We start from the raw sequence: 144,179 nt of genomic DNA on the forward strand, positions 1-144,179 counted from the left end.
AAAGAGTCTTGGATAATTGTCCTGCTTCACTGTAGCGACTTCCACCTGGATACAAGAAACTCTTGCCAAGTCCATCGCTAGTTGAAAATATGACTGACACACCTTTGTTATCGGTCGAAACTCCTATCATTGAAGATAAACCCTCTGAGTCCACACTAGACCAAATTCAACAGGTCGAGATGGCAGTTGACCCAGTCTTGTCTTCAGAAGGTCCACCTTCAGATGATACAGTCTCCAAAGAGAATGAGAATGACACCATTCAAATTCTTTTTGTTAACACAGAGTCCGACGAACATGGGGGCAATCTACCCGTTCCTCTACCACAAGAGGGAAGTTCCTCAATTCAAGAGATTCATCCAGCCGTTTATGTGGTCCCTCCTCCGATCAATCTAGTCGTTTCCTTTGATTGAAATCTACTAGCGGGATCCCACCTACCGTCTAATGTACCATTCCGAATCATAGTACAAGCTTACAGAATGATCATGGATGGTATTATCGTAGATGAAGGGGCTTCCGTGAGTAGCCTTTCCTCAACTGCTTAGAAAGCACTTGGTTTGTCATTGCTTCTACCTGAGATTTGAAATTTGTCAGGCTTCAATAAAGGAACCAGTCGACCGTTAGGGATCCTTCCAAATTTGCCTATAACTTTGAGAAGGAAAACCGTTCATTTGAACATCATGGTAGTCCAAGGGCCACTAGATTACAATCTCGTCCTTGGGCGTGACTACATTTACAACATGGGAGCTATTGTTTCCTCACTCTTTCAAGTGATGTGTTTCCCGTATGAAGGCAGGATGGTGCAACTTGTTGACCAACTTTCGTTCCCTAGTTCAAACATGGCTACTAGTCAAATTCCATCCCTAAATGGTCTCTTTGCACAAGGAATGTCTCATCAACCTCCAGTCCGTCCACCTGATGACCACCAGTGATTCGGTGAATGTGACGAACCTAGGGGGCATGCACCTTGGTCTACTTCGGCAGGAGAACCTAGGTAAAAGATAGGTTTCCTCGTAGGATATATGACCAGTTTGACACACCCATCTATTTAGGATATGGGATCAGTCTGGAAAAAGATTTCCTCATCGAAGGTTATGTGATTGGAAGTGGATCCACACCTTTCACCTTTGTCTATTTCGATGGACAGAGCCAAGGAAGTGTTTTGTCTGCAACATGGACTAAACAACCTTGCTTTAATGCAAGAACTTCCATATGGTAACCTGGAAACTCTACTTTTCTTTATACCTAGGGGCATGCAACCTTTTTTACGCATGTGAAAAGCGACCAGCGTAACTCTAACCCCGTAGTTTTTACTAAATTCAACTGCTTAAGTTAGGTGATTGGTCTGATCCACCATTCACCTTTGCAGGGGCTAACGGCACTGGCAAAGCAAAGGAAATGTTTTGTATGAAACTATCCTACCTAACCTCAATAGTTCATTAACCCTTAGGACAGTAGTTGGTCGTTCCTAACTTGCATACAAAAGGCTCCTAAGCAAAGTTTCACATGGGACAAGCTCATTAAAAAATGAACCTACCAACGAGAGACATCCTAAAAAGGTGACTGGAATGAGCAATGTTTCCGCAAAGTTTGAGCTCGTTAAAAAATAAACCTAGCACTGAGCATAGTTTCTAAAGATTCAAGCTCATTAAAAAATGAATCCACCCTCGGTAAATAACCTTTATGATTGCATTGCTATAAGATTTTGAGCCTTGGTCGTGTTCTTACCATCACCTCCAATTTTTAGCTGATCATATGCCTCCACTTGATTGTTTACCCTTTTGAGGAACAGTTGCGACGAGTGATTCTGTTAGCCACCTTCTTTACACTGCCGTGATTGAAAAGTTCCAAAATTACCTGGAACCAGTTAATATCGAAAAACATCACTCGTTCCTAAAAAACGAGTCTCTTTTAATCTCTTTTTAGACTCGTAAAATATGAAAATATTACCGAGAAATTGGCCTCTCCAACTCGTTAAAGTGATTGGAAGTGTCATCCCTCCTCTATATTTTAGTCTTTTTGGACCTGAGGGATCATTACACAAAAAGATCGAGCGCTTTTCTTTTTCGGCTCACTGAAGTGATTGGAAAAGTCATCCCTTTCGTATTATTTTATACCTTTTCAGACTTAAGCGATTATACTACGAAAAAGGACTACTGGAGTTTCATGTCCGTCTCTTTTCAGACTCTCTAAAACTAAAAAGGATTGAGTTATCTTTGTCGTTAAACTCTTTAAAAAAATAGCAACAAACTTGTCCATACAGACAAGAGCGAGTTTCATTGTCATTAGGCTCGCTAAAACATAACGACAGGTTTGCCTGAAGGGAAAATTATAGAACAAGCATATGTTATCCTCCTCAAGCTTGACAAAAATAAAGAGGTACTGGTCAGCAATGACTGGGGAAAAAGGGAAGAAAACTTGAAGAACTTCATTGGTAGTAGGTCACTCTTGAACATGACACTTTCACTCCATCACCATGATTGAGTCGGGTTGGGTTATTCCGTTCACCGGTCATATCACCGTTGGTCCTCCGTACCATCCATTTTTGGGTTAACGCTACCAATCCATTTCAGTGTTGCTGATATGTTCAAGAAAAGTTTCTCAGAGAATTCACCAACCCAGCTAACGCCTCATCCACTGCAATACCTTCACGCTCCATTTTTCATGACCACCACCCTGAACCTTGTATCATCAGATCGTTTTCACCTCCACAAAATCATTTGCTCCATTTCGTGTCGTAGATGTGGGATTCATTAAGGCCCTCCTACGATGGGTCACTTCTTGTCGACATCAGCTCATTATCCAAGAAGTTGACTTAGGAACAACCCTTTCAGTACTTTGAAGCTTGCATGCCTCAATGGCAAGTTTCTCACTTCCGGCGACAGGTTTACATCAATGGTCTTCGACCGAAATATTTTGCGTGGTGTTCGACATCGACTCATGTATTCACACCACGTGAATTGTACTGCAATACCTTGAGGGTAATTATCATTATCAGTGATTCCTCTTGCGCCTCTTAACAACTTTCATCATTGGCTGGTAATCAGGCGATGTCTTTCCATGTTCGACACCAGAATATCTTTTCACATGCATCAATTTGTACTTCGAGCAAAGATTGAACGAGTTTCAAGACCCCAGATCTAGTTTCATCCATCTGGGTTGTGATATATTTAGGAAAATAAAGAAATCAAATGTACTCCATAGCTGCACAGATAATCATCCAAGCTAAGGGATGATGGCTCTACCAGAATCATCAGTCTGCCTCACAGACGGTTGTCTGTCCTATGTACATGAAATGAATTTATAAAGCTGAGCATGGGAATGTCTAGCTCAGCTAGATCATGAAAATATTATGAAGATAAGGTATTGTATTGTATCTTATTACAAGTCACTTTCCAGTTCGAAAAACCTTGGATCCTCATGATAAATCATTTCACCCGACATGAGAAGATTTACGACCTCATGCTTCAGGGGGCAACTGTTATAGATATATTTGGGCACTGCAACCCCAATCACATATGACCATAAACCAAGGGCTTCTAAACCCCTAAAAGTGTTGTTTCATACCCTAAAGGATCAAGGTCAACTGATTACATCATTTCCCAGAAGTTCTCCCTGAAAAACTGCTCAGAACTGGTCAAAACTGAACCATACAAGTTGCTCCATGCTGAGGGTGCAATGCATCTCACCTGTTACACACAAAGGGTGTGATGCATACTGAAAAGACCTTCTGTACGGTGTGATGAGCGAGAGCAGAAAAATGGCAGAGGCAGTTTTCTAGGTGGAAACCCAGAGAATCTTCTAGAAACTGCTCATATGACACTTGCCTCTCTGAATTTGCCTAGGGATGAGTAAGAGATCATGAAATCTCCAAGTGGAACCAAGGACTATCACTGAAATGACACTAATCAAAATCCTAGAATCTGACTCACCACCTTGCAAATATCTATATATGGATCCCTCATCCTAGAGATCCAGAGGCTGGAATTTTGTATTTTGTAAGGAAGTGTTGTTTTTTCTCTGTGAAGCATTGTATTGTTGGGTGATCTAGCTGGATCAGACAGTTGGGTTGTAATCCTCTCTTCTACTACTTCTATCAATAAATCTTTTTGTGTTTTCCTCCATATACTTGTATATTTCTGAATCTTGTATTTGTGTATGCATTTGTATGGTTAATGTACATCTGATTCTACATTGTTTATGGTTATAGATATCTATGCTTTGATAGTTTTTTGTTGCTTTGACTCTACAGGTGTTCTTTGAAGTGGGACAAGTGAGAAAGGAGAGGCAAAATCTCTATCAAGGGAGAAAGGAAATAAGCAAGGAGCCAAGCGAAAGACTAAGGTTGGTGCTATCTGCTTCTCTCTCATCTATCTCTCATAAAGGAAAACACAAGTTACTTTGAATTGTTTGTTTCTAAGATAGCTACCCGTCTTAGTGGGACTAGCAGCTCTAAATAGACACTAGTTTTCCTAGAAACAATATGTTATCCCATGACTCTATTATTATACAATATTACATTGATTCATGCACGTTTCTTGTCTATATGCAAGGCCTTTATAGTATTAGAACAAATTACCAATGTCATTATCATTAGTAAGCCTTTGTTGTGATTATTTAGCATGTGCTTAATCCTTTGTCTTTTGATTCTAGTTCCACAGTTCCATGTGTTGGGTATGCGTTATATTCTTTGCATGACTTACATCCACCATGAATAAAGGGTGGACTCGGGGGTTTTTTGGCTGATATTTTTCATCCATTTTGTCAATTTTCAACCCACAATATTGCTAAAATAAATTTTATGACACATGGCAATTTCGTAGTTTTGATTATGGAACTATGGCTCGATTGGAAATTCATGTATGCTATGGGATATAGATTGCATTGTAATACTATATATAAAACATAATGAAAGAGTAAACTTATTGGTTTTCTTGTGTTTGAGTTTCCAATATAAAATTTGTGTGTAAATTTTTGTTTTCCAATGTAGTTTTTTATTTATTAAGAATTTGTTTATATCGATTAATTATATAAGGTTAAAACTTACAAGTTGGAGTCATGGTGATTATAAAAAATCATTTTTATCGTGAGGTAGCTATGGTTTGTTAAGAAGTGGGATAGAAATTTGTTCTTGGATTTCTATGTCCAACCCACATTTTATTGCAAAATTATTTTATGTTTCGTGCAACCCATCAATAATTCTACCACATGATCTTGTAACCTCATGCATTCCAAGCATAGTGTAGCTACAAGATCTCTAGAACTTATCCATGACATGCTATCAATCTATGGTAAGTTCATAAATTATTCAAATTATCACCTAACAACTAACAAATAGTGATAAATCATAAAATAATAGGTACCTTCTACCAAAATAACATTTTAGGAAAAAGAGGTGTAAAGTATTGAAAAAGGCGAGCAAATGGCATATGGAAGAGTTTCAAAATTTGTGCAAAATGGATGCCAAAACTAGGGCTTATCATCTCACCTCAACTGAGACTATTGCACATCCCCATGTAATCCCATATATTTATCCTTACCTCACAACTCTAGTGGTGGAGTATTCAAGCTAATAATACTCCAAGAATGAGAATAACGACCTTCTTCTACTTTCTAGTAACCAAAACTTTTGGCTAGTATTCATCCAAAATTCTTTCTCGTCTTTTGCCATATCCAAATGACTCTTGCAAATATGGAAATAAAGCTTAAATATAACATAGTGAAATGCATGGTCTTTCATATAGTCAATGTATCTAGAAAATTGATCAAATGCTTATTCAAGTTTATGATTTGTGAAAGGGATATTTGATTGCATCCCCTCTACCAGAGAATAACCCCTCCCATTGAAACCTAAGAGGGACTCTATGCTATCAAGGGAAACAACCACTCACAATCTTGAATAGCTAGTCTCTATGCCTTCTAAATATTTGTGACAATTACCTCATCCTACAACATATTTGTCATTTCTTGGAGAAACTTAGATGGTCTAGTTGGAGATGTCGATGCCATGGTCTCAATGATTAATTTATTCCCTTGAAATTTTTCCTTATTTCACGTTTGACTTTCTCCTCACGATGGAATTGATGATTAGTTCTAATTTTAGCACTCACAACACTATTAACCTAATGACCAATCCATTTTTTTAGTAAAAGGAAAAAATCCCAAATTTGTTCAATTAAAAAAATAAACCTAAAATTTATCGATATTCAATATTCGTAATATCTAAACGTTCCGTACTCTTAAGCTTGTAAACTAAGATATGATCTAGTCTAGATATAAAATTTGACATAACCGGATATAAATATAGCGATCTAACTAAGAATCAGATAGCTGACACTAACTAAGACATACACAAGTAAGAAAGTGCTAGAAACCAATTGTAAATTATTTTTCTGTCAATTACTATCAATAACATTGAATGAAGAACAAATATTCATAGAAGAAACATAAGCTACATGCAACGAATTTGTTCATAAATAGACACCCAATATGTAAACGCATATGCATAAACAAGAAGAGCATTGAATATCCATTATTGGTGCCATTAACATGCATGAGAATCAATGCAATAAGTGAAAGCTTCTCATTAATACTGTTGATGAGTCCAAGCACATGTACTGTAAGCCTCTCAAAACCTAATAGTGGGATGAGAGCAGTTCATATCATCTTCAAAACATAGACCCTAGCCTCACAATCACTTGTCCTATCAACTACCCATAGCAAATGTGTTCAATGTCTAGAATGCTACAACTATGCTAAAGAATTCAAGTGTCGAAATCCGTTTACAAATGAGGCATGAGGGTCCTTTATGTAAGTTGGTGGGTGACCTTTACCTCTCTTGTGTCTTTTCAAATCCTCTCATCGCCCATTCGACTCTTAAAACTTTTGAGATTATGCATGACTCTTAAACTACCTTTATCATTTGATATTTACATATAATACATTTGTAATGTGCCAAAGAAAATTAACAAGGCTTTATGTCACGACCTTAGGCATTTTTTGCTTAGTAAAATTTCCAGCAATTGCGACCTTTGAATGGTATCATCTTCACTTGTGAAAGGTTTATAGCATTGCTAAGCTTTCTTGAAGGAGCTTTAGTATACTAATTCGAGAGATGTGCACCTGGGATTCCCTTGTTATTCCTGCATAACAATTAAAATAAATCTTGTTGATATCTTCATAAAATAGTGTAGGTTTCAACCCCGTACAGAAATTACCAACGTAAGAATTCTAAAACACAGAAAATAAAAAATGAGAGAGCATAACACATAAAACACATATACAAAAATATTTTCCCCTGGATCCCAAAACCGAGACTACCAGCTTGATTTTTCATTATGTTCCTTTCAATGTTAAAATACATATTTATACATGCCGAAGCATCCAACACCATGGACCAAAAACCATCGCGTCCAAAACCATGTGCGAAAAATCATGCACAAAACCATAGGTAGGTCCGCCCCCCTTCTAACCCCTTGGTTAACTATGTGGGCTAGTTGTCGAAAGAATATAACACAACCCAATATTCTCCCACTTGTTGTTTTCTTTCCATAGGGGGCCCACAAGAGAGCCTAGTCGTTTATCCAGCCCTGCAATGCCCATTGTTTCTCTACACCAAGAGAACTTCTCAGAGCTCGTAGATTTTGTCAATGCATCAAAGTATTGTTCAAAATGTCCACCTTTACCGGAAACACCTTTTTGTCTTCTATCATATCCCTCACAAAGTATTTAACATGCATCAAAGCTCACGCAAATCTACTTAAGCATTTAATAAACATAACAAAACTTATCAGAGTCTTCACGAAAGTATCAAAGTCTTCTAGATCAAAGCTCATGCAGATCTACTTAAGCATTTAATAAACAAACAAAACTTATCACAATATTCACAAAAGTATTTAACATGCATTGCGTACAATTATTAAGACTTATTCCACAGTGTCATGCTTTATTATACCAATATTTCATAAATAAATTATTCATCCACACGATATATCACTAGCATAAATAAGCAGAGATAACAAATAAACACATGAATTTCTTCAATAATATTCTTTATTGATCCTTAGTTCAGGTTTACAGACTTGAAACTACCCTGCGCACTCAGCTACAGGGGTCCACACACTAAGCTGCAGACTCTACCTAGGCCTTTGCGCGCTCAACTGTAGAGCCTTTCTTTCCTATATGACCCACTTCTCTGCCCTAAGACTTCCAAGACTTCATTCAATATCCATCATGCTATTATGCCTTAGACTCCCTAAGACACACCTATTTATAGACTTTTGTAGGTCTCAAAACCGACTCAACTTTTACATAACAAAGGGCTAAAACCCCTTTTCCTCCTAGCCATCTACCCCCTCCACATTCAAAAATCGTGGAGACTCTACATCATTTACAACAATTACATCAGAACTTGGGTTTTTAACCCCAAAACTGACCCAGGGGACCCGATCCCAACAATGGGCATCCAAATTAGACATAAAATACGGTCCACCTAACTATCCTTCAACACATTAAATCTCTCTCTTTTTAATTATATAATGTATTTTTAACTTTAATATGTTCATTAGGAAGGTTTATGGATAATTACATATTTGTGCCTAATATTATTTATTTTTGTCTAATATTGTGAAAATATTGGGAAGATTATGAAGATTTGGAGGAGGATATAATTTAGGGACTTGCTCCCTACTTTAGGAGGATCAATATTGAATAATAAATCAACAATATATTATGAAATCATGCACAAATTTTGGAGCTCCAGTGATTGAGAAAATCTGGGAATTTGTTCCTTGTCATTTAATGCTAATTCCCTAGTGTTGGGAACTAGATCCACTATTTGAGGGATTTTGGAGGGGAAAGCTTCCTCCTTTTATGGGGAAGGCTTCCTAATAATTTTGTATAAGTACCAAGTCGAATTTTCCTCTAGGGGTGGTTTTTTCTTAGTCTTCTTGTTGATAGAAGTCGTATTTTTGCAGTTCCACATTCATTTCTTGTAGGGATGTAATTGTGTTGATGGAAATAATCAAGATTAATGCCATGTTCAACTTCTAAATCTTGGTCTCCTTCATAATACTCTGAGTTTCCTTGGACTTGGCCATCCTAGGAGCCTTAGAGCCCTTTTATATAATTTACTTTCCTTCTTTTCACTTCTTATTCACATCCATCTCTTGTTCTTGTTTTTTTCTATTTTTTCATTTAGTATTGATGATTTCTTGTTGTAGGATTGGTTTAAATGGTTGAATTAAGTTATTTTACAAGATCAAAAGCATGATTTCATCCTTGTAACAACATTGGAAGGTCATAGTAATTATTGAGCTACTTGGATTAGTTTGCTTATTCCCAAATGAAATTTCTAAATTTCTAAATTTTACGCTATTTTTTAGAACATGCTAATGAGATTCAATTGAGTTTATTCCAATTGAATTAGATAATAAAAACATTTAGGTTAATGACAAAATTTACCCCATTTCATTTTCATTTGATTAGGTTATGCATTTGATAGATTAACTAGCTCACTAGTTCTCGAATTCCTAGATTTTAGACTAATAAGTTTTTGCAATTTTTTTATCATGTCTTAATAGAGCTATTTTTGAGTGATTCCACTTGGAATGGAGACCTAATACATCATATTAAATAAATAAAAAAATGTCCCATAAAATTTGGATTTTATTTTCTTTGTTACTCAATGAATTATATCTTCTTGTAGAAAATCTGTAAGTTCCTGTAGCAACACCTGTAACTTCCTGTAGCACTCTTCCAGCATGTATATACTTGCCCATAGTTTCTCCAAAAGCTCAATTTTTGCCCCTTAGGGTTGAATCATCACTCCTAGGCTCTAAATCAATGATTAGGGAAGACTAAAGACCACTTAGGACTTGCCTTTTACCCCTGCAAAACATCTCAACAATTTGGGTTAATGGACAGATTTATGAAATGGATAATACAATGATGATTTTCTTGATTGCCACATCCAATGAACTTTGTCAATGGATCTGAACTCTTTGAAATGTAATGATTGATATTTAGTTCATGATATTTGCTTTATGCAATTATAATAGGTTTTCTTTCCTTGTATTTTCTTTCCTGTAATAGGTTAAGGTTTCCATTTTGAGCATTTCCATTTTTGAAATTAGTTTAGGATTTGATTTCATTACATTCACTCCATTACATCAGGACAATGAAGGAATGAAACATTGTATGTTGCACATATAGTGTCAATACCTCTTAAGTTTGTACGAACCCCGGCTTGATAATTAAAGTTGGTAGCCTTGGGAGTTGCAACATTCTTGTTGCAATACTGAGGCTCATCACCAAGGTCAATCAAAATAGAAAGAACTTGATCACAAAGCGTACCATCCATGTCAATGATAGATGCCTGGTGCTCTTCCTGTAAATTGTCCATGTCTGCATAATTAGGAAGAATAATCTACCCCACATCCCCAACGGTCTACGCCTTCTATGCACTATATATCTTAGGCCTACTATCATGATTTTGTGAAAAATATCTCCTAAGGTGTTCCTCACCACATGTACAACACTCCAATAGACCAGTACCATCATCTCTATGTTGTTGCTACTGTGGCCCATGTCCCTTTCTAGCTGCATTAAAATTATTTCGGTGTGCCACATTTTTTTTCTCCCCTGCATTCTGAGGCCTTGTTCTCTTAGGCACCCATTTACCTTTACCTTTACCTTTTCCCTTCTATCCTTGCTGAGATACATTCTTATGCTTTGACTTTTCATAGCAATGCTTCGGTTTCCCAATAACATCGTCAAGTGATCGAAGCTCATCATACTCAATTGGATCTCTAAATGCTAATGGAAAACCACTGACAAATTTCTTAAATTTAGCCTTCTCATCTGTAAGATATGGTACATACCTCAATAGCTCCAGAAACTCGATCATGTACTCTTCATCCGTCATTGACCCCATCTTTAGCTCATAGAATTCTTTGGCCTTAGTATCGTATTACTTTTTTAACAAGTACTTCTTCCTGAAAATCCTCTTGAGCTCACGCCAACTCAATTAATTTGTCCCGATGTCTCTAACCCGCTTCACATTTTCCCATGATTAGGTGCTAAAAAAATAGCTCAAAATTCAAAGTTTTCGGATCGGTGCAGAACTTGTATGACTGCATATTTCTCGTCATCCTAAATCCGACGGAACTCGTTTCATGCGAAACGGAGTCCGTATGCTCCCAGAAACATGTTCTGTTCGCTTACCCAAATAGGCGAATTTTTGCAAAATTTGACAGCCCAGTTAGCAGTTTGCACTATTGACATGGTGCTGATTGTGTAGGTTTATGTGGCATTTTGACTTGGTTAACCGGCTCCTCCGGAAAATGGTATTATGACAAGTGTAAGTTTGTTACTCAACAAAATTTTGCGATTTTTATTGGTCAGAATGGTGGCCAACCACGGGCTGACACGTGACCCAGCCAAAGGCCACCACGTGGTAGCCTGGGGGACACCAAAATTGTTTTTCAAAGTCTAGGCAGAGGCAGTAACGGTCGAACTCGCGACCTCACACAGAAATTCTAACGCCTTCGTCATTACACCATGCACATTTTTTCTTAACAATTATGTTTTCAGATTTTATTTGAATTGTAATGATGCACTATTTGGGGGTATGGCCAGCCCATATGGGGCTACCCCTTGTCACACCAATACATACATCCATTGGCGGATAATACTGCAGGGGCCCAGTGGGCGGGGCTAGGCCGTTGGCCTTAGCCTCAGGCACATGGCCCCCCATGTAGCCATGATTTTCGGAATTCAGGCGTTAGTGGACATTTAAAGTGTTTGACAATTTCGCAGAAAATCAGCGAAATTGCCACTCTGTTAGTGCATTTTGGGGTGAAATTGTAGTATGGTGCCAGATTTTGGGGAATTTGTAGTGCATATTTTACTTTTGCATTTTCTTAAAAATTGATTATTAGCCAACCTACCAGAGAAATTTATTGTTGTTACGAAGTAATATATATAGAGGTCCTCTTGACTGTTTCCAGTATGGTTATTCTTTGAAAAACTTTGTGGAAAACTTTAGTTTTCTCGACCCCTTCTATAACTAGTATTAAACCTTGCTTGTCTACGATTCCATGTAAAATTGTAATCTTCTACTTGTCCGAAATAATCTAGTTTGCTTGGAGTTTGTATTCTACATCCTCATGTTCACCTATTTGCAAACACAATACGTTATATTTTTTGGCATGAATGGATGGCTCGGAAATGGTTCATAAGAATTCTAGGAGTTATTTCATGGTTAATTTAATGCTCCTTTTGGTTACATGAAAATTTCATGGTTAGTTTATGTTTAATATGATTAAACACATCCATATCTGACGAGCATTTTTATGTCGATTGCAGATTCTCTAAATATCTGGGAATCAAAAGAATATAAGCGCGAGCTCAGGGATATCCGGCTGGGTGTAATATAATTCACACAGGATATTCCACTCAAGGTTCATCAAAGCCCTTGATTTAAATTCTCATGCGTTAGTTGTCAACAATATGCAATATCTATTCTTTTCCACCCCTCACGGGCGCCGACGCTAGAGATTAGGGTTATGGTGGTATCCTGGACAATAGCTAAACACCAGAGTTTGAGTCGAGACACTGGAGATTAGGGTTATGGTCGTATCCTGGACAATAGCTAAACGCCAGTGTTTGAGTTGAGGAAGATCGGGGTTCAATCTTAGCTGGTAGGATGCATGAAGCCTATAGAATCCAACAAAACTGACGGGAAGAAGCAAGAGACGCATCAACAGAGAAAGTCTCAGTTCATCATGCCAACAGGCTTACAGAAACCGAGAAAACTGAGAGATAAGCAAGTCCGGAACTAGTTGATCTACTATCCAGGTTTATGGTTTGCAAATTTAAATTTTTAATTAAATCAGTTTATTAGAATCTACAGTGCCAAGGATAGTACTTTGAGAAAGTGGGTAGCCAGGTTGCCTGGCTGATAATATAACATTAAGGAAACATCTATAATTTATATCAAGAAAAGTAATATTTAGTTTTTTTTTCTTTGGTAAGTATTTGTAAATCTTTTTAAAAGGTTATCAAACCCTATAATAATACAAGTGAATGTTAGAGTTTTATCTTATTTTGAGTGATTGTGTTTGATTCATTAATTTTGACCAGAGTTTTAGGAAGATCCAGGTGAGAGGTGAGGCTCTCTAAGCCTCACCTAAGATCAATTGGTATCAGAGCAAGTTACTCCTTAAGGCCTAATCTAAATGTTTTTTTTATGCTTTAAATTTTTGCTATTAGCATGCTCCCTATTTTCCAGCCGCTATATCTTCTTGTTTTCTAGCCATTTTACATTCACTTCTTTTGTTAATATTTATATTTTTCTTCACACATTCTTTAGTTATGATGTCTTAGTTTCTTTGCGTCATCCCAACATCTACAAAATCCATGACCACTTATGTTGCAAAGTCTGCAACACATTTATAGTGTCTCCATACCCCACCCAAAATCCATGAGTTTTTATATCACGATCATCCCTTTGAAGTGTTGCCTTCCCACCCCAATTTAGTAGGCACCCGCTTTACATTCATCAGTGTTAGCATAGTAACATCTAGAGTTAGGGTTCATTTAGAAATGTGCCCTGCCACCCCAAGCTATGTAAGCTCCACCTACTTCATCAACAATCAACATCACATCACCTCAACTCCAACAACATCTAAAAATATTTAAGCCATGGCTTCACACTTAAACACCCACGACTAAGCCTAGTAGCCAAGTTGCTGTTGGGGATTTTTCTAGTAAAATCCCAAAAACAAACAAACTAAACACACAGAGGCAATGCTCTGTTTCCTTCTCTCCACAAGATCCTTTGCACAGGGAAGCTTTAAAAAAATTTCTTGAGAACAGAGTATCACACCACCATAAAATGATTTCTATTCATTAAAATATAATGTCTGATACATATTCATCCTCTTTTACTGAGAGGGATTCACCAAAAATAACATTCAGCCAACAAAATAAAACTCTGTCTCCTTAGAATTTACACTGCTGGTGTGTAAAAACCCATTTACATTTACTGTTGTAAAACCCCTTTTACATTTACTGATGTAAAACTATTTTTACACATACTGCTGTAAAAAAAAAAAATTACTTATGCAACTCCAAAAACTCATACTCCCCGCACTGCTGTGCATATATCCTCTTTTTAATAATCAACCATACAGAGCACATTTTTCATTTGGCTCGTTATATTTTTTTTAACCCACGCTTGTGTTCTACACTTCATTACCAAAAATGGTCAACGCTTAAAAAAAACATGAAACATTACAACCCTTCCAACAAAAAGCATAACATATATATGATGTATATGCAAGACAATAATAAAAAAATATATGCCGTATATGAAAACTAAACTACTCCCGTTGATTTTTTTAAAACATTAAAACTTACACCTAACATCTACGACCAGCATTAAATTCGATTTAGTTCTTTTCAAACGTAACAGTCGGTCAGCTGTTTGAGTTTACTCCACGCAAGATTAATTAATGCACCTTCGAGTGCATGTTGAAACAATCGACGACGGAAAATGATGGAGCAAATCGGACAGCGGTGGAGGATTTCGGGAGGCCTTTTGTGCTGATCGTTAGGCTCCGAAATGTCAGATCTGCTGACGTATATAGAGGACCACGTGGCTGAGTATAATTGTATCGGGCTCGATTATACAGAAACTACTTTATGATCAAAGGCGGTCCGATATGCTCTGGTGGTTTTGCTGAGCGGTTTTGGGTGCATTAACTGCTGCTCCACGGGTCAACTGATGTGCGGTTGAAATTACATTTTCAACACTCCCCTTTAATTTCAACTGCTGGGCATTCGGTCATACCCAGACACTTCCTCAAAAATTCAAAGCTTTTCTGATCCAATGGCTTTGTCAAGATGTCTGCTACCTGTTCTTGAGTCCTGCAATGTTCTAGGATAATTTCTCCATTGTTCACCAATTCTCTGATGTAGTGAAACCTTGTATCAATGTGTTTCGTTCTCTTATGAAACACTGAATTCTTTGACAATGCAATAGCTGAGCTATTGTCACAAAAAATCACTGTTGCTTTTGCCTGCTCTTGGCCTAAGCTCCTCAACATTCTTCTCATCCAAACTACTTGACATGCTGCTGCTGTAGCTGCCACATATTCAGCCTCTGCTATAGACAATGCTACAATGGACTGCTTCTTGGAGGCCCATGAAATGGCTCCTGAACCCATATGAAAAACATAACCGGAAGTGCTTTTCCGATCATCTACACTTCCAGCCCAATCACTATCAGTGTATCCAATTAAATCTGAACTTTCTAAGACACTATATAATATGCCAAACATTTTGGTACCTTTGACATACCTTAAAATTCTTTTTGCTGCCTGCCAATGTGCCTCCTTTGGCCTCTCCATGAATCTGGAAGTTAAACTAACAGCAAACATAATGTCAGGCCTAGTAGCTGTTAAATACATAAGGCTGCCAACAATACTCTTGTACAAACTAGGATCAAAATCCTTGCTGCTGTCCTCTCTGCTGAGTTTTAATCCCATTACTGTGGGAGTGATCGCTGCTTTGCATTCTTGCATGTTAAATCTGCCCAACACTTGATTTACATATCTAGCTTGTGAGATAAAAATTCCTTTTTCATTTTGATCTACTTCTATGCCTAAGAAGTATCTCAAGAAACCCATGTCAGTTATTTCAAATTCCTCTTTCATGACTGATTTAAAATTCTTAATGAGCTGATCATCATTACCTGTGAAAATAACATCATCAACATATAAGACAACAATTAAAATTTTACCATCTTTTTCTTTGATGTAGACGGTGGGTTCTCCTTCACACTTGTCAAATTCATTATCCAATAGATAGGAATCTATCCTGTTGTACCATGCTCTTGGCGCTTGCTTCAGCCCATAAAGAGCTTTCTTCAATTTGCACACTTTGTGCTCTTCACCTTTCTTCTCATAGCCTAGAGGTTGTTCAACATAAACCTCTTCCATTAACACTCCATTTAGGAATGCTGACTTCACGTCCATTTGGTAAACTTTCCACTTGTTTTGAGCTGCTATAGACAGCACTGCTCTCACGGTTTCCATTCTTGCAACCGGGGCGAAAGTCTCCTCATAATCTCTCCCATATTGCTGCTTGTACCCTTTGACAACCAGCCTTGCCTTGTGTCTTTCTATTTTGCCTTCAGCATTGTTTTTGGTCTTGTAGACCCATTTCACTCCAATGACTTCTTTGCCTTTTGGTAGCTCAACCAAATCCCATGTTTTGTTTTTCTCTATGGCATTCATCTCCTCATCCATAGCTTCTATCCATTTCTTATCTTTAATTGCATCTTCAAAATGAATAGGATCATCAACATGACAATACAAGGAAAATAAGGAATTCATTCCTTCATCATAAATGTCACTTAGATTTCTAAACTTCTTACCTCGTTCATTTGGTGTACAAATTCTTGAAGATGCACTTGAAATTCCTCCTTGTGATGTGCTTGGAGAAGCACTTTCATTTATCCTCAATGGTGTCCCTTGCTGTTCTTATGTTGGCGCTGCTGTTTGGGGATGCATTTCAGCCACCTCCTCATCATCTTCATCATGAGACAAACAGTTTTTAACATTCACTGTTTTCTCTATGCTTCCATCCCAAGCTTTCTCTTCAATGAACTGAACGTCTCTACTGACAAAAAACTTCTTGGTAGATGGGATATACAACCTGTAGGCTTTGGATTCCTCACTGTATCCAATGAAAAGACATTTCTCCCCTTTGCTGTCCAACTTCCTCCTTAGCTGATCTGGAATGTGTGCATAGGCCACACATCCAAAAACTTTCAAGTGGGTGACACCTTGCTTTCTCCCACTCCATGCTTCTTCCGGCACTTTGTTCAACACTGCTTTTGTAGGACACCTGTTCAAAATATACACTGCACAATTTACAGCTTCAGCCCAATAATCATTTGGCAAATGCTTTGCCTTCAGCATGCTCCTCGCCATATCTATGATGGTCCTATTCTTCCTTTCAGCAAATCCATTTTGCTGTGGGGTGTACCTAGCTGTAAACTGTTTATGAATTACGTTTTCTCTATAAAACCGTAGTAATTCCTTGGAGATATACTCACCTCCTCTGTCAGTTCTCAAAACTTTTATATGCAGCCCGCTTTGGTTCTCCACAAGTGCTTTGAAATTTCGAAATTTTTCAAACACTTCACTTTTGTTTTTAAGAAAATATACCCAAGTTTTTCTTGTAAAGTCATCAATAAATGTTAGGAAATATTGGCTGCCTGCTAATGATGGAGCTTGCATCGGTCCACATAAATCTGAGTGGATGATCTCTAAGGGTGCCTTTGCCCTTATGCTTTTCCCTGATGGAAAACTTTCTCTATGTTGTTTTCCCAATATGCAGCCTTCACAAAGGCTGTCCGGTTTCTCTATCAATGGTAATCCTCTTACCATTCCTTTTCTGCTTAACAAGTTTAGACCTCCAAAATTGAGATGTCCAAATCTCAAGTGCCACAACCAATTTTCATCCTTTGGCACGCTTTGGAAAGCCTCTTGGGTGACTGTTGCAATTTCTCCTTTGTTTTTCAAATCTGCCCTTATTCTAAGAGGGAACATCCTGTTCTTTGTCATCTTCACTTCAACAATGCATCGTTTGTTGGGTGCTATATCCATGATGGTGCACACATCATTCACAAAGAAAACATTGTAACCCTTTTGAACAAGCTGTCCAATACTCAAAAGGTTACATCTCATTCCAGGGACATAGTAGACATCTGCTATGGTTTTCTTTTCTCCTTGCTTTGTAAATATTTTTACCTCTCCTTTTCCCATAACAGAAATTTTGCTATCAGTTCCTAGTGTGACTTCTGATTTCACATTTTTATCCAGGGCAGAAAAGAGGGCTATGTTTCCTGTCATATGGTTGCTGCAACCTGAGTCTAAAAACCATATGTCCTCACTGTTTGTTTCAGCCATGTTACAAGCTAACAACACATTATCTTCGCTGATGTTTTCTCTAGTGACATTTGCATTTTGTCTATTACTCATATCATGTTGCTTCTTCCTACATTCACTGGCATAATGCCCATATTTTTTACAATAATAGCATTGGACATTGGATTTTTCATACCTTTGTCCTTGAGCATGATGTTGTCCTCTTTGTTGGCTGCTGCCTTGGCCTTGGTTCTGATTTGGATTGATGCCTCTTCCTTGAGAATTTGCTGGGCTGTTCCTTCCACCTCTGTTCTGGCTTCTACCTCTTCCTCTCTTGTTTCCTCTGCCTTGACCTCTTCCTCTTCCAAAGCACATCTGGGTCTCGAAGGCTTGCTCTAGAGATGAGTTTTCATTTCTACTCAACCTCTGCTCATGTGTTATCAGTGATGCATGAAGCTCATCAACTGAAAAGTTTGAGAGATCTTTTGTCTCTTCTATGGTGGTGACAATCACATCAAACTTTGAGGGTAGGACCCTCAACCGTTTCTCCACAGTCCTCCTTTCTTCAAGGGTTTCTCCATGAGTCCTTATCTGTGTGACCAGACCAATTACATGTGTGAAAAATGAGTCAATGGTGTCTGACTCCTTCATGCTCAGATTTTCAAAATCTCTCCTCAGCAACTGTAGTTTTGCTGTCTTTACTTTCTCCATGCCTTGATAGGCTGTTTTGAGGGTTTGCCATGCTTCATTGGATGTCTTAGCTGCTGCTATCCTTGGAAACACACTCTGGTCCACTGCTTGATACAACAATACAATGGCCTTTGCATCCTTCTTCCTATTTCTCTTCAGCAGATCTCTCTTTGCCTGAGTTAAGTTGTTAAATTGATTTTCATCTGCTGGTTCTTCAAACCCATATTCAACTAATTCCCATAAATCTTGAGAGATAAATAAAGCTCTCATGGTTATTGACCAGTAGTCATAGTTCTTCCCATTAAACTGTGGGAACTGGGTGTTAAACGTACCCATGCTAGTACTGGTGCTAGCCATTCCTTGCATCCTCAACTATGCTTCAATTTCTTGACTGTGTATTTTAAAACACTGACTGTTTCAGCAGTAACAAAAAGAAAACTTTGAGGAATACCTAAACCTTTTGCCTGAGACTTCACTTTGCTGGAGAAGATTTACTGCTGCAACAAAAGACTCCTCCCTTCAGCTTCTTGAACACCTTCAAAGAGCCTAAGCCTGCTCTGATACCACTGTTGGGGATTTTTCTGGTAAAATCCCAAAAACAAACAAACTTAACACATAGAGGCAATGCTTTGTTTCCTTCTCTCCACAAGATCCTTTGCACAAGGAAGCTTTAAAAAAATTTCTTGAGAACAGAGTATCACACCACCATAAAATGATAATGAATATAATGTCTGATACATATTCATCCTCTTTTACTGAGAGGGATTCACCAAAAATAACATTCAGCCAACAAAATAAAACTCTGTCTCCTTAGAATTTACACTGCTAGTGTGTAAAAACCCATTTACATTTACTGTTGTAAAACCCCTTTTACATTTATTGATGTAAAACTATTTTTACACATACTGCTGTAAAAAAAAAATTTACTTATGCAACTCCAAAAACTCATACTCCCCACACTGCTGTGCATATATCCTCTTTTTAATAATCAACCATACAGAGCACATTTTTCATTTGGCTCGTTATATTTTTTTTAACCCGCACCTGTGTTCTACACTTCATTACCAAAAATGGTCAACGCTTAAAAAAAACATGAAACATTACAACCCTTCCAACAAAAAGCATAACATATATATGATGTATATGCAAGACAATAATAAAAAAATATATGCCGTATATGAAAACTAAACTACTCCCGTTGATTTTTTTAAAACATTAAAACTTACACCTAACATCTACGACCAGCATTAAATTCGATTTAGTTCTTTTCAGACGGAACAGGCGGTCAGTTGTTTGAGTTAGTTGTTTGAGTTTACTCCACGCAAGATTAATTAATGCACCTTCGAGTGCATGTTGAAACAATCGACGGCGGAAAACGATGGAGCAATCGACGGCGGTGGAGGATTTCGGGAGGCCTTTTGTGCTGATCGTTAGGCTCCGAAATGTCAGATCTGCTGACGTATATAGAGGACCATGTGGCTGAGTATAATTGTATAGGGCTCGATTATACAGAAACTAATTTATGATCAAAGGCGGCCTGATATGCTCTGGTGGTTTTGATGAGTGGTTTTGGGTGCATTAACTGCTCCTCCACGAGTCAACTGATGTGCGGTTGAAATTACATTTTCAACAGTTGCCTAGCACATAATGATAACATCTAATGAGAAGGAATCATCTAATGGTAGGCATCTTATATCAAGAAAAGCAATATTTAAATAACTTATTTAACCTTTTCCTATTTGACAACTCACAACAAAAAAAAGTTCTAAATATATATTTGTAAATCTCTTTAAAAAATTATCAAACTTTATTATGGTAGCCACGTTGCCTAGCACATAATGATAACATCTAATGAAAAAGAAACATCTAGTGGTAGGCATCTTATATCAAGAAAAACAATATCTAAATAACTTATTTAACTTTTTCCTATATGACAATTCACAACAAAAAAACAAGTTCTAAATATATATTTGTAAATCTCTTTAAAAAATTATCAAACTTTATCATAATACAAATGAATGTTAAAATCTTATCTTATTTTATATGATTTTGTTTAATTCATTATTTCTAAACATAGTTTTGAAAGATGCAGCTCAAAAGTGAGACTGTCTAAGCCTCACTTTCGATCAATTGCAGATCAGAAGGCTGTACTTGGCCATTCTTGAACATTAAAGGTTCGAAATTATAAAATTCTAATGCTATTATTCACTGCCGGATTCGACGGCAGCTTCACTTTAATATAATCTCTACTCGTTTTGGTTAAAAATATATATATTCAACACCTACGTACACATCATATGTGGCAGACATACCTTTGTTCTCTTTCATAATTAGCGGATTGATTAAAGTTTCAAGGGATAATCATTCTTCGATCCGATTGTGAGAACTTTGAATATAACTTATAATTATGGATTTTGAAAACCTATAAACTTCAATAAACTTAAACCTTTTGATCTTTTGTCTCGCTAAAGCTAAGTAAAAGTGAAAATTTTAAAATCATTTCTTTTGTCTCCCTAAAGCTAAGTAAAAGTGAAAATTTTAAAATCATTTGCAATAATCCTGATTCTATATTATTTAGGGAAACATCTTTATACAAAACCATCCACACCTATGTATCTAAAGGTTTGATAAATCTAAAAATGCATTGAGGTTTGATAAATCTAAAAATGCATTGAACATTCAATCAAACCGCGGGTTTAGATTAGCATTTGCTAGATAACATGCAATACCGAACGAGTTCATAGAATGAATGATGTGGCAGTAATACCTTGGTATTCGCTTGAGCTGTGGCAGACTTCAGTCTTCTCGCCGTTGCGAACGCGCCTATGACTAACCCGAGAACCAACGCACCCACAACACCTAAAATTATGTTTGTTCTTTTGTCTGAAGACTTGTTCTGTGGACTATAATTAGCTGCCCCTCCTGGAGGGACTGCTGGAAGCTGCAGACTCGAATTATAGAACGGATATATTTCATAGCGAAGTATGCAGCTTCGGCTCCAATACTGAACTCCTGCAGTCGGATTAGATTTGAATATGCTATTGATTGAGAAGGCTAGACATGTGTTGCAGTCGTTTGTGGTTAGATCTCTGGTGCACTGGACCAGACCGTAAATCGTTTGAGAAAACGAGTCTAGGGCAGTACCGTAAGCAGATCGTTTCGTGTCATTTGCTGCTTCGTGTGACAATTTGTTTAAGAGATTCTGAGCAGACGCTTGAAAGTCAGTCGGGATAAAGACACCCGTGTCCCCGCCAAATGGCTAAGCGTAATTAGCCCCAACATTTGTCTGCATTATTCCGACGAAACTGTAGTTTTGATAACGTAAGAAGCAGTAAAAAGGCCAAGTACGAGCGCCAACGGTTCTCCCACATTTTTGTCGGATGGTAGTCGTTGCCAATTGCAAGCAAGTGTAGCATTGGTCGACTGTTGTGTCTGCCCTGCACTGGAAGAGACCATATACTCCGCCAGAAACAGAGGTGTTAAACCCAGTTTGGTTCGCCCCTTGAGCAAGACTATCAAAGAGAGTATTGAGATTGCGCTCAAACGTACTGTCTTCTGTATAGTTGCCGCTATCGCATACAGTTGTGGGCGTCTCTGTCACTGCGTTGCAAATCTGTCCACGAAGAGTAATATTGATGAAGGCCAGAAGAAGAATAATAAAGTAGAGTAGGTTAATTGTTTGGCAGGTCAAGAGAGAGGCTGCAGAATCCCTTGCAGGAAAGTTCATATTCGTTACGATTCTGATTGTCGTCGAACAGTGGAGACCGTGCATAGACTTAGCGGTGCTGCTACAAAAATTCTTGCTATTCTGCGAATGTTGTTAATCAATAAGAACCTCATACTGCGCGACCCATCAATACTTATATAATTGAAATATCTTGGTCTGACGTCACCTTACTCACTCAAAAGTGGGAATCCCAGTGACTGGTAACCAAGAGGTCGATTGTGTTAGGACGTGTGAACTATGCGCAGTCAAATTATGTATTCTTTATTTACTTTTTCTTTTATATATATATATATATATAAAATAATTCAAATCTCGATATTTATATTGGTGATTAATTTTTGGAGGAGTTATTATAGAATGTGGATAAGTTTGTTTATGTATGGGGTATACCCAGTGCATTATATTAGATATCATTTTGGGATTCAACTGAGTTAAGTAAGTCATTCATGTATGACCATTTCCATGAGATGACTAATTTCTCATGATTTTTGAATAGTTCACTTAGCACTCATTGCATCAGGTGATGCTCACAGGGGTGAAGAAATGGGATTGAAACTAGTGAAATGAATCACATAGCATCAATCATCACTTCCGGGGCTTGCACCACTCATTGCATCGGGTGATGCTCACAGGGGTGAAGAAATGGGATTGAAACTAGGGCTTCCCAGGAGGTCACCCATCCCAGAACTCCTCTGGCTCAAGAGCGCTTAACTGTGGAGTTTTCCCCACAATCAAGCCCACTTAGCTTGCTACTCCATTTGCAAAACCTTAGCAAGTATTGTCCCTCATGCAATGAGTGCTAAGTGAACTATTCAAAAATCATGAGAAATTAGTCAGTTATGACTACCTCTCATGGTCAAGTTTGTTTATTTTAAACTAAAATTTAAATAATCATTAGTATGTTATTAAGTGTATACATATTCAATTCATATATTAGTTCATTTTATTATTATTATTATTATTATTATTATTATTTAATTAATTTTTATGAATATTTTAAGTTTGTTTAAGTGAGATGTATTAAATGATGAGTGTATATTATAAATTTATATTTTATTATTATTTATCATTTATTTAATTTATATGACTGTATTATAATAAAATTGATAAATACTAATATCACATTGATTTAAAAAAAATAAAAAATTAAATACATAACTATCAAATAATTCATAAAAATATTTATGAAAAATTAAAAATTACAAAAAAAACCATTCACTAATTTCCAATATTTCCTAATAATAAAAATAAGTTTTAAATTTCAAATCCATCTTTTTATTAAACCGTTAAAGTTATTATCTACCTTTCACATTTATCTAGTTTATTAAAATAAATATTAAATTTAAGTTTTATATTAAAATCACAATTGAACTACCAAAACAGAGTTTTATATACTAATTATTTATAATTATTTAAAATAAATAATAAATATTAAAACCAATTATAATAAACTTAAACTGGCATTTCGAAAACTTTCGGTAAAACGTAAGTTCCAAACCCAGAGGGCCTTCCTTAAATGCAACACTTTGGTCCGCAGTATATATGTATGGTATTTAATAGTAAAAAATGTTCGATCCTGAACCCGTTCGCTCCAGACTGTATTTTAATTTTCAATTTCCACCCAAAAAAAAGGTCCTTTCAAAAATGTTTTTCCATGAACCTCTATTTAATTTGCCACTAAGAAATTACTTTGAAAATGATTGAGTATGAATTATATTTATCAGTTTATTAATATTTAAGTTTTTTAACGTAAAATAAGTAATAATTTGAATTATAAATATATATATACTTATCTAAAAAAAAATAATTGAATTATTTAAAAAAAAAATTATATCTAAATGTAAATAATTATTAAGCATCAAACTACATACTTTATTATATATAACTAAAATAAAAAACATTATAAAAACTAATTAAATTATGATTTTATTTTAAATTATTATTATTAATAATTATAGAAATAATTAATATATAAGTTACACAAAGTTAAAAAATATGGAACAATATTCTTAACCATGGAGATTTACACCCACTTTACTTTGAAAATTCTTAATCTACAAATATATTTTAATACAATATGATGGACCAATACTATGGCTTATCAATACCACATGCCTAAAAACCCATAGTTCAATTTATATGACATTTGCTCATATGACATTTCTTTAAATTAATCAATTTAATTAAAAGAGTATAACTATTTTAGTGATAAATCTCAACCTTTGAAATGTGTATACTACTATGAATATTCTAGAATATTTTGTGAATGTCAAATCTCTACCATCCACCTAATAAATATTTGTATTCATAATAATGTCTATTTTAGAATAGAGTTTCTAGAATTTTAATTTAATTGTCAATAATTATTACATTGATGGTAGAGATTTTATCTCCATAGAATATTCTTAGTAGTATACAAAAAATCAAAGGCTGAGATTTATTTTCAAAGTAGTTATGCATTTTTTTGACCTTTTAATAAAATTCATTAATTGAGAAAAAATGTCATATGAACAAGTGTGGTGTTAAATGTATTATGATTTTTGTGGGTATGTGGTATTGATAAGACATGGTGTTGGCCCATGATATTGTAACAATTCCCATTTATAGATTAACGGTTTCCATGATCAAGTGAGGGGGAATCTACTTAGTAAAGAATCATATTGCATGGTTTTTAAAAATATATATATATATATATATATATATTTAACTTATATATTAATTGTCTTTATCATCAATAATAATAATAATAATAATAATAATATTATTATTATTATTATTATTAGAATTTAGTTAATTAATATAAACTTAATTAAATATTATTTAAATTTAAATGTTACATTTAATTAAAAAATATTACACTTTATTATAAAGTAACAAATTAAATTTAATAAAAAGTGATGATGATGATAATTATGATTAACTTCCATTAAGTTGAATATGGTCTATTAGATTTTATGAATGTAAGGGATTAATTGAGATTCTTTAGCATTTTAGTTTTATAATTAAAAAGAAAGGAGAGAAATGTTCCTAGGTCACCATTGTAAGTCAAGTAGGTTGGTAGGGTGGAAAATATTTTGAGAATTAAAGTAGATGTGAGTAAGAGCTACCCAATCGAAGACACTGATTTTCTTCTTCAACTTCCTTAGTATCACAAAGATGACAAGCTCTTTAGTTGCAAGGTGTCTCTACTATAGATAAACGTTCAATTTCACCATGAAGCTCACTAGATTTAGTTCTTATTTTAGCAATGTTCATTTTCTTCTTAGAACTAGTCAAGATAGAAATATAATTCTAGTTTTCAAGAATAAGATTGATCACCTCCTTATAATATCTTAATTTCCTTTTTCCCTCTAATCTTCTCACACTTTATTTTTAAAAATAATAATCTTTTTAATATTAACATTATTCTTCAATATAGCCTTCTCTTTTACTTCCCAATAATCTATAATATACCTATAGAACATGAAAAATATTAAAACAAACCCTGTTTCACATCAAATAACTATTAATAACAATGTTAAAATAAACATGGTTCCACTAAATAACTGCACAATACAAATGAGAACATGTTTGGTGGGTTCAACAACGCTCTACAACATTAATGAAGATAAAATCCCTCCAAAATGCAAAACAATCAGTGAATCGAAAGGCTTATCTGCAAATCTGGTTGCTGAGGTAGTCTAGTACTTTGAAACTTTATTAACAATTTTAAATTTTAAACTATCAGTTAATAATAAAGTTGAGTATCTAATCAATCTATCATATTGATAATATAGATGATAAATTTTAAACAAATAAATTAATAATGGATTTACTGATTTTCTATTATAAAGCTACTATAATATTTAATAAATAAAACCAATCATGGTTTACTTAATATTAATATTTTCCATTCCTTGTTTAGCAATGAACTCATTTCGAGGTATGCCAACAACTGCGATTCCATGTGCCATACGGCAAGGGGAACTTTCCGATTCTCTTTCTTGTAACTTCTCCTTTGTCCATTTATAGCCATTTCCATAAGTATCACAGCCTGTGTTGACTACGATTCTAACGTTGTGAATCCTTTATTTTTTTCTGTGATTCACAGCCTGCCATGACTCGGATTTTGAGTTTGCAATACTTGTGACATACGTCTACCTTATCTTTATTCTCTCGACATCGATTTTGATTTTGATTGCCGTGGGATGCATGTCCACATTATCCTCCTTATTTTTTTGTGGTTCACAACGTCTGTTTATTCAGACTTTGATTTTACCAAAGTGTATCTGTTACTTCCGACCTATGTTCACCATATACTTTTCTCTGTGAATCACAGCCAGCCACCCCCGTTGAGAGGATTTAATTTTGCCAAGATATATATTTGAAAAGTATTTTTATCTTTATTGTAGATTTCAGAACTATTTTGGATTATGCAATATAGATAAATTGGGGATATCTCTTTCGCATTTCATTGAATTATGACTTTGCCTATATATTTTTGTAATATACAATAAAGATAAGTTCACAGCTTCTTTTTTCTTTTTCATTGAATTTTGACTTTGAATAGTTATTATAGTTTATTTTTTTTTCCTAATAAGAATTTATAGACCATGCCATAGAGATAAGTTCTGGATAACTTTTTCCTATTTCATTGGATTGTGATTTTGAATAGGTAATATAGTTTATATTTTTTTATGGTTAGAAAGATGGTGAATTTCATGATATGTTTTCTAAATGAAAAGAATATGTTTGGTTCATTTAATAATGTTAGAAGAGTTAATAATAGGTCAAGATGTCTCTATTATTACTAAGTCATAAATTATTGATATATCTTTATTATTAGCTTTTAGACATAAGGGAAAAAAAATTAAACCTGAACTTTACCTAAATTATTTAAACAAATTACAAATTTTCCTTGATTTGAAAATTAATTATTTTATATTTAACATGGTGGAAGCATATTAATATCTTTCTAGATTAAGAATATTGGTTATAACAAAGTAAATTAAGAAATATATTTTCATATTTGAATAGAGGTGCACATGAAGATCCTACTCAAAATGGTTTTTTTAAATTAAATGTTTTAGAATATTATAGGTAAGAAATGTTAAAAGCAACTTAAATGTGGGTTTTCCTAATCAAAGTTGTAGTTTCTAGGTAGAGATTGTTAAATTTTCAATGTTATATGCTAACATAATCAATTATTACAATTATTCTTGAATTAGCAATCAATTATCTAATATGATTTCAATTTTCCAACAATAATAAGTAATAGTAGATAGAAAAATAAACTAAATGCACCAACAGAAGACAACCAAGAACAATAAAGACACAATGATTTGGTCAAAGACTAGGGGAAAACCCAAGGGGGAAGCCCTTTCCAAATTTTTTTTCTATTATATTGCCATCAAATGTTCAACAGAGAGTTACCCAGTCCAAGTACATCAATAACATGTCAAAGGTCAAAGCCTTGACTATCCAAACCAATCATACAATATCCAATCAAATATGATCCCAAAAGATAAATTTTGTCAAAAGTTAAATTTGCAATTTCTGGTTAAAGTCAACAACAATCAACTCTACACTAACCAGTCAACATTCGACGATCAAAGTTCTCTAAATTTTTTTGTCTTAGCCTCCTTCTCTTAGTCAAACTCGGTCAAAACAATCCTCAAAGTAGCCTTCAAATTTGGTCAAAGTCAAGGAGTTGACCCACGAAAGCCATAGTTTAACAAAAATAGTCAACAATAGTCAACACAACCCAAAATTTTGGTCAACATCCTCCTCAATATCAAACTCAAATAAATTCAAAGGATTCAGTCAAACACAATCAAAATGTCCAAGTCAAAGTTGGTCAAAAAAGTCCCAAACAGAAAGTCAATTATGGTCACCAAAAACACCCTCTCAACTTCGCATGCGTGAGCTTGGACATAAAATTTTCAGAAGTAGTTGAACCAATGAAGAGAAGAAATGATTGTGTGATGATGCCTCTAAGTGATGTGAAGTGATGTCTATTTATATGTGGTTGATGAGGTCAATCTTCCTTGCCTAGGCCGACTTGTACTTTTTGTGAAGATGCAGTTCTAGACTAAAAAAAATATTTTCCCTTGTGAAAATTAAATTCTTCCAAGGGCTATAAGGGTCTTTAGAGGGTGAGGAAGACTTTCCAAAGGAGGGAATTTTGTTGGATTTTCACACTTACTTTGTTGGGAATCATTTACATGGACTAACCTCCACTCTCGAATACACCCTGGGATAACTAAAAGAGGTGATGATAATGATTTGGAATTTTACTAATTCCTGTAGGTTTTGGTGTAATGGAAAAACTAACAAATTTCTCCCTGAGCTGTCAAATTTCAACAGTCCCTCTCAACTAGGGAGGAATTTCCATTTGCATCATAAATAACATCTGGAATGTCTTGTCAATGTGATCATTGTATCATATTGCATCTCAACTCTACTCATCTCTACTCATTTCTACTCATCTGTTGAACACTCTTGAATCTAAAGAAGAAGAATCATTATAGAGGAGATCAATTTACCATGAAAGTAAAGATCTACCTACTCTGTATCAAAGAAAATAAGGGAGATGAATTTTCCATAAATGAAAAAGATCTGTCGACCCCGTGTCCAATTGGCTAATAAAAAAAAATCCATCGAGATAGTAGGGGGGTTAATTTACCAAAAGGGTAAAGATCTTTAGACCCTATGTCACCCAACTTGATCTTTGAAGACTAAGTGGTCAAACACAATGCATCCCAGACTTAGGGAGATCGATTTACCATATGTGTCTACCATAGGTAAAGATCTTTCAACCTAAGAATATCCTCACTCATTGGCCAAATGAGTGGCAATCTCAGCAAGCCCAGTTTGTAGGTAGGATGCATATTATGGTATACTCTAACAAGTCCCGGATGATAGGGAGATCAACTTATCAAAATGAAAAGGATCTGTTGACCCTATAGTGCAGAGTTCCCTCAACCCTAAGAGCTATTTGGCTTCATTCCCTCTGTAGGATCATAGATAGGGGGGAGGAGCATAACTTAGTGTTCATGATCAGCTGCAGGTCGGAAGGGTCACATCCACCAATCCAAGCTTCTTTTTGAAGACAAAGAACTTCCCTTTTCGTAAAGGCTTGGTGGGCATGTTGGTTATTTGCTCGTCTATTGAAATGTGATGGAATGTTCTCACTCTTCTCTACATCATATCTCATATATAGTGATATCTAATCTCAATGTGCTTGGAATTATTGTGGAACATGAGATTCTCTACTAGATGGATCCCACTCATGTTATAACAATATATCACTGTCGTATCGAGAATTTGCTCAAACAAGTCTTCAAAGAGATTCCTCAACCATACTACCTCACAACTATCCATGATAACAGAAAATATACTCAGCCTCAACCATGCTAAGAGCAACAAACTTGTGTTTCCTTCTCATCCAAGATATGATGGTAGATTTGCACTGAGAATTTCTGACGAGAACCACCTTTCTGATGAGAAAATCCATTTCCTTAATGTTTTCAATAATAATGTATATATTAGGCACCAAGGTCTTAAAACTTTCCTTAAATCTACCAAAGGTCCTAAGGTTAAACAGGACCCCAAATATAAGATTTCACGGGTGCATCTTCCTTTCATCCAAGGGACCACACACAAAGTTGTGAGAATCCCAAAGAAGCATAAGGTTCCCTCAACCTTTAGACCCCTTATCATCATTCGAAGCTCCTTGATATCTGTAAAAGACCCAGTGGACCCCACACATATGAAAGGTGTTTATGTTATCCCTTGTTCTTGTGGAACACCCTACATTGGTGAAATTTCTTGCTCAATAAACCAGAGTATTCATGACTACGCAGCCGACATCAAGCATGGGAGGGCCCGCTCTTCAGATTTGGTAGAAAAAGCAGAAAAGACAAAGCATCACATATGCATTGAAGAGGCTCAAGTTTTTGCAATGTTTGATCAATTTCATCGTCGCTTATGGAGGACATAGAAATTGAAAAGAGGCCAAGTAATCTAGGCATGGACAATGGCTAGAAAATTAGCAATTGTTGGATCCATGTCCTTTCCTCTTAGAATTTTTATTTCATTTCTTTATTCATTTATGGTGGTATCAATTTTTATTCTATTATTTATATTTTTATTGATTTATTCACTTGAACCCTGGATTTTTAAATTTCAATTTTCTCCTCTTGATTTCTCCTCCTTGGATTAATCGTTAATTCCCTCCTCATATGTTCCCTTAACTATTTGTTAGTTAATTTTGACCCTTTGGTTAATTCCCTTTTATTTTTAGTTTATTTAATTTAACTTATTCTATTTTTTGTATTTTTATATTTAACCATATGAATTTGGTTCTCTCTCTCTCTCTCTCTCTCTCTCTCTCTCTCTCTCTCTCTATATATATATATATATATATATATATATATATATAGATATATATATACACACATATTTCTCTTAATTTTTGGTCCAGTCAAAAGTAACAATTACATTATAGTTGTTGGAATGATTTTTCTCTTCATCCAATCTCTCTATTTAACCTGATGCCACGATCCAATTGTCCATATTGTCCTGACAATGAACCACAGTGGTTGGTTCAAAATGTGTCGACAAATGAATTTGATGTGATTATCACCAGAAAATTTCTCATACATCATGATGGTAGATATTAGCCTAAAACAAGACCCTCATGTGGTCTTCCTTTAAACAACATTTCCAGCCCATTCATCATTATTTTACCATGTAGCCTCAGATATCGAGCAGTATAGCTCAATCCAAGATTAATAGTCCCATGTAAGTATCTCAAGACATGTTTAACAATGACCTGGTGCGCATATAGAGGCTCAGTCATAAATTGAATCAAAGTGTTAACTACAAAACATATGTTCAATCGAGTTTTCATAAGGATCATTAGTGCCCCAATCAACTATCCAGGTTTATGGTTTGCAAATTTAAATTTTTAATTAAATCAATTTATTAGAATCTACAGTGCCAAGGATAGTACTTTGAGAAAGTGGGTAGCCAGGTTGCCTGGCTGATAATATAACATTAAGGAAACATCTATAATTTATATCAAGAAAAGTAATATTTAGTTTTTTTTTCTTTGGTAAGTATTTGTAAATCTTTTTAAAAGGTTATCAAACCCTATAATAATACAAGTGAATGTTAGAGTTTTATCTTATTTTGAGTGATTGTGTTTGATTCATTAATTTTGACCAGAGTTTTAGGAAGATCCAGGTGAGAGGTGAGGCTCTCTAAGCCTCACCTAAGATCAATTGGTATCAGAGCAAGTTACTCCTTAAGGCCTAATCTAAATGTTTTTTTTATGCTTTAAATTTTTGCTATTAGCATGCTCCCTATTTTCCAGCCGCTATATCTTCTTGTTTTCTAGCCATTTTACATTCACTTCTTTTGTTAATATTTATATTTTTCTTCACACATTCTTTAGTTATGATGTCTTAGTTTCTTTGCGTCATCCCAACATCTACAAAATCCATGACCACTTATGTTGCAAAGTCTGCAACACATTTATAGTGTCTCCATACCCCACCCAAAATCCATGAGTTTTTATATCACGATCATCCCTTTGAAGTGTTGCCTTCCCACCCCAATTTAGTAGGCACCCGCTTTACATTCATCAGTGTTAGCATAGTAACATCTAGAGTTAGGGTTCATTTAGAAATGTGCCCTGCCACCCCAAGCTATGTAAGCTCCACCTACTTCATCAACAATCAACATCACATCACCTCAACTCCAACAACATCTAAAAATATTTAAGCCATGGCTTCACACTTAAACACCCACGACTAAGCCTAGTAGCCAAGTTGCTGTTGGGGATTTTTCTAGTAAAATCCCAAAAACAAACAAACTAAACACACAGAGGCAATGCTCTGTTTCCTTCTCTCCACAAGATCCTTTGCACAGGGAAGCTTTAAAAAAATTTCTTGAGAACAGAGTATCACACCACCATAAAATGATTTCTATTCATTAAAATATAATGTCTGATACATATTCATCCTCTTTTACTGAGAGGGATTCACCAAAAATAACATTCAGCCAACAAAATAAAACTCTGTCTCCTTAGAATTTACACTGCTGGTGTGTAAAAACCCATTTACATTTACTGTTGTAAAACCCCTTTTACATTTACTGATGTAAAACTATTTTTACACATACTGCTGTAAAAAAAAAAAATTACTTATGCAACTCCAAAAACTCATACTCCCCGCACTGCTGTGCATATATCCTCTTTTTAATAATCAACCATACAGAGCACATTTTTCATTTGGCTCGTTATATTTTTTTTAACCCACGCTTGTGTTCTACACTTCATTACCAAAAATGGTCAACGCTTAAAAAAAACATGAAACATTACAACCCTTCCAACAAAAAGCATAACATATATATGATGTATATGCAAGACAATAATAAAAAAATATATGCCGTATATGAAAACTAAACTACTCCCGTTGATTTTTTTAAAACATTAAAACTTACACCTAACATCTACGACCAGCATTAAATTCGATTTAGTTCTTTTCAAACGTAACAGTCAGTCAGCTGTTTGAGTTTACTCCACGCAAGATTAATTAATGCACCTTCGAGTGCATGTTGAAACAATCGACGACGGAAAATGATGGAGCAAATCGGACAGCGGTGGAGGATTTCGGGAGGCCTTTTGTGCTGATCGTTAGGCTCCGAAATGTCAGATCTGCTGACGTATATAGAGGACCACGTGGCTAAGTATAATTGTATCGGGCTCGATTATACAGAAACTACTTTATGATCAAAGGCGGTCCGATATGCTCTGGTGGTTTTGCTGAGCGGTTTTGGGTGCATTAACTGCTGCTCCACGGGTCAACTGATGTGCGGTTGAAATTACATTTTCAACACTCCCCTTTAATTTCAACTGCTGGGCATTCGGTCATACCCAGACACTTCCTCAAAAATTCAAAGCTTTTCTGATCCAATGGCTTTGTCAAGATGTCTGCTACCTGTTCTTGAGTCCTGCAATGTTCTAGGATAATTTCTCCATTGTTCACCAATTCTCTGATGTAGTGAAACCTTGTATCAATGTGTTTCGTTCTCTTATGAAACACTGAATTCTTTGACAATGCAATAGCTGAGCTATTGTCACAAAAAATCATTGTTGCTTTTGCCTGCTCTTGGCCTAAGCTCCTCAACATTCTTCTCATCCAAACTACTTGACATGCTGCTGCTGTAGCTGCCACATATTCAGCCTCTGCTATAGACAATGCTACAATGGACTGCTTCTTAGAAGCCCATGAAATGGCTCCTGAACCCATATGAAAAACATAACCGGAAGTGCTTTTCCGATCATCTACACTTCCAGCCCAATCACTATCAGTGTATCCAATTAAATCTGAACTTTCTGAGACACTATATAATATGCCAAACATTTTGGTACCTTTGACATACCTTAAAATTCTTTTTGCTGCCTGCCAATGTGCCTCCTTTGGCCTCTCCATGAATCTGGAAATTAAACTAACAGCAAACATAATGTCAGGCCTAGTAGCTGTTAAATACATAAGGCTGCCAACAATACTCTTGTACAAACTAGGATCAAAATCCTTGCTGCTGTCCTCTCTGCTGAGTTTTAATCCCATTACTGTGGGAGTGATCGCTGCTTTGCATTCTTGCATGTTAAATCTGCCCAACACTTGATTTACATATCTAGCTTGTGAGATAAAAATTCCTTTTTCATTTTGATCTACTTCTATGCCTAAGAAGTATCTCAAGAAACCCATGTCAGTTATTTCAAATTCCTCTTTCATGACTGATTTAAAATTCTTAATGAGCTGATCATCATTACCTGTGAAAATAACATCATCAACATATAAGACAACAATTAAAATTTTACCATCTTTTTCTTTGATGTAGACGGTGGGTTCTCCTTCACACTTGTCAAATTCATTATCCAATAGATAGGAATCTATCCTGTTGTACCATGCTCTTGGCGCTTGCTTCAGCCCATAAAGAGCTTTCTTCAATTTGCACACTTTGTGCTCTTCACCTTTCTTCTCATAGCCTAGAGGTTGTTCAACATAAACCTCTTCCATTAACACTCCATTTAGGAATGCTGACTTCACGTCCATTTGGTAAACTTTCCACTTGTTTTGAGCTGCTATAGACAGCACTGCTCTCACGGTTTCCATTCTTGCAACCGGGGCGAAAGTCTCCTCATAATCTCTCCCATATTGCTGCTTGTACCCTTTGACAACCAGCCTTGCCTTGTGTCTTTCTATTTTGCCTTCAGCATTGTTTTTGGTCTTGTAGACCCATTTCACTCCAATGACTTCTTTGCCTTTTGGTAGCTCAACCAAATCCCATGTTTTGTTTTTCTCTATGGCATTCATCTCCTCATCCATAGCTTCTATCCATTTCTTATCTTTAATTGCATCTTCAAAATGAATAGGATCATCAACATGACAATACAAGGAAAATAAGGAATTCATTCCTTCATCATAAATGTCACTTAGATTTCTAAACTTCTTACCTCGTTCATTTGGTGTACAAATTCTTGAAGATGCACTTGAAATTCCTCCTTGTGATGTGCTTGGAGAAGCACTTTCATTTATCCTCAATGGTGTCCCTTGCTGTTCTTATGTTGGCGCTGCTGTTTGGGGATGCATTTCAGCCACCTCCTCATCATCTTCATCATGAGACAAACAGTTTTTAACATTCACTGTTTTCTCTATGCTTCCATCCCAAGCTTTCTCTTCAATGAACTGAACGTCTCTACTGACAAAAAACTTCTTGGTAGATGGGATATACAACCTGTAGGCTTTGGATTCCTCACTGTATCCAATGAAAAGACATTTCTCCCCTTTGCTGTCCAACTTCCTCCTTAGCTGATCTGGAATGTGTGCATAGGCCACACATCCAAAAACTTTCAAGTGGGTGACACCTTGCTTTCTCCCACTCCATGCTTCTTCCGGCACTTTGTTCAACACTGCTTTTGTAGGACACCTGTTCAAAATATACACTGCACAATTTACAGCTTCAGCCCAATAATCATTTGGCAAATGCTTTGCCTTCAGCATGCTCCTCGCCATATCTATGATGGTCCTATTCTTCCTTTCAGCAAATCCATTTTGCTGTGGGGTGTACCTAGCTGTAAACTGTTTATGAATTACGTTTTCTCTATAAAACCGTAGTAATTCCTTGGAGATATACTCACCTCCTCTGTCAGTTCTCAAAACTTTTATATGCAGCCCGCTTTGGTTCTCCACAAGTGCTTTGAAATTTCGAAATTTTTCAAACACTTCACTTTTGTTTTTAAGAAAATATACCCAAGTTTTTCTTGTAAAGTCATCAATAAATGTTAGGAAATATTGGCTGCCTGCTAATGATGGAGCTTGCATCGGTCCACATAAATCTGAGTGGATGATCTCTAAGGGTGCCTTTGCCCTTATGCTTTTCCCTGATGGAAAACTTTCTCTATGTTGTTTTCCCAATATGCAGCCTTCACAAAGGCTGTCCGGTTTCTCTATCAATGGTAATCCTCTTACCATTCCTTTTCTGCTTAACAAGTTTAGACCTCCAAAATTGAGATGTCCAAATCTCAAGTGCCACAACCAATTTTCATCCTTTGGCACGCTTTGGAAAGCCTCTTGGGTGACTGTTGCAATTTCTCCTTTGTTTTTCAAATCTGCCCTTATTCTAAGAGGGAACATCCTGTTCTTTGTCATCTTCACTTCAACAATGCATCGTTTGTTGGGTGCTATATCCATGATGGTGCACACATCATTCACAAAGAAAACATTGTAACCCTTTTGAACAAGCTGTCCAATACTCAAAAGGTTACATCTCATTCCAGGGACATAGTAGACATCTGCTATGGTTTTCTTTTCTCCTTGCTTTGTAAATATTTTTACCTCTCCTTTTCCCATAACAGAAATTTTGCTATCAGTTCCTAGTGTGACTTCTGATTTCACATTTTTATCCAGGGCAGAAAAGAGGGCTATGTTTCCTGTCATATGGTTGCTGCAACCTGAGTCTAAAAACCATATGTCCTCACTGTTTGTTTCAGCCATGTTACAAGCTAACAACACATTATCTTCGCTGATGTTTTCTCTAGTGACATTTGCATTTTGTCTATTACTCATATCATGTTGCTTCTTCCTACATTCACTGGCATAATGCCCATATTTTTTACAATAATAGCATTGGACATTGGATTTTTCATACCTTTGTCCTTGAGCATGATGTTGTCCTCTTTGTTGGCTGCTGCCTTGGCCTTGGTTCTGATTTGGATTGATGCCTCTTCCTTGAGAATTTGCTGGGCTGTTCCTTCCACCTCTGTTCTGGCTTCTACCTCTTCCTCTCTTGTTTCCTCTGCCTTGACCTCTTCCTCTTCCAAAGCACATCTGGGTCTCGAAGGCTTGCTCTAGAGATGAGTTTTCATTTCTACTCAACCTCTGCTCATGTGTTATCAGTGATGCATGAAGCTCATCAACTGAAAAGTTTGAGAGATCTTTTGTCTCTTCTATGGTGGTGACAATCACATCAAACTTTGAGGGTAGGACCCTCAACAGTTTCTCCACAATCCTCCTTTCTTCAAGGGTTTCTCCATGAGTCCTTATCTGTGTGACCAGACCAATTACATGTGTGAAAAATGAGTCAATGGTGTCTGACTCCTTCATGCTCAGATTTTCAAAATCTCTCCTCAGCAACTGTAGTTTTGCTGTCTTTACTTTCTCCATGCCTTGATAGGCTGTTTTGAGGGTTTGCCATGCTTCATTGGATGTCTTAGCTGCTGCTATCCTTGGAAACACACTCTGGTCCACTGCTTGATACAACAATACAATGGCTTTTGCATCCTTCTTCCTATTTCTCTTCAGCAGATCTCTCTTTGCCTGAGTTAAGTTGTTAAATTGATTTTCATCTGCTGGTTCTTCAAACCCATATTCAACTAATTCCCATAAATCTTGAGAGATAAATAAAGCTCTCATGGTTATTGACCAGTAGTCATAGTTCTTCCCATTAAACTGTGGGAACTGGGTGTTAAACGTACCCATGCTAGTACTGGTGCTAGCCATTCCTTGCATCCTCAACTATGCTTCAATTTCTTGACTGTGTATTTTAAAACACTGACTGTTTCAGCAGTAACAAAAAGAAAACTTTGAGGAATACCTAAACCTTTTGCCTGAGACTTCACTTTGCTGGAGAAGATTTACTGCTGCAACAAAAGACTCCTCCCTTCAGCTTCTTGAACACCTTCAAAGAGCCTAAGCCTGCTCTGATACCACTGTTGGGGATTTTTCTGGTAAAATCCCAAAAACAAACAAACTTAACACATAGAGGCAATGCTTTGTTTCCTTCTCTCCACAAGATCCTTTGCACAAGGAAGCTTTAAAAAAATTTCTTGAGAACAGAGTATCACACCACCATAAAATGATAATGAATATAATGTCTGATACATATTCATCCTCTTTTACTGAGAGGGATTCACCAAAAATAACATTCAGCCAACAAAATAAAACTCTGTCTCCTTAGAATTTACACTGCTAGTGTGTAAAAACCCATTTACATTTACTGTTGTAAAACCCCTTTTACATTTATTGATGTAAAACTATTTTTACACATACTGCTGTAAAAAAAAAATTTACTTATGCAACTCCAAAAACTCATACTCCCCACACTGCTGTGCATATATCCTCTTTTTAATAATCAACCATACAGAGCACATTTTTCATTTGGCTCGTTATATTTTTTTTAACCCGCACCTGTGTTCTACACTTCATTACCAAAAATGGTCAACGCTTAAAAAAAACATGAAACATTACAACCCTTCCAACAAAAAGCATAACATATATATGATGTATATGCAAGACAATAATAAAAAAATATATGCCGTATATGAAAACTAAACTACTCCCGTTGATTTTTTTAAAACATTAAAACTTACACCTAACATCTACGACCAGCATTAAATTCGATTTAGTTCTTTTCAGACGGAACAGGCGGTCAGTTGTTTGAGTTAGTTGTTTGAGTTTACTCCACGCAAGATTAATTAATGCACCTTCGAGTGCATGTTGAAACAATCGACGGCGGAAAACGATGGAGCAATCGACGGCGGTGGAGGATTTCGGGAGGCCTTTTGTGCTGATCGTTAGGCTCCGAAATGTCAGATCTGCTGACGTATATAGAGGACCATGTGGCTGAGTATAATTGTATAGGGCTCGATTATACAGAAACTAATTTATGATCAAAGGCGGCCTGATATGCTCTGGTGGTTTTGATGAGTGGTTTTGGGTGCATTAACTGCTCCTCCACGAGTCAACTGATGTGCGGTTGAAATTACATTTTCAACAGTTGCCTAGCACATAATGATAACATCTAATGAGAAGGAATCATCTAATGGTAGGCATCTTATATCAAGAAAAGCAATATTTAAATAACTTATTTAACCTTTTCCTATTTGACAACTCACAACAAAAAAAAGTTCTAAATATATATTTGTAAATCTCTTTAAAAAATTATCAAACTTTATTATGGTAGCCACGTTGCCTAGCACATAATGATAACATCTAATGAAAAAGAAACATCTAGTGGTAGGCATCTTATATCAAGAAAAACAATATCTAAATAACTTATTTAACTTTTTCCTATATGACAATTCACAACAAAAAAACAAGTTCTAAATATATATTTGTAAATCTCTTTAAAAAATTATCAAACTTTATCATAATACAAATGAATGTTAAAATCTTATCTTATTTTATATGATTTTGTTTAATTCATTATTTCTAAACATAGTTTTGAAAGATGCAGCTCAAAAGTGAGACTGTCTAAGCCTCACTTTCGATCAATTGCAGATCAGAAGGCTGTACTTGGCCATTCTTGAACATTAAAGGTTCGAAATTATAAAATTCTAATGCTATTATTCACTGCCGGATTCGACGGCAGCTTCACTTTAATATAATCTCTACTCGTTTTGGTTAAAAATATATATATTCAACACCTACGTACACATCATATGTGGCAGACATACCTTTGTTCTCTTTCATAATTAGCGGATTGATTAAAGTTTCAAGGGATAATCATTCTTCGATCCGATTGTGAGAACTTTGAATATAACTTATAATTATGGATTTTGAAAACCTATAAACTTCAATAAACTTAAACCTTTTGATCTTTTGTCTCGCTAAAGCTAAGTAAAAGTGAAAATTTTAAAATCATTTCTTTTGTCTCCCTAAAGCTAAGTAAAAGTGAAAATTTTAAAATCATTTGCAATAATCCTGATTCTATATTATTTAGGGAAACATCTTTATACAAAACCATCCACACCTATGTATCTAAAGGTTTGATAAATCTAAAAATGCATTGAGGTTTGATAAATCTAAAAATGCATTGAACATTCAATCAAACCGCGGGTTTAGATTAGCATTTGCTAGATAACATGCAATACCGAACGAGTTCATAGAATGAATGATGTGGCAGTAATACCTTGGTATTCGCTTGAGCTGTGGCAGACTTCAGTCTTCTCGCCGTTGCGAACGCGCCTATGACTAACCCGAGAACCAACGCACCCACAACACCTAAAATTATGTTTGTTCTTTTGTCTGAAGACTTGTTCTGTGGACTATAATTAGCTGCCCCTCCTGGAGGGACTGCTGGAAGCTGCAGACTCGAATTATAGAACGGATATATTTCATAGCGAAGTATGCAGCTTCGGCTCCAATACTGAACTCCTGCAGTCGGATTAGATTTGAATATGCTATTGATTGAGAAGGCTAGACATGTGTTGCAGTCGTTTGTGGTTAGATCTCTGGTGCACTGGACCAGACCGTAAATCGTTTGAGAAAACGAGTCTAGGGCAGTACCGTAAGCAGATCGTTTCGTGTCATTTGCTGCTTCGTGTGACAATTTGTTTAAGAGATTCTGAGCAGACGCTTGAAAGTCAGTCGGGATAAAGACACCCGTGTCCCCGCCAAATGGCTAAGCGTAATTAGCCCCAACATTTGTCTGCATTATTCCGACGAAACTGTAGTTTTGATAACGTAAGAAGCAGTAAAAAGGCCAAGTACGAGCGCCAACGGTTCTCCCACATTTTTGTCGGATGGTAGTCGTTGCCAATTGCAAGCAAGTGTAGCATTGGTCGACTGTTGTGTCTGCCCTGCACTGGAAGAGACCATATACTCCGCCAGAAACAGAGGTGTTAAACCCAGTTTGGTTCGCCCCTTGAGCAAGACTATCAAAGAGAGTATTGAGATTGCGCTCAAACGTACTGTCTTCTGTATAGTTGCCGCTATCGCATACAGTTGTGGGCGTCTCTGTCACTGCGTTGCAAATCTGTCCACGAAGAGTAATATTGATGAAGGCCAGAAGAAGAATAATAAAGTAGAGTAGGTTAATTGTTTGGCAGGTCAAGAGAGAGGCTGCAGAATCCCTTGCAGGAAAGTTCATATTCGTTACGATTCTGATTGTCGTCGAACAGTGGAGACCGTGCATAGACTTAGCGGTGCTGCTACAAAAATTCTTGCTATTCTGCGAATGTTGTTAATCAATAAGAACCTCATACTGCGCGACCCATCAATACTTATATAATTGAAATATCTTGGTCTGACGTCACCTTACTCACTCAAAAGTGGGAATCCCAGTGACTGGTAACCAAGAGGTCGATTGTGTTAGGACGTGTGAACTATGCGCAGTCAAATTATGTATTCTTTATTTACTTTTTCTTTTATATATATATATATATATAAAATAATTCAAATCTCGATATTTATATTGGTGATTAATTTTTGGAGGAGTTATTATAGAATGTGGATAAGTTTGTTTATGTATGGGGTATACCCAGTGCATTATATTAGATATCATTTTGGGATTCAACTGAGTTAAGTAAGTCATTCATGTATGACCATTTCCATGAGATGACTAATTTCTCATGATTTTTGAATAGTTCACTTAGCACTCATTGCATCAGGTGATGCTCACAGGGGTGAAGAAATGGGATTGAAACTAGTGAAATGAATCACATAGCATCAATCATCACTTCCGGGGCTTGCACCACTCATTGCATCGGGTGATGCTCACAGGGGTGAAGAAATGGGATTGAAACTAGGGCTTCCCAGGAGGTCACCCATCCCAGAACTCCTCTGGCTCAAGAGCGCTTAACTGTGGAGTTTTCCCCACAATCAAGCCCACTTAGCTTGCTACTCCATTTGCAAAACCTTAGCAAGTATTGTCCCTCATGCAATGAGTGCTAAGTGAACTATTCAAAAATCATGAGAAATTAGTCAGTTATGACTACCTCTCATGGTCAAGTTTGTTTATTTTAAACTAAAATTTAAATAATCATTAGTATGTTATTAAGTGTATACATATTCAATTCATATATTAGTTCATTTTATTATTATTATTATTATTATTATTATTATTTAATTAATTTTTATGAATATTTTAAGTTTGTTTAAGTGAGATGTATTAAATGATGAGTGTATATTATAAATTTATATTTTATTATTATTTATCATTTATTTAATTTATATGACTGTATTATAATAAAATTGATAAATACTAATATCACATTGATTTAAAAAAAATAAAAAATTAAATACATAACTATCAAATAATTCATAAAAATATTTATGAAAAATTAAAAATTACAAAAAAAACCATTCACTAATTTCCAATATTTCCTAATAATAAAAATAAGTTTTAAATTTCAAATCCATCTTTTTATTAAACCGTTAAAGTTATTATCTACCTTTCACATTTATCTAGTTTATTAAAATAAATATTAAATTTAAGTTTTATATTAAAATCACAATTGAACTACCAAAACAGAGTTTTATATACTAATTATTTATAATTATTTAAAATAAATAATAAATATTAAAACCAATTATAATAAACTTAAACTGGCATTTCGAAAACTTTCGGTAAAACGTAAGTTCCAAACCCAGAGGGCCTTCCTTAAATGCAACACTTTGGTCCGCAGTATATATGTATGGTATTTAATAGTAAAAAATGTTCGATCCTGAACCCGTTCGCTCCAGACTGTATTTTAATTTTCAATTTCCACCCAAAAAAAAGGTCCTTTCAAAAATGTTTTTCCATGAACCTCTATTTAATTTGCCACTAAGAAATTACTTTGAAAATGATTGAGTATGAATTATATTTATCAGTTTATTAATATTTAAGTTTTTTAACGTAAAATAAGTAATAATTTGAATTATAAATATATATATACTTATCTAAAAAAAAATAATTGAATTATTTAAAAAAAAAATTATATCTAAATGTAAATAATTATTAAGCATCAAACTACATACTTTATTATATATAACTAAAATAAAAAACATTATAAAAACTAATTAAATTATGATTTTATTTTAAATTATTATTATTAATAATTATAGAAATAATTAATATATAAGTTACACAAAGTTAAAAAATATGGAACAATATTCTTAACCATGGAGATTTACACCCACTTTACTTTGAAAATTCTTAATCTACAAATATATTTTAATACAATATGATGGACCAATACTATGGCTTATCAATACCACATGCCTAAAAACCCATAGTTCAATTTATATGACATTTGCTCATATGACATTTCTTTAAATTAATCAATTTAATTAAAAGAGTATAACTATTTTAGTGATAAATCTCAACCTTTGAAATGTGTATACTACTATGAATATTCTAGAATATTTTGTGAATGTCAAATCTCTACCATCCACCTAATAAATATTTGTATTCATAATAATGTCTATTTTAGAATAGAGTTTCTAGAATTTTAATTTAATTGTCAATAATTATTACATTGATGGTAGAGATTTTATCTCCATAGAATATTCTTAGTAGTATACAAAAAATCAAAGGCTGAGATTTATTTTCAAAGTAGTTATGCATTTTTTTGACCTTTTAATAAAATTCATTAATTGAGAAAAAATGTCATATGAACAAGTGTGGTGTTAAATGTATTATGATTTTTGTGGGTATGTGGTATTGATAAGACATGGTGTTGGCCCATGATATTGTAACAATTCCCATTTATAGATTAACGGTTTCCATGATCAAGTGAGGGGGAATCTACTTAGTAAAGAATCATATTGCATGGTTTTTAAAAATATATATATATATATATATATATATTTAACTTATATATTAATTGTCTTTATCATCAATAATAATAATAATAATAATAATAATATTATTATTATTATTATTATTAGAATTTAGTTAATTAATATAAACTTAATTAAATATTATTTAAATTTAAATGTTACATTTAATTAAAAAATATTACACTTTATTATAAAGTAACAAATTAAATTTAATAAAAAGTGATGATGATGATAATTATGATTAACTTCCATTAAGTTGAATATGGTCTATTAGATTTTATGAATGTAAGGGATTAATTGAGATTCTTTAGCATTTTAGTTTTATAATTAAAAAGAAAGGAGAGAAATGTTCCTAGGTCACCATTGTAAGTCAAGTAGGTTGGTAGGGTGGAAAATATTTTGAGAATTAAAGTAGATGTGAGTAAGAGCTACCCAATCGAAGACACTGATTTTCTTCTTCAACTTCCTTAGTATCACAAAGATGACAAGCTCTTTAGTTGCAAGGTGTCTCTACTATAGATAAACGTTCAATTTCACCATGAAGCTCACTAGATTTAGTTCTTATTTTAGCAATGTTCATTTTCTTCTTAGAACTAGTCAAGATAGAAATATAATTCTAGTTTTCAAGAATAAGATTGATCACCTCCTTATAATATCTTAATTTCCTTTTTCCCTCTAATCTTCTCACACTTTATTTTTAAAAATAATAATCTTTTTAATATTAACATTATTCTTCAATATAGCCTTCTCTTTTACTTCCCAATAATCTATAATATACCTATAGAACATGAAAAATATTAAAACAAACCCTGTTTCACATCAAATAACTATTAATAACAATGTTAAAATAAACATGGTTCCACTAAATAACTGCACAATACAAATGAGAACATGTTTGGTGGGTTCAACAACGCTCTACAACATTAATGAAGATAAAATCCCTCCAAAATGCAAAACAATCAGTGAATCGAAAGGCTTATCTGCAAATCTGGTTGCTGAGGTAGTCTAGTACTTTGAAACTTTATTAACAATTTTAAATTTTAAACTATCAGTTAATAATAAAGTTGAGTATCTAATCAATCTATCATATTGATAATATAGATGATAAATTTTAAACAAATAAATTAATAATGGATTTACTGATTTTCTATTATAAAGCTACTATAATATTTAATAAATAAAACCAATCATGGTTTACTTAATATTAATATTTTCCATTCCTTGTTTAGCAATGAACTCATTTCGAGGTATGCCAACAACTGCGATTCCATGTGCCATACGGCAAGGGGAACTTTCCGATTCTCTTTCTTGTAACTTCTCCTTTGTCCATTTATAGCCATTTCCATAAGTATCACAGCCTGTGTTGACTACGATTCTAACGTTGTGAATCCTTTATTTTTTTCTGTGATTCACAGCCTGCCATGACTCGGATTTTGAGTTTGCAATACTTGTGACATACGTCTACCTTATCTTTATTCTCTCGACATCGATTTTGATTTTGATTGCCGTGGGATGCATGTCCACATTATCCTCCTTATTTTTTTGTGGTTCACAACGTCTGTTTATTCAGACTTTGATTTTACCAAAGTGTATCTGTTACTTCCGACCTATGTTCACCATATACTTTTCTCTGTGAATCACAGCCAGCCACCCCCGTTGAGAGGATTTAATTTTGCCAAGATATATATTTGAAAAGTATTTTTATCTTTATTGTAGATTTCAGAACTATTTTGGATTATGCAATATAGATAAATTGGGGATATCTCTTTCGCATTTCATTGAATTATGACTTTGCCTATATATTTTTGTAATATACAATAAAGATAAGTTCACAGCTTCTTTTTTCTTTTTCATTGAATTTTGACTTTGAATAGTTATTATAGTTTATTTTTTTTTCCTAATAAGAATTTATAGACCATGCCATAGAGATAAGTTCTGGATAACTTTTTCCTATTTCATTGGATTGTGATTTTGAATAGGTAATATAGTTTATATTTTTTTATGGTTAGAAAGATGGTGAATTTCATGATATGTTTTCTAAATGAAAAGAATATGTTTGGTTCATTTAATAATGTTAGAAGAGTTAATAATAGGTCAAGATGTCTCTATTATTACTAAGTCATAAATTATTGATATATCTTTATTATTAGCTTTTAGACATAAGGGAAAAAAAATTAAACCTGAACTTTACCTAAATTATTTAAACAAATTACAAATTTTCCTTGATTTGAAAATTAATTATTTTATATTTAACATGGTGGAAGCATATTAATATCTTTCTAGATTAAGAATATTGGTTATAACAAAGTAAATTAAGAAATATATTTTCATATTTGAATAGAGGTGCACATGAAGATCCTACTCAAAATGGTTTTTTTAAATTAAATGTTTTAGAATATTATAGGTAAGAAATGTTAAAAGCAACTTAAATGTGGGTTTTCCTAATCAAAGTTGTAGTTTCTAGGTAGAGATTGTTAAATTTTCAATGTTATATGCTAACATAATCAATTATTACAATTATTCTTGAATTAGCAATCAATTATCTAATATGATTTCAATTTTCCAACAATAATAAGTAATAGTAGATAGAAAAATAAACTAAATGCACCAACAGAAGACAACCAAGAACAATAAAGACACAATGATTTGGTCAAAGACTAGGGGAAAACCCAAGGGGGAAGCCCTTTCCAAATTTTTTTTCTATTATATTGCCATCAAATGTTCAACAGAGAGTTACCCAGTCCAAGTACATCAATAACATGTCAAAGGTCAAAGCCTTGACTATCCAAACCAATCATACAATATCCAATCAAATATGATCCCAAAAGATAAATTTTGTCAAAAGTTAAATTTGCAATTTCTGGTTAAAGTCAACAACAATCAACTCTACACTAACCAGTCAACATTCGACGATCAAAGTTCTCTAAATTTTTTTGTCTTAGCCTCCTTCTCTTAGTCAAACTCGGTCAAAACAATCCTCAAAGTAGCCTTCAAATTTGGTCAAAGTCAAGGAGTTGACCCACGAAAGCCATAGTTTAACAAAAATAGTCAACAATAGTCAACACAACCCAAAATTTTGGTCAACATCCTCCTCAATATCAAACTCAAATAAATTCAAAGGATTCAGTCAAACACAATCAAAATGTCCAAGTCAAAGTTGGTCAAAAAAGTCCCAAACAGAAAGTCAATTATGGTCACCAAAAACACCCTCTCAACTTCGCATGCGTGAGCTTGGACATAAAATTTTCAGAAGTAGTTGAACCAATGAAGAGAAGAAATGATTGTGTGATGATGCCTCTAAGTGATGTGAAGTGATGTCTATTTATATGTGGTTGATGAGGTCAATCTTCCTTGCCTAGGCCGACTTGTACTTTTTGTGAAGATGCAGTTCTAGACTAAAAAAAATATTTTCCCTTGTGAAAATTAAATTCTTCCAAGGGCTATAAGGGTCTTTAGAGGGTGAGGAAGACTTTCCAAAGGAGGGAATTTTGTTGGATTTTCACACTTACTTTGTTGGGAATCATTTACATGGACTAACCTCCACTCTCGAATACACCCTGGGATAACTAAAAGAGGTGATGATAATGATTTGGAATTTTACTAATTCCTGTAGGTTTTGGTGTAATGGAAAAACTAACAAATTTCTCCCTGAGCTGTCAAATTTCAACAGTCCCTCTCAACTAGGGAGGAATTTCCATTTGCATCATAAATAACATCTGGAATGTCTTGTCAATGTGATCATTGTATCATATTGCATCTCAACTCTACTCATCTCTACTCATTTCTACTCATCTGTTGAACACTCTTGAATCTAAAGAAGAAGAATCATTATAGAGGAGATCAATTTACCATGAAAGTAAAGATCTACCTACTCTGTATCAAAGAAAATAAGGGAGATGAATTTTCCATAAATGAAAAAGATCTGTCGACCCCGTGTCCAATTGGCTAATAAAAAAAAATCCATCGAGATAGTAGGGGGGTTAATTTACCAAAAGGGTAAAGATCTTTAGACCCTATGTCACCCAACTTGATCTTTGAAGACTAAGTGGTCAAACACAATGCATCCCAGACTTAGGGAGATCGATTTACCATATGTGTCTACCATAGGTAAAGATCTTTCAACCTAAGAATATCCTCACTCATTGGCCAAATGAGTGGCAATCTCAGCAAGCCCAGTTTGTAGGTAGGATGCATATTATGGTATACTCTAACAAGTCCCGGATGATAGGGAGATCAACTTATCAAAATGAAAAGGATCTGTTGACCCTATAGTGCAGAGTTCCCTCAACCCTAAGAGCTATTTGGCTTCATTCCCTCTGTAGGATCATAGATAGGGGGGAGGAGCATAACTTAGTGTTCATGATCAGCTGCAGGTCGGAAGGGTCACATCCACCAATCCAAGCTTCTTTTTGAAGACAAAGAACTTCCCTTTTCGTAAAGGCTTGGTGGGCATGTTGGTTATTTGCTCGTCTATTGAAATGTGATGGAATGTTCTCACTCTTCTCTACATCATATCTCATGTATAGTGATATCTAATCTCAATGTGCTTGGAATTATTGTGGAACATGAGATTCTCTACTAGATGGATCCCACTCATGTTATAACAATATATCACTGTCGTATCGAGAATTTGCTCAAACAAGTCTTCAAAGAGATTCCTCAACCATACTACCTCACAACTATCCATGATAACAGAAAATATACTCAGCCTCAACCATGCTAAGAGCAACAAACTTGTGTTTCCTTCTCATCCAAGATATGATGGTAGATTTGCACTGAGAATTTCTGACGAGAACCACCTTTCTGATGAGAAAATCCATTTCCTTAATGTTTTCAATAATAATGTATATATTAGGCACCAAGGTCTTAAAACTTTCCTTAAATCTACCAAAGGTCCTAAGGTTAAACAGGACCCCAAATATAAGATTTCACGGGTGCATCTTCCTTTCATCCAAGGGACCACACACAAAGTTGTGAGAATCCCAAAGAAGCATAAGGTTCCCTCAACCTTTAGACCCCTTATCATCATTCGAAGCTCCTTGATATCTGTAAAAGACCCAGTGGACCCCACACATATGAAAGGTGTTTATGTTATCCCTTGTTCTTGTGGAACACCCTACATTGGTGAAATTTCTTGCTCAATAAACCAGAGTATTCATGACTACGCAGCCGACATCAAGCATGGGAGGGCCCGCTCTTCAGATTTGGTAGAAAAAGCAGAAAAGACAAAGCATCACATATGCATTGAAGAGGCTCAAGTTTTTGCAATGTTTGATCAATTTCATCGTCGCTTATGGAGGACATAGAAATTGAAAAGAGGCCAAGTAATCTAGGCATGGACAATGGCTAGAAAATTAGCAATTGTTGGATCCATGTCCTTTCCTCTTAGAATTTTTATTTCATTTCTTTATTCATTTATGGTGGTATCAATTTTTATTCTATTATTTATATTTTTATTGATTTATTCACTTGAACCCTGGATTTTTAAATTTCAATTTTCTCCTCTTGATTTCTCCTCCTTGGATTAATCGTTAATTCCCTCCTCATATGTTCCCTTAACTATTTGTTAGTTAATTTTGACCCTTTGGTTAATTCCCTTTTATTTTTAGTTTATTTAATTTAACTTATTCTATTTTTTGTATTTTTATATTTAACCATATGAATTTGGTTCTCTCTCTCTCTCTCTCTCTCTCTCTCTCTCTCTCTCTATATATATATATATATATATATAGATATATATATATATATATATAGATATATATATATATATATAGATATATATATACACACATATTTCTCTTAATTTTTGGTCCAGTCAAAAGTAACAATTACATTATAGTTGTTGGAATGATTTTTCTCTTCATCCAATCTCTCTATTTAACCTGATGCCACGATCCAATTGTCCATATTGTCCTGACAATGAACCACAGTGGTTGGTTCAAAATGTGTCGACAAATGAATTTGATGTGATTATCACCAGAAAATTTCTCATACATCATGATGGTAGATATTAGCCTAAAACAAGACCCTCATGTGGTCTTCCTTTAAACAACATTTCCAGCCCATTCATCATTATTTTACCATGTAGCCTCAGATATCGAGCAGTATAGCTCAATCCAAGATTAATAGTCCCATGTAAGTATCTCAAGACATGTTTAACAATGACCTGGTGCGCATATAGAGGCTCAGTCATAAATTGAATCAAAGTGTTAACTACAAAACATATGTTCAATCGAGTTTTCATAAGGATCATTAGTGCCCCAATCAACAGTTGGCATTCAGTGGGATTCGTTAGATCATGTCGCATAGCTTCTCCACATAAATTCTTGAAGTTCATCTCCATAGGTGTGGCCATGGAATTGCACTCCACTATTCCAAATCTCTCCAATATCTTGACAACATATTTCTCTTGAGAAAGGGAAATATCACTAGGTCTCTTCCACACCTCTAAGCCCAACAAGTAGTGCATGAATCAAAGGTCTTTCATTTCAAACTTAGATGGAAACTCTCTCTTACACTCAAGAATAAGAGGCTATCCACCTATCAAGAATAAGTTGTCAAAATATAATACCAAAATCAGGGCCATACCTTGGACTAAATTTAAGTAGAGATTTAGGTCAACATTGTTTCTTGTAAATCAAAGCTTCTTTATATAACTATCAATGTGGGTATACCAAGCCTTAGCGCTTGTTTCAATCTATAGAGAGCTTTCTTCAACCTTAACACATGAGTGTTCCTTTCTTGCTCCTCAAATCCCTATGGATACTCAACATATACTTCTTCCTTGAGTATGCCATGTAAGAATGCAGTCTTTACATCCATTTGGTGAAGTGTCCATCCTTAGATATCAACTAAAGAAATGATAAATTGAGTGGTAGTATAGTAGGCAACTGATGCAAAAATATCATCATAATCATCTCCCTCTTTTTCAAAGAAACCTCAAGCCATGAACCTCACCTTATATTTCTTGATACTTTCATCTGCACTATGCTTAATCTTTTACAACCATTTTGAAGTCAGAATATAATTTCCTTCAGGTCTCGAAACCACTTCCCACACATCGTTCTTCATAATAGATTCATATTATTCATCCAAAACATCCTTCCACACCTATTATTTTGCTGCTTCTTTAAAGGTGCGAGTTTCAACCTGTATAATGTTGCTCATTACTACAACAAATCCTGATATTGACATGGCTTCTCGCTTTCCCTAAATGTTCCTTTTGTAGCAACACGTCTCTTGGAATCTTGTAAAGTATGCCAAAGCCATATGGTCTATTCCTGGCAAGAGGATCACATGGAGGAGGATTCAAGGGGTCCATAGTTTCCATGGGATAATTAGAAATATGAAAATCAGGCCCACGCATAAAAGGGCCATCTAGAATATCCATGGCATCATCATTCCTCTCAACATTGGCAAGGGGAGGAGTGTCCCGTGCTTTCCCAAGGCAAACATCTTCATCAAATGTTGCATCCTTGCTAAACTATATATTCCTTTAAATAAGTACATATATTCTATAAGCTTTAGAATTTTCACAATAACTAATAAACATACCTTTCTTTCTCGAAGCTTCCATCTTGTATGTCTTGTCCTTTGGCACATGAAAGTAGAAGGGGCAACCAAAGATCCTCAAATTTCCAACATCAGGCTTTACACCTATGAAAAAATATTCAGGAGTCCTATCACCCAAGGCTTGATGAGGAGTCATTTTTTGAACATAGACCACTATGTTAGCAGCGTCACCCCATAAAAATGTCAACAACTTCTGATCATGCGACATGGCTTGGGTAGCTTCCATGATTATCCTATTATTTCTTTCAACTACTCCATTTTTCTTGGGGTTGTAAGGTGCGATGATGTCCTTCTTGATTCCTTCTTTCTTACAAAAGTCAATGAACTCATTTGAAATGAATTCTCCCCCATTTCTATACCTAAATACTTTTATCCTCTTTCGATTTTGATTCTCTATTAGGGCCTTGAAGTCTTTGAACATATGAAATGCTTGGTATTTGTGCTTCAAGAATAATATCCATGTCTTACGAGAAAACGCGTCCACAAAGATTATATAGTATAGGTAGCCACCATGAGATGATACCCACATGACTCCACATAGATCAAAATGTAAGAGTTGAAGTATCCCATTTGTCATTCTTCTACTAGAAGGAAATGATCCCCTTGTCTTCTTTCCACTTTCAAATCCCAGACAAACTCCATCATTATTTTCTTGAACCTCGTGCATACTAGAAATCATATTCCTTACCTTATGCAAGGAATCATAATGAATGTGAGAAAATCTTTGTTGCCACAAGTCACATTGATGATTACTCTCATGGAACAATGCTCAAATTGGTCTTCCATTGAATTTATAAAGGTCTTCAATCCTTGATCCCAAAGTGAAGGAATCACTCAAGTGAGCTTCCATAGGCCAATTAAGAACCTTTCCATTTATAATAGAAACCTTGATTTCTTTGTCCTCCACGGTAGATATAAACACGAGATTATTTTTCAATCTCATTACATATATAAAATCATGTAGACGTATAGTTTGATCATAATACAAATGAAATGAAACAGATCCAAACCCCTTCATAGGATAAGTCGAATTGTACCCAAGAATGATCTTCAAGTTTGTCTCCCTCTGAGCCAGGTTTGAAAGGAATTCATGATAACAAATGAAGTGTCTTGAAGCCCCACTATCTACTAACCAACTATAAAATGGATATGGAGGAGAGGAACTAGAAAGAGAAGAAATAAGATAGTATTCAAAATGAGTAACAACTGCATTATTATCATACCATAAATTTCTTGATCTCTTTTGAGAGGATGGTGTCCTTCTTAGTGAGCTGGAGGGTCTCCTCTTTTTCCTCTTCACTTGTTCCTCCTTCCTTTTGGACAATCTGGAGCATAGTGACCATACTTATAACAATTCTAGCATTTGATGTCGGATGTGTCCTACCCAAATCTTGTATTATTATTCCTTAATCCTTGATTTATTTCCTTGAATCCATGACCTTGCTTTCTTGATTTTGATTTTCCTCCTTTTAATTTCTTCCTCCTATATTGAACAACAAATTTCAAGGTTTTTCCTTCTTCACGATTTTGACTTTTCAGTCAAAAAATCGTCCTAGTTTCTTCTCGAGTGTACTTTCCAATGATCTCATCAAATGAAGGAAACTTATCATTTTTTCTAATGGTTGTAGTAAATGTCTCCCAAATCGGAGGAAGACCTCCAAGTGCAATTAGTACCAACTCTCTATCTCAAGTAAATTCTATGACAAGCAATAATTAATCCTTGATTTGGGATATCCTCATGAAGTATGTCTGAATAGTCTACCCCTTGTTCATATTGATGTCCTTGAGTTGATCCTTCAAGGATAAAATATGATTCAAGATGTTGAGTTCATATATCCCAACCAACTTATCATACATTTCCTTGTACATCTTCAACATTGAAATATAAATAATCAAATAATCTCTTGTAGATTGAGGCTTCTGTGATCTTCATTTTGTGTAGTGTTATTTTCCAGAGTCATTGCATTCATGATTTTATTGTATTGACGTTTCGAACCAACCTCTGTGGTTCATCATAAGGATCAAATGTGTGAAAAAGTCAGTGAATAATGGACCAATAAATAGAGGATAGGGTTGGTAAGATAATGAATGGAGTTGACAAGTTTGCTAATGCTCATAAATAAATTTAATTTACTTAATTAACTATTAATATTTTTGATATTTGTGTGTTTACATTATCACGATATTCATTATTTTTATGAATTACTTGATAGGGAAACTAAAGCTTATATAAAATTAAAATTATTTGAATGTAATTTTAGTGAAATCTTCATAAAATTATTTGAATGTAATTTTAATAAAATCTTCATAAATTTAATTTAATTATTATTATTATTATTATTATTTTTTTCTCCATAAGACTATGCTATTTATATTACAAAAAAACCAAAATTACAGCAAATTTTACATCAGGGCCGTGGCCCTGCATCTCCAGAGAGATTTTCCCCATAATGGACCTTTCAGAGCAACACTGTTACAAAATGGGATCAGCTTTCCTTCCTTCCGACATAGCCAGCATCTAAATCGACACAGTAGACATATAAACCGACACAGTGGACACATAAACCGACACGGTGGACACATAAACTGACACGGTGGACATGTAAACCGTCATGGTGGACACATAAACAAACAGACAAAGAGAGCAAAAGAGATGAATAGGGAGTTGCGTTCCTGGCAGCGAAAACAGAGTGACGGTTGAGCTATTCCTCATCGGTTGTGTAAGGCTCATCCTTCGCTTGACCCTTGAGCTTCTGAGATTCCTCCGTGCTCGAGCACAATGTTACACTAAAAAATGTCACCTTGACTACTTACAGTTAGTATGGCTCAAATCAACAGTCATGCTACCCTCTTAGGCAAGTCTCATGCCTCTGTTATCCATCTCAAACTCAAAGAAGAGAGAAAGTCTTGTAAAAACTATGTTTATCTCTGGGGTCGCAGGTTCTCTCTAGCCTTACCTGCGGGGACGCTGACCATGTTCACAAAATCTGCGTCCATGGACGCTCTGTATGTTAAGGGACAGGTGCGTCCCTCTGTAAAAGGCAAAATGCGCGAGTTTTATCTTGAAAAAGTTACTTGTGGTTACTTCTAGAACATTCTAGAGGTCGGTTTGATGAAATGGATGCGCCTCCAGTTGGTTCATGTATCTCTATTAAGGGGGAACTTATCCCATCAATAAGGGAGCTATCCCACCCATAGAGGGGGATGATCCCATTGATAGTGGACCTGAATAACCTCTTTACAGCACTATAAATAAAGGCATTGAGCCAGAAGGAGAGGAGGTTGGAGCTATACATTTTCTTTGGGTAAATGCTGCAGGATTTAGGTCTTCCATTAGAGCCTTTGTGAGGAGAGATTGTCTTCACTTGATTCTACTTGGGAGAGGGTGAGCTTTGTCAAAGTAGAGGAAAACCCTTGATGGACCCTGGGAGGAACTTGCACAACACCAAGGCCAGGTTGTAAGAGTTTCTTTGTTTCGTTATTAATACAAACTGGTTTATTTTTCTCAATAGCTTGTGTTAATGAGTTATTTCATGTGTTCCTTGGTCTGCATGTTGAATATATGTTTTATTATATGAAATGCAAGTGCTTGGTAATTGTTTGATTGTTTGTGGTTGCAGGAATTGACTTGAAGGAGGAGCTCATCCGGATCGTCAAGAACGGACTTCAACAACAGCGTTTTGGAATAAGGTAAGCCTAAACACTTGTAGTTTTCATGTTGTAAAAGGTGTATTTAGAGAAAGATCACTCCATTTTGTCTTGTTTGTCATTAGAATGTCTTAGACTTCTAGGAAGGTCAGTCGTGTCCGCACCCTTGACAGATTCCGTGTGACAAATTGGCGACTCCGCTGGGGAATCCATTAATGAGAGAGTCTTTTCCTTTATATGAACTTTGCTTTGAGAAAATCATTTTTATTTTCTGGTTTTTGACTGTGAGAATTAGTATTTGGGTGGCTTAGCTTTAGATTTAGTTAGATTGGTTTTTCTTCATTTTCCCAGAAGGACGCAGTCTCTGAGTACTGCACAGTGCGTCTTTGGACGCGCTGTTGCCGTCTGCACAGAGCGGGGCCGCACCTGTGACAACGGGTTGCCTGCGTCTTCCTGTAAAACTTAAGAAAATTCCATTTTTGCTTTAAATTGCTTTTAGATTTTGTTTTTCCTTAGTGTTTTCTGCCCAGATCCTTTAGTACCCTGTCAAGAATTTTCACCTGAACTAGTTTTGTGAGCTTTGAGTGTTTTAGTGGTTTTCAACGAAGTTTAGACCTAGGGTTTGATTTTTGGAAAGGCTTTGTAGTGACTTTGATAGTAGAAAGTTGTCCAGCCTTAGATCTCTCTGGTTAGTCAACCTTCTTAGAAGTCGGGCCTGTCGTAAAGTCTCCTTTTGTGAGCAACTTGCCATTTGAGTTGTTTTGGGTCAAATTTCGAATTACTTGTTTATAAAGTATTGATTTCCATTTTACAAAAAGAACAAAAAGATTAGAGTTTTGTTTTGGCTAGTTTTTGATTCTGCAATAAGCTAGTCCTTGATTTGATTGTGATCAAGTAAAACACCTTAGAAATAATCATTGTTAGTTTTGGCCTCGTTAAGATTGCTTAGAGTAAATTTGCCTTTAGTTTGCTTATGAGTGCATTTTCATAGATTTTAAGAGTTGTTAAGATTGATTTTTGGTTATATTAGATTTATTTGCTTTATTAAAAGAAAAATACAAAAACATCTTCTTAAAAAGTCTTGTTTCAAGTAGCTTTTTGTTTTCAAAAGAAGAAAAGAGTTTTTTCGTGCATGTAAAGAGAAGTTATGTTTTTATGCTTGGAAAAGAAAAACGAATTGTTTCTTTGATTGTCTTCAATTAAGAAGTTGCTTTTATAAAGATTGCATTCTCTCAACTTTTTAGTTAAGCAATTCATCGAAAAAGTAAAGTAGTGGATAAATCATTCTAGGTGCATTTTGTAGTGGTTTCGAGTCGAGTCAACACACCACTAGTTTCACTTCCATCACCTTTTGACTTAAGAAACAACCTTAAAAGTAACGCTTAAATTAAAATCAATCTAGTAATCTTTATTTTTCTAGGGCTCTGAAGCACCAACATAGCTTAGGCTAGGGTCTTGGAGTAGGTGAGTACTTAACTCTCCAAGACTACAAAACCAAACAGATAGTCTATCTTGAGTAGAACAAATCCAATTGTTTCAGTTACATTCTGGGAAAGCTCCTCTTAAAGGAGAAGCACGAGCTCGTGTCCGAACCAGTGAGGGGATCATTCCTCCCTCGTTGGGAACGACGCCAGGCAGTACGTATTACAAACGGTAAACCTCGGATTAACCATTGTCGAGGAGCCAGGGGTCACTTATCGGTAAACCTTGGATTGTTGTCAAGGAGCCGGTAAGGGGATTGGAGCTTGCTACTCTGCCCTTGCGTGCTGTCGGAGTTTAGACTGTTCCCCCAGGTGTAATTGTTGTGATTGGTAACCTTAGTGGCCATAATATCTAGGATTCTACCCAAGGTGACGGTGGAGGGAAGGTCCCACTGTACCTGGAGCAGACGTCGGTTATACTCACTTGGATTTTCTGGGGGGTTCGCTTCACTTCGAGACGGTTAAAGTGGAGGAACTTGGTCCAGTCTATTCATTAAGCAGGTTGCCGGGGTAACTGTTCCACCCACTATTTCTGTACTGAATCCTGCGAGGTTGGGCCTAATCACCAACTAGCGCTTTTGGTCCGGAAGACTACTGTTTGTGTGTGGTTTGACGCTCTAGATTATTTAGGCGTGTGCTTCAAATTTGATTGGTTCTTTAGAAGACTTTAGGTGGTTTGATTTGAAATTTTTTACTTTGTTTTCGTGTGTTGTAGTTAAAATCTTTAATTGTGGCGGAATTACCGAGAAGGTCCCGTCGAATTGCGGGCCAGTCTCCTGAAGTTGTTTCTGTGGCCGAATTGTTGAGAAGATCCCGTAGACTTAGGGGATCCCCTCCTCGAGACGACCCAGGTAATTTAGAAGGGTTAAAGGTCCTTGTAACTCCTCCTAGTGGCAGTAGAGTAGGATCACCTGAAGAAGGAGAATCTTCCTTGGTAGTCCATCCAGATTACCAAAGTTTAGAAACAGGTTACAATCCCGAAGCTGTTACAGTTTCCGAGCTTGCTGGTAGTTTTTCATCTGCCAGTGAAACAGGCGAAGAACCTGAAATTTCAGAACCTGTTACTCCAACTCCTAGTGTTCCTGATTCACCAAGAATAGAAAGAATTATCACCGAAAATCTTCCTGTTGGATTAATTGCTATAGAAGAACTTGTTCCAGAGGAAGAAATAGGCGTTTCTGATTCTGAAGATCTAATTACCCTTGATCTAAGGGAGCGTGAATCCATCTTTTACAGTCCTCCTAGAAGTGAATCTTGGTACCTTGCATTAACCAATTTTTTAGACAACTCAGTAGGTTTTTCTACACCTCGTACTCCGGTTCCACCTAGAGGAATTCATTCTCCTGTAAATATGTCTGGTCAGTCATCTGTGTTTTCACAAAGTCCTGAATCATTTTTACATGGCGGTCCTTCTGTTCCTACTGGGTATCAATCACTTTCTGGTACCTTTGCGGGAGCATCTCCTCAACCTGTTGATCATGGGTTATTAGTTGGAAACAGTGGTAATGTACCATTGAGTATAGGTGAAGTTTATATGATGTCAGGTTCAACTCCCATTAACCAACCTCAAGGTGGCCAATTACCGCCTGGGGGGCAACCTTCGTTAATGCCTGGGGGGCAACCTCAAGGTACTTCATTCGTGACTGGGGGGCAACCTCAAGGGTATCAACCTACGGGTCAATACCCTGGTCAAGGTTATCAACCACCTCAAGGGCAATCATATGGGACTGCACCTTACAGTTATCAACCCTATCCTCAATACGGCTATGGATCTCAGTATCCTCAACCTGTTACGAGTCAATACCCTGGAATGTTAACATGGGATCCGTCACAGGGTCAACAGATGTCGCAACCAAGTATACAGTCGGTACCTCAAGCAGGACAACCTGCAGTTCCTGGTCCACCCCAGCAACCGCAACCTGTCCAGTCAAGTGTTCAGACCCCTGTAACTTCTGTAGTTACTCAGCCGCCAATTGCACCTAGTACTCCACCTCACACGGCTGCAGCAACTACCGCTTCATCTACCATGCTTACTTCTGGAGTATCGGCAGCTCCGGTTTCTACTGTCCCTGTAACCACTCCTCAGACATCTGTACCGTTGTCTGGACCCACGGTTCAAACCACAGTCCAGATGCCTGCAGGCCAACCTGGTACAAGTACGGTTGTTACTACTCAACCTCAATTTGTTCAACCTCCGTACCAGGGACAGTATCAACCTGGGCAAGCTGCCCAACAACCGGTTTACCAGTATCAACCGTATCCTGGGTACACTTATCAACCACCTCAGCAACCCCAGTACGGTCCGGTTAATCCTGGTTTTCCAGGAGGATATAATATCCCAAATGCGACTCCTGTTCCTAGTTATCCTGGATATCCTCCTCCTGGGGCTGGTATTGTGACTCAGAGTTTTAGAGATCCTAACCGGCAGTTACCGTTTATTGCAACTTTAGATTTACCCGACTTGACGCGCCTAACGAACGATCCAATTCAATATCTTCCGTTCTGGCCGCCAATGCCAAATAAGTTGCCCAGCGATATACCCAAGTTCGAAGGTAAGTCTGGAGAGGATCCGTCTAATCACGTGATGACTTACCACCTCTGGTGTGCATCAAATTCCATCTCAGATGATTCCATCCGCTTACGTCTTTTCCAGCGTACACTCATTGGTCTCGCAGCCAAGTGGTACATTGAGTTACCACGGGCCTCTTTTTACAACTTTAGCCAGTTAGCTACCTCGTTCTTAACTCATTTTCAGTTACCAGTCAGATACGATAATGGTACAGAATTATTAACTTCGCTAAAACAATCGACATCCACGTACATTTCTGATCACATCCATGAGTGGAGACGTCGAAGAAGATTAGTGAAAGTTTTTATCCCGGACCAAATCTTAGCTGAATGGTTTGTCAAATCATTATTACCAAGAATTACTGAAGATGTAGCTAAGGCCGGAGTAGTTACTGAGGAGCAAGTCATTGCTCAGGCACAATACCTTGACTTAGTTTACACTCAGTCGGGTACGTTACACGAGAAAATTCCGGATCTTCCAAAGTCAAACCAAATCGCTGCTGCTCCTTCGGGATCTCATGCCGCTGATGGTATGATCGGTATCGTGACTACGAAGAGTAAGAAGAAGTCTTCCAAGGCCTCCAATACTCCAATTATCACTTTGCCTGATTCTCCGACAGGAGAGTCTTCTCCTCCTGAACTTACCGCCGACATTCACGCTGTAGAGTCATCTACGGCCAAATCCAAAAACGGTGGAAAGAAGAAAGGAAAGAAGAAGGCTAAAGCAGACAAGGCTCCAAAGGAGAAAACGGAAAAGTCGGAAACCAATGACGAAAAGCGCAAACCTCGATATCCTTGTCTTATTTGTGAAGAAGATCATTTTACGAGAGACTGCCCTCATCGGGCCGAGGTAGTGAAAATAGTCAAAGGTTCTCCCACTCCTGCTGTGTTAAAAAATCCATTTCCAGAGCAGGAGAATAAGATGATAGGTTCTTCTTCGAATGCCAGTGAAGAACCCATTTTGATGATGTCTCATGTCAGGATTGCGACTCGATCGCAAGATTATGGTAGTAAGGCTCCTGTTGATGGTAAGGAAGCAGAATCTTCTCACTCTAACCCATCAACCTCAGCTCCTGGTTCCGATCCACTACAGATCGAAAAACCTAACCCAGACTTAGTGATTAAGCCGCCCGCCAAGGGTGTACTTCGAAGGTCTGCTTTCAATCCACATGCGAGAGCAGCCCAGAATTACAACATTGTTGAAGACTTAGCTGTTTCACCTTCAGCAATGTCGGCACTCGAAGTGCTGCAATCATGTCCAGCGCAACGAAAATTGCTTTTGTCGGCTATTGGAGCTGTCGATGTTCAGGACCCGAACCTAATGATCTTTGATCTAGAAAGTAGTACACCGCGTCTCCCCCATCAAATGGCTTTCCAAATTCCAGTGATAGTCAAAAACAGGCCTATTCATCGGACTGTGATTGATGAGGGAGCTTCTACGTGTATTATGTCGATTCAATGTTGGAGATCGCTTGGTTCTCCTTCGTTGAACCAATCCCCCACCATCCTTAAGGCCTTTGATGGCCGTGGGTTCCGTCCGTTTGGTATTCTACAAGAATTGCCTATAGGGGTCGAAGGTAAAACCGTTAGTCTGGATGTGGAAGTGGTTGATGCCCCTCTAGACTACAACCTTCTTTTGGGTCGAAGTTGGTCATATGCTATGACAGCGGTCGTTTCATCGGTCTTCAGAGTCATTAAGTTTCCACATAACGGTAAGATCGTGACTATTGATCAGCTGACATACTTTTCATCCGACCCAACCTCTTTAGAAACTATCCAGCATGTTGGTAAAACGACAATCCCTTATAGGGACATTGGTGTAGGTTTAGTTAAGGATTCCGGTTTACTGGGAACTTTTCCTCTCCCTCCACTCAATGCAGACCCTTCGTTTGCAACAATTCATATGATCACGTCAGAAAACATTATTTATGATGATCCTTGGTATGTTCCCTCTGACTCTGAGCTAGACTCACTCGGTGATGTTATGCCGTTGAGTCCGTATGAGATTGCTTATGAAGCTCTTATGTCTTTTACCGACTTTCATTCAACCGACCAAATGAATGTGGTCAGTGAAGAGTCACTTTTCACCTCACCCTTAGAACGGATAACGTTTCCCGAAGAAGTGTCATCTGACGAACAACTTCGCGAAATCCTAAGTGTAGATGATCTACCATGGGAAGATCTCCATCACAGATCTTCGTTTTTACCTAAGGATGATGCATTTGAAAATGATTTTTCATCTATCTTTACCGCTGAATATGTCAAAGACGCTCAGGATCCAACGAAACATTCTGATTCAGAGCTGAATTTAGGGAATATTTCTCGTACTATTCCCATTGATATTTCAGTGAAGCCCGGAATCGAGGAGAACATTCATATAGGTGCCGCATGTACTGAAGAAGAAATCCAAACTTACAAGGCCCTATTCCAAGAATTCCGCGACGTGTTTGCCTGGTCTTACGAGGAAATGCCGGGAATTGATCCTGCCATTGTTGTTCATGAAATCAAAACCTACCCGGATGCTAAACCCATTCGGCAACGGTTGCGTCAGATTCACCCTCGAAAAGCGGCTGCGATTAAAGCAGAAGTCGAAAAGCTGTTGAAAGCAGGTTTCATTTATCCGATCCCGTTAACGGATTGGGTATCGAATATTGTTCCCGTCAATAAAAAACAAGGAACAATAAGAATCTGTATCGACTATAGGGATATCAATCGAGCTTGTCCAAAAGACAACTATCCTACGCCTTATATCGATCAAATTATTGATGATTGTGCCGGAAGTGAGATGTTTTCCTTCATGGATGGTTTCTCAGGCTATAATCAAATCAATATTCTACCTGCCGATCAACCAAAAACGGCATTCATTTGTCCATGGGGGACATTTGCTTATTGCAAATTACCTTTTGGACTTAAGAATGCCGGGGCCACTTTTCAACGGGCGATGTCTTATGCATTTCATGACATCAAGCACATTGTGCAACCCTATCTCGATGATTTGCCTGCTCATTCTTTACAACGAGCTGATCACCTTGTCCACCTACGAGCAATCTTTATGAGGTGTAGGCATTATCGAATTCGGTTGAATCCCCACAAGTGTGTTTTCTGTATAGAAACAGGTCGATTGCTGGGATTTGTTGTTTCAAAAGCCGGCATTCGCGTCGATCCCTCGAAAGTCGAGGCTATCATCAAATTGCCTCCTCCTTCGAGTTTGCGCCAACTCCAAAGTTTGCAAGGGAAAGCGAACTTTTTACGCCGATTCATCCCAAACTACGCCGAGGTCACTAAAGGTTTTACACGGTTGTTGAAACAGAACGCACAATTCTTTTGGGACGAGATTGCCCAACAATCTTTTGATGCACTGAAACACGCGTTGACCCATGCACCGTTATTGCATCCTCCCAACTACAACCAGGACTACTTCTTATACCTCGCAGCTTCGCATTCCACCATTGGAATGGTGTTAGTTCAAGAAGATGAATTCAAAGCAGAGCATGTGATATATTATCTTAGTAGAACCTTAAATCCCACTGAGTTAAAATATTCGCATGTGGAGAAATTGGCCCTGGCAGCCGTTCAAGCTGTCCAGCGTTTTCGTCACTACATTCTTCTCCGCAAGACTACAGTTATTTCGGATTGCAACCCTATGATTTATATTTTGACAAAACAACTGCTAGGGGGCAAGTACTCTAAATGGATTGTTATCCTGCAAGAGTTCGACTTGGAGTTCGAGAAGTCCAAGTCTAAGAAATCTTTAGTTTTTGCGGAATTGATGTGTGATTTCCCGAGTGCTGACACAGAGACTGTGGCAGAGGAGTCCATTGCGGACGAATCTTTGTTTCTTATTAGCACTTTAGATCCGTGGTATGGGGATATAATCATCTATCTCCAAACCCAAACCTTTCGGCCTGAAGCTTCCAAGGAAGACCGTCGAAAAATTCGGTTTCGATCCCAGCAATACAGAATTATTGGAGATACACTTTATCGCCGGGGGGCAGACTTAGTTTTTCGACGTTGTTTAACTCACGAAGAGGCTGAGAGAGTTTTGAATGATTGTCACTCTGGAGCATGTGGCGGTCATATGTCTGGGTATGCCACAGCTCAGAAGGTGTTGCGCGCTGGCTATTTCTGGCCGTCTATGTTTAAAGATTGTATCCTTGCTGTCAGAACATGCCACAACTGTCAAGTGTTTGATCGAAAGATGCGCGCTCCACCTGCTCCTCTCCACCCTATAATTGCCGCTGGTCCATTCGCCAAATGGGGCATTGACTTTATTACTTGTAACCCTCACTCGGCCGGGGGGCATGCGTATATCATCCTCGCGGTTGATTATTTTACAAAATGGGCCGAGGCGATGCCTACATTCGACGCAAGCGGCAAGACAGCTGCAGTTTTCGTATTCAATCATATCATAACTAGGTTTGGTGTCCCACAAGCAATCATTACTGACCATGGGAGCCATTTTCGAAACGTCATGATGACTGAGCTTACAAGCCAGCTTGGTTTGCGCCACGATAGCTCTACTCCTTATTATCCGCAAGCCAACGGTTTGGTTGAGTCAATCAACAAAGTTCTAGTCATCATGATTCGACGGATCATTGGTATCCATCGAACGAATTGGCATAACATGTTATTTTCGGCGCTATGGGCATATCGAACTTCAGTGAAAAATTCAACAGGTTTCACCCCTTTCCAGCTAGTTTATGGCTTAGAAGCTGTGTTACCTATTGAATGCGAAATCCCATCACTTCAAATGGCTGTCGAATTACTTCCAGCTACTTCCGAAGAGGAGAAACGGTTATTATACTTGGCTAAATTAGATGAGACTCGACGTGACGCTACTTTAGCTATCGAGACTCACGCGAAACGAATGAAAGCTCAGTACGATAAAAATGTAACCCCTCGAAGTTTTTCGGAAGGAGACCTAGTACTATTATATGATCAAGCTAACGATAAGCTAGGTGCCGGAAAATTCGTTCCCATGTGGCATGGGCCCTACATTGTAAAGCGAAAGCTAGCAAAAGGGGCTTATGAGTTAGTTGATTTTGATGGGGACTCTTTGGGTAAACCCAGAAATGGACTTTACCTAAAGAGGTATTATGCTTAAAATGATGGGTATGGAGAAATTTTTAGATAGGTTAGATTTTCTTTCTAGCTAGCAAGTGTGTTAGTTTAGTCAGTGTGCTTAGCTTAGCAAGTGTGGTTTTTCGTCATTATTCTGGCTTATCTTGGTTTTACTCTTGATATTGTAGATGTCGACGCCTCTCCAAACATACATTGGATTTGCTGATGGTGCTTGTCGTAATACACGGAATATCTCTTCCGCAGCTTGGGTTATCTATTCGCCCTCTGACGAGTTAGTTTCTATGCATGGGGTAAGCCTCGGTCAAACAACGAATAACATTGCAGAATACAGTGCAGTGGTTGAATTATTATCCGAATCTATTTCATTTGGAATTCGACGTTTGATAGTGAGGTTAGATTCTGAACTTGTTGTATTACAGCTTAATAGAGTTTATGCCATTAGAAATCCTGTGTTATTAAGGTTGTTTTTGAGAGTGCGTCTCTTGGAACGTGAATTTGATTACATTGAATATCAACATATTCCAAGGTCTTTGAATACATTAGCAGATGCAATTGCTTCTCGAATGTTGGACAGACATTTACGATAATCATGCAAGTAAATTTAAAAACATTTCATCACATATGTTAAACAAGATAAGCCGGTAATAGTGATATATATATAGATAGAAGTGTGTCAAAAAATATATACATCGTCTTCGATCATAGGTTTAAAACACCTTATGATCGGCAAAATGATAGTACAAAAAGTCAAAAATGTCACATGTGACTACAAAAGTGACTAGTCAATCACTGGTGGTGCTCTCTGTACGACACCACTGCGCGGGCTACCTTACGCAAAAATCTCCTAAACGGTCCAGGGACCGCGACTACGAAGCGCTGAAGCCTGATAGGAATGTCGTCCATAGTAGTCTCAGGTATATCTGCCGTGAGACGCTCTAGATCATGCTCCAACTCAGCTAGTACTTCTGCTGTCGCATCCTGTGGGGCCGGTACCGGTGCAGCTGGATGTAGTCTATCATAAGGCCGGAGGTTGGCTGGACGCTGTGGACCAACATCTGCATTTTGAAAGATTTACTATTAGTTTTGAGACGATATATATAAAAAATACAAAAAATACATAACTAGAAAACTTGTGAAAATAAAAAGTACCTCTGTCGTCCCATTGTTCTCCCTGTGGAAGAACCATGTCCGGATCACCTCTGAAATCCATTCCGGCATACGGAAAGTCCTGTATCACAAAAAGCTGGCCCTCTAACCAGTCAAAATAACTATCTGAGAATCGAACTACTGTCGCACCCTCGTCAGGATGCCGGGCCATCACCGCAACCCATCGTATCAGCTTTGGCTGCTGGGGACCCAAGATATCAACAGTGAGTTGCTGAGGGATCAGCATTGGAATTCTCTCCAAGGCAAAGCTCACGACTATAGGCCCATATCCAAAAGTCTTTAGTCGTCCGTTCTTTGCCTTGGTCAGTTGGCTCTTCATATGAGCCGACACAGCTTCACACCAGTTGAAAATGGTGCCTTGGTAACAGTCAATTGCCATCCGCATTTGGGATCCGGAAGCAATGTGTAAAGCGGCCGCGCCGCAAATTCTGGTAACCGTGAACGCTATGACTTTGAGTTCCGGCAGAGTGATGTGTTTTATCTCTATGCCTTTTGAATGGTGAGCCCCAGGTGTGCACCAATTCTCGCGGAGACTATCAAGGGATTGGCCACCCGGCCTAGTCCCCGCAAGACTGAGTTGCTCACCTCTGTTTGGCAAGCCAGTGAGAAAGTATACATCCGAGGGCTCTATCTCGAGCTGGTGCCCTCCTATGTAAAAGCATTGTTCTTGTACGTTCCATCGCTCAACCAGCCATTCCAAGAATCTTACCTGGCCCCTCATGCCCGGTATGGTCCAATATTTGTATAATCCGCATGCTCTTAGGGCATCCAGGGAAGGTTGATGATTTATTGCAGCTTCATCTTCCTCTACATGCTCTCTTTCTCTCCAGTCTAACATGATTAATGCCCTGCATATCAAAAATAGCAATTAGAAATTAATTTGGGAATTTTTGGTGGTTTTTTGAGAGAGTTGGGGTTTTGAAATGCGCGTTTCTCGGAGGACGCACCCCGGCTTTGTAGCACAGGGCGCCCGGACGCAGCTGGCCTGAAGGCGGGCTGCGTCTTCCGACCGTTTTCCCGTATGAGAAAAAGTCGGGGGACGCAGGTCACCCGAAGGGCACCTGCGTCCGCCGAGAGGCGCATTTCAAAACCAAAACCCCCCCAAAAAATGAAACTAAAACCTAAAAATTGATTCTAAACGGATAGAAATGCAGAGTAGGATGTGTAAAATACCTGGATGAGACGGCGTTCGATTCCAACGGTCAGATTTTCCGCAGCGACCACGGGAAGTTTCTTGTCAAAAGCTCCTTTTTCAACCTCAACAGTGAAACGGTAAAAATGACATGGTAAAAGGTCTTTTTATAGGTTTTTTGGATGAATTAGTTCATTTTTTACCATGAAAAGATGTTTTTGAATGTATTTTTGCCTATTTTAAACAGGTATGAGTAATGTGTCGCTTTTGTGCAGGACAAAGGGATTTCGAGGGAAATTGTAATTTTTTCACAAACAAAATATCAGAGTCATCTTTTAAGCCCTTTTCTGACTCCTAAAACATGAAAAGATCGCCGAGTGTTTCTTTTTCACTCGTTAAAACGGAATTAAAAGACGGTCCCCTTTTAGCTCTTTTCTGACCGCAAAATCAGGAAAAGATTGCCGGGTTTTTGTCGTTTCGAACTCGATAAGGAAATAAAACGACGTGTCCTTGATCGCTTTTTACTTTTCAGGTTAACGACACTATTATGAAAGTACTCCTTGGTCGCAAGATCAAGCGGTTCCCCCAGGTATTATTTTATACTTTTTCGGGCTTGAGGGACACAAATATACGAAAAAGTTCAACGTGGAGTCTCCTTTAGTTTTTTCAGACTCTCTAAAATTGAAAAACGCCGAGTTTCTCCTATACTGGGCTCGTTAAACTTTTACAGTAGAGGACCTGTTCAATTACAAACAGGAACGAACCACTCCTTCCTAGGGTTCGAATTTAAACTAGGTTGGACTCGTCCGAAGGATGAGCTTATAATCAAGCATATGTTATCCTCCTCAAGCTTGTTAAAAATAAAGAGGTACTTGCCAGAAATGGTGGGGGAAAAGAGAGAAGAATGAACCTGTTTGTCACCTTTAGTCTCAGAAGAAACTTTATTACCACTCTTGAACACGACACTTTTCATTCACCTGGGTTGGGAAATCTTTTACCTCACAGTTGACCAAATCACTTTGAAAGTCTTTAACCAGGTTCCAGGGGTTAACTTTGAGTTATACGTCACCAAGCCATCTGTTGTGTCGTTATGTGTTCAAGAGGTCTGCAAGCAAAAACTTTCATCTGCAAAATACTTGTCATCCATTTGACCATCCCTGAGTCAGTCCTTACAGCAACATTTCTTCAACTTGAACAATGATTTCGTGTTGCGAGCTTGCCTGCAACGGGTCGCTTTCTATCGACATCGACACATTATCTAGAAAGATGACTTAGGAATCGACAGTACCTTGAAGTCTGCATGCATCAATGGCAGGTTTCTCGCCTTTGACGTCAGTTTACATCATTGACTTTCGATCAGAGGATTCCGTGAAGTGTTCGACATCAAAACATCTATTCACATTTCACGGGTTGTGCTTGGTACTTTGAGAACCATTGACATTACTGGTGGTTTCTCTCACGCTTGTTAACAGTTTACATCATCGACTGGTAATCAAGTGGTTTCTAACATGTTCGACATCGAATCATTTAATCACATGGCTAGAATCGTACCAATTCGGGAAGTAGAAGTGAAGACCCTGGATCTAGTTTCTACCATCCAGGCTGCGAGGAGTTTTGTATTCATTATCTATGTAGACTAATCATAAACAGATGGCTGCGTCCATACTGTGTCTACAAAAGTCTATAAAAATGATGTACTGCAAGATCATTCCTGTATCAGAATAGTTAGTCCATTAGTTAAAGTTTTGAATCTGAGTATGGGAATGCCTACCTCAGTGATGATATAATCTTATCCATGTATTTTGTGTTGAAAATTGCAGGTTCCAACCAGGCCATCCACAAGGCAATCCTTGAAATGATAAAGCGCTTCACCCTTCCTAGAATTACAAAACCCTATTCTATTCTAGGCTTCGCACTTTAGGGGGCAATCTGTTACACTAAAAAATGTCACCTTGACTACTTACAGTTAGTATGGCTCAAATCAACAGTCATGCTACCCTCTTAGGCAAGTCTCATGCCTCTGTTATCCATCTCAAACTCAAAGAAGAGAGAAAGTCTTGTAAAAACTATGTTTATCTCTGGGGTCGCAGGTTCTCTCTAGCCTTACCTGCGGGGACGCTGACCATGTTCACAAAATCTGCGTCCATGGACGCTCTGTATGTTAAGGGACAGGTGCGTCCCTCTGTAAAAGGCAAAATGCGCGAGTTTTATCTTGAAAAAGTTACTTGTGGTTACTTCTAGAACATTCTAGAGGTCGGTTTGATGAAATGGATGCGCCTCCAGTTGGTTCATGTATCTCTATTAAGGGGGAACTTATCCCATCAATAAGGGAGCTATCCCACCCATAGAGGGGGATGATCCCATTGATAGTGGGCCTGAATAACCTCTTTACAGCACTATAAATAAAGGCATTGGGCCAGAAGGAGAGGAGGTTGGAGCTATACATTTTCTTTGGGTAAATGCTGCAGGATTTAGGTCTTCCATTAGAGCCTTTGTGAGGAGAGATTGTCTTCACTTGATTCTACTTGGGAGAGGGTGAGCTTTGTCAAAGTAGAGGAAAACCCTTGATGGACCCTGGGAGGAACTTGCACAACACCAAGGCCAGGTTGTAAGAGTTTCTTTGTTTCGTTATTAATACAAACTGGTTTATTTTTCTCAATAGCTTGTGTTAATGAGTTATTTCATGTGTTCCTTGGTCTGCATGTTGAATATATGTTTTATTATATGAAATGCAAGTGCTTGGTAATTGTTTGATTGTTTGTGGTTGCAGGAATTGACTTGAAGGAGGAGCTCATCCGGATCGTCAAGAACGGACTTCAACAACAGCGTTTTGGAATAAGGTAAACCTAAACACTTGTCGTTTTCATGTTGTAAAAGGTGTATTTAGAGAAAGATCACTCCATTTTGTCTTGTTTGTCATTAGAATGTCTTAGACTTCTAGGAAGGTCAGTCGTGTCCGCACCCTTGACAGATTCCGTGTGACACACAACGACTTCTGTACCGGCTCACTGGGGCCAGCTTCATCAGCTTGTATGGCTTGGGGAGTGTCCGCTCTGGTTGGCCGCCTCATATCTACCGTGGGAACCTGCATATCAACCACTGGCACATTCAGGTCTTCCAATTACCCCCTGAGACTGCTACAATGTTCCACCGAGACTGAAACGATGAGAGTGTTGTTTTCCAGAGTGCAGGGGATCCGGTAGCGAACAACCGGATGCTCCACATGACCGCAATCCATAATTTCTCCCCACCCACGCGCATTGCTGCGGCCTGCAAGTCTGCCCGAGTTTCTATTCTGCTCAGAAGTAATTTCCACCGAGGAGGTAGGCGAAATTACTGGCCTCTGAGTAGCAGAACGACCCCTGGAACCGCCACGACGACTGCTCATCCTGGGCTTTTCTCTCTGCATCTTTCGATTATCCTCCGGACAAGAATTCCTCTACGAAATCTTACACTGAACCAGAGAATGTTCTGCCTCTGCCAGCGTCTGTTCGGACCGCTTGAAGGAATGCAGACAGGCGGCATGGGGTTCGAGTATATTGGGTGTCATGCTCCTCGTTCTTTGCTGCGCATTGAATGCCGACTGAACCAGCCTTAAAATCCCAATAACTTCACCTTCCATCAAATTAACTGTGCTAGCATCCTGGTATGTCGTGGCTCGTCCAGGCTGACACCTGCCCATGTGACGAGCCACCTGCCTTTCACGCATCGAAGTCACCCGCATCCGGGAGAGGGAGGTCTTTTTGCACCAAAGAGATGCAATCCTTTTTGAGTTGAGCATCATCTACCATATCCGGTGAGCCTGAGAAGTAAGGTGTCGACTGTGACACGCCTTGATTTGCCATCCGATCTGCTACCTGGTTTGCAGTTCTCCTTACATGATGGAAGGTTATATTGTGGGGAGTGTGGAGCTTTTCCTCCAGGGATTCCAGTCGGCTAAGCAGCCTCCAACTTGTTGCAATCTTGACTGCTTTAGCCCCAGCCTGTATTCTTTTAGCCGCCTCTATGAGTATAAGAGAGTCGCCTTCAACTTCAAGTGGGAAGAAGTGATGTTGTTCAGCGAGACAGATTCCTTTCCAGAGACCTTCCAGTTCTGCTGCGTTGTTGGTGTCTTTGCCTATTGTTCCATAATATATATGTACCGCTTCTCCTGTGTGTCGTCTGATGACTCCCCCAAATCCTGCAGGGCCAGGGTTGCCTTTGGCTGCTCCGTCGAAGTTCAGCTTGTATGAGTTGAATGCAGGTGGGGACCAAGAAGATTGTGAGGTGGATCTGATAGATGGATTGGCGATTACCTTGACTAAGGCCTTGAGATCAAGATTCCATTCTTTCAGAATGCGGCGCTCCTGCTGAGTTTCGGGCATGTCAGTGTCATTCCAGGCTCTGATGGCCAGGGTTTCCTGAATGTTTTTTTTGAGGATGAGCCAAAGATCATCTATAGATCTGTATGTGTTGTTGAAGATTCTGTGGTTGCGCTCCTTCCATAGGGTCCAGTACAGAAAGCCTGGTATAATGCTCCACAGGGAGTTAAGAATCAGGCTTTTAAACGGCTTTTTGGACCAGTTCCTTATGTTTTCCGTTACATCCTCCTGTCTTTGGTTTGCTCTCATGTTGCATTTCTCAACTTTCTCCCAGAGTTGCTTTGCTAGTGGGCACATTTCCATTAGGTGACTAATGGTTTCACAGTTGATGTTGCAGTTTGGGCATCTGGATGGCCCGACAAATCCTCTTTTTATCAGATTATCCCAAGTGAGAATGCGTTTTTTGCTTAGTAGCCATAAAAAGGTAGAGATCTTGGGCCAGAGCCCTGAGTGCCAGACTTGTTCCCAGATTTGATCTTTGGCCGCCTGGAGATTGGAATAGCGTAAGTGATGGGCTTCTTTTGTGGTAAATGTGCCTTTGATTGTGTAGCCCCATCTGAGTTTATCCTGCTGATTGGAATGGCGGATTTTCCTGTTTATGAGTTCCTGATCAATGTCGGTATACATTTCTCCCTGCCAGTCTATTTGCCAGAGTCGCGCTAGTTTCCATGTCTGAAAGTCATGGTGTGTAGATGACTGCCAGAACTGGTGAACCTGTGTGATGCTCTCTTGCTTCATATGAGCTTGCCAAAGAGGTTTGTGAAACAAATTTGCAAGTTTAGGGAGTTGCTGCCATGAGTCTTCCCAGAATCTGGCTGCTTTGCCTGAGTGAATTTCCCAGAAGCTGTGTTCTTGTATGAAGCTGCTTTGAGTTTTTGCATTATTCCAGATGAGTGATCCTTGCGCTGTAGGGTTGATTCTGATGAGATCACTCCATTGGCTGCCTTTGGCGTATTTTGCTTGCCATAATTGAGCCCATGGGGTGTTTGGCTTGGAGACCCAGTTCCACCAAATTCGAGCTCCCATTGTGTTGTTGCTTTGAAGCGGATCCCGAAGTCCTAATCCTCCTTCTGATTTGGTTTTACAAACCTCTGTCCAGTTGACAAGAGCCCATTTCCGATTCAGGCCAGTGGAGCCCCAGAGGAAGTTGCGTTGGAGATTGCGTATGGCTTTCAGTACCCCTTTTGGAGCTGCCAAGATGGAGAAAAGATAGAGCGGCATTGCTTGTAATACTGATTTGATTAGGACTAGCCTGCCTGCCAAATTTAAAGCCCGGAAAGTCCAGGATGAGAGCTTTGATTCGAGTTTGTCCAGGAGCGACCTCCAGGACGCATGCTTGATTGCTGAGTCTGAAAGGGGAGCTCCCAGGTATTTAGAGGGCAGGTGGGATATTGTGAATCCCAAAATTCGAGCAATATTCCTTTGCGTGGTGGGGGGGGTATTGAAGAAGAAGAGTTGAGATTTTGCAGCGTTAATGGAAGTGCCAGAGGCGTCAGAGAAGAGGGAGAGAAGAGATTTGAAAACATAGGCTTCTTTTGCGGATGGGTGCCGGAAAAGCATGGTATCATCAATGAATTGCTGATGTGTCTGAGGAGTGCGTCCATGGAGAGAGATGCCTTTGAGAGCTTGGGAGGAAACTGCAGATTTGAGGAGCCTGCTGAGCCCTTCGGCCATTAGAACGAAGAGAAAAGGTGAAAGTGGATCCCCTTGCCTGATGCCACGCGAGGGATGAAAAGGAGATGAGGGAGAGCCATTCAGTAAGACAGAGAAACTGGGAGATGTGATTAGGTTCATGATCCATCTGGTCCAGGTTGCATTAAAGCCAAAAGCCAAGAGCATTTTATGAATGTAATTCCAGCTAAGCTTGTCGAAGGCTTTAGAAAGGTCTAATTTTAGAAGCATACCTGGTTTTTTGAGAAGCTTTAATGAATGTATTACTTCGTTTGATAGAATTATTCCATCCATGATCTGCCGGCCTTCTACGTAACCCGTCTGTTCTGGAGAGATGAGCAGGGGAAGGAGCGGTTTGAGTCGGTTTGCAATGACCTTTGAAATGAGTTTGTAAATCACATTGCATAGCGCTATTGGTCTGTACTTCTCTGGTTTGTTTGATGCTGCTTCTTTGGGTACCAAGGCTATGAAGGTTGAGTTGAGGGCCGGGAGGACCCAGTGCATGCTTCGGGATTCCTCCACTAGGTCCCATACTTCAGCTTTGATGAGTTCCCAAAATTCATGAAAGAAATTGGCGGTGAATCCGTCAGGCCATGGTGCCTTGCCGTCTTTGAGCTGAGCCATGGCCTCTTCTACTTCCTTTAATGATGTGGGTTGGAGCAGCTTATTGTTGTGATCCTCATTTATAATTTTTGGAATATGCTGCGTGATGGCTCTGATTGCCTCATCCCGGTTGCCGTCAGGTTCCTTTAGAATGTCCTTGAAGTATCCTGTAAATTCTTTTTCCATGTCTTCATGAGCCTCAATTCTTTCACCCTGTTGATTGTTGACAAAGGTAATTTTGTTGTGCATACGCCGTTGTATGGTGGTTTTGTGGAAAAATTTTGTATTTTTCTCTCCATCTTTAAGCCAACTTATTCGGGATTTTTGCCGCCATAGAATTTCCTCTTGTTTTTGACGTTCTTCAATTTGATTCCAGAGGATCTGCTCCTGTTGAATTTGTTCTTCTGTGCGGCCTTCCAGAATGAATATTTGTTGTAGTGCTTTCATTTGCTGCTCCAGTTTTTGTCTGCTCTCCTGTATGTTGCCAAAATGAGTTCGGTTCCATACTTTAAGAACTTGTTTCAGATTTTTCAGCTTTTGTTGAAATTGGTACATCTTAGCTCCCGCCGACGGGGTATAAGATTTATAGGCATGATTGACCACCGCCTTGAAATTGGTATTTGTGAGCCAAAAGGCTTCGAATCGAAAGGGTCTATTGCAGCATTTGCCTGGTCTGGACCATTGGAGCAAAATTGGCCAGTGATTTGAGCCTCCTTTGGGGATAATTGAGGCGTTAAAATCCCCTCCAAGGTGGATCGCGTTGTCTGAAATTAAAAATTGATCTAGCCTTGAGGCAATGTGGTGAGCACCTCGGCGCTTGTTGGACCAGGTGAAAATGCCATTGCAAGTGGGAATGTCCATGAGCTGATTGTTTTGTTGGAATTGCTTGAAGCCGCTGCTGTCACTGTCGAGCCTGGTTCTGCCCCCTTGTTTTTCTTCCATGGATTTTATTATATTAAAGTTGCCTCGTCCAATCCATAAGGGGAAGTGTCTGTTTTCATTGAGGATGGAAATCGTGTCCAGGAGGTCCAATTTTTGCTGAATTGTCTGCGGGAAGTATACATTGGTGAGATGCCCATGGATGTTGGTTCCAATGAGGTGGAAGGTAGCTTGAATAAGATGAAGAGTGGCATGAAAATTATCAAGTGAAACAATCTGCGGGTTCCATAGAATGGCAAGACCGCCGGAGGCCCCTGAGGCGTCTACTGAAATTGAACTGCTGCCTGCCCATATTTTATTGCTAAGTCTGTCTATCGCTGTGCTGCTGCTTTTTGTTTCTTGAAGAAAAACTATTGCTGGTTTTTCTTGCATTATCAGGTTTTTGATCATTCTGTGTTTAGAGGGACTGTTGAGTCCTCTTACATTCCATGAAATGAGCTTCATGTAAACTGAGATTTGGGTTTGTAGAACTTGGTCAACTTGGGAAATCGCCCCGAATCCATAAGTAATTCCCCTACTATTATTGTTCTCTGAAGGTCTGTTTTTCTGCCCCTTTTCTTTGTTTCTTTAAGGATCTTTTTTCCATCCCAGTGGCTGCCTCCTTGTATTCCCAGGCTTTTATGGTGCTACACCTTGGATAGGACTCCTTCAAGTTTGTCTATTTGCCAGGGGGGGATGGAGTTGTACTCTTTTTTCTTGCATGCTGTTTCAAGTTTGGAGATGTCGAGCTTGGAGATGTCAAGCTCTTCTAGATCTACATCTTCTGTATCTTCTTCCATAACAATTGGAGTGTTGTGGTCCTCCTCCGCTGCATTTTCATGAAGACTCAGGGCTAGAGCTGCATCGAGATCCATATCTGAAGCTTGTTGTTTTTCATTCAACACGGTTTTCCCCTTAGATGGGAATGAGGGATCGAGATCTGAGACAGATTTGGTTTTCTCCATGGAGGGTATAGGAGTAGAGTTGGAAGAGGCTGGGTCTGAGGAGAACAAGGGGTTGGAGCGGATGAGGGAGGGTGAGGGTGGGAGGGGCTGATCCGGGGAGTCAGAGTTGGGACTATCTTGCTTATCATGCGAGGCTAGAACAGAGAAGCGGTTCTGGGGGTTCGCTTTATAGGCTTGATCCGGAGCTGCCTGGTTTTTCTTGCCGTGCCTGCGGCGTGTGGGGATTTTGGTGAAACCATCTGAGTCCTTGTTAGGATCATTAGATGAAGCCTTGGACTGCGCATTTAAGGGACAGTCTCAGAAGAGGTGGCCATGCTCATGGCATTTTCGACAGCGGAAAGGGATATGCTCATAATCTAAAGGTTGTTTCCATTCAAAGTCATCGTGAAAGAGACTTACCGTGTCTGCTAGGGCCTTGGTTAGGTGCATCTGGACGCAGATCCTAGCATATGAGGTGTATTTGCGAGTCTTTGTTTCGGTTGCAACTTTGATGAAGGTCCCCAGTTTGTTGCCAATGTCTGCCAGCGTTTCTTCTCTCCAATATTCCACGGGAAGGGAATACATTCTTATCCAAACAGGGGCCCAGCTGAAGTCTTCTTTATCAAGGTTGAATCTGGGCTTCCATTCCGTTAGATACAAACCTGAAGAGTTAAAGAAGTATGGGCCGCCTTCGAATATCCTTATTTTGTCCTCTAAACAGTTAAAGATGGCTGTAAAAAAGTCCTTTGGGACAAGCTACAGAGTTACTTGTCCTTTGGGCTTCCATTTTGAGGCTATCCATCCTTGTAAGGCTTTTTCTGTGGGCCAGAATCCCAAGAACTTTCTGATAAGTGCATAATCCTGCATGAATTGGATTTCCCCATTGATGCGGTGGCTTGGCAGTTCGACCTTGATTGGTTCTGCGGCTTTTGGAATACATGTGGCGGAGGTCACTTTTGTCTGAGATGACTCCGCATTGGTGTGCTCATCATTGCCTGCGTTGTCCTCTTCATTCCGAGCTGAATGCATCTTTTCCTCATTCGTCCTTTGCTTGTCTTTCTCAGGTTCTGGACCTGTGCCTGCGGGGTGCAGAGTCACAGTCTTCTGCGTCTTGTCAGTTGAGGGCGTGTCCATTGGAGGGGAGGCGGAGCTCTCCCCTCCTGCAGCTTGTGCCATAGGTGGCCTTCAGTGGTAGAACCTGCGGCGGTAATGGCAGGTCCGTTCAGCGGCGGCTAGGGTTTTGAATCGGTTGCTGTTGAATCGCATCAGAGCGCTCTTCCTCCTTTCAGTTTAATGATGCTAGCCTCAGGTTAAATTTTTTTAATTATTATTATTATTATGATTACTTTTTTTTAAGGGTTCTTGATTAATGTTATTAATTTAACTATTATGATGTTATTTATTCAAATATTGTGATGTTATTAACCTGAAAGTTTTTGTATTAATTATTTTAGTTGACATTAATTAATACTTAATGTTATTTATTCAAACATTATATGATGTGATAATTATGATGTTATACTATTTCAAATATTTTAATGTTTAACTAAAAGTTTCAATATTAATTAATTTGTTGCATTATTGATGTTAAACTTATTTAGTTTTAACATTCAACATCTCAATTCAAAAATAATATTCTTAGCTTTGATCTCATATTTCTTGTACTTAGATCTGATAGTCAATTCCTTTAACTTGTGAATACCCCTTGGCCAAAAGTTTGGCCTTATACTCCTTTATGCTTCCATTTTCTACCTACTTAACCTTAAAGATCCATTGCGAGCCCACAACTAATTTATCTGTTAGTCTTGGGACCACTTCCTAAGCATTGTTCTTTACAATGGATTTGTATTCCTCCACCATTGCATCAACCCATACAGGTCTCTCTACTAATTCCTCAAAAAAGGATAGCTTATTCTTTATAAGATCATTCATTAGAGCCATGTAGTCAGTGTACCAATCAGATGACCTTCTCTACCTGTGTTGGTTTGGAGGATCACCCACATTCTCCCTCGTATTATGCATAAGTCTCTCAACTTCCTTGGTTATTTTCTTGCCTTCTTTAGATGGTTCTACTTGAGTGACTATCTCCACTCTCTGATCCTCAATTTGTGGTTGTTCCATAGAGTCCCATGGGGAATTCACTCAATGGACCTCTAACATATCATGTGTGTTCGTGGCATACTAAACAATACCCCTAATTTGACGACATGTTGGAAAATATCCCTAAAAATCACATTATTTAACACCCTACCAATGTGAACCTAATACACCTTCCCAATTTAAAAAAACCCCTACTTTCACTAGATATTTTAGGTATCCATTTTTTCATTAACATTTTTCATACCACTTTATATTTTCCATTAAATTTGAGCTCCATTTTCCATACCTGCTAATATAAAACCCCTTTACCCACTATATATCTCTCAATATATTATGTCATTTTTTCCTCAATATATATTCCCAATATGAACCCATGTGGTATGGTATTTCTCCCCTAATGAAAGCCCCTATGCAACTTCCTGAGGTCCCTCCTTTGGAGCTAAAAGCTCCTCTTTTGGTGGGATCTTAAGCTCCCTCTCAAGAAATCACCACATCACTTTCTCCTCATCCTATTTTACATCCCTTTGCACAATTGTCATTCTAAGGGATGGAAAGTACACAAAACAATTTTGGGGAGTTTATGTGTAACCCACAAATACCTTGAATTTTGTTGCCGGATTTAGCTTCTTCTTTGATTCTTTCGGGACATGGTAGTAAATAGAGGCTCTCAAAATCCTAAAGTGCGACACATATGACTTTCTCCCCGAGAAATCCTCCTCCGGTGATCATGCCACAAATCCGGTGAGGACTCTGATTCCACAAATAGATTGTTGTGTTGCATGCCTTAGCCCACAAATGGAGAGTTAGACCTTGGTCATGCAACATCACCCTTGATACTCCTATAATGCTATGGTTCTTTCTCTTAGCCACCCCATTGTGTTGTGGGTTGTGGGGTGTTGTCAACTCTCATCAAATGCCTACTTTTTCCCAAAAAAATTTAAATTCATTTGACACGTGCTCACCTCCATTATTGCTCCTAACAACCTTCGCCTTCTTGTGAGTTTCTTTCTCAACCAATTCCTTGAATTCTAAGAACTTGGAGAATGTATCATCTTTATTCTGCATGAAGAAGATCCAATACTTCTCTCAGAAGTCATCAATAAAAATGACAAAATATTTGTGTTTGGCAGTGGAGGCTATTGATAAAGGTCCACAAACATCAGAGTTGATCCTTTCAAGGGTTACATTCCCTTTTTTATCTTGATCATGGAATATGGATTTTGTGTACTTCCCCAAAGTACATCTCATTGCTCAAGTGCTCCTTTAGGGATGCCTATGGTTATCTACTACATAATATTCATGAAGCCATAATGAAAATGGCCAAGTCTTCTATGCCAAATTTTACCTACATTGTGGCTCTACACCTTCTCTGCCTTTGTCCTCAATTCATGACAGTCTTCCACATCTAGCTTATACACGTTCTTCACATGAATCCTGATTTTCTTCACCTTTCTTGTGGCTATATGTCTCAAAAAAGCATTTCCTTTGTTGAATATCACATCATAACCATGGTCTTCCAAAACTGCAACAGAGATGAGAATTTGCTTTAGGCCCGGAACAAAAAATGACATCCTTGAGCCTGAGAGGGGAGACTAATTCCCTCTAAAAGGTGACTTGACCAATCTCGGTCATGCTATACCTTACGTTGTCCCCCACCTTGATGTGCATATGCAAGTATTTTATTCAAGGCAAATTAACAAGTCTCTAGACCTTTCCAAGTGGAACTATGCACCTAAATCAAAGTACCACATGCTCCCAATCACTTTGATGGCCATGCATGAGATAAGGTAAAGTTGAGCTTGAACTATGAAGCCAAGGCTTCACTTCATGCTCCTCTTAAAGTCTTCTTTCTTTCCTTTTTGTGTCAACACTTTGTGGCATAGTGCATGAATTCATGACAATAGAAGCATTTAAATTTGGGAAAATCTTTCTTCTTACCCCCATGGCTATACTCTGGTTTAGATTGAGATTTCTTCCCTTTTCCCTTCTTTTCCTTTCCATCCAGTACAAATTTTTCTTCATCCTGACCCTTGGATGAAGTCCCATCTCTAGTATTTTGCCTTATTTCCTCATGTACCAAATCAAACCATAAACATTCCCAATTCAGTAGTTTTTTCCTCCCATTCATCGAATCATGATAGCTATGACAACTCTTGGGAAGGCCTAGAAGGGCTAGGCTTACCAAGTCTTCTTCAGGTACATTAACATTGAGCTCGCCATGTTCATCATGCCATTGTGTGAAATTGCTCATATTCCGGGAAATAGTGTCATTCTTCTGCATCATGATATTTCGAAGTTTATCCTTGAGCGTCAGCCTCTTGTGGTCACTATTGTTCTTGAACAATTTTGTCAGTGTTTTCCACATTGCGAACGAAGTTTATTTTCCGTGGAGATTTGAGACAAGGTGATTAATTACTATGTCCAATATTATTATGAATATGTGATTGAATTGTGTATGGACTAACTTGTCATATATATTTTCATACATTGGAGTTGATGTTTTTCTCTATGTTTCCTTGCTTGTGTTGTAGCTATGCATCTCTAGAGCAAGAATAAGTGTTTATACCCTATAGATTGACATCAAATACAAGACCCATCTATGAGTCCTCATTCATTTATCAGTAAATTCTATGCAAGCTATATGATATTGTGAGTGTTCTTTGTTAATTGTCTTTTTTTCTGTATTGGGGCTACCAACCCTAGCCTTAGGGATTTCACCTCACAACAAAAATAAACAAGTAGGAGGCAAGTGGCACACTTATTGTATGGTAATCCTTGTTTGTTATTAACCAAGGCACTTTTGCAATTCAACAAACTGGTATTTAATATAACTATTTGTATTATCTTACAACGAGTGTAACTATCTTATACATGTTATCCCATGACTCTATTATTAACATTGATTCATGCATCTTTCTTGTCTATATGCAAGACCTTTAGACTATTAAAACAAATTTCCAATGCCATTATCATTAGTAAGCTTTTGTTGTCATTATTTAGCATATGCTTGATCCTTTGTCTTTTGATTCTAGTTCCATAGTTCCATGTGTTGGGTATGCGTTATATTCTTTGCATGACTTATATCCACCATGAACAAAGGGTGGACTTGGGGGATTTTTTGGCTGGTTTTTTCATCCATTTTGTCAATTTTCAACCCACAATATTGCTAAAATAAATTTTATGACACATGGCAATTTCATAGTTTTGATTATGGAAGTATGGCTTGATTGGAAATTCATGTATGTTATGGGATATAGATTGTATTGTAATACTCTATATAAAACATAATGAAAGAATAAACTTATTGGTTTTCTTGTGTTTGGGTTTCCAATATAAAATTTGTGTGTAATTTTTTGTTTTCCAATGTATTTCTTTATTTATTAAGAATTTGTTTGTATCGATTAATTATATAGGGTTAAAACTTACAAGTTGGAGTCATGGTGATTATAAAAAATCATTTTTCTCGTGAGGTAGTTATCGTTTGTTAAGAAGTGGGATAGAAATTTGTTCTAGGATTTCTATGTCCAACCCACATTTTATTTTAAAATTATTTTCTGTTTCCTGCAACCCAACATTAATTCTACCACATGATCTTGTAACCTCATGCATTCCAAGCATAGTGTAGCTACAAGATCTCTAGAACTTACCCGTGACATGCTATCAATCTATGGTAAGTTCATAAATTATTTAAATTATCACCTAACAACTCACAAACAATGATAAAATATAAAATAATAGGTACCTTCTACCAAAAGAACATTTTAGGAAAAAGAGGTGTAAAGTATTGAAAAAGGCAAGCAAATGGCATATGGAAGAGTTTCAAAATTTGTGCAAAATGGATGCCAAACTAGGGCTTATCATCTCACCTCAACTGAGACTATTACACATCCCCATGTAATCCCATATATTTATCCCTACCTTACAACTCTAGCGGTGGAGTATTCAAGCTAATAATACTCCAAGAATGAGAAGAATGACCTTCTTCTACTTTCTAGTAATGAAAACTTTTGGCTGGTATTCATCCAAAATTCTTTCTCGTCTTCTCCCATATCCAAATGACTCTTGAAAATATGGAAATAAAAACATAACATAGTGAAATGCATGGTCTTTCATATAGTCAATGTATTTGGAAAATTGATCAAATGCTTATTCAAGTTTATGATTTGTGAAGGGGATATTTGATTGTATCCTCTCTATCAGAGAATAATCCTTCCCATTGAAACCTAAGAGGGACTCTATCCTATCAAGGGCAACAACCACTCACAATCTTGAATAGCTAGTCTCTATGCCTTCTAAATATTTGTGACAATTACCTCATCCTACAACATATTTGTCTTTTCTTGGAGAAGCTTAGATGGTCTAGATGGGGATGTCAATGCCATGGTCTCAATGATTAATTTATTCCCTTGAAATTTTTCCTTATTTCCCGTTTGACTTTGTCCTCACAATTGAATTGGTGATTAGTTCTAATATTAGCACTCACAACACTCTTAACCTAATGACAAATCCATTTTCTAATAAAAGGCAAAAATCCCAAATTTGTTCAAATAAAAAAAATAAACCTAAAATTTATCAATATTCAGTATTCGAAAGATCTAAACGTTCCATACTCTCAAGCTTGCAAACTGAGATATGATCTAGTATAGATATAAAGTTTGACATAACCGGATATAAATATAGCAATCTAACTAAGAATTAGATAGTTGAGACTAACTAAGACATACACAAGTAAGAAAGTGCTAGAAACCAATTGCAAATTATTTTTCTGTCAGTTACTAACAATAACATTGAATGAAGAACAAATATTCATAGAAGAAACATAAGCTACATGCAACGAATTCTTTCATAAATATACACCCAATATGTAAAAGCATATCCATAAACAAGAAGAGCATTGAATATCCATTACTAGTGCCATTAACATGCATGAGAATCAATGCAATAAGTAAAATTCTCATTAATACTGTTGATAAGTCCAAGCACATGTACTGTAAGCCTCTCAAAACCTAATAGTGGGATGAGAGCAGTTCATATCATCTTCAAAACACAGACCCTAGCCTCACAATAACTTGTCCTATCAACTACCAAGAGCAGATGTGCTCAACGTATAGACTGCTACAACTTTGGTAAAGCATTCAAGTGTCAAAATCTGTTTACAAATGAGGCATAAGGGTCCTTTATGTAAGTTGGTGGGTGACCTTTCACCTCTCTTGTGTCTTTTCAAATCCTCTCATGGCCCATTCAACTCTTAAAACTTTTGAGATTATGCATGACTCTTAAATTACCTTTATCATTTGATATTTACATATAATACATTTGTAATGTGCCAAAGAAAATTAACAAGGCTTTATGTCATGTCCTTAGGCATTTTTTTCTTAATAAAATTTCCAGCAATTGCGACCTTTGAATGGTATCATCTTCACTTGTGAAAGGTTTATATCACTATTGAGCTTGCTTGAAGGAGCTTTAGTATACGAATTCGAGAGATGTACACATAGGATTCCCTTGTTATTCTTGCATAACAATTAAAATAAATCTTGTTAATATCTTCATAAAATAGAAAATCTTCTAAACAATACATAAGCTCATATTCAAATTCCTAGTAAGCCTCTTTCACAAATGGATAAACCATCATTTTAAATTATAGAAAGACAAATAGGAAAGCAGAATGATCATTGTAGCAAGCTAAGGCATAATTTCCAAGAAGTGCTTCACTATCCTTTAACCATTTTCAAAGTAATGTTAGGTTTCTAAAGCCTCCACATCTTTCTTAGTACATTCCTATGCCTATTATCTTTCAGAATTAATGTCTTTTCCCACTTAAATATACCATTATGAAGATGATGATGATGGTGGTGGTGGTTAACTTCCACTGAGACAAAATTCGTCTATCAGACCTATAATTTTCTTAGTCTTTAATTATTTGGCTCCTCGTCTTTCTTGGCGAGATTGGTGCTATAGCTTTCTTTTTTCTCTCTATGGTCTTCCAACTTCCTTTACCTTGGATCTCGTTCATCTCTTCTGGTTCTTGGGACATTGGTGTCTTAGCTTCGTGATCTATTGTGTTCGTCATTTTTAGGATAGTCAGAGAAGAAGTTTGGTCTAGGAGATTTGCTTTGCTGTTAAATGAAGATTTATTTTGTGCGGTATTCGAATCCTCAAAAATGTTGATTTGCTGGGCGAGGCTTTCTCCCTGCTTGTCTTGAGAGTTGTTTCTTTCTTTCCCGATTTCTTGTGATTCAGAGTTTTTTCTAGAGTATTCTTCTTTGATGACAGTGTAGTGTTCTTTTTGTGCTCCTTCCCACCATGTAGATCTGTGGTGGTTTTTTCTAGAAGAATTTTTCTAGGAGGCTTTTGGCCAATTTTTGGCTAGATGGCCTGTCTCAAAGCAGGATCGACCTCTGAAGAGGAAACTTTCATAATCACTTGTTAGGTTTATTTCAGCTGGGAATCCGGCGCTGAAGTCCATTTCCACATAAATGTGTGCATAGGTGGTTCTGGCATATTCCTCTGTTTCTGGGCACCTGCAGTAAAATTTCCCAATTGCATTTCCAATGGCTTTTAGCGAGGAGAGATTCGAGAGATGCAAGGGTAGGCTTAGCAATCTCACCCAAACTGGTGCTGAGGTTATGACTGCTATAGAGGGATTGAATGATGGGTTCCACGGGTTCATGAATAGGCCTAATTTTTCCCAAAACCAAGGGCTGGAATCTAGAATACATTGCGTGCTTTCAGGATTTTCAAAATCTACTATAAAGAAACCCCTAGCACAGGGGTAGATATTAATTTCATCAGAAATGATAGGCTTCCATACCTTCGAGATCCAATTCTGGAGAGTTATCAGCCACAACCAAAAACCATTGAACCGACAGATTATGGCATTTTCGGAAAACTTCAAAGCCTCATCGAATGAGGCCTGGACCACCTGGACAGTGGGAGCTGGGGCTTCACTGACGATATGGGCAGGAGCTTGCCCTCTAGAAGCGGATGAGCCAGCAGCTATTTTCGCAAAGCTAGGAGCCATATTTTACTTGCCCGTAGAACCCAGCCGCAGAGAAATAAAGCAGAAGATAAGATTAGATCTAGATCTAGCCGCAGAAGATTATATTTAGAACCTAGCTGCCTAGATCTAGATCTCGCCGCAAAAGATTAGATCTAGAACCCAAAATGTGCAAACAAACTTATTCACTCAAAATTTTCAGATGCCAGTGACTAACCAGATCTCACCTAAACAGCGAGTGCAGATCAAAATTATTAAACCTGTGAGTGCGCATGAGAAGAACCTGCAGGAAAATGTGATTTGGGTTGGCGTGGTGCAGCAGAACACACCGGCAGTATCTTCGGTATATATATCGAACTCGCAAACTTCAAATCCTCAGCATAGTTGGACTGCGATCTTTCCTCAACATAGTTGGACTGCGATCTTCCTCAAACCGCAGAGACTTTGTATGGCCGCAGAGATATATAAAACCACGAGTGTTTATAATGCCCCTCGCTTCTACACGTGTACTTACGTACCCTTCTCACCACCACCAAGCCGCAGAGAAGTCGCAGAATATTAGAAGCCGCATCTTAAATGTTATATTTCATTTGTAGGTAAGAGATGGCTCAAGATCACTGAGAAATAATAAGTAAAATAAGGAAATTAAAATAAGATAAATGCAAAGCCATAAGAAGTGCAATGCAGTGGTCTTTGACTAGGATTCCTGCTTTATTCCGCCTTTATTCCTACAAGCATGCATCCCAGCAATAACTAAATTACAAAATAAAAAAATAAAACCTTATCCTAACAAATAAAAAATGTATAACAAGTATTTTTATGAGAACAATTAAATCAATATTGCCATTGTGAAGGAGTTTTCATCCGTGTAATGAAATAGCAACAATGGCATATCTTAATCAACCCTTCAACCTTTTCAAATATTTTAATCACCGTATTTGGTGTAGCTCCATTCCTCCAAGTGTGCAACTAACAATTAGAGTACCATGTTAAAATATTTTAATATAATAAAATATGAACATGATAGTAAAATTTCTTTCTTTTCCTATGAAGCAACTTATTGTTCGTGCTGTGAATAAAATCTTAAAAAATGCACCCTTTAACTAATGGAGCTATCACTAGGTAAGCTTGAAGAAGACAACAAAATGTCCACGTCTAGCCACTATTGTTTAACGCTATGTTGCAAAATCCCTGGACATCTCAAAGAATGATTTTACCTTTCCCCATCTGCTTATTTCTTTTCTTTTAGCAGAGCCTCGTGAGAAGCCTCGGGATAAGGTTCAAATCATCATCATCTCAAAGCCTGCACAGATGCCTCTAATGTGACTGCTTAATAACGCCATGTGTTATTTTCTTGGTCGTTGTGCTTAATATAACTTCTCAGCATATTCTTATTGCAATATTTAATTAGTTTTATTGCGCCGTTAAATGTATAGGATTCACATCCATCTAACTTAAACCTCCATCTGCAATGAAATACAACTTGCAACTATAAATATATAACCTTTTAATATGGTTATAAATATAACTTCTTCGCTGCCGTTATATATATTAACTATTGCAAATTTAATATATTTTCATTGCAACGTTTATGCTTGTCATTTTGCAAAACATTTAATTGTGCCACTCCTTTCAACGCATTTGGTTGAAGGTCCTTTCTTCAATGCAGTGTAATTGTTGCATTATCTTCCTTTCAACGTAGTTGATATATTACTTTGAATGCAATTTCATTATCACCTTTGCCGCTGGTTCTTTGAATGCACGTGTAATGTATTCTTTGAAACTGATATTTAATATATATTTCAATTTTGTTTGTATTTGTTTTGTACCCTTTACATTTTTATCTCCTTAAGGCAACTCTTGTATCTTTTCATCAACATAGCATTTGCATATGATCCAATGCCTTTGTTTATGGCCTCAAAGCCCTTTTATTTTGCCTCTCCAATGCAATTATTTTGCCTTTGTAATTGTTATCGTAGCTCTTGTGTGGTTTTCAAACGTAGCTTAGTATGGTTTTTTAATGCAACCCTTTGTATGCGCTTTTCATTTCGTTTTCCATCCTTTGCATTATTCATTCTGGTAACCTTTCTCTTTGATCCAACGTACTTTGCATTTGTTCCAAAGCCTTTGCATTAAAGCACACTATGTAATTGGCTTTAAAGCACCATTTCTGTTTTCCTTAACTCACTTTGCATTTGTTTTCAAATGCAACATTTATATTTTAATGTAATTACTACAATACAATGTATTATGTCTTTTTAATGCATTGTTAACTAATTCTTTAGAATTGTTATTGTAAAATATGTAATTAGTTTCATATTCTTTTTTTACGGTTAATAAGTTACTTACACTACTACATAAAGAGGGGTTTTAAAACAATATTTGAGACAATTTTTGGGTAAATTGTCTTAACTTGACACAAAAAAAACAACTTGTGTATTGCCTTAAATATTGTCTTTAAGTGGGTCTCTAAAAAATTATTGTCTTAAAAAATATTGTCTTAAAGATTATTGTCTTAAAAAATTGTCTCTATAAAGACAATATATAACACAAGCATTATTGTCTCTTAGGAGACAATTTCTTTTTTGTCTCTCTTGAGACAATTTCATTTTTGTCTCTCTAGAGACAACACTCGGATTAGAGACAATATGTATTTAATACTAGCTATTGTCTCTCTAGAGACAATATAAAACAAGGAATCCAAAAATATCTCACCATTGAAATAAAACGATATAAAAAATATTTAATTAAAAATAAACTACAAAATTGTTGATTAATCATCTTAGCGCACAGTGGAATTGAACCACCAACCTCCTTCTTGTAAGCCATGGGCTCTTCCATTGAGCTAGGAAACTTTAAAGAATTATGTGAAGATTTATGGCAATCATGAAAACTACATTGATCGCCATTGATTAAAAAAAAAAAAAAAAAAAACTAACACGTGATCTATAATATTTATAAAAACTATAATCATGCAGAACATATTTTTAACTTACTAAAACTAACAATTTCCCCAAAAGGTGCAAAGAGTGGTAGATTATATCTCTAGAAAAAAATTCAAAATCTTATATTAGTATACAGTTAAATGTTCATGTATACAGGCTATCTCGCTATAGTGGCATATCCCTGTGTTGGGATTTCATTTCATTTTAAGACTTCTTTTTCTTCATCTTCTTCTCCACACATGTATGTGTCTATTATTGTGTATATATGCCCATATAAAATTCTATAACAAAATGTCTTGATTTCCAAACGTAAAAAAAACAGAATTATGATTTGTGAATCCACAATCAGCAATTGAGTTGTTATAAAAGCAAAAGAAATGAAATGCAGTGGATATATTCTCTTGCACCTTTGTAATCAGTTCTCCCTACTTAGAAGTTAATAGACATGGAATATGTTTTTCCTTTGAATTTTAAGATGGATAGATTCATGGCTCCATCCTAGATCCACAATTATTCGGGGCCCTCTATGGCTTGGGAGTTCCACACCAGCCACTGTTTATGACAGTGAAGAGTATTGATGACCAAGAACATGTGCTAAAAATGTCATCTATGTTGCTACTAAATGCAAAGATATGCCATGATAATGAAAAAAACAACAAGAAGTTTCTTATTAAACAAGTGGACAATGATTATAAAAAGGAGAAGATGACATAATGGAAGACAAACTACTCTTTAGTAGGTAGTGCCAAGAAACCCTAGCACACTCTCAACAAAATAGATAAGCATAACATGTGAAAAGTTTCAAACTATGAACTCTAAAGAAAAAGTTCAAAGAACTTCTTACTACAATTGCTCCAGTAGGATCTATACACTAGTACAGAGTACTTGCAAGAATAGCAGCAATTAGATCAATTGTGTTGGTGATCACATCAAAGAAATGATCTTGAGCATATGCCTTCACAATCTCATTAGTAAAACTTTGACAATACATTACGAGGAACAACTTCACAAAAGTAACTGAAACCATAATTCCAACCACCCAATGCCATTTGTCACCATCTAAAGATAAACCATCCTCCTGTGGAAATTTGGAAATAGAGTTGACAAAAGTTAATTCCTTGTATGCAAATTGGAAAAATAGTTTGTCTCTCAAAATACAATACACAAAATTTTGACCATAAGGTACATGATAGAGAAATCAACAGTATGATATGAAGCATGGAGAAGAAAATCCATGGCTAATATGAGCTCAATATCAAGGTAACTTTTAAGACAAGGAGTAGGATTATAACTGTGTAAAAAAAACAACAAGAGTATGTAAAATGATTTATTAAAAACAAAACTGTAAGACTTAGCATACAAGTAGGTCTCGAGAAAGGTGCATGGGTTTTTGGTGTTTGGGTGTTGCAAGCCCATGCTTCCTTTTAATCTATATTCATAAGACTAGCATTTGTAAATAAAGGGGTACTTGCAAGAGTTGATGTCAAGATAGGAGGGTTTCTACTAATGGCCATACAAGAAAACAAGTCATAAATCTTTTAATCTATATTTGAAAAATAGAAAGAAATTCTGCGAGATATCAGAGAATATATAAAGCCATAAATGCAAGCTTTGCAAAGTTAGTTTTCCGGTGAAAGATTATGGAAACTTCAAATGTAAAAAGTAAATGTCCAAATAACTATTCTAATTTGACATTTATAATGAAAAATTTAGAGTATCTTACAATGCACTCAGGCTCACCAAACCTTTCTGGTAGTGAAACAACACCATGTTTGACCTACAAAATCAAGAGCATATAAATTCTATTAATCTCTAAAATGGAGCCCCAAAAAATCCTTGTTCATTGTAAGGGAGGTTATTATTTAATGCAATTCATACATTGTACAAGTATAAAGATAACACAATAGAGAAGAATGAAGAAAAAGGATGAAGCCTAACTAACAAGTGAATTATGATGTTATGGTAAGAGGAGGTTTCACGGAAAATTCACTCAACTAAAAGCTCAGAACAAAGAAAGACATGAGTTGATTTGGATCTATAATATCTAAATAAAATTCCAACTAAACTGAATATGTTCACCACTTCCCATATAATTTTAGCTTCCACCTTCATGCAACATCAATTTCAGTAACAACGGGCATAACCTCTAGTAAGTGTGCTTCAATTTATGTAGGATGGGTTGTGGTCTAGTAGAAGCTTGATGTGAGTCTACCCCAACTAACCCAAGGTCAATTCTCATTGTATGCATGGTTGGGCATCCCCAAAGTGACACATGCTAAGAATTTTGCACCCACTCAGGCCAAAATTTGCATAGTTCTTTTAAAAAAATGAAAGAGGACGGGATGCTTCAATATGTATTTAGGTTGGAAGGGAGGGAGTGCCTTGGAAAGCAGTTTCTGCATAGAAAACAAAAATAAATAATACCAAAGCATGATATAAATATAGTACAAAATCTGAAGCCAATCACCTGGCCATGTGGATGGTATCGCTTTTTATACCATGTATATTGTGGTTGATATGCACCCATAGCAATCTCAATATCTCTTAAACCATCCATTGAATGTTGGTTAATATTTGATGACCCTAGAATGGTACTCATCATCTACAATCATACCCTTTGAATGGACATAAATCATGAAATGATGATTTTTCAGAGCTCGAGCCCGTCACATAAAGAATGTTAGTAAAATTTGAAGGACCTGACATCCAAAAGGAATATATGATATCAGTTTCGGTAACAGTAAAGATTCATCAATTTTGAACTGAAAAATTTTGAAGCCAGTCCGGCACTTGAAATTGACTAAACTAAATGCTATTATGTAAATTACAGGAGAAATCCATTTTCTACTAAAGTTATCTAACACAAAATATGTTATAAGGAAAATTAGTAGTTGAGGACAACATAGATCATTTTATGTAGAGCAGTTGGGAGAAAAAAAGTGTGGATAAATTACATGAGGTTTATTTTCTAGAACTCCACTTACATAAGGTGCTTCATTATCATCCCTTACTTCACGATTCCCAAGACAAAAGAAGGTCAACTAATCGTGAGGATGATATGTCTTTTCGAGACCCAATTCTTCCAATGCCTTGAAAATAGTCTAATATGTCATATGCATAGTCTATCCCTGCAATGCCAAATAAAAGCTTAAGATACAAAATTACTGAGTTCTTAAAGCATAAATATTTTATCATTGTAATTTGTAGGTCCAATATAAATGTATATTTATTGAAAAACCCAACAAATTAGTTCAACCAAATATCTTCGATGTTGTTGGGCCTTTGGCTAGTTTTGTACCAACAGGTGACTGGTTCAAATACTCTTGGGTAAGTGAACTAGTCTACACTGATGAGTTTACTAGGGATGCCATCCATGAATGTGAAGAAGTATTTTTTCGGATTTTCCCATGAGGTTTAAAAATTTAGGGACTGATTACATATCATATTAAATGGAAGACAAAAAATAATGGATGAAAACATAGACTGACTTGAGTACCTCACTTCCATTAACATTCTCCTCTAATTTTAAGGTTTCTAACCTATCTTTTTGATGGTGGAACTTTCATTTTGAACCAAATTTTCAGATGCTAGTTTTCATATAGTATTCAGTTCAATAATATGAAAATCGACAACACAACAAAATGCTAAATTAAACAACATCAAAATAAATAAAACATTACAAAAAAAAGCTAAATTACAACAATATCAAAAGGATGTGTGCTACCACAAAATAAAAAAATTTCTCTGTTTAACTTACAGGACACTCAAGCTCGCCTGGCCTCTCTAGCGGGGACTAACTGCTTGTGGCAATAGATAGCACCTAGAACCACACAAAATATGTAAAATTACTGGTCCCATCAAAATTAATCATGTATTATAAAATGGAATAGTCTTGTTGCCTACCTTACAAGATTGGATATACTGAATCAAAAGTTACGTCAACGTGACAATTTACTTGGGAATTCTTTAGATTGATATTTACAATAAACATGTATATACACAACAAGAAGTTCATCTGATAACACTGCAAGTAGTAGTTCAATATGGGGCTAGAAAAAACAATCAGAGCTACAAATCTGTAGCTGGGAAATAATAGAGAAAAACAAGACAACAATAACTGTAAGGCTATTATTCTTGCTACAATCTGAATGTCAAGGATGAAAAAACAATTGTGTAAGGATGGTAAGAGCCATACCATATGAGAGAATTACAATTAAGCCCATGATTGGGAATTTTATCTGTTAAAGGAATAAATGTTTCATAGAAACTAATTACTCCCTAATACAACTGAAATGTGTTATATAAAGCATATGTTTAGACACACTGTTTAGGTGCAAATAATCCTGATACCTTGGTATAAAAATTTAATAACATATTAACACTTGCATGTGGTAATAAATTTCCATAACGTAGCCCACATAGTCCACTAATAACATATCACATTAATAAGTTTGCCAGACTAGAAGAAAGATGTTTATTTACTTCATAAACACAAATGTGTAATCAACTGTGCTTATCTTTATTATCTGCATTTTGATGTTAATCATATTGGCACACACACAAATAGTAACAAGTACCACAATAGAATTTCGAACATATAATTGTTGTGATAGTCAAGGATCTATCAAATTTGTCAATTTAATCTAGTCCAAGTGAAACAAATTACTCCCTAATAAAATAGGGATGTGTTATCTAAGCATAAGATCAGACATACTATTTAGGGGAAAATAGTCTTGATGCCTTGATATAAAAAATTAATAACATACTAACACTTGCATGTAGTAAAAATTGCCACACAGCCCACAGTCCACTTATAACATATCACATTAATAAGTTCGCCACACTGGAAGACATATGTTTATTTATTTCACAAAAACATAGACACATAATCAAGTGTTATTATTCTTATTATCTACATTTTAGGGCTAATTGGATTGGCACACACAAACAATAACAAATACTACAAACAATAATCTGCCTATATACAATGGACTCTTGCTAAATTGATTTTTGTGCTTCTAATTTGGATTTTTCATGCAAACAGTAAGATAGCAAGTGATTCTTGCAGGATTAAAATTATGAAGTCATCCACCTGTATCACATTATTAATGTACTATATATAAAGTATTAATGGATAAATGTTCGAATGAGAATTTCACATGGGATGCTACTATTTCACCCATATTATAGTCTCAATGTATATAAGCCATCTGTCATTATATATGAATTGTGGATGGACGAATGTTGTTCTTTTTTAAATGATATATATGGAGCTACCACTAAGGGCTGTGTGCAATTATGGTAGTAGTTGCATAATAGTTCACTGTGATTTGGATGTACATCTTCCTAGGTTTTCCCTGTATACTGACTATTGTTTAATGGGTGATGTTATGATTAAATGCAGAGCATAAGTGAATTTTTTTTGTACTGATAAATTTCCTCTAGTGTCACTTTGGTGATGTGATTTTGTATGCATGGAATGCATTATTGTATGCCATAATTGTATGAATGTTCTATATATTACTGGGATGCTTAATAATTAGTCTATTGCCTTAGCCTCCTTGGAAATATTGAACATATACCTTGTAGTTGAATGCAAAATTTTGTCCACATGGAGGGTGCTTCTTTCTTATTAAATTAGTGTAGCAATTGCCTTATGTATTTCTTGTGCCTCCATGAGATGATTTAGCATTTCAGTGCACACAATCATGCATACATGTACAGTTTAATTTTCACTATGAGTAATACCAACCTATTTTAGTAATATGTTAGGAAATAATGGAGTTCACAAGAATGCTAGAGGTATGAGTAGCCATTAGGATGACATCCTGGTCTACTTGATATGGATCACAAAAGCCTAAATTCAATAAGTTAGTACCAGACAGTTTTAATTTTTTTTTGTGAATAATAAATTCAGGATGAAGATGGATCTATGCAAGAAATGTATAAAGTCATCGAAAAATACATTAGATCTAAACAATGAACTAGGCAGGCTGAAAATGGAAATTGACATAGACATTCTTATATAAGGGTCTCTCCTGCATTTTAGACAACAATACTATTTACCTCAGATCAAATATTGCAATTCTAGATAACCAACCTTGAGCTTCTTAGCTTTGAACTATATATCACACTAATATAATAGTGAGAACCATGAAATACTGTATGAAAATTACCTTATAAAGAAAATTTTTGTTTACAGACAATGTTAGCATTCCATATATCTCCCTCTGTCAAGAGTTTAACTTCTTCCTTTACCACAGCGATCACAACTGAAGACAACATTTAAGCAGTGTAGCCCTCACAAACTGATAGCTACATCCAAAACATGAAGTAATCGAATGAAATTAATAGTAATATGACCACTTACCCATGTACCCAATAAAGGTGAGATCTTTGAACAATGCAAATACAACCAAACTCTTCAAATGGTCTACTAACTTCATTCGCCCATATGCAAGTGTAAAAATTTTCATAAGCATTTTGAAAATAAATTATATTGGAGTTTAAAGACATCCAACAAAATACAAACACAGATGTGCAAGATACATATTCCTCGAGGTGTATCTCCAGAGCTTTAGATTATTTATCTTTCAACAAAACTCTTTGCCCACAGAAAACACCTTCATGAATGTATATCTATATATCAATGTCTTGCAATGCATCTTGAACATGTTGAGGTTCATGCCTATCCAATCACATTGATCATTCTTCGAGCCAATGGCCAGACACTCAATGTTGGCATGGGTGACCAGATACTTAATGGCATCCAACACCTTCTTCAATAGATTCCTTTGCACAATCATAGTTACAAAATTGTTTTGCAACTACAAATCCCCTACTCTCGAACCATGGAGTATGCTAGTGTTCCCTAGATCAAACCATGCAGACTTGAAAACTAAGGAAAATAATTTATTAAAATCGGAAAAGTAAAGGTGGTAGAGACGTATGATCCCCTCCAAGATGGGAAAGATGGAGAGATTTGGTCCCCTCCAAGATGGGAAAGTCGGGTCACACATGTATTATGACCAATGAAAAGTGTTTGACATCCTCTTTGTGGATTCATATAGAAATATTCAACATCTTGGGACCAACTATATTTCGGGTTAACATTTATGTATATATATTTTTTGAATTGAAAGTTGAAACCAAAGGGTGTGTAGCAGAATCATGCATCAAGAGAGGCCAGATGTGCTCTATAGTTTGGGTGGAAGAGACGTTTTTTTTATATGCTGATAATGTTAATAACCTATAATGGAAAAGAAAAATGAAGTTTGAGGCATGATAATAACCTAAAATGGAAAAAAAATTAAAGTTTGAGGATTGACATGGAAGATGTGTTGCTCTTTTTAGTAATTTTCATCATGTAACATTTTAAAAATTAAAAAAAGACTCATCTTAACTTGATATTCTTGAAATACTAAGTGGTTTATACTATTATTTTTTTAAATACTAATTGGTTTATACTCTTCCTCTGTTTTTAAAAATATATTTAGGTGTTAAATAAAATGAAGGTTAAGATGAATCTATACTAACAGTGTATCATCTCATCATCGAGTTTTAGTATATTATCCCATGTATTGAATATAGACATTAATATAGACCTACTTAAACCAATATTCCACCACATTTACAAATTGATGATGCAGAAATAAAGGATATTAAAAATAAATAAATAAGCGAGAAAGAATAAAAGTCACAAACAATAATGAATATTTATTCACAATATGAAATACGAAATGAATATTCACAATCACTTTAGGAAAACACCCATCATTTACTGAAAAATGTGTCCACTGCGTTTCCACACTCAGGAATATGTGCCCCCCACAAGAGTGACATGTTCCCTTTGTAAAAGGGTTTCAACAAGGGTCTCTTCTTCATTGTAGCAGCATTAGAAGATTAGTTTTCAATATCTCACAAATAAACCATGGATCAAACATTGGAAATTTTGATGGGAAATCTTGAGGTTCTTAAATTTTAAGTATATATCAAGCTACTCATAAAATAGTGAGAACAATGACATAATGTTTTGAGGATTACCTTATCAATATAGGTTTTGTCTCCAAGCAATGTTTGCATTTGCAATATCTCCCCCTGTCAATAACTTGACTTCTTCCTTCACCACGGAGATGATAACTGCAGACATGTGACAAGAAGCACATTGTTAAGTAGCCTGGTCCTTAAAATCCCATAGTTGCAACTGTAACACACACCAAATACTCAAATGAAATTAGTAGTAGACTGACTACATACCTGTCTCTTGCAATAGAGGTAAGATCCTCGCAAATATGAGAAAATCTTCAAATGGGTATTATGACAATGGCATTGTAAGATCCTTGCAAATAAGAGCAAATATTCAAATGAGTATTCTGACAATGGCATGGTATTTTAATTTTTAATTGCATTGTGCCCATATACTTATTAAAATTATGTGCACTATCTTCATCTTGAACTCCATCATCTTTTCCATGTCTATTCTACACTGACTCCATGATCTTTTCCATGTCTACTCTATAGTGTGCAACCATAAAAAGTTAAAACGCATTAAAACACATCAATTTCCAAGGTATGTATTCTTGAAGGTGTTTACCCCAAGCTTGAGATATATTTCAACAAAACCTTCAACCTGGAGTGGACACCACCATCATATCTCGAATATTGATGTTTTGGAACACATCTTGGACACTTGTGGTTGGCACCTATCCAATCACAACCATCACGCTTAAAGCCTTCGGATCCCAAGTTCAACAACAAAGTAGGTAGGGTAGTGCATGATGAGTCCATGGCCTATATGAAGAAGCCAGTGGCCTGGCAATCGATGTTGGCATGGGTGGCTAGGTCCTTGATGGGCTCCAGCACCTTCTTCAAAAGGCTTCCCTACACAAACCCTAGTTCCAACATTGTCGTGTGGCTGCAAATTCCATCCAAGAGGGGAAAGATGGGTAAAAAATGTATTGTGCCCAATGACGAAGTGACTGGTCTCCTGTTTCTAGATCGTAGATAGATAGGCATATTGGGGCCAGTTATTTTAGGGTTTCAATTTATGTATACACATCATAGCTATTTCATGGATTGAAGATTGAAGCCAAACAGTATGCAGTGGAATCAAGAATAGGGTGAGGTGAGATTCTTTTTATAGGTTGAGTGTAAGAGATGTGTGAGTTTCCCTTTTTATTTCTCTCTGTGTAATAGATTTGAGATCAAGATGGATCTATACACTACCAATAGTGTATGATGAGGGAAAGATGGAGTTACATAGACTAGCCACCTGAGGAGCTTCCTAGCTTTGAATCTCAGTATGGGAACTCAGCTCACAGATTACAATGGGGCAACTCAACTCACTTTGGAAAATTCCAAGAATGAAAATAGGGAAATTGTGTTGTTGGTTTTTTGATTATCCGTTGGCATTTATGGACTGCCAGACATAGCTCCAACTCTTCGCTTAGAATGTCAAGATGGAAACTCAACTCACTTTGGAAAATTCCAATGTGGCAAGTCAACTCACTTTGGCAAATTCGTAGACCGAATATATGAAATTTTTGTTGTTGTGGCATGTTAATCAATTTCTATTACTGTGCAGATAGTTGTTAATGTATTGTAATGTAAAATCTTTTCTCCATCGAAAGCTTATGCATGTCCTAGTCTTTAATAATGTTAATGTGATTCTATCACCACGTTTTATAGAAATGAATGTCAATTTACGAACTTCTGCCATTTGATCATATTGAAATGGTTAGCTTCTGCAGAGTTTGCAAAGGATGTCATTTTTAATTGCGAAATTTATGTCTAGCTAAGAAAAGTAATACATAAAGCACAAGTTGATAAACGCGTTTATTTCAATGGTAAATCGAAAAGTGAATAAAATACCAACACGAATAAACTAGGTGAATAAAACAAAGGTAAAGTCTATGTAACTTCAGTGCATGCCTTATTTTCTGTTGGAGAATCCCTGTACCTCTAAATGTGTTCTTCAAGAGATAAGAAAGGTTACCAGAGAAGATGCCCCTTTTAAACTGGTGTAAAATTTAATAGGAGGAAATAGTAATCCATCATTTAACAACTAAGAATGTTTGGGAGTATAATGGACCATTCAGTATCCAATTTTACATGAGGGTAAAGGCTCATATTCTATTGGAGTTGAGGTTAGGAAGAAGGTAATTGAAATTTATACTTCCCCAAACACCACAAGTTGTGTTGAAGTGCAGTTCCATACAAGATCTTTAATACACACATTATAATTCTAAGTGAGTCCTTGGAAATTAAATTTTGTAGAAGACTGCTTGCCTGAACAGATATTTATGTTAAGGGCTTGGTGTTCAACAGTTCATATGATGAAATTCCATCTTGCTACATTCCAATAAAATATTTGTTTTCGTTTTTTCTAATTGATATTTACAGATAGTCTTAAGAAAGTAATTTATATTCCATAAAAGAATTATAATGATGATAGAAATAGCCTGCAAGAATTCATAGTTCATTCTATTCATCAAAAGAACAACTTCTTAAGTAGGCATGGAAAACAAAATTAACATTTGACCTGAATCCCTATACATTTTTTAGATTCCTCCTCCAATATGCTTAAATGTTCAAAACAATAAATTTCCCACGCATCCAGATCACCGCCCCACAACCAACTTTTATGATAATGAAGCATAAAAAAACCCAAACAGACTTAAATTTGAAGACTCAATAACTTATCTCCTATACAACTACAATTATATAAACAAAAAACACCAACAGCTACACTTTAAACAAAGAACGGAAAACAAATGTCTTATCTTCTACACCATAATCCATTTCCAAACTGCTAATAAAGACCAGTTAAGTGCCAACATTGAGTTAAACATTTATCTAAATCATCCTCCAATATGCTCAAATTCTCAAAACAACCAATATTATAGGCAACCCTATCAGCCCTCCAAGTTTAGCATCACGAAAACCAAATATACTATAATGTGTTAAATATTCAATAACTTATTCCTATATAACTACATTATATAAACAAACAAGAAAACAACAAATACAAGTTAAAACAAAGAACCGAAAAACAATTGTCTAATTGCGAGACCATCCATTTCCATCCTTCTAATAGAGAGCAGATGAGGGCCAACATTGAGTTTCACATATTTTTATGATTTCTTTCATATAGAAAGGAAGCAAATTACAATAATGACCATGGATGACCAAGACATAGTCAGTGAGTAGGCACCCTTGCCTGCCCTCCCACTGTAGCATCACAGAACCTAGATATATTATAATTTGATAAAGATTTGATAACGTATTTCCTATATAACTACATTATAAAAACAAAAACAAAACAACAATAGATATAGTTTAAAATAGATAACAAGAAACAAATTTGTTTATTTGCTAGACCATCCTACCAACAGAGACTAGATAAGAGCGAGCATTGAGTTTCCGCTCCTTTTATGATTTCTTTGATACACAAAGGAAGGAAATTTGGGTAATGACCATGGATGACCAAAACATAGTCAGGGGGAATTTTAAATAAATTATTGGTAATATCTCTAGTGAGTGCCTAAGGTGATTTCAATTGAAAAAAATAATAACAAATGAAAAAACAAGATACAGGTGCAAATGACAAATGTATAAAAATAAAGGTAGAAAGTAATACTTCCTATTCTCAGGCCAAAAAACATAATTATAATCAATTTAATTTTTTATTCAATTTAATGATGAAGCAACTAAAAAGGTAGCTGAACTAATTAAACCAATGTAGAAATGTTTAAAGATCAAGAATGGTAAAAACAAATCTGGTGAAGCAGCTATCAATAACTAAACCACTTCTTTGTGAGCTATCAAAAAAATATATAACTGGAAGTGTTCATCAAATATTATCTAAAGCATGAAGACAACAATGAACATACTCTCTCATGCAGTCTTTAAAGGTACTGGACACATCCACCTAGGGCCGAAGAACATGTAGACAAGAGACACCCTATGCCCATGTGTCAGATGCACTGTGACATGTGTAGGTTACACTTTGATGGCATGTGTCAAAGCATGTCCAACATGTGGCCATTTCATGTCCCAACACAACAAACATGGTGAAAAATAGGAAAAAGTGGATTACAATGTTTAATAAACTCTCAAAATGTTTTGGGGTTCTTCCTTTATTATTTCATTTCCATTTTCCCTCCAAGAGTCTGGAGGTCTATAGGTGAGGAGAACAGTCTTTTGGTTAGACTGGTATGAGATTGGTGCTTCTAAAGTCTACAAATTTTTCCTAGGGTGCACCATTCTATAATAGCAACATTCTTCATTCATACCAAAGAAATCATGGCTCAATCATTAAGAGGTTCTGCTGACAGTCAAAGGAAAGGGAATACTGTTCATGTTGGTTTCTCACCCTCCAACTTCATCAACCACTGTTAGTGCTCTATATGTGATTTTGTTGGATGTGTAGACGTCATTTCTGCACATAAAACTGCAACAAAAATAAAGCACACACAAGAAGAAAAATAGTCTGTGTGGAAAAATGTAATGAGAAGACCAACATGGATCTTACTGAATGAGTACTAGTTCTTTTCAATTCTGATTATTATGATACATAGGTGCTCACATTCAATTTCTGATATTGGAAAGTTTAACCAAACTAGATTCTGAACTAAAATCAAAGAATTATCACCATTCTGTTGTTATCATTTTCTATTGGCATTTCTCATGACTGAGTTATATTGCCACATTTCGAACAATATGTTGTTTGATTTTAATTCTCTGTGCTTCAAAAGTTTTGCAAAGAAAGATGCATTGATCTAATGGCATGTAAATTTTGCCTAAAAATTACCTTAAAATCCCTTAACAGTAGAGAATTAGCATCATTCATTGGAAAATAACTTGATCTGTTGATCATCATTGCAACCTATTCACTGTAGTAGTAGTATTCCACAATAATGAAAACTAAGGTGACAAATAAAATTTCCCAAGTTGTAAATAACTTTTCAATGTGGGAACAGGAAAATATCTGAACTAGTCCTTATTTCATGCTTTACATGGAATTGTTGAATGATGTGAAAATCATACCCTTAAAAAAGTTGAACTCTAGCTAGTCGCAATTGCATGATATAAATTACAAACCATCAGTCCAAGTCTCATGCTCTTGCTTCAGACATAAGAATATCACCATCATCCTCTACCCTCACAATAGCTAAGTTGTTCCCCTGATCATCATTTCCCTCATCTCATCTACTAAAAATAATCTCTCCACTGTTTGCAGGACCGAAGCTTGTTTTAGCTTGAGCTTACTGAGTTGTTGAAAAGGAAGCCCTGAATAGCCCCGCAAGAGACATCTCGAAGTTCTTACTTGTCCCTCTACCACTACCATTGACATTATTTGCTTCATGGGTAGGAAATATAACATCTCCATCACCACCACCACCAGAAACTTGTCGTTGATTTGGGGCAATACTACTAGTATCGACCATGGTATTGCCAGATCTCATTTCAAGCCCGAAAGATTCATTATTAATATTATTTGATGTTCCCAAAATACGCGGTGAAGAAAACCCATTAAGATTTCCACATTTCCCATCTGATGTGCCACTAGAATTCCAAACCCATGGAGATCTTTTCCCATGGGAGCGAGCTTGCTAATACTCCACATCATCTACGGGAATCTCATATCGACAAATTGGACAAGAATTATGTTGTTCAAGCCCACCGAAGAATGAAAACAGAATGGTACATGTGTTTACAAGGTATCTATCTTACTTCGATGCCCACTTCAAATTCATCCTTCCATACTGCACATTGTGTAGAATTGGTAACAAGAAGGTCTTTGGTAGTTTTAATGGTGGGAATTGTTCCTATGGAAGTTTTGTAGGCAGGAGGTGTACCATACCTATTGGGGTAATTTTTGTTAGGTTGTGTTATATTATTTCCATGACTAGCCCTAGTAGTACAGGGGGTTTGAGGGGGGAGGTTAGTCCCCCTCTATTGGGTAAAGGGCAGCACCCTGGGGAAATTTTGTTTTTGGACCCATGGTTTTGCCCATGGTTTTGTGCATGGTTTTCACACATGGTTTTAGGCGTGATGGTTTTCGGTCCATGGTATTGGATTCCTCGACATGTATATATATGTATTGTAACATTTAAAGGAACATAATGAAAAATCAATCTGGTAGTCCTGGTTTTGGGATCTAGGGGAAAATATCGGCGTATACTTGTTTTATGTGTTATGCTCTCGCTATTGTTTATTTTCTGTTATTAGAATTAATATGCATGTAACTTTTGTATGTGGTTAAAACCTACATTTGGTATCAGAGCCATTTTGGCTTCAAGGGGACGCCATTGTTGCTAAGGGGTTTCACTCAGGCTTGTGGTAGGCCCTGTTCAGTGGGAGATCTATGAGATCGATTCTTGTAGTGAAAGAAGATGGCGAGCAGTGGAAAGAAAGATATTGATAAATTTAATGGTAAAAGTTTTGAGTTGTGGAAACTCAATATGGAGGATCTGTTGGTGGACAAAGATCAATGCATCGCAGTAGATCCGAGTACTAAACCAATGGGAGTGTCTGATGAAGAATGGAAGAAGTTGGATCAGAAGGGAAAAAGCATAATACAATTGCATGTCTTAGATTCAGTATTAGTAAATGTATCAGGGGAAGCTACATCGAAGGATTTGTGGGACATGTTAGGGACTTTGTACCAATTTAAGTCTCTCGTGAATAAACCGTTCCTAGGGAAAAAGTTGTATAACCTGAGGATGAAAGATGGAGACTCAGTGATAGAGCATCTGAACGCATTTAATACTATGTTAAGCCTGTTATTATCTTTTGATATTAAAATTTCATATGAAGATAAGTGCATTAGTTTGTTGTGTTCTCTACCAGATTCATGGGATAGTCTGGTTATTGCAATAGGTAGCAATGCAACTGCCTTGCAGTTTGATGAAATAGTCTCATCCTTGCTAATGAAGGAGATGAGACGGAAAAATATGGAGAGTCAAAATGGTGATGCCTTTTCTGTACATGGATGGTCCCAAAACAAAAACAAAATAATTCATCGAGTGGGAGATCTAAATCTCCAGGAAAACCTGTAAAGGTGTGTTGGAAATGTAGAAAGGAAGGGCACTACAAAAGGGACTGTAAATCTAAATATCACGAGAAAGGAAAGGGATCTGATTATGCTCCTTCTGTAGAGGTGAAAAACACCTGAGATGAAGGTGGGGATGTGTACTTGGATTCTTCCTCAAGTATGCATGTAGATCATGAGGCATGGTTTATTTACTCAAGTGCATCCTTTCACTTCACTCCCCATAGAGATTGGTTATGTGAGTATGAGAAATATGATGCTAGTGATGTCTTCTTAGGGGATGATAGGCACGCTAGAATTGTTGGTCGTGGAAAAGTAAAGTTGAAGTTGTAAGGTGGAATGGTTAGAACACTTCCAAGTGTTCTGCATAATCCTACATTAGCCATAAATATGATTTTTGTAAGCAAGCTAGATGATGTAGGTGTAAAAACAATGTTCAAGAAGGATACTCGCAAGATGGTTCGAGGAGCACTGATATTGATGTGGGGAGTTCGGATTGGAACTTTGTACAAGCTGCATGGTAGCATTGTTGTTGATGGGTGCTATAGTTCTGCTTTTTGCTCAAATTTTTCTTTATCTCTTATTGATGATGATCCCAGGACTATGAAGGAAGCAGTATATTCAGAGGATGGAAAACTTTGGGAAGAGGCCATGGTTGATGAAATGGCATCTTTGCACACAAATGAGGCTTGGGATCTTGTGGAGTTTCCGACTAGAAGGAAACCCATTGGCAGCAAATGGGTGTTCAAGAAGAAGGCGAATAAAGAAGGAAAGGTGGAAAGATACAAAGCTCGGTTGGTAGAAAAAGGTTATTCCCAGGTGTCAGGCATTGATTTTGGTGATATTTTTTCTCTTATTACCAAGGTAGCTTCTATTAGATTACTTTTATCTATCGCTACTGCTTTTGATCTTGAGGTAGAATAGATGGATGTGAAGAAAGCATTTCTTCACAGGGATCTGGAAGAGGAGATCTACATGAAGCAACCTGAAGGCTTTGTGGTGAAGGGTAAGAAAGAACTCGTATGCAAGTTAAAAAAGTATTTGTATGGGTTAAAATAGCTACCAAGGATGTGATATCAGAAATTTGATACATTTATATAGGGACTTGGCTTGACCAGAAGCAAAGCAGATCACTCTGTGTATTTTAAATTAATTGGTGACCGTGTTATTTATCTGGTCTTGTATGTGGATGATATGTTGCTAGTTGGCAATGAAAAAGAAATTATCGAGGATTTGAAGACCCAATTGTTCTCCAAATTCGACATGAAAGATCTTGGTGCAAACTATATTTTGGGCATGGAAATTAAAAAAGATTGTGCAAAGAGGAAGCTTTGGTTAAAGCAAAGGAAGTATGATAAAACAATATTGCAGAGGTTTAATATGCAGGATAGTAAACCGGTGAAGGTTCTCATTCCTGTAAGTGTAAAGTTGTCTGCTGAACAGTGTCCCAAGACACAAGAAGAGGAAGAGGATATATCCTGTGTTCCATATGCAAGTGCAGTGAATAGCCTGATGTATGTGATTGACTATACTAGACCATACATTGCACATGTAGTGAGAGTATTGAGCAGGTTTATTTCAAAGCCAAAGAAGGAGCATTCAACAGCAGTGAAGCAAGTTTTCATGTATTTGCATGGCACTAGTGATTATGGTTTGTGCTACCAAGGAAGACCGAGATTGGATAGAGTTTTGGATATCTGTGGCTTCGTTGATGCAGACTGGGCTGGAGATATGGATTTCAGAAGATCTAAAAGTGGGTATGTGTTTAACCTATTTGGGGGTGCAGTCAGTTGGATGAGTAAGAAACAATCTGTAGTGGCACTATCAACTACAGAGGTAGAATACATGGCAACCACTCATGCAAGTAAGGAAGAAGTTTGGTTGCAGAGATTGTGTTCAAGTATGGGGTTAGTACAGGGAGCTATAAGGATAGACAGTGATAGCCAAAGTGAAATTTTCTTGGCAAAGAACCCTGCTTATCATTCAAAGACAAAGCACATTGATGTCCAGTATCACTTTGTGAGGGATAATATGATAGAAGACAAAAAGGTGTTGCTAGTAAAGGTGGACACTTTAAAGAATACTTCACTAACAAAATCTATGAGCTCTAAGAAGTTCTCTTGGTGTAGAGAAACAATGGGCATTGCAAGGCTGGATAAATGACTAAGCTCTCTTATGGCCCCTTGTTGAAAGAAAACAACAAGTGGGAGAATGTTGGGTTGTGTTATATTCTTTCCATGACTAGCCCCAATAGTTAAACCAGGGGGTTAGAGAGGGGGCAAATCCCCCCTTCGTTGTGCCGATGCATAGAGGGGGCAACAAACCCCCTATATAGGGGGTTTGAGGGTGGAGGTTAGCCCCCCTCTATGGGGTCCGGGGCAGTGCCCCAGGGAAATGTTTTTCTTGGACCCATGGTTTTTCCCATAGTTTTGTGCATGTTTTTGGCACATGGCTTTGGGTGCGATGGTTTTCAGTCCATGGTATTGGATGCTTTAGCATGTATATATATGTATTGTAACATTGAAAGGAACATAATGAAAATTTGATCTTGTAGCCCTAGTTTTGGGATCCAGGGGAAAATCTTTTTGTATATTTGTTTTATGTGTTATGCTCTCGCTATTGTTTATTTTTTGTTATTAGAATTAATATGCAGGTAATTTCTATACGAGTTTAAAACCTACAATTTTCTACCAGTTGTTGAATAAGATGATCCAAACTAAGGAAATAATCCCCAAAGTTACCAGGTAATCTAGTTGGTCGCGCCCCTATACTGTCATCAAAAAATAATTCCACATTCCCCTCACCCAAACCCATAAAATGATGCATAATTTGACCATGAGTAAACATCATAGGATTGAACCCACCATGATCCATCCAAATTCATACCCTTCTTCCTTTCCCTCTCTGCTCCTCATCATTGGTATTACTATTGGTTTTTTTGTCATCATTCCCATGTTGGAAGAAAGCGGCAAGGGATTCCATCATTTGGGTTATGCCATGATCAACAGTAAGAGTTGTAGAACGACCCCCAGGAGGACCTGGTCCAACTTTCCATGGTTGGAATCACAATCCCCCTTGCTCCTGCATGTGCCCTCCCCCGGGTGTATATGGGTGGTACCCAACATTGGTGTTGGTCTCTCCATTTTCTCGACAAACCCTCCATTGCAATGGGGAAAATGAGGCCCTCCTTCCATGCATAGATTTTGATGCTCCTCTGGCACTGGCGCTGGAATCATTCTCAGGTGGATTTATGGGCATAGCTATTGTCCATGTTTCTTGAAGTCATGTGAAGGACATTAGACAGATTGTCCTCAGGATTTTCGTTATCAGATTTGAAGGCTCCATACAGAAATTTGCTAGGATTAGGATCCTTTTATAACTTCAAATCCCTCATCATATTTACCATATTTCTGTTGGACAACCTCTCCATGGTTCCAAACTCCATTGTGATAATTGGTATCGATGACTAGCCTAGTTGGCAACAGATATACATAGTACTATGACCTACTCTGCATTGGAAGGCTTGTGTGAAGAAAATATATCACGATCCTCATTTTAATAGACCAGGAAAACTTATGGCATTAACTGTGGGGTCAGGGATAGGAAGGGATTTTCAATTCCGCCATATTTATTTCATTCTCAAGAAGCAACAATGCACAAATACAATGTAGGTGAAAATAACATAGTGTAAATAACCAGGAAAATAATGAAATTTTGGTTAGATTATGATAAAATATCACACAAAGTTTTGAAAATTTGGATTATAATCTTCAAATTTTAAGATTTTGGGTTGTTAAAAAAAGTTATTCAAACACCAACATTTTGATTTAAAAAACACTTACAAGATTACAGCAAGAACTTTGTCCTTCTCTTCTGGATGACACCTTTATCTATATCCCAGGCAATTACTCCCTCCGTCCTCCCCTTGCTCTTAGAGCATGCGATCCAACAACATCTTCTTGCTCGTGACTCTAGAAAAATGATACCCATCGAAATTCTTTATTTAGCCCATTGCAAATGGATCCAATGCACCTTGATACCTCAAATCTCAAGTCTAATTGTATTTGCTCTCGTGTGATATGCTTGTTAAGAAGCACAACCATTGCTTGGATTTCCACCTCAACATATCATTGTTGAACATGAACAAACTTCACAGGTCCAGAGCATCTAGGTGCTTCTCCTTGCATATGTTTAACAACTCTCCCACCCATTCCTCCCTTCCTCCTCCCCTTGCTCTTAGAGCATGCGATCCAATAGCATCTTCATGCTCGCGACTCTAGCAAAATGATACGCATCAAAATTCTTTATTTAGACCACTGCAAATGGACCCAATGCACCTTGATACCTCGAATCTCAAGTCTGGTTGTATTTTTTCCCATGTGATATGCTTGTTAAGAAGCACAACCATTGATTGGCTTTCCACCTCAACATCACTATTGGACATGAATGAGTTGCATAGGGCCAAAGCATCTAGGTGCTTATCCTTTCATATGTTTAACAACTCCCACCTCATTGTTTGCACTCATGAGGTACATTATTAGGGATCAATATCATAGAAGGTTTTTCTATAAACTCTCTTACAGGCTTAAATATTCGTTAAGTTCCCTAAAAGTTGGGTTCATAGTGTAAGCCCTAAAAGTTGTTTGGGTCTTATTTATTTCTCGACATAAAATGGGACTCAAAATAACATTTAGTTTTTAATACATATTAAATCAACTAAAATATATTTTTATTTAAAAGTGCAAAATAAAATAAAGCAATCCACTCTCATATTCTTATGGTACATCTTTTTCAATCTTTATGATGATTTATTAAAGCATACTTTCGTAAATCTAACTTTTCAGTTATAATATAATTATAATTTTTTAAGAATTTAAATAATATTTAACTTTTAATATATTATCTTATGATAATATATTTTAAATGATATTGGATATGATAATATACAATGAAATTGGATTAGTGTTAATGTATTTTGGTAGAAATAAATATTGATTATTTAAAATATGTATAAATCTTATGTTCAAACATTAATGGTGTTTTTTTTTTTTTAACTATGTAAGTCAATAGGTAGTTTATAGATTCAACATTTTAAAACTTGCATATATTTTAAAGAATTTGTGTAAAATATTTTTAACATAAAGAATGTATTTTTATTTTTTTTAATAAAAAAAATTATGATATTTTTTTTATTATATTTATTTTTGATATTTTCAAGTTTGTCAGAAAACATTTAAAGAGTTGTATAATGCTTTTGGATGATTGTTGTTTTTCATATTTTTTTTCTCTTATTCCATTATTCTTACCGTGCTAAATCAATAATTTGTTGGAGTAATTTGGACCAGGTCCATGGTCAAACCATCGACTACTACTATAACAAAAAGAGTATATCCAATAAGCTATAAACTAGATATACCAATAATTTATCTAACATGCATGATCAAGTCTTCCAATAGTCCTCCACAGTAAAATCAATTGATAACAATGGCAATCGTGAGAATCAGACAAATGCCATGGGTGTACTCGGGACAAATTACAAATGGAGATGAAAAGGGTATTAAACAATGCTTAGCCTCACCAATTTCAAAAAGGGACACCTTTGGTGTAATTAAGGCTTTTCATATATAATGGATTAAACTAGGAAGTGGAGATTATGGTATTGAACCAATTATTTTTAATTAAAATTTATAAGTTATGTAAATAGAAGTAAATTATCTAAAATAATTAGTGATAATTTATGTCCATGGGGCATAGAATAGGTGATGACAAGGTGTATTGTTAAGGCATTCCATGGTGTTACAGTCACCGATTTGAAACTTCGTAGGTAAAATTTTGGTCATGTTATGGGCAGGTGTGGCTCAGGCTAGGTTGTCATGTCGTGTTGCAAAAGGAGGTGTTGGCCCACTCCCATTTTGATAAGTTTTTAACCTTTGAATTTAATTCCTTGTGAATGTGATCAAATGATATAAACCTAAAGATTCTAAGAATCTCTATAATTTTAATCATCGTCTGATCCAATAAGGAAGTATAACATTTCATTCTCTCTATAAAAGCCTTTGAATCCCCTTTCACTCGTAAGTTTAGATTGTTGAAGTGACACAATTAAAATGGCTAACATAAACGACTAATTCATATTATTGTAGCTCTTGTTAGGTTGTCATATTTTTATTCCTAGACTAAATTTCATGTTACTCATTTTTAGTAGTATTATTTAGTATCTAGTCATATATTTTAACTCAATACTAAATTAGTCATTTATGTTAGTCGTTTTTAGTCGGGTCCCTTAATATTTCTAATTTTTGGTAGTATTTTCATTTGGAAAAGTTGTGGTGACTAACTTTTTTAGTCACTTAGTCACTAATTTCATCATTTTCTACTAGTGGGTGTTCATCTAACAGTATCATATAAGATACTACTAGATTAAGTCTATTTCAACACACCCTAATAGGTCCCGATGTGATGTGGTATATAGACCAACCCTCTGCGTCTCACGGAACCTTTAGCTCATTAGCTAAGGAATTCCTTACTTTCTCCCAACTCCCAATCCACCATTATTCTAGGTTAGAGCTTCTAACCAATTTCAAGCAAACACAGGCTACACAAATATCGTACCATATCTATGAATGTCAGAAATGTTGCGACTTATGCAAATTGATTTTGAAGAGAAAATCCTCCTGAACATTTTCTTGAGATCCCTCACCTCCAAAATCTTAAAGGGTGTAGCTAAAACATTACCGCAAAGCAAGGAAGAAGGCATCAGTAAAGCCCAACAATTGGAGCTGATCTACAACCAGTTGGGGTACATTTACGATATACTTCACGACACCTCGTGCCTACAATCTTATTGAGAAATAGCAGGCACATCTAATATTGTTGACAGATTAGTTGGGGTCCTATCCTAAAGACATCACAACATTAGTAGCCAATACCCTACGTATCCAATGACTAGCCCATCTTACAATGCTACACCACCATTACAAAATACAGGTTATTATAATGGTCAACCCGCACCTATGCAGAATATACGCAACATGGTTAACCATCACCAATCCCCCTAAGGAGGCTCGTATCATCCCCCACAGGGAAATCAATACTCCTCCTGGAGTACAAATAAAACATATTCTCCTGAACCAGTACGTTGACCAAGGAAAAGAGAACCAATATTCTCCTTTCCCAATGCTGCAACAGAACAACCCACCAAATAAAAACTATGCACAAGTAAATCTAGTGCAACCATCTCTCACTTCATCGCATCAATCATAAGAACAACCAAATTTGGTTAATTCTTCTAGCCATGCTAGGAAAAAACTAAAAAATAAGCCAAAGTGGGAGCTTGAGCAGGGAGGCAACAATCAGTAGCAATCCCCAAAGACACCGAGAAGGGACAACCCCATCTGGAACCAAAACCAAGGTACAACAAATAAAGACTCGTAGAAATAGGGAAAGAACACTAGTCTCCAAACTAATCATTCATGCACCATCTGCAGGGAATATAGCCAATATTCCCATCACTGTCCCCAAATTCCCAATTTAAAAAGGATACAAGACGGTAGGGGGCAAAGTGGCCAACTAACTGCATCCATGAAGTAACCCTTTCCCCATCATGGAATTGTTAACACTCGGCAACAAAACCATCTACGGGAACCTCAAAAATACTCCTAACCAATTGACCCATTTGATTCCCACTTCATGGTATTTGACTTAGAAAAATATACTCCTCGACTACCCTTATTCATCACTTCCCAAATCCCTGTCTCATTCCAAAATCTCACTATCCATCGTTGCATCGTTAATGAAGGGGCTTCCACATGCATCATGTCCAAATCCATTTAGAAAAAATTAGGATCCCCTGAACTTAAGCCTTCTGACATAATGCTGAGATCATACAATGGGTGCCCTTCTGCCCACATTAGTCTATACCCTATCGTTCCAATTAAGCTGGCTAGAAAAACTGTGTTAATAGACATTAAAAGTACTTGATGTTGAGTTAGATTACAACATCCTCCTAGGCCAAATCTATATGTAGGAAATGCTCGAAGTTGCCTCATCGATGTTCAGAATCATGATGTTCCCCCATGAGGGGAAAGTCATTACCATTGATCAACTCACATACTACGATAAGAAAACTTCACCCACACTAGATGGCATGTTTCCCTTAGTGTCCCAAAAAGTGGTCACTACTTACACTGAGCTCAACCCAGGCCAATTTAAGCTATCAAGCCTCCTAGGAACATTCCTAGGAGACCGTCCGGTAATACAAGAGATTGTCCCGAATACTGGAGCACCAGTTTGGATGATGACATCACCAAACACCAGAATCAGTTCCAGACACCTCAACACCTTCAACTAAGGAATTCAAGTCTTTACCTTCCACAATTACACAAACAACCTTCTTATATCCACCACCAAGTTTTGTTCACACCAAGTCATCGCAACAATCACATTGCCTAACCTAGCCCTCACAATACTACTCTGGTATTTATCTCCCAAGACCATGCCAGTTAGCATAGGTTACATTGCGATAAGGGTGTCCCCTATCCCTCCTAAGGGCTACAAGGCACCCCATATGACACCTACTTAGGTTTCACATATGCCAAAAGTAGTGACAATACCATCATCAACTAAACTAAATCCAATGGATAATAAGAAAGGAAAAAAGACGAAAACCCCAAGAACATCCTCCTCTAAGACCCTTCAACCCTACACTTTGTCTAAAACCATACGGCACCCCACCAATAAGTGCCCTGAATTAAAGAGGCTAAAAGATCTGCTACATATGCCACAAAATCCTATAAACCATCTAACCTCTATCGAGAAGAATAATTTACCCATGCATTATAAAGCATTATGCACCAATCACGCATGTGTCATCTACACTGAGTACGAGCATTATACCCATAGTTTCCTCGAAGTGCCTCGATACAAATATGTGTTAGTAACACTCACTCAACCTAGTTCCCCATTACTCTCCATAGAGGATGGCTCCAAAAATATTTTCTATGTCGTAAGCGAAGAAGCCTCTTGCTCCTCTCATCTGACAGGTCCATCAACCTCCACCCACGGTCGAAGGTGCCCTCAGCAGGCACATACCTCACCATCACTTACATGTGCTCTATGTGATGCATTAGAACATTTAATCAACTAATATCCTAGTTTACGTGCATTTAACCAATTGTATCTAGTTCCTCACGTCACCCAACCAACAAGATCAAGATACATGTGTCACACTTGCCAAATTTGCACCAACAACCATCATGTGCGACATTGTCCACATCTTTCTCGATTCCATCCAATGTTAGGATTCATGTAGTGATTTATCGCAGATAATTCAGATTTTCCTGGAGTAGAGACCCAACCATCAAGACATTCACTACCCTCCGGGAATGAATCATCAAGGTCCATTCTATGTGTATTCAAGGAAAAGCGACTCCCAGCAATAGGGCCTAACCCTTATTATGTGAGCCCCCTTCAACACCACCAAAACAAATCAAGTCTTCCATATGGTAACTAGGAATCAACCCCTACTACCATGAGATTAGTATGCAGAATTTTTACTACTGCTACTGATACCAATGAAGCCTGCCCTATGTTACACACATTTCAGTAGCTTTGAATTCAACACCAACATCCCATGGAAGAAGCTTCTCTTTCCCCCGTTACACCAACGAGAGAGCAAGAGATTCCTCTAAAAAGCTAGAAACCACCTATAACTGAGATTCTTCCACCACCCAATGTTGATGATACACAACATCATATATGATTTATTTCCTCATTCGTAGGAACCATGATCCATCCAATATTCTCATCATTTTTTTGGTGTCAAGACTGAAAATTCTACCATAAAGGTAGTACCAACTTTCACGATGAGAAACCATCTGATCTCCACCTTGTCAACCTCTCTAGGTCCTACAACTTCAATCGATGAGTCATATTTATGTTCGTCCACTATTACAACTAAGTCTACATCTCAAGACTCGGCCCACTCCCTGTCAACCTTGGATAATCTTTTCCACTTAGATGAATATATTCTTGAGGCCATAATTGCACCTGAGTGTCCTTGGGATTCCATTCATCATCGTTCATTTTTCTTACTCAAAGAAGCATTTCCCCTAGTAGCAAGAAGACCCACAACATTTGTGCCAGTGAAAAAAAAGACTTTCTCCCCCTAGGAAAAGTGGATTGGTTCAAAAACCCCATCCCAACACTCGATGCATTTGAGGAAAGAAACACGTCCAATATCTCTCCCACCATAAAAGTGAATATTGAAAAATATCCTAATAAAATTGAGGAAATATCCTTGAGGGCATCGTGCTCCCTCAAAGAAATAGTTGCATACACATCCCTATTCCAAGAATATAGATATATGTTTGCATGGGACTACTCAGAGATGCCAAGCCTTAGTCCCATAATAGTGTAACATCATATTGACACATGGCCAGTGCCCACCCTGTCCGCCAAAACAAGTGCCAATTGCATCCTTCTAAGGCAACAACAATTAAGCGAGAAATTGATAAGTTTCACAAAGTTGGATTTATCTACCCAATTACTTACACATCTCAGGTTTCCAACCTTATACTCGTCATGAAAAAAAGGGCACCATTCACATTTGTACTGATTTTAGTGACCTAAACAAAGCATGCCCTAAATATAATTACCCAACACCATTCATCAATCAAGTCATCCATTCGTGTGCCAATAATTAGGCCTTATGATTTATTGATGGGTTTTCGGGGTACAACCAAATTCAAATCCGTCATATAGATCAGTACAAAATAATATTTAGTACCCCTTAGGGAACATTTGCATACCAAGTCATGCCCTTTGGTCTTAAAAACATCGGTGCCACTTTCTAGTGGGCCATGAACTACATCTTCCATGATCTATCTCACCTCATTATCGCATATCTGGATGATCTCACTGTACAGTCCAAGAACCGCGTCAACTATTCAGAAGACCTCCACTTGGTGCTCCAAAGATGTCACCAATATAACCTACATTTGAACCCTCTCAAATGTGTGTTTTGCATCAATGCTGGGAGACTCCTAGGATTCATTGTTTCCTAGCAAGGGATCATAGTAGATCCCCTAAAAGTCCAGGCCATCAAAGAGGTACCTCCCCCAAAAAATTTAAAGAAGTTACAAAGCTTACAAGGTAAAGCCAACTTCTTACACCATTTTGTACCAGATTACACCACATGCATGCAAGGTTTTCTACTTCTCCTTCGTCAATACATCCCTTTCCAATGGGATGATCAAACTCAAAAATAATTCAACGCCTTGAAAATAACCTTATCCCAAGAAAAATTGATTAGCCCCCCGACCACAACAAATATTATACCCTATACTTATCAGCTTCAGAATGAGCCATAGCTGGGGTATTAGTCCAAGATGGACTAGATTATTACGTAAGCAAGAATTTATCTGCACCGGCATTGAACTATGAGCCCGAAGAAAAAAAAATCCTAAGCACTTGTACGTGATGTACAAAAACTTCAACATTACATCATCCTTAGGACCACTACGGTGGTAGCAACCATCAACCCCATATGATACATGCTTACTCATCGCATGATGAACCACAAATACGCCTGATGGGTGGTGATTCTATAAGAATTTGACCTTTAGTTTACCACCCCCAAGAGAAAAAAAAAATGCTCATATTAGCTGAATTCATCATAGATCTCCCAACAAATAATCATGGATCCCCAGTTAATGAGGCCCTTCCCAACAAACATCTATTTTTGGTGTCCACAGATGACCCCTGGTATGGCGATATCCTTCTCTTTTTACGAACTCAAAAGTTTAGATCTCAACTTACACATGACGATCAAAGATGCATACACCAACAAGCCCCTCGTTACCTCCTATTAGGATATGTCTTCTATCAATGAGGCGTCAACACCATCCTACATCATACTACCCATTGAGTGTGAAATCCCCATGCGACACTCAGCCATTGAGCTTCTAGAAGACACCAAACCACTAGAACAAATATTAGTCCAGCTAGATCTCGTCGATGAACGTTGGCCATAATCATTTCAACACAACGAAGCCCACAAGAAAAGTGTTATAACACCATTTACCACTCTTGGTAGATCTAATGCTCTGTTTATGGCCTAGGTCAACCCTTCCTTCTAGACTTGGTACAAAATATTTAAAAACAATGGTTTATTCCATATACGCTACTTTTCCCTATGATAAAAGCGTGTACACACGGGTTAGCATATACCCAACCCATGTACATATGTTAAAACACTTAAAAAAATTAAATTTCCTTAATTTCGGGCGGACTTCATGGGTTTTACCTTTTACTCACCTCCTATTTCCCATTACCCAACTGTTTCCCAATTGAAAAAACTAGTTTGTAAAGGTATAAATAAACCTCCATGGGAAGGTGTTAAGGGAGAAAGTATGAGCTATTGATACTATATTATGATTATCCCTGATCAAGTCTGAAGAATCCCTGTTCCTCCTGCACTCCCCAAAGCTTTAGGAAACCCTTGTTTCCTTAATTATATATATCCCCCATCTTGCTTGAGATATCCTTGTGTTGGTGATGGAGGAAGATTGTTGAAAGCTGGGAAAGGACGAATCCGGAGGATAGTTCCGCTTCGAGCTAGAGAAAGATGCAGGTCGTATTTCTCCACCTTATCCATAGCTTACCTCAATAAAAAGGAATGATGTTATGTTTCTGATATGAAAAATGTTTATGCATCAATGTTTTGTTGTAATTCATTTATGAATCTTTATTGATGTATAATTAGTCATTCATTTATATGATTTAAAGTTAACATCATGTATATCCTTTAATTTTCTACTGTCGTGTATGTTCTATTTCAATATTTTCAGGTTTCAAGAACATTGGTAGAAGCCGAGGGTTTTCACCATGAAGAATCTACCCAAACGAAGGATATCGAGTAAGGATACTCCTACGTGATTTAGTAGAATAAGGATGTTTATTGACTGTTTGAGAATTTCTTATTGAGGTTTGTTGTCTGCTCTGTTGGGTTTTTAACCCAAAGCCCTAGTGTGGTTTCACCCGTAACAGAATTGGTAACTCTGCTGGGGATAACAATCTTGTTATTCCTAGTTTGAGTTGTTTGTTCTCAATCAGGGTTCACTTTCTTGATTGATTGCTTTTAATGTCCCAAGCATCAAGTTTGATCTTTTTGATCAGACCTTGATTTTTGTTTTTCCTTATAAAGCTTTGTATATGATTTTTACTTTGTTTACAGTAGAATATACACACAGGTTTCTGTAAAGCATACCCGTGTATACATGAGTTTCCTGTATTAGAAATGTGTGTGCATGCTTCTGTGTTTTTCAAGTCTTTCTGCCCAGTTAGGTTTGTAGCCTGGTGATTTCTGTTGTTGTATGGTCATCTACTGTCTGGAGAATCTATTTTTCTTGCAAGCTTTCTTTTTCAAAATCTCTTTCTCATTGAAAATATTTGGCCTAGGTTTGCTTCTTAAGCAAGTTTGTAGTTTTTATCTTGATGTTCAAGGCTTCAGTTTGAAGTTCCTCGTTGTTCTGGTCTTCCATAACAGGAAATTGATTTCAATTTGGTTTTCAAGTCTAGATTTCAAGCTCTCTTTCTTGATTGATTGCTTTTAGTGTCCCAAGCATCAAGCTTGATCTTCTTGATCAGACCTTGATTTTTGTTTTTCCTTATAAAGCTTTGTATACTATTTTTACTCTGTTTACAGTAGAATATACACGTAGGTTTCTGTAAAGCATACTCGTGTATACGTGATTTTCCTATATTAGAAACGCGTGTGCATGCTTCTGTGTTTTTCAAATCTTTCTGCCCAGTTAGGTTTGTATCCTGGTGATTTCTGTTGTTGTATGGTCATCTGCTGTCTGGAGAATCTATTTATCCTGCAAGCTTTCTTTTTCAAAATCTCTTTCTGAGTCATTGAAAAGATTTGGCCTAGGTTTGCTTCTTAAGCAAGTTTGTAGTTTTTATATTGATGTTCAAGGCTTCGTTTTGAAGTTCTTCGTTGTTCTAGTCTTCCATAACAGGAAATTGTTTTCAATTTCGTTTTCAAGCCCAGATTTCAAGCTCTCTTGCTTTGCTTTCCCTTGTTTGGTGGTTTTGTTGCTTTTCTTGCTTTTTGAGAGTTTCCTTTTGACAAGTTTTAAAGTATTTCTTTATTGGCCTTTTGGTCAGTTTGTCGAAATCTTTTGTTGCTATTTGGGTCAGTTTGTACAAGTTGTAGTCTTTCTTCTCCAAGTTTCATTCATTTTCAAGTTTATAACTTGCAAGATTGCAAGATTCCTTGTGCTTATTTACTGATCTTTTGACTTTTAGTAGTACTTTTGTGACTTCAAAAGGTTGTTTTGGTTTCCTTAAAAGAAAAATCACAAAAACATTGTTTTTATTTTTCTTTTTCCAAGCTTTTGGTTTACGGTTTCTTTTGTTTTGTTGTTGACAAGTGAATTGAGATCTTTTGTGATTTGTTATGCTTGCTTTGAAGAGAGATTTGTGTTCAAATTTTTTCTCTCTTCATTTTCAAGTTGGGTTATTATCTCTATAAAGAAACACATTTTGCTTCTTGTATGTGCATCCATGCACTATCATTATAGTTTGCATTAAGATAGTTTGCACTATAGACATTTTATTCTTTTTGTTAGCTTTTGTGTGTGTGGAGTGTGTTTTCTGGAAAAAGTAAAAGTTGTTTGTACAAGTTTATTCATAGAAATCTATAAAAATCCCTTTTCATTGAAGAAAATAACTACATTTTCATGTAGCTAAGTTTCTATAGGTTTTTGTTCTGTCAAAACATTGTCAGTTTCACTCTGGAAATTCCCCATAACTTAAAGAATAGCTATATAAAATCAAGTGGTTAATAAAATGAACTAGAACTTTTAATGTTGTCATTAAACAAACACCAACAAGTTTAGGTTCATTAGGGCCTTGGATTAGGTGAGTGGAGAGTCAACTCTCCAAGGCCACTAAAATTACAAAACATAGAAGTTGAATAAAGAGTGAAACCCAATATTGTTAGAAAGACAGGGAAAGCTCTGTGACTGGGAGTTAAACACGAGGGAGTGTGAAGACAAGGAAGAGAGATACCCCATCTCCAACTTGTTGGATCCCGCTTCATGACTGTTTGGCCCAACTTTTGATATGAGTTGGTATCCATATTGGCCTTTCATAGGGATCGCATAGGTGGCTGCAGAGGGGAATCCCGTGGCACTTTAGGATGACACTGCATCACATTCAACAGTACTTCTTGAGGGTACCCTTGCGAAGCTTGGGTGCTTGCACTGGCAAAGTCTATTGTTTGGAGGTCAGTGTAACTGCTTTTGATACCTTCACTGGTAGGCCTGGGCCATCATTATCCCAGCCTATCTTTAGAAGGTCCCTTACTTCACTTTCCTATATTTTGGTGTCCGTTCCTAACCACCCAGTGCAGAAATACTTGGAAGTTTCTTGATTGGTTGTATCTTTAAGGACTTTATAGTCAAGTTCTCTTTTCTCTTTGTATATAGTTTTTTTTAGGTATTTTTGTCTTGTCATTTTTGGACTTTAGATTTTGAGTGACTGACCTACTACTCCGCTGATTTTGAAAGGCTTTTGATTTTTCTTTTGAAAGTTGTGGAGTTGCCTCCTCAAGGGAAATGGTTTTGAGCATCTATATTCCTTGGAAATTCATTTGTACGTTCCCGTCAAAGAAGGATCTTCGAATAAGTCAGATATGGCCAATATTCCTATGGAAACCAACCTAGGTACCCTCCCTAAAGGGGATCCTTGTGCTTTTCCCTTTTTTGGAAACATTGGCACCCCCTTAATGGCCACTTTGAATATTCCTGGATTGAATGTTGGACGACCAGTTTGGCTCTGGTCCACTCCAAATATTCCTGATGTTATTGAAGCTTCTCAGATGAATGCTTTATTTCTAGGGCATCAAATGGGTGTAAATTGTTCATCTTATTTAAAAGAGAAATCTAGTATTCTTTTTTCTCCTCCCTATTGTAATAAGAGATCTAAAATTGGAGAAGGAAGAAGACGAAGAAGAAGAATAGTTCTATCCATTGATCATCAACCTCTGCAATTCATGTTGGAGATGATCTTTTAGCTGCTGCAAGTCACCCTGGGGGAATAAGTTTAGTCACTACAAGTCATAATAGAAATTCATCATCAACCTCTGCTAGTCATGTTGGAGATGAGCCTTCAGCCACTGCAAGTCATGCTGGGGGCATAAGTCTAGTCATTGCAAGTCATGCTAGTAGAGAGTCACTAACCTCTACAAGTCATTTTGGGGACTCTGCGAAAACCACTGCTAGTCATGTTGACGGAATGGATGTTGATAAGAAACCTAGGCGTGGAAGTTTTAAACCTAAGTTCCCCTGTAAGATATGCAAGGGAGACCATCTTACTCATTTTTGCCCTCATATTCCAGAGGTACAAAGGATATGGTTCGAGTCTAAAAGTTCTTCTACTCCTAGATCTAATATGGTTTCTCATCAGTCTCATCAAGCATTGGTTAAGAATGTGGTTGAGCCAGTGCAATCTCTGGCTGATTATACTCCTCTTTTGGGGAGTGAAGTGCCTAACAATAGAGGTTGTTTGATTTCTAGTACAGAGCCTTCTTTTATAGGGGGCATTCTGGTTTCTTCGAATGTTCCCCCTCCAAGTTCTAAGAGTTTCTCCTTTTATTGGGATAGTCTTGTCGAGCCTCATCTTCCTTCCGCTGCACCTTTCCAAATAAAGCTTAGAGTTAATTCCGCAAACGTCTATCGATGTATGGTGGATGAGGGATCCTCTGCAAGTATTATATCCTCCTTGACTAGGAAAGCTTTGGGTTCTCCAAATTTGTTGACAATTGAGAGTCAGTTGTTCACTTATGATAGAAGACCTAGTGAATCTATGGGTGTTCTTCCTCAATTGCCTATTACTTAAGGTGGGAAGATTGTCTTAATCGATATGATAGTGGTTGATCGTCCTTTAGACTTTAATATGCTACTTGGGCAGGATTATGTCTATGTTATAAATGTTGTGGTTTATTCACTCTTTCATGTGATGTGTTTTCCTCATAAAGGGAATATTGTCACTATTGATCAACTTGGATCTGATAATCACGACCCTAATTCAAATTTACTATAGAATACCCATTGGTTTGTTCCAAGTGTTCAAGTAGACTCTACCCCGCCACAGGTTAATTATGTGGTGTTGAATCCTCAATGTTTAATTTCTTTTGAGAAGGATCCTTTGACCTATTATTCTCCTTCTTGGGACTTGGTCCCGATAGTTAACCGAAAGATTCTTCCTATAAGGACATGGGACCCCTTAATTCCCTCTTTTGATCATTTTAGTTCTCATGTTTCCTCAAGATTTGATTTACCTTCACAGGAGGAACTCTTTGAAACCATGAGTTTTGACTACCAAAGTAGTCCTTGGCCTGAGCCCTGCAACGAGCTTGTTTAGAAGAACTATTATGTGTAAGCCACAAGGTAGCGTGCTTCCTTGTACCATATTGTATATATAAGGTACGGATTTTCAAGTTTTATATTCTATAACCCAAGATTTTATTTGAATTTTATATTTGGGATGTATCAACTTCTTGTCTAGTGTTCCTATGTATGTCTACAAAACTTGGAAGATTTATCCTTTGGACATTTTAATGGTTGATCCATTTTGATAGGTATTGGTTCTTGAAACTGGAATATAGGTTAGGTTTTTCACCTTCATTGTGCAATTATCAGTTTCATTTCCCATTTTGGCCTTAGGATCGACCCCGCCAAGATATGATGTCGAACCTTCTCTTTGCTTAGAAGTGTCATAACTTGTATGGTAGATCCAACCTTTACGTGGGCATCTTAGTTAGATCCTCACTAACATTGGCTACCCATGCTACTATATTGAGTAGACTCGGGAGTCCTCTTTATTCCTACCATGGCTTATGCATTGAAGATTCATTCTCATTCTTCTCTACTGCTTTCTGGCCTTATACCCTAGAGGCTCCTTTCTGTTGAGTTGTACTAGTGTATTGCATATTTACTACTTCCACCTTTTGGCCTTGAGCCGATTCACTTAGACTCATGTTTAAGCCACTTTTTCAACCATGTCTTCTGCAAAATCAACCTTGCAATCACTTAACTTTTGCAAATTGACACACCTTTTCTCCTGTGGAAAGAACATTCCTTTGAGTGTCCTTAACCAGTTTTTCCACCTTGCATTGAGCATAGGAATGTTCCCCTCCGAGGAACTAGAGCATCTTTTTTTTTCGACACTCGTTATTTCCACTGTACCATAGCATTCTTTTATTATTTTTCAAGCTTCATATAAAAGAAAAAGAAAAAAAAATTATATATTCCAAAAAGAGTGGGAACGGAACATTATTTCCATATTTCGATGGCAGCTAAAGTCAATCGTGTAGCCCTTCAACAAAGCACTCAAAAGAAAGTCTTTCCTCCATTGGGGTGGGCTTTAGTTTGACTTAGGAAAGCCTTAACCTTGTTATTGAGTTAGTTCTCCTCCGATTGGTTACCTCTTCCAATCATATCGAGAGTTTACTTATGCGTCTTGCATGACAAACTTATATAGAGTTATCATATGCTACCATATAGTCACAGTTGGGCCGTGCTTTTGTTCAAGGGAAGTAAGCCTGAGTCGACCTCTTTGCGATGTCTCTTAACCTATTTTTCAGTCAGCCATCGCTGGTTGTCAACATCATGTTCATTATCACATTAGGTGTATTGGTCCTTTGCTTGTGCCAATTTGAGAAGGTTTCCATTGACTTCTTACTGGTGGGTATTGTCCTTAACGACTACGACAAATTGCTCTGAGGGAAGATCTAGAGCTACACCCTGGCCCTATTTTCATTATTGATAGGTCACCTTGTGCTTAGCATCGACTAGTATCATGGGTCCTTGAATGGGTGGTTTCCCTTGTGTTTGACATCAACTTTCATTATCACGCATTGGGATTCATGAGTGCCTTGGCTTCCATTTGACCCTGTTGATGGATTCATCACCTCTGTGCCATCTTTCATTATTGGTTGGTTCAGAGGGTTTCTATCATGCGCTAGCTACATCTTGTGTATGCCGGAAACGTGCTTCGGTTGGCTTACTACATATTTGTTTGTTTGATTCCTTCCACATGATTGGCCTACGGGTTACACTCGTGTTAGATTGATGAAGGATGCCTTAATGCCTTCCTTCTAGCAGATCTTTTCCCATCGAATTTAGATCATTGCTATGGGAAAGAGATCTAGAGTCCATTTGGCAGTACCTTAGGGTTTGCATTCATCAGTGGCAGATTCCTTCACTATCGACAGTGGGAAAACATCATTGTCTCCTGATTCATAGATTCTTTCAAGTGTTCGACTACAACTCATTTATTTTCACTTGTTAGATTGTATTGGGTACCTTAACTCTCATTATCATTATCGGTGAGTAGTCTCGTGTTTATTAATAGTATATATCAATGACTGGTAATCAAACGATTTCTCACATGGTCGACTTCAAATTATTCATTACCATTGTGTAGAAATGTACCACGACGGTCCATCAAGACCTCGGGTTTGCATCAACATGTCTTGGCTCCTGTTTCTACTAGTTGACGCCATCCACCTTATATTTTGTAGTTCCTTACAACGACATCTTATATGTTGGCACCCGAGCTTTGATGTAGTATCATTTATTCCATCATATTCACTTGGTACTATTGGGATCAGTTTCTTAAATTCAGCGATCAACTTCGTACTTTAGCATCATTGATCATCTCTTTATATGTGATATTCAGACATGTATTTTCTTGATTATGATCAGATGATCCATTATATACTTTCAGTTCCTTTATACTTGTATACATATTGGATCCACTTTTGTACTTGATATTCGGACACACTTTACTATTTCTGAGCATGGGTATGCCCACCTTAGACAACAATTTATTTTTTATCTCTTTCGATGCCTTGGAAGGCTGAATTTTGGTGAACTCCTCCTCGGTCTCGGCATGATTCTTTCCATACACTTAATACATTTCGGCCATCATGTACCCCTCCCGACATCATATATTAGGGGGCATCTGTTATAGCACCATTTACCACTCTTGGTAGATCTGATGCTTTATTTATGGCCTAGGGAAACACTTCCTTCCAAAGTTGGTCCAAAATCTTAAAAAACAATGTTTTATTCCCTATACACTACTTTTCCCTATGATAAAAGCATGTACACATGGGTCAGCATATACCAATCCCATGTTCATATGTTAAAACACATTAAAAAATTAAATTTCCTTAATTTCAGGTGGAGTTCAGGTGTTTTACCTGTTACTTACCTTCTATTGCCCGTAGCCCAACTGTTTCCCAACTGAAAAAACTAATTTGGAGAGGTATAAATAAACCCCCATGGCAAGGCCTTAAGGGAGAAAATATGAGATATTGATACTATAGTGAGATTATCTTTGATCAAGTCTGAAGAATCCCTATGCCTCCTTCACTACCAAAAGCTTTAGGAAGCCCTTGTTTCCTTAATTATAGATATCCCCCATCTTGCTTGAGATATCCTTGTGTTGGTAATGGAGAAGATTGCTGAAGACCGGGAAAGGACGGATCCAGAGGACAATTCCGCTTGGAGCCGGAGAAAGACTCAGGTTGTATTTCTCCACCTTATCTATAACTTACTTCAATAAAAAGGAATATTGTTCTGTTTCATATATGAAATGTGTTTATGCATCAAGGTTGTGTTGTAATTCATTTATGAATCTTTATTGATGTATAATTAGTCATTCATTTATATGATTTAGAGTTAACATCTTATATATCCTTTATGTTTCTGTTGTCATGTATGTTATATTTGAAAAATTTTCGGGTTTCAAGAACATTGGGAGAAGCTGAGGGTTTGCACCTTGTGGGATCTACCAAAATGAAGGACATCGGGTAAGGACAATCCTACATGATTTAGTAGAATAAAGATGTTTACTAATTGTTTGAGCATTTATTGTTGAGGTTTTCCCTCTGCTCTGTTGGGGTTCTCAATCCAAAGCCCTATGGTGGTTCCACCCGTAACAGAATTGGTGACTCTGCTGGGGAAAACAATCTTGTTATTCCTAGTTTGGGTTGTTTGTTCTCAATCAAGGTTCACTTTATTGATTGTTTTCTTTTACAGTATTGTTTGGTCTATCAGCATCCCATGCATCAAGTCTGATCTTCTTGAGCAGACCTTGATTTTTGTTTTTCCTTATAAAGCTTTGTATACGCCTTTTACTTTCTTTATAGTAGTGTATAAACACAGGCTTCTGTAAAGCAGACTCATGTATACACGAGTTTCCTGTATTAGAAACGTGTGTGCATGCTTCTGTGCTTTTACACTGTCGTGTATGCAATTTTTTGGAGGATTTTTTTCAAATCTTTCTACCTAGTTAGGTTTGTATCCTGTTGATTATTTTTTTGTATGGTCATCTGCTGTCTCGAGAATCTATTTTTCCTGCAAGCTTTCTTTTTCAAAATATCTTTCTCACTGAAAATATTTGGCCTAGGTTTGCTTCTTAAGCAAGTTTGTAGTTCGTATCTTGGTGTTCAAGGCTTCGTTTTGAAGTTCTTTGTTGTTCTCGTCTTCCACAACAAGAAATTGTTTTCAATTTCGTTTTCAAGCCTAGATTTCAGGTTCTCTTGCTCTGCTTTCCCTTGCTTGGTGGCCTTATTGCTTTTCTTGCTTTTTGAGAGTTTCTTTTTGACAAGTTTGAAAGTATTTCTTTCTTGGCCTTTTGGTCAGTTTGTCGAAATCTTTTGCTGCTATTTGGGTCATTTTGTACAAGTTGTAGTCTTTCTTGTTCAAGTTTCATTCATTTTCAAGTTTATAACTTGCAAGATTGAAAGATTCCTTGAGCTTATTTATTGATATTTTTAGTTTTAGTAGTACTTTTATGACTTCAAAAAGTTTTTTTGGTTTCCTTAAAAGAAAAATAACAAAAACATTGTTTTTATTTTTATTTTTCCAAACTTTTGGTTTACGATTTATCTTGTGTTGTTGTTGAGAAGCGAATTGAGGTCTTTCACGATTTGTTACACTTTCTTTGAAGAGAGATTTGTGTTAAAATATTTGCCCTCTTCATTTTCAAGTTGGCTTATTGTCTTTATAAAGAAACACATTTTGCTTCTTCTATGAGCATCCATGCATTATCATTATAGTAAGTATTAAGATAGTTTTCATTAGAGATGTTTTAGTCTTTTTGTTAGCTTTTGGGTGTGTGGAGTGTGTTTTCTGGAAAAAGAAAAAGTTTCTTGTACAAGTTTATTCGTAGAACTCTCTAGAAATCTATTTTCATTGAATAAAATAAATGCATTTGCATGTAGCTAAGTTTCTATTGGTTTTTTTTCTGTCAAAACATCATTAGTTTCACTCTAGTAATTCCCCATGACTTAAAGAACAACTATATAAAATTAAGTGATTAACAAAATGAACTAGAAATTTTATTGTTGTCATTAAACGAACACCAACAAGTTTAGGTTCATTATGGCTTTGGATTGGGTGAGTGAAGAGTTAACTCTCCAAGGCCGCTCAAATTACAAAACATAGAAGTTGAATGAAGATCGAAACCCAATATCCTTAGAAAGATTGGGAAAGCTCCTTGACTGGGAGTTAAGCATGAGGGAGAGTGAAGACAAGGAAGAGAGATACCCACCCTCCAACTTGTTGGATCCTGCCTCACGACTGTTCTGCCTGACGTTTGATATGAGTTCGTATCCATAGTGGCCTTTCCTAGGGATTGCATAGGTGGCTGCAGAGGGGAATCCCGTGGCACCTGAGGCTGATATTGCATCATGTTCAACAATACTTCTGGAGGGTACCCTTGTGAAGCTTGCGTGCTTGCAATGGCAAAGGCTGTTGTTTGGAGGTCAGCGTAACTGCTTCTGATACCTTCACTGGTAGGCCTGGGCCGTCACTATCCCAAACTATCTTTGGAATGTTCGTTACCTCACTTTCTTATATGTTGGTGTAGAGTCCTCACCACTTAGAGTGGAAATACTTGGAGGCCTCTTGATTTTTTGTATCTTTAGGGACATTATAGTCGAGTGCTCTTTTCTCTTTGTATATAGTCAGCTTCAGGTATTTTTATCTTGTCACTTTTGGACTTTAGATTTTGAGTGACCAACCTACCACTCCACTGATCTTGAAAGGCTTTTGATCTTTCTTTCGAAAGTTGTGGAGTTTCCTCCTCAAGGGAAAAGGTTTTGATTGTGCATCTATCTTCCTTGGAAAGTCATTTGTACATTCCCATCAGGGAAGGATCTGTGAATAAGTTAGATATGGCCAATATTCTTGTGGAAACCAACCAAGATACCCTCCCAAAAGGGGATCCTTGTGATTTTCCCTTTTTTGGAAACGTTGGTACCCCCTTAATGGCCACTTTCAATATTACTGGATTGAATGTTGGACTACGAGTTTGGTTGTCTTCCATTCCGAATATTCTTGATGTTCTTGAAGCTTCTCAAATGAATTTTTTATTTCCAAGGCATAAAATGGGTGTTAATTGTTGATCTTCTTTAAAAGCGCCAGGAAACCCTTGTTTCCTTAATTATTAATATCCCCCATCTTCCTTGAGATATCCTTGTGTTGGTGATGGAGGAAGATTGCTGAAGGTCGGGAAAGGATGGATCTGGAGGACGGTTCCACTTGCAGCCAGAGAAAGACTTAGGTCGTATTTCTCCACCTTATCTATAGCATACTTTAATGAAAAGAAATGTTGTTATATTTACGATATGAAATGTCTTTATGCATCAAAGTTGTGTTGTAATTCATTTATGAAACTTTATTGATGTATAATTAGTCATTCATTTATATGATTTAAAGTTAGCATCATGTATATCCTTTATGTTTCTACTATCGTGTATGTTCTATTTGAATAATTTTCAGATTTCAAGAACATTGGGAGAAGCTGAGGTTTTTCACTCTATGGGATCTACCCAAACAAAGGACATCGGGTAAGGACACTCCTACGCGATTTGGCAGAATAAGGATGTTTACTGGTTGTTTGAGAATTTCTTGTTGAGGTTTTCCCTCTGCTCTGTTGGGGTTCTCAACCCAATGCACTAGGGTGGTTTCACCCGTAATAGAATTGGCAACTCTGCTGGGGATAACAATCTTGTTATTCCTGGTTTGGGTTGTTTGTTCTCAATCAAGGTTCACTTTCTTGATTGCTTGCTTTTACAGTATTGTTTGGTCCATTAGTGTCTTAGTCATCAAGTCTGATCTTCTTGATCATGCCTTGATTTTTGTTTTTCCTTATAAATCTTTGTATACACTTTTTAATTTGTTTACAGTAGCGTATACACGTAGGTTTCTGTAAATCAAATTTGAGTATGCATGAGTTTCCTTTATTAGAAACGCGTGTGCATTCTTTTGTGTTTTTACATAGTTGTGTATGCAATTTTTTGGATGATTTTTTCAAATATTTCTACCCAGTTAGGTTTGTAGTCTGCTTATTTATGTTGTTGTATGGTCATTTGTTGTCTGGATAATCTATTTTCCTACAAGATTTCTTTCTCAAAATCTCTTTCTCATTGAAACGATTTGGCCTAGGTTTGCTTCTTAAGCAAGTTTGTAGTTTGTATCTTTGTGTTTAAGGCTTCATTTTGAAGTTCTTGGTTGTTCTAGTCTTCCAGAACAGGGAATTATTTTCAATTTCATTTTCAAGCTCGGATTTCAAGTTCTCTTGCTCTGCTTTCCCTTGTGTGGTGGCCTTATTGCTTTTCTTGCTTTTTGAGAGTTTCTTTTTGACAAGTTTGAAAGTATTTCTTTCTTGGCTTTTTGGTCAGTTTGTCTAAATCTTTTGTTGCTATTTGGGTCAGTTTATATAAGTTGTAGTCTTTCTTGTTCATGTTTCGTTCATTTTCGAGTTTATAACTTGCAAGATTGAAAGATTCCTTGTGCTTATTTATTGATATTTTTAGTTTTAGTAGTACTTTTGTGACTTCAAAAAGTTGTTTTGGTTTCCTTGAAAGAAAAATCACAAAAACATTGTTTTTTTTTCTTTTTCCAAGCTTTTGGTTTACGGTTTCTTTTGTTTTGTTGTTGAGAAGTGAATTGAGATCTTTTGCGATTTGTTACGCTTCCTTTGAAGAGAGATTTGTGTTCAAATTTTTTCCCTCTTCATTTTCAAGTTGGCTTATTGTCTCTATAAAGAAACACATTTTTCTTCTTGTATGAGCATCCATGCATTGTCATTATAGTATGCATTATGATAGTTTTCATTACACACATTTTAGTCTTTTTGTTAGCTTTTGGGTGTGTAGAGTGTGTTTTCTGGAAAAAAAGAGTTGCTTGTACAAGTTTATTTGTAGAACTTGTTGAAAATGGCAACAATAAATGCTAAAATTAGAAGTGCTAAAAGTAGCACTGCTACAAATAGCAGTTTGGGTACCAGTGCTGGATTGAGCAACAAGGAATGAAAAATGGAAGTGCTAAAAATAGAATTCTATTTTTAGTAGTTCATTATGGATTCCTGTTTTAGTCAGTCCCTGGACTAAAATACGAAGTAAAATTCGAATTTGAACTTAACAGCTATTTGAAAATAAATAAATTAATTCAGCATGAGTTAATTAGTTGTGAAAAATCAAACATGAAGTCTATGTGAAGACATGCAACAGTTTCTCTATAAATTGAGGAATTTATCCATCAGTTAAAGAGATAAGGATGAGTTCTAATTTGAGTTGTAATTAGTTGGCTCAATTAACTGAGTCAAGTCCAGTTAGATTGATTTAAACAATTTGTTTAAATTAATGTGAGTTCAGTTAGTTAATGCATCCTTGCATATAACTGCTGTTCTTCAGATAACTGAATATTCTCTCATGAATAACTCATGGATGTCAGTTCAGAAAAAGACCCAGTTGAGATCAGAGAAGGGACAGTGTATTATCCGTTGGATGGATTTTTCCTATAAAGGAAGCTCATCCATGGAGAAGGATTTATCTCCTTCAGGATTGTTCAGTTAGATCAGAGGTTAGTGAGTGTGTGAAGAGGCCCATTCACACATGTGGCTTCACTAGACCCTAAGGAAAATTTTGCAAAGAAATAGGAGGCTTGGAGGGCAGAGGAGACGGTTTGAGAGAGGCCTTTGACTGTCTATGAGTAGCAGAGGTATTGCAAAGAGAACAGGATAGCTTGAGAGCTGATTCTTTTTGTAATACTGAACATATTTCCACTTGTATGATAATATAGAGTTGGGGTTTTAGGTTGACACTTTCGCCTGGTTATTTCTTTTGTGTTATGTGTGATTTATTTTTTCTTATCAATTATATGTGTTCTATTGATCTTGCTTATATTTGATTAAGCTTTCGCATAATTGTTTGTAGAAGTAGATCAAGTATTTTTCTTTAGTATATTGCATTATCAGATGATCTACAGGTGGGAATTTCTACATGGTATTAGAGCAAAAGTTATCAAGGAAGAAAAATATACAAGAAGGGAGAAGTTTTAAGTTCGTGATTCCTGAATATAGAAATCGAGTTCTTATCACATCTCTATTTCACCTATGGCATTCAATGGTTTAAGACTCGAATATGTCCTTGATGGCAGTTCGAATTATATAGCCTGGAAGGATCACATGGAAGCAGTACTAGAGGATAATGGTCTAAAGGACTTCATTGATCAAGAAGTCCCCAAGCCGACTGGTGTTACTGAATTGGCTGAATGGAAGAAATGTATGGCTAAAGCAAGGAAAATCCTTTTGGAGGGTGTTCGAGACCACATAGTCTCAAGTCTCCATGGGAAGGACACATCATTTTCAATGTGGAAAACATTGAAAGATCTATATCAGAATAGTGGTGATCAAAGCAAGCTGGCACTGAAAGACAAGCTTCGGAAAATCAAGTGTGAAAAGGGTGACAAAATGTATACGTTCTTGAACAAGCTCACCACCTGTAGGGATGAGCTTGGAAGTGTGGGGATCAAAACCACCGATGATGACATGGTGAGTCTTGCTCTCCTCGGTCTTGCTAATAGTTGGCATAGCTATCAAGACTCGATTAATGGAAGAGAAAAACTGCCAGATTGGGAACGACTTTGGTCAGATATGATGTAGGAGGAGATAAGAAGAAGCACCAGAGATGGTTCTTCATCCATGGAGGATGAATAAAACTTTGCCTTAGTGAGTAAGGCAAAGAAGGGGAAGGAGAGGGATTCTCATTCCAATTCAATTTCTTCCCATGGCGGGAAGAAGTTTGACAAATCGAAAGTGAGATGCCTTCGTTGTCATGAGGTGGGCCATTTTGCTACAAATTGTCCACTAAGGAAATCCAAGAAGGGATTTGTGGAAGGATCTGAAGGTGAGGCATTGGCCTCACAGTTTGAGTTGGATTTCACACTGTTCGCATGCATGGTTTCATCCATGGTGGGAAGTAGTTGGTTTCTTGACAATGGAGCTTACTTCCACATGACCGGAAACAAGAGTTTGTTCAGTGCCTTGGAGGAGAAAGATCTCCAGATACTCATAGAGATGGGTAATGATAAAAAGTATAGTGTCTCAGGTGTAGGCATAATTGTTTTTTAGGGGGAGCATGGAGCTCGCATTACCTTGACCGATGTCAAGTATGTACTAGGAATGAAGAGAAATTTGGCATCAATCATGATGCTGGAAGATAGAGGCTATGATGTAGTCTTCAGTAAGGGAAAGGTTTTCCTTAGACACATCATCACTAGACAGGTGAAGCAGATTGGTTCATGGGTCAAGAACCTGTATTCTCTTGAGGTTCAAGATGCATGCAAAGCCTTGAGGAGCAAGGAAACAAATGGAGACTTGGTGGTTGAGAGGAAGAGTACATTACCTCTCAACATGCAGCACCAGAAGAAGTCTCAGACATTTTGGAGGAGCCACGATTGGTGAAGCAGCTTCAGGAGGTTGTGGAGCAGCCAAAACTAGAGAAACTGAGAGGAGATCGAGTAGAGACATATACTCATGAAGAGACCTCCAATAGGGGGAAATTTCAAGCCAAGTGGGCAGAGGGATCACATGCATCCATACCTCCAAGTAGGAGGTGGGGCAATGTGGATTGATTGTCCCAAGAAGGCTAGAATAGTAGCAGGATCCTTGAGGTACCCAACCTCTTTGATTCAACTTTGATACAGGAGCCTCGATGAGGAGTAGAAAGACTAGCTGATTGGGTAGAGAAAGATGTGGATGAAGCAGCAGAGAGAGAAACAGTGCAGGAGTCCCAGGATTGTGTAGAGCTAGCAGGCTGCAACAATGTGAGAGGCACAGGAGTGTTGCACCAGTGCAGGATGGCATAGAGAGGTGTGCAATGATGCGAGATGCATGGAGTGTTGCAGTAGCTCAGAGGTCAGAGAGGGATAAATTTTCAGTGGCAGATGGAACTTCAACATCACAGTATGTTTCTAGCCCAACAAAGAGGTCAGTTGGGAGTTTTTTTTTTTGTTTCTAGGGTTGCTGGAGCAACCACACTTGGTAGAAGTGTTACATGCAGAACATTCCAAAGGTACAGGATTAGGTTTGAGTTGAAGCAATTCTTATTGAGAGGGAGTGTTGAAAATGGCAACAAGAAATGCTAAATATAGAAGTGCTAAAAATAGCACTGATATAAATAACAGTTTAGGTACCAGTGCTGGATTGAGAAATAGGGAATGAAAAATGGAAGTGCTAAAAATAACATTCTATTTTTAGCAGTTCAGTATGGATTCCTATTTTAGTCAGTCCCTGGACTAAAATACGAAGTAAAATTTGAATTTGAGCTTAACAGCTATTTGAAAATAAATTAATTAATTCACCATGAGTTAATTAGTTGTGAAAAATCAAACGTGAAGTCTATGTGAGGACATGCAACAGTTTCTCTATTAATTGAGGAATTTATCCATCAGCTAAAGAGATAAGGATGAGTTCTAATTTGAGTTGTAATTAGTTGGCTCAGTTAACTGAGTCAAGTCGAGTTAGATTGATTTAAACAGTTTGTTTAAATTAATGTGAGTTCAGTTAATTAATGCATGCTTGCATATAGCTGTTGTTCTTCAGATAACTGAATATTCTCTCATGAATAACTCATGCATGTCAGTTCATACAGAGACCTAGTTGAGATGAGAGGAGGGACAGTGTACTATCAGTTGAATGGATTTTTCCTATAAAGTAAGCTCATCTATGGAGAACGATTTATCTCCTTCAGGATTGCACAGTTAGATCAGAGGTTAGTGAGTGTGTGAAGAGGCCAATTTGTACATGTGGCTTCACTGGACCCCAAAGAAAATTGCACAAAGAAATAGGAGGCTTTGAGGGCATATGAGAAGGTTTGAGAGAGGCCTTTGATCATCTATGAGGAACAAAGGTATTGCAGAGAGAGAAAGATAGCTTGAGAGCTGATTCTTTTTGTAATTTTGAACATATTTCCACTTGTATGATAATACAGAGTTGGGGTTTTAGGCTGAGGTTTTCCCCTGGTTATTTCTTATGTGTTATGTGTGATCGATTTGTCCTTCTCATTTCTATTTGTTCTATTGATCTTTCTCATATTCGATTAAGCTTCCGCATAGTTGTTTGTAGAAGTAGATCAAGTATTTTGCTTTAGTATATTGCATTATCAGGTGATATACAGGTGGGAATTTCTACAGAAATACCTTTTCCTCCAAGAAAATAACTTCATTTTCATGTATCTAAGTTACTATTGGTTTCTGTTGTGTCAGAACATCATCAATTTCACTCTGGTAATCCCCCCTGCCTTAAATAACAACTATATAAAATCAAGCGATTAATAAAATGAACTAGAACTTTTATTGTTGTCATTAAACAAACACCAACAAGTTTAGGTTCATTAGGGACTTGTATTAGGTGAGTGGAGTGTTAAGTCGCCAAGGCTGCTCAAATTACAAAACACAGAAGTTGAATAAAGAGCAAATTTACCCAATATCATTAGAAAGACCAGGAAAGCTCTGTGACTAGGAGTTAAGCACGAGGGAGAGTGAAGACAAGGAAGAGAGATGCCCCCTCTCCAAATTGTTGGATCCTGCCTCATGACTGTTCCGCCCAGCTTTTCATACGAGTTGGTATCCATAGTGACCTTTCCTAGGGATCACATAGGTGGCTGCGAAGGGGAATCCCATGGCACTTGAGGTTGACATTGCATCACATTCAACAATACTTTTGGAGTGTACCCTTGTGAAGCTTAGGTGCTTGTACCAGCAAAGGTTGTTGTTTGGAGGTCAGCGTAACGGCTTCTGATACCTTCACTGGTAGGCTTGGGCCATCATTATCCCATACTATCTTCGAAGGGTCCCATACTTCACTTTCTTGTATTTTGGTGTCCGGTCCCCATCACCCGTAGTGGAAATACTTGGAAGTTTCTTGATTGGTTGTATCTTTAGGGACTTTATAGTCGAGTGCTCTTTTATCTTTGTATATATTTTCCTTTAGGTATTTTTGTCTTGTCTCTTTTTGACTTTAGATTCTGAGTGACCAACCTACCACTCCGCCGATCTTGAAAGGCTTTTGATCTATCTTCCGAAAGTTGTGGATTTTCCTCCTCAAGGGAAAAGGTTTTGATTATGCATCTATCTTCCTTAGAAACTCATTTGTGCATTCTTTTCAGGGAAGGATCTAAAAATAAGTTAGATATGGCCAATATTCCTGTGGAAACCAACCAAGGTACCCTCCCAAAAGGGGATCCTTGTAGTTTTCCTTTTTTTGGAATTGTTGGTACCCCCTTAATGGCCACTTTGAATAATCTTGGATTGAATGTTGGACTACTAGTCTGGCTGTGGTCCACTCTGAATATTCCTGATGTTCTTGAAGCTTCTCAGATGAATGCCTTATTTCCAGGGCATCAAATGGGTGTTAATTGTTCATCGTCTTTAAAGCAGAAATGTAGTATTCTTTTTTCTCCTCCCTCTTGTAATAAGAGATCTAAAAAGAGGAGAAAGAAGAAGATGAAGAAGAAGAATAGTACTATACATTCATTGTCAACCTTTGCAAGTCATGTTGGAGATGAGCTCTTAGTCGCTGCAGGTCATGCTGGGGGCATAAGTCTAGTCACCGCAAGTCTAGTCTAGGTACAAAAGATATGTCCTGAGTCTAAAAGTTCTTCTACTCCTAGATCTGATATGGTCTCTCATCATTCTCATCAACCATTGGCTGACAATCTCTGGCTGATTACACTCCTCTTTTGGGGGGTGAAGTGCCCAACAATAGAATCTGTTTGATTTCTAGTACAGAGCCTTCTAGTATAGGGGGCATTCTGGTTTCTTCGAATGTCCCCCCTCTAAGTTCTAGGAGTTTCTCCTTTGATTGGGATATTTTGTCAAGCCTCATCCTCCTTCTGCTGCACCTTTCCAAATGAACGTTAAAGTTAATTCCACAAAAGTCTATCGATGTATCGTGGATGAAGGATCCTCTGCAAGTATTATATCCTCCTTGACTTGGAAAGCTTTGGGTTCTCCAAAGTTGTTGACATCTTAGAGTCGATTGTTAGCTTATGATAGACGACCTAGTGAATCTATGGGTGTTCTTCCTCAATTTCCTATTACTTTAGGGAGCAAGGCTATCTTAATCGATATGATGGTGGTTGATCACCCTTTAGACATTAATATGCTACTTAGGTAGGATTATGTCTATGCTATGAATGTTGTGGTGTCTTCACTCTTTCGAGTGATGTGTTTTCCTCATAAAGGGAATATTGTCACTATTGATCAGTTTGCATCTGATAATCACCACCCTAATTCGAATTTACTGTAGAATACCCCTTGGTTTTTTCCAAGTGTTCAAGTACAATCTACCCCACGATGATTTAATTATGTGTTGTTGAATCCTTAATGTTCAATTTCTTTTGAAAAGGATCCTTTGACCTATTGTTCTCCTTCTTGGGACTTGGTCGCGATAGTTGACCGAGAGATTCTTCCTATAAGGACATGGGACCCCTTAATTCCCTTTTTTGATCATTGTAGTTCTCATGTTTCCTCAAGATTTGATTTACCTTCACAAGAGGAACTCTTTGAAGCCATGAGTTTTGACTACCGAATGAGTCCTTGACATGATCCCTGCAAGGGGTTTATCTAGAAGAACTATTATGTGTAAGCGACAAGGTTGTGTGGTTCCTTGTACCATATTGTATATATAAGGTACGCATTTTAAAATTTTGAATTCTATAACACAAGATTTTATCTAAAGTTTATATGTGGGATGTATTAACTTCTTGTCTAGTGTTCCTATTTATGTCTACAGAACTTGGAAGATTTCTCCTTTGGACATTTTTATAGTTGATCTGTTCTGACAGGTATTGGTTATCGAAATTGGCATATAGGCTAGGTTTTTCACCTGCATTATGTATTTATCAGTTTCCTTTCCCAATTTGGCCTTAGAATCGACCCCACCAAGATATGATGTGGAACCTTCTCTTTGCTTAGAAGTGTCATAACTTGTGTGGTAGATCCAACCTTTACATGGGCATCTTAGTTAGATCCTCACTGACATTGGTTTCCCATGCGGCTATATTGAGTTGGCTCAGGAGTCCTCTTTCATCTTGCCATGACTTATACGTTTAAGACTCATTCTCATTCTTCTCCACTGCTTTTTGGCCTTATACCCTAGAGGCTCCTTTGTGTTGAGTTGTGCTGTTGCATTGCATATTGACTACTTGCACCTTTTGGCCTTGAGCGGGCTTCACTTGGACTCGTGTTTAAGCTACTTTTTCGACCATGTCTTCTGCAAAATAAACCTTGCAATCACTTAGCTTCTGCAACTTGACACACTCTTTTACCCATGGAAAGAACATTCCTTTGAGTGTCCTTGACCAATTTCACCACTTTGTATTCAGTATAGGAATGTTCCACTCCCAAGAACTATAGCATCTATTTTTTCTAACAATCATTCTTTCCACTGTACTATAGCATTCTTTTATTCATTTTAAAGCTTCATATAAAAGAAAAAGACAAAAAATTATATATTCCAAAAAGAGCAGGAATGGGAAATTATTTCCATATTTTGATGGTAGCTAGAGTCAATTGTGTCGCCCTTGAACAAAGCACTCAAAAGAAAGTATTTCCTCCATTGGGGTGCACTTTAGTTTGACTTAGGAAAGCCTTAACCTTGTTGTTAAGTTAGTCCTCCTTCAATTGGTTACTTCTTCCAATCATATGGAGAGTTTGCTTATGCCTCCTACATGAAAAACATATACAGAGTCATCATAATGTGCCATATAGTCACAATTGAGTCATGCTTTTGTTCAAGGGATGTAATCCTAAGTCGGCCTCTTTGTGGTGTCTCTTGACCTATTTTTCAGTCAACCATCCCTCATTGTTAGTATCATGTTCATTATCACATTAGTTGTATTGGTCCTTTGCTCGTGCCAGTATGAGAAGCTCTCCATTGACTTCTTGTTGGTGGGTCTTGTCCTTATCGACTACGACAAGTTTCTCTAAGGGCGGATCTAGAGCCGCACCCTGGTGCTATTTTCATTATTGATAGGTCACATTTTTCTCATCATTAATTGGTATCATGGGTCTTTGACTAGGTGGTTTCCCTTGTGTTCGACATTAGCTTTCATTATCACACATTGGGATTCGTGCAGTGCCTTGCTTTCCATTTCACCCCATTGGTAGATTCCTCACCTCTGTGTTAGCTTTCGTTATTGGTTGGTTCAGAGGGTTTCTATTGTGTGCTAGCTACATCTTTTGTACACTAGAATCGTTCTTTAGTTGGGTTACTACATCTTTGCCCGTCTGATTCCTTCCACATTATTGGCATACGGGTTACACTCGTTGTAGAATGATGAAGGATGCCTTAATGCCTTCCTTCTAGAAGATCTTTTCCCATTGACTTCAGCGCATTGCTCTGGGAAAGAGATCTAGATTCCATTTGGCAGTACCTTAGGGTTTGCAGTCATCAGTGGAAAATTCCTTCACTATCGACAGTGGGAAAACATCATTATTTCCTGATTGATAACTTCTTTCAAGTGTTCGACTACATCTCATTTATTCACACATGTTAGACTGTACTGGGTACCTTGACTCTCATTATCATTATCAGTGAGTAGTCTCGAGTTTGTTAATGGTATACATCAATGACTGGTAATCAAACGATTTCTCACATGGTCGACTTCAGATCATTCATTCCCATTGTGTAGAAATGTACCACGATGGTTGGTGAAGACCTCGGGTTTGCATCAACATGTCTTGGCTCACTTGTCAGTTGCTCATGTTTCTACTAGTTGACGCCATCCATCTTATATGTTGCAGTTCCTTACAGCGACATCTTATATGCTAGCACTTGAGTTGCGATGTAGTATCATGGATTCCATCATGTTCACTTGGTACTATTGGGATTAGTTTCTTGACTTTAGTGATCAGCTTCATACTTCAGCATCATTGATCAACTCTTTATACGAGATATTCAGACATGTACGTTCTTGATTATGATAATATGATTCATTAAGTACTTCCAGTTCCTTTATACTTGTATACATATTGGATCTACTTTCGTACTTGATATGTGGACATACTTTACTATTTCTGAGCATGGGTATGCATGCCTCAGGCAACAGTTTCTTTCTGATCTCTTTCGATGGCTTGGCAAGCTAAATTCCGATGAACTCCTCCTCAGTCTCGGCATGATTCTTTCCATACACCTAATACATTTTGGCCATCGTGTACCCATTCTAACCTCATATATTATGGGGCATCTATTATAGCACCATTTACAACTCTTCGTAGATCTGATGCTCTGTTTATGGCCTAGGGAAATCCTTCCTTCTAGACTTGGTCCAAAATCTTAAAAAACAGTGTTTTATTCCCTATATGCTACTTCTCCCTATGATAAAAGCGTGTACACATGGGTCACCATATAACCAACCTGCATACATATGTTAAAACACTTAAAAAGATAAATTTCCTTAATTTCGGGCAGAGTTCACAGGTTTTACCTATTACTCACCTCCTATTGCCCGTGGCCCAACTGTTTCCAAACTGAAAAAACTAATTTGGAGACGTATAAATAAACCTCCATGGGAATGCCTTAAGGGAGAAAGTATGAGATATTGATACTATAGTGAGATTATCCCTTATCAAGTTTGAAGAATCCATGTGCCTCCTGCACTCCACAAATCTTCAGGAAATCCTCGTTTCCTTAATTATAGATATCCCCCATCTTGCTTAACATGTCTTGTGTTGGTGATGTTGGAATATTGTTGAAGGTCGGGAAAGGACGCAACCGGAGGATGGTTATGCTTGGAGTCGGAGAAAGACTCAGGTCGTATTTCTCCACCTTATCTATAGCTTACTTCAATAAAAAGGAATGTTGTTCTGTTTCTGATATGAAATGTGTTTATGCATCAAAGTTGTGTTGTAATTCATTTATGAATCTTTATTGATGTATAATTAGTCATTAATTTATATGATTTAAAGTTAATATCATGTATATCCTTTATGTTTTTACTGTCATGTATGTTCTATTTGAATAATTTTCAGGTTTCAAGAACATTGGGAGAAGCTTAGGGTTTGCACCCTGCAGGATCTACCCAAATGAAGGATATCGGGTAAGGACACTCCTATGCGATTTAGTAGAATAAGGATGTTTACTGATTGTTTGAGCATTTCTTGTTGAGGTTTACCCTCTGCTCTGTTGGGGTTCTCATCCCAAAGCCATTGGGTGGTTTCACCCGTAACAGAATTGGAGACTCCGCTGGGGATAACAATCTTGTCATTCCTAGTTTGGGTTGTTTCTTCTCAATCAGGGTTGACTTTCTTGATTGCTTTCTTTTACAGTATTATTTTGTCCATTAGCGTCCCAGGCATCAAGTCTGATCTTCTTGATCAGACCTTGATTTTTTTTTTCCTTATAAAGATTTGTATACAGTTTTTACTTTGTTTACTGTAGCATATACACGCGGGTTTCTATAAAGCAGACTCATGTATACACGAGTTTCCTATATTAGAAATGTGTGTGCACACTTCTGTGTTTTTACACAGTTGTGTATGCAATTTTTTGGATGATTTTTTCAAATCCTTTTGCCCAGTTAGGTTTGTAGCCAACTGATTTCTATTGTTGTATGGTCATCTGTTGTCTGGAGAATCTATTTTTCCTGCAAGATTTCTTTTTCAAAATATCTCTCACTGAAAAGATTTGGCCTAGGTTTGCTTCTTAAGAAATTTTGTAGTTTGTATCTTGGTGTTCAAGGCTTTGTTTTGAAGTTATTGGTTGTTCTTCTCTTCCAGTAAAGGAAATTGTTTTCAATTTCGTTTTCAAGCCCAGATTTCTAGTTATCTTGCTTTGCTTTCCCTTGTTTGGTGGCCTTATTGGTTTTCTTTCTTTTTGAGAGTTTCTTTTTGACAAGTTTGAAAGTATTTCTTTCTTAGCCTTTTGGTCAATTTGTCGAAATCTTTTGCTACTATTTGGGTCAGTTTGTACAAGTTGTAGTCTTTCTTGTTCAAGTTTCATTCATTTTCGAGTTTATAACTTGCAAGATTGAAAGATTCCTTGTGCTTATTTATTGATCTTTTGAGTTTTAGTAGTACTTTTTTGACTTCAAAAAGCTATTTTGGTTTCCTTAAAGGAAAAATCACGAAAACATTATTTTTCATTTTCTTTTTCCAAGCTTTTGGTTTATGATTTATTTTGTTTTGTTCTTGAGAAGTGAATTGAGATCTTTTGGATTTGTTACACTTGCTTTGAAGAGAGATTTGTGTTCAAATTTTTTCCCTCTTCATTTTCAAGTTGGCTTACTGTCTCTATAAAGAAACACATTTTTCTTCTTGTATGAGCATCCATGCACTATCATTATAGTATCAATTAAGATAGTTTGCATTACAGACATTTTAGTCTTTTTGTTAGCTTTTGGGTGTGTGGAGCATGTTTTCTGGAAAAATAAAAAGTTTCTTGTACAAGTTTATTAATAGAACTCTATAGAAATCCATTTTCATTGATGAAAATAAATGGATTTGCATGTATCTAAGTTTCTATTGGTTTCTGTTAGTCAAAACATCATCAGTTTCACTCTAGTAATTCCCCTTGACTTAAAGAACAACTATATAAAATCAAGCAATCAATAAAATGAACTAGAAATTTTATTATTGTCATTAAATAAACACCAACAAGTTTAGGTTCATTAAGCCCTTGGATTAGGTGATTGGAGAGTTAACTCTCCAAGGCCATGCAAATTACAAAACATAGAATTTGAATAGAGAGCGAAACCTAATATCATTAGAAAGATCAGGGAAGCTCCATGACTGGAAGTTAAGCACAAGGGAGAGTGAAGAAAAGGAAGAGAGATACACACTCTCCAACATGTTGGATCCCACCTCACGACTATTCCGCCCAGATTTTGATACGTGTTGGTATCCATAGTGGCCTTTCCTAGGGATCACATAGGTGGCTGCGGAGGGGAATCCCGTGGCACCTGAGACTGACGTTGCATCAAGTTCAGTAGTACTACTGGAGGGTACCATTGTGAAGCTTGGGTGCTTGCACTGGCAAATGCTGTTGTTTAGAGGTCAACGTAACTACTTTTGATACCTTCGCTAGTAGGCCTGGGCCGTCATTATCCCAGACTATCTTTGGAAGGTCCCTTACTTCACTTTCTTATATTTTGGTGTCCGTCCTCATCACCCAGGGCGGAAATACTCGGAAGTTTCTTGATTGGTTGTATCTTTAGAGACTTTATAGTCAAGTGCTATTTTCTCTTTGTGTATAGTTGGCTTTACAAATTTTTGTCCTATCACTTTTGGACTTTAGATTCTGAGTGACTGACCTACTACTCCGCCGATCTTGAAAGTATTTTGATATTTCTTTCGAAAGTTGTAGAGTTGCCTTCTCAAGGGAAAAGGGTTTGATTATGCATCTACCTTCCTTGTAAAGTCATTTCTACATTCCCATCGGGGAAGGATCCGCGAATAAGTTAGATATGGCCAATATACCTATGGAAACCAACCAAGGTACCCTCCCAAAAGTGGATCCTTGTGCTTTTATTTTTTTTGTAAACGTTGGTAGCCCCTTAATGGCCACTTTGAATATCACTGGATTGAATGTTGGACTACTAGTTTGGTTGTGGTCCACTCTAAATATTCCTAATGTTCTTGAAGCTTCTCAAATGAATGATTTACTTCCAGGACATCAAATGGGTGTTAATTGTTCATCTTCTTTAAAAGAGAAATCTAGTATTATTTGTTCTCCTCCCTCTTGTAATAAGATATCTAAAAAGAGGAGAAAGAAGAAGATGAAGGAGAAGAATAGTTCTATCCATTCATCATCAACCTCTGCAAGTCAAGTTGGAGATGATCTTTTAGCCACTGCAAATCACACTAGGGGCATAAGTCTAGTCACTGCAAGTCATACTAGCAATTCATCATCAACCTCTGCTAGTCATGTTGGAGATGAGCCTTTAGCCACTGCAGGTCATGCTGAGAGCATAAATCTAGTCACTACAAGTCATACTAGCAGAGAGTCACTGACCCTCTACAAGTCATGTTGGGGACTCTCCGTAAACCACTGCTACTCATGTTGACAGAATGGATGTTAATAAGAAACCTAGGCGTGGAAATGTTAAACATAATTTCCCTTGTAAGATATGCAATGGAGACTACCTTACTCATTTGTGCCCTATTATTCTAAAGGTACAAAGGATATGGTTCGAGTCTGAAAGTTCTTCTACTCTTGGATATGATATGGTTTCTCATCGGTCTCATCAAACATTGGTTGATAATTTGGTTGAGCTAGTGTAATCTTTGGCTGGTTACACTCCTCTTTTCGGGGGTGAAGTGCCTAACAACAAAGTCTATTTGATTTCTAGTACAGAGCCTTCTGGTATAGGGGGCATTCTAGTTTCTTCGAATATTCCACCTCCAAGTTCTATGAGTTTCTCCTTTCATTGGTATAGTCTTGTCGAGCCTCGTCTTCCTTTCGCTACACCTTTCCAAATAAAGGTTAGAGTTAATTCCATAAACGTTTATCAATGTATGATGGATGAAGGATCCTTTGCAAGTATTATATCCTCCTTGACTTGGAAAGCTTTGTGTTCTCCAAAGTTGTTGGTAGCTGAGAGTCAGTTGTTAGCTTATGCTAGAAAACTTGGTGAATCTATGGGTGTTCTTCCTCAATTTCCTTTTACTTTTGGTGGGAAGACTATCTTAATCGATATGATGGTGGTTGATCACTCTTTAGACTTTAATATGCTACTTGGGTAGGATTATATCTATGCTATGAATGTTGTGGTGTCTTCACTCTTTCAAGTGATGTGTTTTCCTCATAAAGGGAATATTGTCACTATTTTGCATCTGATAATCATGATCCTAATTCAAATTTACTGTAGAATACCCCTTGGTTTGTTCCAAGTGTTCAAGTAGACTCTACCCTGCCATGGGTTAATTTTGTGGCATTGAATCCTCAATGTTCAATTTCTTCTAAGAAGGATCCTTTGACCTACTGTTCTCCTTATTGGGACTTGGTCCAGGCAGTAGACAGAGGGATTCTTCGTATAAGGACATGGGGCCCCTTAATTCCCTATTTTGATCATTGTAGTTCTCATGTTTCCTCAAGATTTGATTTACCTTCACAGGAGGAACTCTTTAAAGCCATGAGTTTTGACTACTGAAGGAGTCCTTGGCTTGAGCCCTGCAAGGGGTTTGTCCAGAAGAACTATTATTCGTAAGCCACAAGGCTATGTGGTTCCTTGTACCATATTGAATATATAAGGTATTCATTTTCAAGTTTTCAATTCTATAACACAAGATTTTATCTGAATTTTATATGTGGGACGTATTAACTTCTTGTCTAGTGTGCTTATTTATGTCTACAGAACTTGGAACATTTCTCCTTTGTACATTTTTATGGTTGATCCATTCTGACAGGTATTTGTTCTCGAAACAAGCATATAGGTTAGGTTTTTCACCTGCATTGTGCATTTATTAGTTTTCCTTTCCCATTTTGGCCTTAGGATCGACTCCAACAAGATATGATGTGGAACCTTCTCTTTGCTTAGAAGTGTCATAACTTGTGTGGTAGAGCCAATCTTTACATGGGAATCTTAGTTAGATCCTTGCTGACATTGGTTTCCCATGCTGCTATATTGAGTAGGCTCGGGAGTCCTCTTTAGTCCCACCATGACTTATGCATTGAAGACCCATTCTCATTCTTCTCCACTTCTTTATGGCCTTACACCCTACAGGCTCCTTTGTGTTGAGTTGCACTGCTGCATTGCATATTGACTACTTGCACCTTTTGGCCTTGAGTCGGCTTCGCTTGGACTCATGTTTAAGCCAATCTTTCAACCATGTTTTACGCAAAATAAACCTTCCAATCACTTACCTTCTGCAACTTGACACAACCTTTTTCCCATGGAAATAACATTCCTTTGAGTGTCCTTGACCAATTCTGCCACCTTGCATTAAGCATAGGAATGTCCCCCTCCTAGGAACTAGAGAATTTGTTTTTTTTGACACTCGTTCTATCCACTATAATACAACATTATTTTATTCTCCTTCAAGCTTAATATAAAAGAAAAAGACAAAAAAATTGTATATTCCAAAATGAGTGAGAACGAGACATTATTTCCATATTTTTATGGTAGCTAGAGTCAGTCGTGTCACCCTTGAACAAAGCACTCAAAAGAAAGTATTTCCTTCATTGGGGTGAGCTTCAGTTTGACTTAGGAAAGCCTTAACCTTGTTATTGAGTTAGTTCTCCTCCGATTGGTTACGCCTTCCAATCATATGGAGAGTTTTATTAAGCCTCTTACATGACAAACTTATACAGAGTTATCATATGTTGCCATATAGTCACAGTTGAGTCGTACATTTGTTCAAGGGAAGTAAGCCTGAGTCGGCCTCTCTGCGGTGTCCCTTGACCTATTTTTTAGTTGGCCATCCATGGTTATCAGCGTCATGTTCATTATCACATCAGTTGTATTGGTCCCTTGCTCGTGCCAATTTGAGAAGGTCTCCATTGACTTCTTGCTAGTGGGTCTTGTCCTTATCGACTATGAAAAATTGATCTAAGGACATATCTAGAGCCACACCCTAGCCCTATTTTTATTATTGATAGGTCACCTTGTGCTGAGCATTGATCAATATCATGGGTCTTTGACTGGGTGGTTTCCCTTGTGTTTGACATCAGCTTTCATTATCACACATTGGGATTCATGCAGTGCCTTGGTTTCCATTTGATCGTATTGGTGGATTCCTCGTATCTATGTCAGCTTTCATTATTGGTTGGTTCAGAGGGTTTCTATCGTGTGCTACATACATCTTGTGTATGCTAGAAATGTGCTTTTGTTGGGTTACTACACCTTTGTTCATCTGATTCCTTCCACATTATTGGCTTATGGGTTACACTCACGCTATATTGATGAAGGACGCCTTAATGCCTTCCTTCTAGTGGATACTTTCCCATCGAATTCAACTCATTGCTCTAGGAAATAGATCTAGAGTCCATTTGGCATTACCTTAGGGTTTGCAGTCATTAGTGGCAAATTCCTTTGCTATTGACAGTGGAAAAACATCATTGTCTCCTAATTGATAGATTATTTCAAGTGTTCGACTACAACTCATTTATTCACACTTGTTATATTGTACTGGGTACCTTGACTCTCATTATCATTATCGGTGTGTAGTCTCGCATTTGTTAACGGTATACATCAATGACCAGTAATTAAACGATTTCTCACATTGTCAACTTGAGATAATTGATTCCCATTGTGTAGAAATGTACCATGGCAGTCAGTGAAGACCTTCGGTTTGCATCAACATGTCTTGGATCACTTGTCAATTGCTCCTGTTTCTGCTAGTTGAAACCATCCACCTTATATGTTGCAGTTCCTTACAGTGACATATTAAATGTTAGCACCCGAGTTGTGATGTAGTATCATTTATTCCATCATGTTCACTTGATACTATTGCGATCAATTTCTTGACTTCAGTGATCAAGTTCATACTTCAGCATCATTGATCAGCTCTTTATATGTGATATTCAAACATGTACTTTCTTGATTATGATAAGATGATCCATTATGTACTTTCATTTCCTTTATACTTGTATACATATTGGATCTTCTTTTGTACTTGATATGCAGACATACTTTACTATTTTTGAGCATGGGTATGCCTGCCTCAGACAACAGTTTCTTTCTGATCTCTTTCGATGGCTTGGCAGGCTGAATTCTGGTGAACTCCTCCTTGGTCTTGACATGATTATTTCCATACACTTAATACATTTCAGCCATCATGTACCGCTTCTGACCTCATATGTTAGGGGGCATCTGTTATAGCACCATTTACCACTCTTGGAATATTTGATGCTCTGTTTATGGCCTAGGGCAACCCTTCCTTCCAAACTTGGTCCAAAATCTTAAAAAACAGTGTTTATTCCCTATATGCTACTTTTCCCTGTGATAAAAGCGTGTACACGCGAGTTAGCATATACCCAACCCATGTACATATTTTAAAACACTTAAAAAAACTAAATTTCCTTAATTTTGGGAGAAGTTCACGAGTTTTACCTATTACTCACCTCCTACTGCCCGTGGCCCAACTGTTTCTCAACTGAAAAAACTAATTTG

At 37.1% G+C, this 144,179-nt stretch overlaps 2 protein-coding genes across 2 annotated transcripts; both read right to left on the reverse strand.

Annotated features, from left to right (window-relative positions):
* Window positions 1–21,327: 21,327 nt before the first annotated feature.
* LOC149174833 (uncharacterized) lies at window positions 21,328–69,510 on the reverse strand. The gene is made up of 6 exons (XM_089420982.1): window positions 69,313–69,510; window positions 69,103–69,186; window positions 40,408–40,662; window positions 39,817–40,308; window positions 21,985–22,239; window positions 21,328–21,885 (listed from the first exon to the last, which is right to left on the reverse strand). Exons 1-6 carry the CDS (start codon window positions 69,508–69,510, stop codon window positions 21,328–21,330), a joined length of 1,842 nt encoding a protein of 613 aa, XP_089277108.1.
* A 292-nt stretch (window positions 69,511–69,802) lies between these two features.
* Window positions 69,803–73,678, reverse strand: LOC149174834 (uncharacterized). The gene has a single exon (XM_089420983.1). The coding sequence runs from the start codon at window positions 73,676–73,678 to the stop codon at window positions 69,803–69,805; it is 3,876 nt and encodes a 1,291-aa protein (XP_089277109.1).
* Between the last annotated feature and the right edge of the window lie 70,501 nt (window positions 73,679–144,179).

This window comes from Pinus tabuliformis, chromosome 4_1 (assembly GCF_031772625.1).
Source record: "Pinus tabuliformis cultivar Carrire ecotype Pingquan chromosome 4_1, CPIR1, whole genome shotgun sequence".
NCBI classification, from domain to species: Eukaryota; Viridiplantae; Streptophyta; class Pinopsida; order Pinales; family Pinaceae; genus Pinus; species Pinus tabuliformis.

Coding starts and splice junctions, on each gene's coding strand:
- LOC149174833 (XM_089420982.1), bottom strand. CDS start 69,510: ATGCAGAGAGAAAAGCCCAGGATGAGCAGTCGTCGTGGCGGTTCCAGG. Junction 40,663..69,102: donor AAGCTGGCCCCAGTGAGCCG/GTACAGAAGTCG, acceptor CTTCGTGGACAG/ATTTGCAACGCAGTGACAGA. Junction 22,240..39,816: donor CAGCTCAAGCGAATACCAAG/GTATTACTGCCA, acceptor CTTCGTGGACAG/ATTTGCAACGCAGTGACAGA.
- LOC149174834 (XM_089420983.1), bottom strand. CDS start 73,678: ATGGAAGAAAAACAAGGGGGCAGAACCAGGCTCGACAGTGACAGCAGC.